Source organism: Cuculus canorus, chromosome 2 (assembly GCF_017976375.1).
Source record: "Cuculus canorus isolate bCucCan1 chromosome 2, bCucCan1.pri, whole genome shotgun sequence".
In the NCBI taxonomy this organism is placed as follows: domain Eukaryota; kingdom Metazoa; phylum Chordata; class Aves; order Cuculiformes; family Cuculidae; genus Cuculus; species Cuculus canorus.
In genome coordinates this window covers 42398226-42542404 of record NC_071402.1, presented here as the reverse complement: position 1 = coordinate 42542404, position 144179 = coordinate 42398226, and the positions used below count along the sequence as shown (strand labels likewise).

Here is a 144179-nt window from a genome sequence, read left to right as displayed (position 1 = left end):
CCCCATCCCACTCACCTGTTAGAGCTACTAGTGGAGGCAATGTTTTTCATCCTTTCACCAACTGATTAAAAGGAAGTGGGTAAGGGTATCCCTATAGCAAGGGAGAATACCTATTCTAGCTTACCTGACACTTAAAAGACAAATAGTGATATATGATGCTACTAGTCACCCAATATGTGACTTTATTTAATCTGCACCTACATGCTACCTTAATTTAACTCTACATCTGCTAAAACTAAGCAACACTACCGTTAAAGTCATTCTGACACGTGGCTGTGGAGGAGTCCAGGTTATGGTGCTGTTTCTTGGGTTCACTGGGGATGTTAGCACAGGAACTTCTTTTCCTTGCAGTCCTCGTCTTTGGCCCATCAGCCCTAACCCATCAGCCTGTCTTCATTAGGCTCTGCAGAACTAGTTTCTTCTGCCTTGTCAGGGTATATCAGACAAAGAGACTTCACTGTGCGTTCGCTCAAGTGTCCTCTTGTTTTCTGAACTGCCTCAATCCCATTTATGCTACCACTAAAATGGGATCAAAGAAAGAAACATGTTCTTTACTGTAGCGTCAGCTGTTCTTCTGTTCCTCCTTTGCCTACTTTTAGGAGACTCAAACACTACCTGCACAACAATGCCTCCCACTGATTCTGCAATGGGAATTAGTCATTTATGATATGCTGCAAAAGCTTTTAGGAATTATCTTCTACCTACTAAGAAGCACGTGTCAGGGGCCATGCAGAAAAGCAAAGCGAGGAAGCAGAAATGATAATTCTTCAAGGATAGAAAAGATAATGTGGCATAAATGGAGAACTGTTTTTTTCACCGTTAAAGTGCCTTTGTATTTGGAAAACTATCTTACAACAAACTTTTAAGGGGGAATGTGACCAGAAGTCTGCTGAAGTTAACAGGAATGGGGAGAGAATGATTCTCGGATGTTCTCATGCTGAGGATGCTACACACAGTTTAATGGACACAGCACAATTCTTGGACAAGGGTCATGAGCCTTCTTAACACACAATGAAAAAATTACCAGAACCTGTACTTACAAATACATGTGGCTGAAAATGCATGCTGTGTTACCTTTAGCAACTGCAAGAACAATTAAGGATTGGTAAAAACAACCTGCCTAATGAAATGAGACGTGCTTCTATGAAACTTACTACAAACATAAATATGCGCTACCAACTCTCACCTTCCTTGTCCTTAAAAAATCACTACTAAATTAAGTAATTTATAACAGCAGATGAGGAAATTATGGACTTAACCATATTATTTCTTTTTTTTTTTATGAAATTGCAGAGAAAAAAAGAAACATATGAACAAAAGACTGTGGCTAAACACTAAACATTATAACACTAATTTGTATGTGGATTCAGCCACATTAAATAATGTACTAAACTAATGAAAATCATCTAAAAATTACATAAAATTTCCAACCACTTTCCCAGCAACTTTCTTGTAATGCATGTGTTTGACAACTGTGCTTTCAACACTGTTCATGTTACAGTTAAATTGTCCCAAAGTCAGATTGCAGTGTGCACTCCCCTTTTATTCATTTTCTAACACAAAATTTAACCAGAAAATATTTTATCAATACATTGCGGTTACCATTGTTTATAAAAAAAATATCCAATTGTCAAGTTTTGTATATGTATTACACATTGCATATGCAAAACTGTAGCTATAATATGCCAAGTAGAAAACTACAGATAGGAACTTTTATATCTTTAGAATGCTGCTTACAAAATTTAGAATTGCCAATGCCTGAGAATTTTATGCACTGTGCAATTACAAATGGTAGAAGTACTGTTCTAGATTTTTTTAAGCTTTTAAGCTTTTCTGGTTTTTCCCTCTTATTTTAAATATTGCTTCATCCAAGACGGTTTATTCCTTTGTTTCATAACATGTTAGTAAGTTTTCTAAAGTGAGGATTTTTTTAGAGCTCTGCTATTTGTTTTACTAGGGAATAAACTTACAGGAACTGTTTACGTGAACTTTTTATAACCAGCAATAAGTATATGGAGTGATCTAAAACAAAAAAAAATCCTCCATGATTCAGAAAATCACTTGGGTCATCAATAAAGATCTACACAGCTCATAAAAGCTTTCAGCTGAGGAAAAAAAGGAGACAAGAACTCACTAAACTTCTTACATAATAGTAATATTTTAACTGAAGTAAGTTTGTGAAGACTTCCTATAGCTCCTTTGTCCTATAAAGTACATCAGCCCTGTTCAGTAAATTTCATCCCTTAAAATTAAATGTCAAGTGTACAAAAAAAAACAGCTTTAAAATCAGAACTGCAAACCTTGGCAACATTTATCCAGAAGCAGCTACTTCACCATGGCCAGACTAAGGTTGATTGCTCTTTCCAGCACTAAGCCTAAGATCAGGAGAAAAATATCAGGTCTTCAGAGGAATGAAGAGCAATAGTCCAGATTTTGCTGAGGAAGGGTGATGAGCATAGGCAAAAGGCACAGACAAAAGCCAAAATAGGGGGTACGTGGGTTTATCCTTTAAGGTTTACTTTGTACTTTTAAAGTGAATAAATGCTTTGTTTTAGAACTCCATATGCAAGGAAACAGATGTGCAATTGGATCCTCTTTCCAGTCTCATTCAGTTGTCTCTATCAAGTCTGACTAATGCAAACTTCGTACCAGTTTAAAATAGAGACGGTCTGCAGTCAGAATATACTTCCAAAAAGCCTGTCTAAGTGTCCTCTCCACCTAGGACCGTGTTTATCTACCACAGAACTAACGATTACCTGGGGTACAATTGGATCTTTCCCAGTCTCACCACAGCTTAATGTGAAACCAAGGAGTCCTTTGCTCTTACTTCAGCTGGCGTGTCTGAGTGAAGAAACTGATTAATAAATCTGAGCTTACTAGGAAGTCATTTTGACTAAGTATTTCTAATTGCCTCTGCTGAAGACTTTTTAAAAGCAATTTTATTTTTCCTTACTATTGGTCTACGTGAGAACAGAGATAAAAGAGTCACATAGCGTGAGGCACTTTATGGATTTGATTGTCTGCCAACACAATGTCACTAACAGAAACATGACAGGCAACAATGGGTCTGAGCAACAAGGCTGAAGCACTAAAGAAAACACAAAGAAGCATAGTAAAAAGAGATTAATTTCTCTGTGGGAAAGGATGTGCAAGAGTGATCACTGTGAGTATTTGCTCCACTTTGTAGGTGTCTCATGAACATAGGAGCAGAAACCAGGTCTTTTCAGAAGTCAGGTTATAATCAAAGGCAACATGTGCTTTGGAAAAGACTTAACCTCAGTAAACTCCCTACAGCATTGTCACTTGTCTGCTTATGCTGGGTATCACACAAATATTTTGTGATCATTGCAAGTTCATGACTTTATCATACAATACAACAGTATGCTTTACTCTATTCACAGCAACAGTAAATATCTATAAGAACATAGCAAGGCAGCTGTGTCCAAAATAAACTGTGTCCAAAAAAAACATATATGAGTTGCCATAAAAGTGGAGCAAGTATTGGTATTGCATACTTACGTGCATTATTGTTTTCTTCTCCAAAGCAACATCAGCTCAAAAGCTCTTTCAGGCTATATTACTGTGGTATCAATCAGAACACCTTAGTATCTGAACTCTATAAAAAGAAAACACATTGTCATCTGAAAGTTAATCTGGCATACCTTTCTGTTTCCCAGGGAATTCCTAGTCAAATAACACTTTGATTTTTTCCTCCTGCAGAGATCAGGCACTTTTAAAATATGCTAAATAACACAAACAAGGAATACTTCTGAGAACACGATCTAACAGGTGATTTTTATAACCCCCATTCTGAGAGATACCTACTAAAAAATCAATGCGGTAGGAATGGAAATACACATATAAAAAATCTAACGTAGCATGTGTTGTAAAATTATAGCTACTGTGAAGTATATTTCAAAGGAATACTGTTTTCAAATTTCAAAGAATTGGCAAAATGAGCATAAATCAATAAATAGGACTGCTAACTTACTTTGATCGAGATATATTTGAATCTTGAGCTTGCTTTTGCCATCTTACATCAACTACCTCATCAGGAGGGAATTCTGCCTGATTGAAACAAGTGATCTGGTGGGATTCTGGCAACCTGCTTTAGATGAGCTGAAGTTGAAACAGTCTTTGACTATACTTTCCTGAAGTCAAAGCCAAGGAGTCATCCGGTGTTCAAAAACCCTAAGCAGGAAAAATAGTCTCGAACTGTCGGAAAGGCATTTCAGGTCACGTTATGGCTGTTACAAATAGATTACTCACCATTTGTGTCAGGATGTTCACCTCCAATAGGAACTATTTTCTCATTGAAGTTTCCAAGAGACAGCATTTTTTCCAAGCAGCTGGGTGCTAGAAACAATTTTTCTGTAGGGAAAAACTAATGATGCCTTGCTCAAACTAAATACCATTGACGTTTTAATAGTTCCTAGTGTTTTGTAGGATGGAGGATATATTTAGTTTCATCCAAGTATATCATCCCACATCTATGCAGGCCTATAAATTAGGCTAGCAGTTCAATCAATAGTCCTGGAATAACGCACTATCTCAATGAAATAGAAGAGATTATCCAAAGACACAAAATAGACCTGCAAAATAATGCCTTTATTTGAAATGGAAATGGCATTGACTGGTGGGAGTTTTGCCAGTAGTTCAAAAATTAAGTTTTTATATCTATTACATAATTCTATGTCTATTACTTTTTGGCAACTGAATTTCACATACAATAATCTATGATGTCTCTGGACTGATATCTTCTATTGCGTGTTCTCTGTTGTTCCACACTTCAGATTTATTCTGATGTCTCTTTTCCTTCCACAGACCAGATCATCCTTCAAAGTCCTGCTTATTGTCACCACTGTTAGCTAGAGGGCTACTTTTGCATATAAAATAGACATATTTATTTTTGATGATGCTTTTTCATGCATGATCAAGTCCTGCATGAAAATAAAATGATCAGTTTTTTTAAGGAGTCATTCATCCAAGAGGGGATACTTATTTCTGTTGTTGGATTAAGTTCTAATACAGAGCTGTAGTAATGCAGAAATAACAGCATCAGCACAGGAAATCTTTGTGTGTACACATATAGGGTGCTGCTTCATCTCTCTAATAATCAGCCCTAATGGGAACTGAAATTGTGTGAAGTGCAATCTCAGATAGTCTCACCTCATTAATTACAGAAGAATTACCAAGACAAAAAATGAAGTAGCCAACAGCGCAGCATTGTAATGAAAGTCTCTAACCTACAGAGAACCCCATTCTTTATCAGTGTACCAGAAATAACATTACTGAGCAGCTATTGCACTGCCAAAGCAATGACAAGCAGCTCTGAAAGATGGAGCCCAGCTACACGGACGGTAGGAGAGAGCTGATTAAACACAGCGGTGGAGCCCTGCAGGCAGCCTGAGGCTGCTGGCAGTGCTGTCCCATGGCCAGAAGAAAGCAGGATCCCTCATGCAGGAGCAGAGAATGCTCTGCTCGGGCACAGGGGTGGTACAGCAGAAGTGCAGCAAGGATCAGGGCTTGCTAGAGCCTACAGAAGTGGTATGATGCCTACAGACTGCTGGAGTCTTGGTGCCCAGAAGGAATATATGTGAATGTTATTTGGGGGGTTTCACTCACACTGACGCTACTCTTCCTCCCACTTCCACACACAAATGTTCTCAGGTATTTAGATCCCAGGTCTATGATTTGCTGTGTTTTCATAAAGGGAACACTTCATTTTGAAAGAGTTTCTAAATGCAGAAATCAAAAAGAGTATGCTTGAAAACAAATTAGCAACGTATTCTCTGCCAGGTAATGAATGTCAGCAAATAAAACCAAAGGCATCAAAGGGAGCTTTTAGTCTAATGGCAATAATTGTCAGGGGTGGTGTCTGGAAACACAGCTCTATTTCTGGAATTTGGTAGGAGAGTGTGGTTTGCACTTCAGTGCAAACCCAAACACACTGAGAAATTTCACCCAAGTCCCAGAAGAAAGGTGCTGCTGCTCTTTCCAGTCACACTTGGGTATGTACCCTCTGAGACTCAAGCTCTGCCAGCTTGAGCACTTCCATCAGTTTCCTAAAAGATTTTTTTGAGCCATATGGGTTACTCTCATCAATGGCCTCGTTTTTTCAATGGTTTCTCCATATCTGAACATATGAAGATCTTCATATCAATACAGAGGTGAGGAAAATGTAGAAAAAAAAAAGTCTTATGTTGTCACTTGTTATGCAGAATTTGTGGAGAGTCACTAGGGTAAAAATTTTAAAAACAAGTCATTATCTCTGCAAGTTACCATGAGTTTCATCACTGTCTTCAATGGGCAGAATTTTACCTCTTCCACTAATTTCTAATCACAAGAACTTTTCCCCAAAAAACAGGCACAGACTTCCCCAAAATAGTTGATGAAATTTGGCGTACCTCAAAAAGGAATCAAACCCAGAAGTGATAGTCTAAGTGTTCGTGTAGTTCTGCTTAGAATTTTGTCTGAAACTTTCTTTCCTCATGCAATAACACAGAATCACCTTTGGCCAAGAACAGCAGGCAGCAGCTGGGTGAGATCACAGCGGCAAGAGAATTATGAGGGAGAGGAGGGAATTCATTCTTCCTTTATAACCTTGCCTATCAAAAAATGCCAATAGCATCCATCCCAAACTGGATGACTGAAATCATAACCATTTCAGCAAACTGACAACAAACAGAAACCTCATCAGGTCCAGATCGATTCAACTGCTTTGTTTTAATAACACTGTAATGTTTAAATTAATGTCAGTTTGTGTAAGCTAGATTGTCAGGTACTTCACTGTAATTAAGAAGCCATCACATTGTCAGGTGCAGCTGAAAGGCAGAAAGCTGTCTTAAGCTTTTAGTCACTAAGCAAAGATGAAGACTTGGTCCTATATTAAATCAGCCACAGATGCAAGGGGTTGGAGGCTTGTCAAACTGATCTTAAGGTGAACCATACCTTCACAGTACAGATCCTCACCCTTCTGAGAGAAAAGGAGCTGAACCAATGCAGTAATGAGAATACCAGGTTTTCTTACAGCATCATTTGTGAGCACCTCTACTAGATGGCCCAAAGTTTAGAAAGTCTTAATATTTTGCTGCTGGTTATTAAAGGAACAGAAAGGGAATAGATATCAATATAATTAAGATATGGAAATAAGATTTTTAATGTGGCATGGATATTGACAATTCAAGAGAGGCTTTAGCTATCTTGATTGTATTAATGAAGAAACATCCTTTCTGAGAAAAGCTTTGTGTGCCTCATTTCAGTGAAGGTTTCATTTCCATTTCAATATAGAACAAAACAGATCAACAAAGCAATGCTTCTTCACGTGTGAGGCTAAAAGAACAAATTACATTTCTGAAAAATTTCTGACATAGATAGTCCTCTGGGATTTATGGAGATGTGTTGTCCCAAGTTAGATTTGTCCTAGACTACCAGCACTGCTGTGGTTTATATGAAGACTTCTAACCCACAGAGCTGTGAATTTTCTGCTGCGAATCAAAACTACATTGCTTAGAGTTCACAAGACCAAAACCTGAAAAGAAAAAGAAAGATTATTTGCAAGAAGAAATGCAACTGATATTTGGCTTGACCTGAAATAGTCATGAACTGATTTCAACAACCAAATTCAAAAGCTGTCTCACCATGGATGAAAATGAGTAATTGCAAGATCAAGAAGTGGGAAGAGTGTTAGTTGAAATACGTTCAACCGTACTTCTCAGCAACTATTTGTAACAGTGTAGATTTCAAATAAATTGCTATTTTTTTTTTAAATCCTGATAAAACAGATCTCTGTATTTGCAATTTCTCAAATAGCAAAACTGTAAAATAACCTCCATGCAGGTTTCAGTTCAGCTTTTATCAGTTACCAGTTTCAGCTTTTGAGAACTAATTTGTTAAACAGACAATTTCAATACTGAAGAGTTAATGAGGAATGCCATTTTCTCAGTTCCTTGACAGTGCAAGTTCATGGCAGATTAAAGAGGACAGCAGCATTTTTAAATGACTTTGATGTATCAAATTCAAACCATACTCTTATGGTTTAGCCATTATTACACATATCCTACAATTCAATTTATTGCCCTGCAGAGACCACAGCTGATATCAAGCTTCTCCTTGTATTGCAGCCAGCACCAATTATGAGTTTTGGGACTGAGATACAATTATTAGTCTCTAAGTGCAGCTTCTTACCTCACTAAGGGTACAGGCTGCACTACATTATGTAGTGAACTCTTCATGGATAATAATGCCATCGTACATAGGCCAGGAACAACACTGCTCATTGTTTGAGACAAATTGTTTTCCCTCCCAAAATTTATTAAACTTGTTATTGTGAAAGTCATGGACTCAATTTCATTTCAATTTCCATTCAATCCTTTATAAAATAACTAGACTTAAGGATTTGTCTCAAGGTTTTTTGACCACCTTGACATATCAGTCTTGTAAACAAGACAAATGAACAAAGTCGTAGTCACTCTCTCAACTTAGAAGAGTATTTTCAAATATTTCATTGTGTTGTGTGGATCCTTTTCTGCAAGATAAAAACTTAACATTCCAAAGCTCTTAATTCCTTATTTTTTTTTTAAAGTACTACATCACTTGTTACCTAATGATGATCAACAACTGCTTCTAAATGAGAAAAAGAAACTTGGCATTTCTCAAGGCTACCTCCTGGGAGGATTTTCTCTTTTGTTTTTTCTAGTTTGGTTTTCCCAGTTAGAAAATCTAATATTTTTGAAAGCTTCAGTAATGCTTTGGTAGTTTCCACTTAAAATCTAGAAACAAAGCCCAATCAGTCTAAATCCAGAATGGACAGCATTAAAACCCAGATAGTCTAAGCAGGAAAGGAAAAAAAAAGCCCTCATAACCAAAACTTATACAGAGACAAAAGGTTTGTGTATCAGAAATGCCAAGCAGTCACTGTTCGGAATTGGTTCTTTTTCCTAAAGAAGAGTGGAGGCTACAGTGGAAGAGTAAGTTATCTAGTTACTCCTAAGAGAGTTGTCCCCTCTTCTTTAAGGAACCTTTTTTTTTAATTCCTGCCTTTAAAATGTATGTTTTCTTTCAGTGACTCACCAGTACAGACAAAGTTGGACAACAGAATTAAATTCATATTATTCTCTGGCAAACATTTTTTGCTGTCTCAGTTGTGTACACTTGTAGGACTTCTCAAACCTGGCCCTCTGTGTTTATACTCCAGAGCACCTTGCACCTCTCCCTTGCTGTTCATCCACTCCCTGTTTTACCTGACTTTTTTGACAAAGGTGACAACTACCATTAAGCACAGCTGCACTTCCAAATATTGATGCATTGGTGTCAATAGTTGCTTAAATCATTCAGATGTCCTGTTGGCTGGAGGAAGAGGAGGGGAAGGAGCATCAGGACATGACAGGACCTGGTGCTGGTGGAGCGGCAGCTCTTGAACCTGAGCAACAATGACGAGGGATGAGAAGTGTTCATGCACTGCGGACTGAAGAGAAAAGCCGAAGTAGAGTAAGCAGGATTTCATGCACAGTGTTTCGGGTGGCAGAGATTACTCTGACAGTAAGAAAATAAAAAGGAAACATGCATATAATTTTTTAGGAAGACATACTGAGACTCCAGCTAGCATTGCAGCCACCTTCATGCTAATGAGCCCCAACACCTTTCTGCCTTCTCCCTCCTGCAGGCTGTGTGCCTCCTTCCAAATTCTAGGCAAGTTGCTATGGAAACAATCAGCATGGCTACAGAAATTGAGGGAATTCTAGATTTCATCCACATATACATATTTCACTTCCACAAAAAAAAAAAAAAAAAGAAATTACATAAAATGGCAGGCCCTATTACTGAGACACTTTCACCCTGGGGGAGAAAGAATCCCCTGCAGAAAGGACGTCAGCTGATGATCAGTCCTTCAATCCAAGGTCACCCTGAAGAAAAGTCCATCAACAAATTCAGTTCCTGAGAATGGTTAGCACAATATGATAATCAATGACTTTAATTTGTTTCTGGTTTGTTGAATTTGTGTAATCTGCCAACAGAGGGGTCACATCATTCTTTTACTCTAGTTTTGTATCTTGTTCTCATACACTGACATAGCATTTGGAATTTGTTCTTGTTTGTAAGCAAAGATGTTTGGGGATCATTTCAACCCTAGTAGCTCTCTGAACTGTGTATAGATGCTTCTGCATCAAAAGTTAGCTATCTAAAAGAAAATGCAGATGCAGAAAAAGGAAACTCTACTAATTGTTTTATTTTACTTGTTTAAAATATAAATATACTTAATACATGCTGAACAACCACTTTTTCAGAAGTCTTGCAACTTAAAGTTTTCTAATGGTTGTATATGGAAAGATGGAGTAAACAGGAAGATTCAAACCATGTCATTCTATAACTCTTCAAATTGCATTAATTTAATCCTTCATAGGGAAGTTGGGAGAACCTGACCAGAACTTTTTTCTTTTTTTTTCCAAAGTGGGAAAAATGGGAAAAACATTTTCAAATTGGAAAGAACAACAATAAGTAATTTAGCTTCATCTGAATTCTCTGTACCACATTGTTTTCTTACCACTCTCTCTGCCCTACTCCATTGAAAAAAAGAAAAGAAAGGAATTACAAGGTAAATTACATTTCATGACACAACTTTTAGAACTGTAAAAACTAGGCAAGCGTTGCAAATTTAGATTTGGGGGAAGAAAGAATCCTTCCCTTTCTAGGTCCCAATCCCCTAAACACTTATCCAGTCATGAGCACATGAGTAATTTCAGTGAGATCTTCGATTCAAGCCAATAGATGAATGTTAAATATGTGCCTGGCCCAGCCAATGTGCACAATCTGTTGCTAAATGTGACATTTACGTATACATATATATATATCTATGTCTTATGCATTTTGAGAGATTGAAAAAGCAGTTTATAAACCACAATATAAGGCTAAAATCATTATTAAAATTGTCCTGAAACTCTCTCTAGTGATATTGTGAAGCATTGTATAATTTTGTTTGCCAAAGTCTTGGAGAAAACAGAGATTGAGGCAATTTACATTTAAATTATTCTCAACTAAATGTGGCATGTAGACAAGATATGAAGAGTAAAATAAACAGTTTCTATGCACAATTTAAAATTTCATAGAATGTTTTTGATATTGCCTATTTCAATAACATTGAAAGAGAGCCGTGAGTTAAAATTATCGCTTAATTAACATTAATGCATTTTCCCAAAAATTGAGGTGCAAGGAGGGGAAGGATATTTGACTCTCTAAGGAAAATAATTGTTTCAGTTTGACAGGAAAATTGAACTAACATCATTGAAGGATGAGTGAGTTTAATGTTTCCAACTCAAGTTTTTGCCGGCACATCTGTCAGATAATAAAATAATGTTCATCTTTCTTTGGCTTAGACAACATACTTATATTTTCATATGCATGGGTTATGAAAGCCGTGCAAAGCCAGAGGTAAGTCAATATAAATGCCTCAACACTACTACAATATTTAAAGAGGAGGAATCAACCCTATGTCCTTCCCTTGCACTAATAACCTGATAGAGTGATAAATTCTTCTTAATGGGACTATTCACTTAATCTACCACACTTGCAAATTTGAAGAGGTACTGCTAAAGCTTCTGTTCAAATCCTATTGATGTCAACATTCTTTGCATTCAACTTGAACAGGTCTTAAGTTAGATCTTTAAGGGACCTCATATGCTCAACATTGCTACAGTTGGCCTTTGCATACAGGAAATCCACTTACACACTGGTGTTCCTGACACATTCATAGTCAGATCAAACAATACAGAGCAGATGAGAGGGAAACACTAGCGTAAGCCTTTAAGTAGAAGGGAACGCTTGCTCTGGTCTACTGGCAGGGAGCTCCCACACTGCAATTCATAATCTCCACTAACGTTAGCTATTCAACTCTTATTTTTCAAAATCTGCCAAGGGTTAGAGTATTCCCCTCTTCCCATCAGTAGGAGACGCAGCTTCCAATTCCCCATGTTTGTTGTAAAATTTCAAATACTCCTTTCCTCCTATCCAGTATTTATCATAGCTTGGAATCCTGATAATTCTTCCTTGTGCCGAAAGGAATAGCCATTGACTTAAGTAATTTTAGTTTCTTACAGCTTCTCCATATGGACCCTATCCTCACTGGAAACAGAAAGATGCTAATGGTGCCACTGGAAGAGAAACAAGGACATTCATTTTCCCTTGTAGGTGAAACTTCTGATAAACATCTTGTGAAATCCTGTCCCTTCTCTTGCTGGGGCTTTAAGTATTCTAGGAAAACAAGATTACCTCACTGGCAGGGACTGACACCAACCAAATCTCCCAGAATAGTGTACAGCCCACTGGTTATAGCACTTACCCTGATGTTGTACATTTGCATCTCCTGAGACAGAGAGATATTAAACTCAGGTCCCACATATTGTATGAAGGTTTTACACAGTAAAGCAGCATTTTACTGGAGAAAGGTATCAAAATTCTTACTCTTTTGAAATAAGATCATTACTCTTTAGAGAACCAAATTAATTATTTAGACATGCCTCTGGGATCCAGACCTTAAGGAAAAACGTATGTTGAAGCATTTTGTTATTACGTCCCTTCAATTTATGGGGACAACAAAGACTGAAGATTCAAACCTTTAGGTGATCCTGGGACTACTGAGAAGGTGAAACTGAAAACTGGCAGTCCAAAGAACACAAAAATCTGTGGGAAATAGGAACTTCTATGTCAGGCAACGTCTCAAATTAGTTTTTTTTAAAAAAAATCATGGCAGCTTCGTACTGTGATTACTGTGTAAATGGGAAATTCAAGAGGACCTGGATACTTACACAATTCCTACGATATTAATCTTTGTATAACAGTTCTTAGTAGAATGAGACTTTCATTAATTCAGTTAATATTTCCATCAATATGGACATGCAAGCTCTTATTTTTGTAGTATCAAGGCTGCTGTATCTCATGACGTTCAGAACAAAATAGCCAGCTGAAGTGACAAGGCCCAAAACAATATGATTTATATTACATTGCTATGTATATTGTTTATTCTGTAACTTCTCACATTGCTATTATCAGTGGAATTGTGCTGTGCTATTCTTGGTGCAGGGAGTGTGAGAAAGTGTATCATAGCCATACTGTCAGTAGAATAGGGCTGTGCCAGGAGGCAGAGCGATGAGCAGCTGAAAACAGAGACCTTGTGTTTTTAGAATGTTGAAAGTTTTTTATTCAACGATATGAAAGTTCGACCCCACGCAGCAACCTTTGCAGACCCCACCTACAAGCGAATGCACTGCATAGAACCCCCAGTTTTCCAGGACAGGTTCTCCAAATCTTTGCTGCAAAAAAAGGGACTCCCATGGTGACTGTGGATCTGGATGATGACAATAGGACAATTGGTGATGTATTTTTCTTAACTACTATACTTATTCTCTTGTAGTAATGATTAGACACATTGCCTTGAAAGCTGTTACTGTTAATGTGTTGTTAATCACTACTAATGATTTGTTACCTTTCTCGTTGTAAAAAATTAAGTAAAATTTTATTTCAGAGCATTTAAGTTTTTGGGCTTTTATGCTGATTGCATTTTCTGCACTCTATGGTAAAACACCAAGTCGTTTTGCAAGCTCAGAAAAAAGTCTTCTTTCCATACCATAAATATTTTTCTTGACTTTGGTTCCTGATAGAAGAAGGTACAATATATGAAGTAGAAAATCCAAGAAATGAATTAACTTAAGCTCCCCTCTACCCCACACAGAAATTCTTGAAGCCCATTAAGCTAAGAATATTCAAGCCAATTTTAAATCAAAATTTCTAACTTTGTAACAGCATCCGAGAGCAATGTTTTGTCCTTTATGAGTTGCTGAGAGCTACTCAATATCACTGTTTTCTAATGGATCAAAATCTTAAAGAAGCACACACAATGCATTAGCATCTGCAAACAGTGGTGATAAGAACATCAGAAATCTTAAGACGTATATTGGATAGATAGAGAATAATAATGGTTTATATCTAAGTTTGTATCCCATGATTTCTGGCCCTTGGGAAAAAAAGAAAATGAGATTGAACTGCTCAGTAGTCTTCTAAAACAAAGAAAAACATGCATACTTCAAGTGAGGAACTGCAGAGAAGTTGTGCTGATGTAATTCATGCCATGGCTTGTTTATATTTCCCACCTGTTAGCCAGAGGTAAAGTAGCCTTCCTAATGAATGTTCAATGTATGACTTTGTGCCTCTTCCTCCACGCCCGATACTAATACTCTGCTTAGGGATTGCCAGGAACACCTACAGTTGAGCACTATTCTGAAAGCAAATCCACGTAAGGAACAAACCAATATCAGAAGATTTGAAAGACAGTGAATGAGAGAGGTAAGTGGAGAGGGTCAAGAAGTTGAAAACTTCCTCTCCTGGTCCTGTCAGTGGATGGTGGGAAGTTGGCAAATAAGTACTGTGACTTGGCCATGCCTCAGATGTGGAAGATATAAATAGCAGACAAGGGAGAAAGGCCTTCAACAAGAGGTCTGTAAGGCAGGAGTAAATGAAATGCAGCCAGAAATGTTCAAATCCTCCTTTCATCACAAAAGTATTGCAAGTCTGAGGACTCCATGAAACACACTAAAAATTCACTTGTGCCTAACGCTCCACGAAGGATTTTCCAATTTATGTCCCAAGCATTATCCAAAGGTACAAGCTGGGCGGCTATGTTTCTTCATCTTCCTGTGACATTAATATATCCTGTCAAGACATTAAAAAATGGTAATGGAGCTAGCAGACCATGAGTATGAGCTGGAGCCACGATTTAAGGATTGTCCAAAAGATTAACGCACAGCCTACAAAAATAATGTGCACCCTACAACAATGTGGTGGCACATGCCTCATCAGCAAGCGCCTGCTTACTCTGCAGTAGCACAGAGAGCTTGGAAGAACCAGATAAGCAGAGATCCAAACCAGTCATCTCCACAGTGTCCATGAGATATATGATGTACTTTGCCAAACCATTTCCTTAATGAAAGGACAAGAAGACAAGCAGCAGACAACCCTTACATGACAGGTAGAGGAGGTCACAGGTCAGATAACATGTTGTTAGAGGTGCTCCAGCCCAGAAATTTGCAGCTCTGATCTGAGAGGATTTTGCTACCAGCAAATAAACACTCCTCATGGTTGCAGTCTTTCCTGCAGTCTCATGATCTGTTTTGAAGACCAATACTGAGTGCCAGTTCCCCAAGTTGGGAAAATCTCTTTCCTTTGGTAAGAAAATGCCCTCCTGCATAAGAGAGGGACAACTAGTTTAAACAACAGCAGTCTAGGGCCCACACATCTCAAGAGTCTCAGAAGTCCCCATATTCCAAGTGGGAATTCCGTTGTCCTAGTTCTTCTATTGCAAATCCATGCCTTAGGACCTATCAAGCCACATGATGAATGGAATATAAAAAGCTGGGGTGCACATCCTCTCCAGATCTCCAAAAGAACTGCTGTCTTTTCCTAGAGACAGGGGTTGTATTTCTTGTCACCTCTGTTCTTCTCCAAGGTATTGACATGCATGCTAACATCCATAGATGCATATCCCAAAGAATACAGACACACAGCTGGACAAAGACACCCTGAACCTGATAGAATTCCAGCATCTAGAACTCATGCTACTTCTAACATTTTATGCATGAGTTGTCAGGGAAGATCACAGAAGTACCTCTGAGAGATACCCTATCTCACTACTGGATGGCTCCTGTACAAATTCATGCCGAAAGAGTCTGCTGTTCATGTTCTCCACATCGCACCACCTATGTTCTAAGGTAAAGGCATACTTCAGCTCCACAGAGGGGAAACAGGACTCTCAGTGGATCACAAATAAGCTCAGACCCTCGACATCCATCCCACAGAAAAGCCAGTAGGTCAGCCTCACTCAGAGAATAGGCGACCACTTGTCAGCGTATCCCCCTTCTGTGCCTTGCAACAACATATAAAAATTCATTTTTATACGTGAACATATGTGTCATTCAAAGAAATGTTTCTTCCCAAACACCCATTTGCACAACTTTTTTTCAGAAGGAGCAAGGAAAAGATACACATATTGTCAAATTGAAACTCTTTCTGGCAAAAGAGGTCTTTTCCAACCTGGTGATTCTATGATTCTATGATAATGTTTGTCCCTACTATTCTTCACACATTTCCAAAGGTAATAAGCCCTTCAGACTCCAGGAAGACTGCATTTATTCTTTGTTTCTTTAAGGAACTCCACACACATTTAAACTGCACTGCTGTGGAGGTAGATAGCATCGCACCAGGTCCTAAAAAAGACCCCAGTGTTTGTTCAGCATAAGTTCTTGCTCAACGCAAGCTACCCATGGAGTCTTTACGCAACTTTTAGATCATTTGTGGCCTTCACTGAGTTCCCTACTGCCCTAGATATGCTATATGGAGGTTAACAAATTTCATCATTGCTCATACAAGCTCCAAGTTTTCCAAATGTGAGAAAAATGAGCAAAGGAGTAAACATTTACCAGTGATGCCCAACTATAGTCCACCTTTAGTGATGCAGATGGCCACTTGTGCTGGTTTTTGACTGCGTTAGAGTTAATTTTCTTCATAGTAGCAATATGGGGCTGTTTTATATTTGTGCTGGAAACATTGTTCATAACACAGAGATATTTCAGTTACTGCTCAGCAGTGCTTCCACAGAGTCAAGGCCTTTTCTGCTTCTCACACCGCCCCACCTGCAAGTAGGCTGAGTGTGCACAAAAAGCCGGGAGGAGACACAGCTGGGACAGATGACTCATGGATTATTACACACCATATGACGTTATGCTCAGCAATAAACTAGGTGGACAGTTGGCTGAGGGGCTGCTGCTCAGGGATGGCTGGCCACTGGTCGGTTGGTGGCAAGCAATTGTTTTCACTCACATCAGTTGCCTTTCTTGGGTTTTATTTCTCTATTTGTTACATTCCTTTCAATCATCATAATCATAATCATAATCATCATTATTATTACTAAATTTTATTTTGATTTTAAACTGTTCTCGTCTCAACCTGTGAGTTTTCTCACTTTCACACTTCCAATTCTTTTCCTCCTCATCCTGCCTGAAGGGAGACCAAGCAAGTGGCTCTGTGGTCCTTAGTTGCCAGCTGGGGTTAAACCACAACACCACACCTGAGCTTCATATCCACAACTGAAGTTCATGCAGGTAGCACAGTACAGCTGCAAGGGTGTATTAATCTTACCCCTTTCTCAAAGTGTCAGACTGACAGTGCCATGTCTTTGGAACGTATGTCCTGTCAGTTTCATTCTTCGTCTGCCCACCACCGAGGAAATCTGTGAGGTTTATCTCAGGCTGTCTGCTGTGGAAAGAATTAGAGATTTATGTATATAATGTATATTTATGTATATAATGCATATTTATGTATATAATGCACGCACTATGAACCTGATCTGAGAGTGACTAGGAAATGCATTTTACCACAGCATTTCATCAGTCCTGTAGCAAGAAGAGAGACCTTCAAGAGAGATTTAGGTGAGAGTCTTCCTGGTATTCTACATCTCCAATCAAGCATCCCAATGTTAGGTGTTGGAAAGATTCAATGTTTCAAATCCCTACATTTGAAATTTTTGTCTGCTAGCACTTCAACATAAATTTTGCTCTAATTCCAAAGGAAATCTCATTTATTGTGTTGAAACCACTAAATATTATCACAGAACCAGTTTGTCAGTGTTTAGAGACAGTTGGCTTTTCTACTCACCAGTGTGTTTTCATGTATGAACTATCAATAGGCACGGGGAGGAAATCGGGGGGGGGAGAGGAGAGAGGTTTGTGAAATAAATCCAGCAGTTTTAAACAGGGAAAAATGTGTCATTATGAAGCCTTCTCTACGCAGATAGCATCTGGCAGTAATATGAGACACTGGAAGTGATAGTTTATTACTTGGTGAACTTGCTACATTCCTGTGGAAAACCATGCCTGAAATAAAAAAATAAAATAAAAAAACAAAACAAAACAAAACAAAACACTTATATATACTTAAAGTTCAAAATAAATGTTCTTAAGTGCTGCTATAGGTCACCTGAAGGGAAAATTCAGACTCAAATGACTCACTGATGACTTACAAGTTTTACTCAGCTAGCCAGCTTTAAAGAAACTTTTCTAGAGCTTCAGCAGTTTTTGCAGGTTAGTGGCAATGAACAGCAGATTTTCTGTGACTAAAATAGCAAAGCTATCCATTACAATATATTCAGTTTATGACATATCATAAAATCTTGACAAGTTTCAGCATAGCCCACAGTATTCAACAAATAAGTCTTTTGCCTACAAAGTCTCAGCAAAACCTTCATCATTCCATGACATTTCCCATTTCAGCTGGGGGTTTGACCCAAAAAATGCAGAATTTGGCCTATGAAGGACCGTTTGGCTTCTGAAGGTCTTGTCTCTGCTTACAGATTTAATTAATCATAATGAACAATTTTGTTTTCTTCTTTTATTTTTGTTCCAAAACATGTATCATTTCTAACCTCTTAAAGAGAACAATAACAAGCTGAGTCTCCAGAATTTCATTGTACCTCACTATATTTAACACACTGAGGAGCTATGTGTTTACAGTGATTAAGAACAAGCATTTCTCTTTTTTAAAGAGATCTTTCCCTGCACAGAGAGTGGTCAAGCACATGAAAAGCCTTTGAGATATTTTCTCACATCATAAGGTGAAGCTCAGTGACTGCAATTGAACACCTGCATTCATGCAGATTACATGAGAACTTTGCTCCTGGAACAGTGAGCGACTGGAGCAAGCCTCTCAATCTGGAGATCAAAAGTTGCTCCTGACAAAGCTTTTGGGTTTGTTTTGGTTTAAAGCAATGAGACTCACCTGTACGGTTTAAGAACACTGAAAAATTGTTTAAATGTTTATCCCAATTACTACAAGTGTTCTTTTTCAAACAGGGTATCTGTCTGTCAGATCTTTGAAAAGGAAAAAAAAATTGTCCCATTCTCACAACAAAATATAAACAAGTTTACAAAGTACAAGCAGGATCTGGTCTCATGTTGGTTTTACTTGCATGTTTCTACTTTGCATGGTATTAATAAGAAAGTACACCCCAAATAAAGCACATGCCATGCAGAAGTCTATTTCACCATGAATGACTGGAAAGACAGTTTGGTAGTGAAGCTGACATCTACCAGCTGATGCAGTTTAAGAAAAAGTGTTTCATTGATTTATCTTTAATACCCCAAACAAAGTGAAAAATAAAAATATTCTAGCATAAATCATTACTTATTTGGCCAATAACTAACTTAATGCAATGGTTAGATAAAGGCAGTAAAATGAATTTGCTAATAAGAAAAAAAGACTTTTCAAGGTTGCAGTGCAGAAGAATCATAGAATCATAGTGTTGCCTGATTGGAAAAGGTCTTTGAGATCATAAAGTCCAACTGTACCTGTTCACTACTAAACCGTATCTCTGAGCATTTTATCTACCTGTCTTTTAAACACCTCCAGGGATGTGGCTCAACTTCCTCCCCGGGCAGCCTGTTCCAGTGCCTGATAACCCTTTCAGTGAAGAAATTTTTCCTGACCTCTAATCTGAACCTTCCCCAGTGCAACTTGAGGCCATTTCCTCTCCTCCTATCACCTGTCACTTGGGAGAAGAGACCAACAGCCACCTTGCTACAGTCTCCTTTCAGGTAGTTGTAGACAGTGATAAGGTGTCCCCTCAGACTTCTTTTCTCTAGGCTAAACAATCCCAGTTCCCTCAGCTGCTCTTCATAAGACCTATTCTCCAGCCCTTTTGATACAAGAAGTAGTTATTATTACAAAAAGTGGAATATTTTTTATTTAAGCTAAAGCAAAGTTTCATCCAAGTAGCTTTGCTCTTGGAAAGTTAGATAAAATGTCCCTCTGATAGCATGTTTTCTTTAAAATGTTGTTTTTCCCAGACATTGTTCATTCTTCAAAAACGATAATGTCTTGTGTGAAGTATGATCTGTACTGAACAGATGTCTCCTCTTCTGTAATCACCTCTGTTTGCTGTCTTTCATAACTCAAAGGAAAAGTCAAGTAGAGAGCTGGAGCCAGCTCCAAATAAGCAAGAGTTTTGACTGTTGCAAAGTTTCATAACATTAAACATTAGACCTTGGAAAGTAATAGAATATGCATAAGATTTCTGGGAAAAATTATACATATGCATGTAAGTGGGAAACATATTCTGCAACTACCTTTTGTCTCATTGCACCTGATTTATGGAGATCACTCTGTCGTGTTTCCCAGGCCTGATAAAGGATGCTTGCTTTCTAAAACTCCAAAACTAGACTTCGAAAGTTTTATTTGCCAGCATTTTCAGTATCACTTTCACCAGCTTCATTGCTCTTTCTATGGACATGCTCCAGCACCTCAGTGACCTTCTTGTAGTGAGGGGCCCAAAACTGACCACAGTATTTAAGGTGCAACCTCACCATTGCCGAGTACAGGGGAATGACCACTTCCCTGAAGAAGATGAGGAGAGGAACAAGGCATAAAGTTCATTTTGTCACTACCTACATATTTCTACCTGTTTAATCCATATGGCTTTGAAACACAAACTGAATCTAGGCCAAAAGAGAATGGTCTGTGAAAAGATGCCTTTCCTAACAAGAGAAGCAACAGCATCAGCCATCATGCAAACCCAGGCATTCCATTGGAAGCCTAGAGATCATGTCCCATAAGCGCACTTCTTGCAACAGCCCTTAAGTTCTTCCAAAAGCAACAGGAGGCAAAAATAAAGAATTTAGTGTACATATATTTAACATTCAATTTAAATAAGAGTTTCAGTTTTGAAGCTAATCTCTTAATTGTACTCACTTATCATTCTTAGTTTCAATATGCAATCTCAGCCCAGGCAAGCTGAATTCCCGAGATGAAGCTAAACTGGAAGGTGAGCTCAGATGCGCTCCTTGAAGTAGCAATAGGCATTCAGCCAAGTTTATCAGTCTACAGCTAGACAGTGTACAGCAGATACAGAACTGTTTCCTCAGTGTCATTTCAGTCTATGAGTGGCTCACTGGTTGCCAGTGCACAAATATTTTGTCACAGCTATTGCATTTAAATCTCACTTCAAGCGCTGACACTTAGAACTGCAGTCCTAAAAATCTCTGCAGGATTCAGCAGCAGGTAACTTGTCTCTGTCTATGCCCAGAAATGCCTCTGTGCTCAGGACATTGCCCTTGGCAGAACAAAAGTGCTCTTCATCAGCCAGAACAACAATTTAGCCCAAGTCACACCAAGCTGGACAAAGAAGATACTTCCAGTGGTCTCTTGGAAGTAATAAGTTGTTTACAATAAATTCATCACCTTCACTAAACAAGCAGACAAAGCTTTTATTTGACTTTTTTTTGTAAGCATCTGGATAGAACTGGAGCTAACTTTATGCCTACCAGCATGCTAGCAGGATATTTGATGAACTGTTAGGTAAATAATGCTAAAAAAAAGCCACGAACTATTATTAATCTCTAAGATTAGAGAAAAGACCAGGAGTAAAAGTCTCCCATTTGCTCTGTCTTAACTTAAAGTAGTCTCTTGAGAGGTGTAATCTAATCTTTGAATTTGAAAGAATGCAGTTGCATTGATGAAAGTACTGACTTTTACGCTTACATCCTATTAAGAATACTAAAATTCAGATTAATTTAATGTCAAATATTGTTTTAATTAAAATTGGACTTCCATTTTACCCATATTTCAATTCCATTTTTTTTTTGACAGCATCACGGTATAAAATAGCTCTACTAGCACAGAGGAAAATACACTTTTTACCTGCACTGCAGGTCAAATGCCATTGAAATCAGTCTATCTCCTTGCAGAATATAATTCTCATTGATCTATATAAGGATACCATAATCTCTCCATACAAAATTCAGCCATACTTTATCTGCTAGACAGATATTTGATGGTCATTAAAGCAAGCACTCATAATTTATAATGGATAAACCCGAGCACATGGTATTTACTGGGTCAGTGCTGATAGATTCATAAATTCCCATCTATATAACAATCCACCAGGCTTTGTCTAATTTTAATTATCTTCTCAGTTAATTTTTGAATCCCACTTCAGTGCAAAAAATGTCTCGGAAACTCATCTTTCTACACAATCTTTCACATATTCTGGACTGCTGCTAGAGCATCTCTTGAAAGTGTTGGCCAATAGTAACACATGCATGTCTTCCTTTCATATCTGCCATAACCTTATTCCAGCATTCTTTGTATTTTGGCAGAAAAGACACTACTCCCATTTCTTGGGCAAAAATATTGTTTCTTTTCCCTTACCTAGAAACTCCTGCTACCTGTGAAATTACTGTTTTGAGGAAATAGCTGCCTATGTCATGGGACAGGAGAGACTCAGGGAAGAGGCACTGCTGACTGAAGGAAGGTGTAATGATGGTGTTATCCTTCTGCAATCTCCTTCATCTGCTGTACACTGTTTTTCTTGAACTTTCTCAGTACTCCCACAAGCTTTCCTGTTGAGTTTTTCAAGGTGCCTTTCATCTTTTCCATGCTTTGGGAGCATAGCTTGCCCAAGATACATCATGTTCCATTGTATTTACATTAAGAGTCTGTAACGCACTGATAAAATTCACGTCTCAAGTTAATTCCATTGATTTCTTTGTTTGGCTCAATCTACCAGGCACATAAGCACAGAGCTGGGGGTTTTTTTTCCACCCTCCTTCCCCAGCTGAAAAGATCTCTTTCAAGCTAACTTTGCAGTGTTATTGAGGTTATTTAGCCCCTCAGAGTTTCACTTTTCTCCTAATATCTTTTAATGTGTCTAGCTAATATAAAAATATATCCAGGAAAAAATAAATTCACGAGAAATGTATGTTAAATGATTAAAAATTATAGCAAATTCATACTGCCTTAATCAAGCCATTTCAGCTGATGAAAAGAGAGGAAAAGGACCTAAAATTAAGTAGTATCAACAATAGAGAATCATAGAATCATTGAGGCTGGAAAAGACCTTTAAGGTCATTGAGTCCAATCATCAACTTAGTACTGCCAAAAGCCTACTTTTTTCTTTTAAGATAACCTAAATATTTATAAATATTTTTTAAAAGGTGGTAGTGTCTATCCAAACAGAAAATCATAGAATTACTAGGTTGGAAAAGACCTTTGAAATCATCAAGTGCAACTGTACCTGTCCACTACTAAACTATATCCCTGAGCACCTCAACTACCCATCTAGGGATGGTGGCTCAACCACCTCCCTGGGCAGCCTCTTCCAATGCCCGTTAACCCTTTCAGTGAAGAAATTTTTCCTGATGTCTAATCTGAACCTCCCCTAGTGCAACTTGAGGTCATCTCCTTTCCTCATATCGCCTGTCACTTGGGGGAAGAGACCAACAGCCACCTTGCTACAATTTCCTTTCAGGTAGTTGTAGACAGTGATAAGGTGTCCCCTCAGGCTCCTTTTCTCTAGGCTAAACAATCCCAGTTCCCTCAGCTGCTCTTCAAAATATTTGCTCTCCAGCTCCTTCATCAGTCTCACTGCTCTCCAACATACACTTTCCAGGACCTCAATGTCTTTCTTGTAGTGAGAAGCCCGAAGCCGAACACAGTATTTGAGGGGAAGCCTTGCCAGTGCCGAGTACAGGGGCAGAATCACTCCCCTGTTCCTGTTGGCCACTCCATTTCTGATACAAGCCAAGATGCTATCGACCTTCTTGGCCACCTGGGCACACTGCTGGGTCATGTTCAGCCAACTATCAACAAACACTCTTAGGTCCTTCTCTGCCAGGCAGCTTTACAACCACTCTTCCCCAAGTCTGTAGTGCTTCATGGGGCTGTTGTGTCTCAAGTGCAGGACTCTGCACTTGGCCTTGTTAAACTTCACTCTTTGGCCTCAGCCCATCGATCCAGCCTGTTCAGACCCCTTTGTAGAGCCTCCCTACCCTCAAGCAGAGGGAAATAGAAAAGTAAAAATCACTGGGATGATTAGGTAAGTCAGCTTGTTAAGAATTAAAATCCCCCTTTTCTGTCAATTTTCTTGAGTAGAAAATACAATTTAGCTGTAATTATTACAATTAGAATTCATAGTTTGTTGCAGACTGAATTCAGTTTTTGACAATACTGCTAGTTTTTCCTGGTTTAATGGCATAGTTGTCTTTGTGATGGTGCATTTTCCATTTCATTTTTACTTTGTAGAAACTGATGGGTTTAGAAGACAGAAGTTTAATAATTATTTTAACCTACTTAATAATTATTTTAACCTACTAAGCTGAGAGTAGCTCTCTCCTTTTACAAAATCCCATCTCCCTTCTCAGAGAGAGACGCTGCTTTTACCTGACTGCAAGAGAATGGGCAGTTTGGGATAGTGGCAAGGCAGAGCCGCTCCTGTTAACTGGCAGAGGAGGGTAAAAGCCCTTATTTTAGCTGTCCTCTTCTCTACAGGTAAATCCATCCTTACATTCTATTTGTCTTTTGAGGGTGGAAACTGCTGGAGTCTATTAGTAAAACTGCTGGAGTCATCTCTTGTTATTATTGAATAAGGCACCACTGCAAAATTGAGCCCTCGGGTCTTTTTTCCCTCTTTTAAACTGCACAACAGAGCCCAACAGAGCCAGGCAGCAGTGTTATGGGGTGGAGGTTTCTGTTCTCTGACTTCTGCTGTCATTATTAGTCCCCTGCATAAATACAGCCTGGATGTTTTGCTGCCCTGTCTTCTCACTGCAGTATTTCCATTTATCTGTTGCTTGCTCGCAGAGAGAGTAAAGGCTTGGGTCTTTTGGAAAGCTTTATGTATTCAGTCAAAAATAAGTTTCTAATTGGAAGCAACTGACTCAGCCATCCCTGCTGATGTTTCAAAGTCCCTCATTGTAAATAGATGCATATAACAGTAATATGAAGTACATTAAAATTACTTTCTTTCCACTTTGGCAACACAAGGTGCAAATATCCCTTATAGTGTCATTACGTGGGTAATTTTGCCAGGGGAAAAAACAAGACCAGTGCATCAGATACCTTGCTGGCAGACAGGATGGTAAAGCTTCTGACCCACAGCCAGCAGTCACTACTGCGAGTGGAGACCCCCCACAAGCACAGAAACTCAAGGCAGGTTCTTGTAGTAAGAGTTCATCGCAGCTACTTCATTAGCCAAATGTGCTCATCCAAGTACTACATAGAGATTGTATCATTATGTTAGCTACTTATTTTGGGGGTACTAGCTTGCAATTGGTTTAACAGATATGCTTGTCCAGCCTAGAGACTGGGCTTGTCTCAGTATTCCATCCTCAATCTGTGTGTCAGTATTCCTTTTTTGCCCTTAGAAAAGACTATTTCACATAAACTGTGAAAGTTTAATAACAAAATATCTCAATCTCACTTAAAGAACATCTACCTGATTCAATTTCATGTACTGTCCTTTCTGTAAGTTCTATTTCTCCCTAATTTTAAATTATTTCCTGAACAGAGCTTAAAGAAGAAAAGAGAGAGCAAACTTTAGAAATCCCAGTCATTTAGGATTGCTGTGTTTTACACAGTGATAGAAATCACTTAGAATAGTAGAATCATAGAATCACCAGGTTGGAAGGGACCCACTGGATCATCGAGTCCAACCATTCCTAACACTTCCTAAACCATGTCCCTCAGCACCTCATCCACCTGTCCCTTAAACACCTCCAGGAAAGGTGACTCAACCACTTCCCTGGGCAGCCTGTTCCAGTGAACTTGAAGTTTATAGAAGCAGTATTTCCATAGCTGGGATAATTTACCACATTCCCTAGAAGTCCCTATTGACAATCTCTTTTTAATTGCTATTTTAATTACAGGTGGTTCTTTTCCTGAGCACCAGATTGTTTTCACAAGAAGAAAAAAAGAAAAATCCACCACTTCGTTACCAAGAGTGAAAAAATGTTTCAAAAGAGAGAACATGAATGTTACACATCCATCTCCAACTGAGTTTCAATGCAAACTAGGTCCATAATACCTTCCATAGGTTCAGGCATAAATTACAGTACTTCTGTATTACTGATTCATAGAATCATAGAATCACCAGGTTGGAAAGGACCCACTGGATCATCGAGTCCAACCATTCTTAACACTCCCTTAAACCATGTCCCTAAGCACTTCATCCACCCGTTCCTTAAACACCTCCAGGGAAGTCAGCTGACCACCTCCCTAGCCAGCCTGTTCCAGTGCCCAATGACTCTTTCCATGAAAAATTTTTTTCTGATATCCAGCCTGAACCTCCCCTGGCGGAGCATCAGGCCATTCCCCCTTGTCCTGTCCTCGGTCACTTGGGAGAAGAGGCCAGCTCCCTCCTCTCTACAACCTCCTTTCAGGTAGTTGTAAAGAGTAATAAGATCTCCCCTCAGCCTCCTCTTCTGAAGGCTAAACAACCCCAGCTCTCTCAGCTGCTCCTCATAAGACTTGTTCTCCAGCCCCTTCACCAGCTTCATTGCTCTTCTCTGGACACGCTCCAGAGCCTCAACATCCTTCTTGTGGTGAGGGGCCCAGAACTGAACACAGGATTCAAGGTGCGGTCTCACCAGTGCCGAGTACAGAGGGAGAATCACCTCCCTGGACCTGCTGGTCATGCCGTTTCTGATACAAGCCAAGATGCCATTGGCCTTCTTGGCCACTTGGGCACATTGCTGGTTCATGTTCAGTCGGACCAATGCCACTTATATGGACTTCCAACAAACTGAAACTTTCCTTCTATGAAACTTTTAATACTGAGTATTCATTGCCACTTTGTGTTGACTGCATTTTTTTATTTTCCTTTCATCTTCTGACAAAAATAATGCCATAATTATTTTTGCATTTGCTAGTTGAACTTTTTTTTCCCCTATTTCTTTTTAATATTGTGTCTTTTTTTCACTTGAATAGGACAGACTAAGCTTATTTTTACATTATCATGCCCTGGTCATTCTTTTGTCTTAAAATAAATACCCTGAGCAGAAAAGCTTATTTGTTTTCTCTGTTCTTAGCTTGAGAGGGAGACTGTTACAGACAGTAAACATTATAAACAACCTAGACTCCTAACTTAATAATCTAATTTAAAAGACTACATAGAAACTAAGCAAAATATTTCTTTAAATGTATTTATTATAAATTTGTGTAAGACTAACCTTTTTTTCTCCAGTTATATTGAAATATTGAACTTTATAGCCAAATGTGTTTTGGGTATACTTCCACTGGTATAGCAAAATTACACTAAAGATGTATGTGGTCCAATAATGTGGTTTTAAATAATTATTTCTCAACTCCTGTTAAATGATAGTATCATAAAAAATTGTCACAAAAAATTACCTTATCTCTGATAAACAGTGGCTCTTCACTCTTCAGCAAATTAAGTGTTCAATGCACTTTGTTTAAAATGAATGGCAGTTTGGACTGTGCTACCTCTGCATGTGGAGTGCAAGGTTAATAAACTGTGATCCTGAAATTGCTGAATGGATTTTTATCAGCAATATTAAGTAAATCTGTCATTTATATTATGTGTGTTGGCTGCAGGCTATCTCATCTGCTCTTGCAATAAAAAAGTAGCAGAGAACATCTTAAGCTTTTAAAAACTGAAGTACTATTCCAAGTCAGAAAAGCATGCACCTAAAAATGACTACCCATGACAAATGGGCACAGAAAATCTCTTTACATTTGAACAAAATGTAAAAGGATTTGTTCATTCAACAGGCGTCCATTATGCTTATATTCATTCCCTCCCTATTCAGCAGGTTTTATTCACCAATGGAAAGTTCTCATTGCAGTAAACGCATTTCTGGGCTAAGGATCTGAGTTTACAACATGGAAAGGGATTATACAATGGCAATCTTTAACTACCCATAGCAAAAGCAACTCTTCTTCCTTTCCCAAAACACAGAGAGCAGTAATTAGAAGACAAAGAATTACCAAATACCCTTAAGACATGTTTGTTCTGAAGAGAAGAGAGAAAGACAATGTTAAAAAGGAGGTATTCCTCTTGGAAGAGTAGACCTTGCTATCAATGTCAAGTAAATCATCCACCTCATAAGAGAGAAATCAGTGGAAATCAAAAAAGTTTGAGAGAAAGGTTGGAGAAGGAGAGCAAGGAAAATTTGAATGGGAAACAAGTCAGCCAGGTTTAAATAACAGTAGGAGATAAGTTTTTTTCTAAAATAAGTGAGAAATGGGGAAGGGTGAGAATTAATGGAAGATAGTCTAAAGCATATGGTTCCTCTGCCTCTAGCAGTAATACTTGCAAGATCTCTTGGAAAACCTATTTTCTACAGTCGTAGAAGATGAACCTTTGACAGAACATGTTGGCCTCTGACCACTTCCAGGCACAGGAAACTGTTAGATTTTGAGATGGAAAGCCATTTCAGTTTCATGTCATTTAATGCTATCCCAGTTATTAGCAGATAAGATGTTCAATTGGAAAAAGCACTGTTCCTAAATAACTAAACATTAAAGGCGCTTCTACAGATAAGCTTTTTTTCATTCAAAGTTAATTTGATTCCACTCTTTACACTGGAATGCGAGAAAATTAATTCCTAGGTAATAACAGACTACAAAGCAGAAAAAAAAATAGAAAGATTTTCAACTGATATGAAACATGAACTTTTAGATTTTTTAATAATTTTCCATTGATAATTTTATGATCCATTGAGTAGCCTCTTCACTATCAGCAAAATTCCTTTAATAATTTCCCATGCAGAGAGTTAAGCATTCTCTTCCAAGCCTTTTCCTTCTGTGATTCACTTTGAAATATATTTTCATATTTCAAAAAAAAAGGTATCTCAATGTCGTCTTATGTTATTTCTGTTGTTTTGCTAGGTTGGAATTTTTTTACTTTAGCAGCATTTAATTTTATATTTTTACAATATGTCAAGACATTCCTATTTTACTCGCCAAAATTACTTCTTATCCCGACAATACTATTTAAGAGCTTTAGTTCTGGTTTGCTGTTTTTTTCCCTACAGCTTTTGGGGCAACCATTTCATCTCTTTGTGCTTCTGTTTTGATTCCCTTTCCTTCTCCATTGTGTCTCTTCGCCTTACGAGCACCTCATGTTTTAGAAATGTAGAGTTTGAAATTCACTCAATTCTTTTCTCTTTCTGATATCTTCAGGAACCTTTTTAAAAGCACTGCACTGTTTTGAAAAGCACATGAATAATAAGGGAAAGATAAAAATATTTTACTTTGCCAAAGGCCAAGGCAGATTCACTGTTTTGGTTTCAGTACATTTGTAATACCTCAGATTCTAAAAACATGAGGTCCTTCTTATTTTGTGGATTAGATGAGCACATGAATGGAGATCTAATTAAAGAAAATAATATCACTTTACCAGTATGGAAAAAAATATTAGATTGTTCCCACTTTGTTAACATCATCAACTTAAAGGACAGCAAGAAAAACGACAAGGCAGGCCATCGGCTTCTCCATTACACATGTAAGCAATTTGTTCCCATTGAGTCCAGGTTTACTCAGAGTGACTCTTGCCTTACTCACTTTTCAATCAGACTGTAACAACTTATTATGTGGTGTACGATCATCACAAAAAAAACCCTAAAGCTGACACAGTGTTTTCCCTCAAAGAGAATAAGAACTTTTATGGGTACAACACAATTGGCTTTGGCAAGATTGTCCCGTTCTCCTTTGAATCACAATAACTTTAACTTTTAAATGAGCTTTGATTTTCAAATTGATTGCATAAACTTCAGGACGATTATAATCCATGGGAAAAAAATACTTCTGAGAGCCTCTTTTAATCACCGGAAACAGAAGGTATTCAATGTTAAGATTTTTCACTGCAGAATTTCTTTGCCAAAAGAAAAATATAGAACATGTGTGGGAAAGATATTTTTTTCTCATTTAAAGCATTTATTTGAATGCTATATCAACTACACCTCTTTAAACTGCTAGGACAGCGTACTGGGCAAATTTTATCCTTCCAAGTGAATGCTATATAGTTTTTCATTAGAGAAATTGATGATACACAAGCATTTTTATTAAATGTCATTTCTAAAATTCACTCAGTTAATTTCTGATTTTTTTTTTAATTCATGTTATTGAATAAATGATACATGAAAGGAAGTAGCTTCTTATCCTCCACGTCCTCTGGCTGCAGATCAGTTTGCAGCAGGTAGGACTTTTTGTTGGGGATGTTTTTCTGCTACATGGCAAGATTCTTCCAGTTTCATTCTAGAAATAAGGTCCCAGAGCTTGACACTTCTGATTCAGTTTAAACAGCTCACTTCAGACAATAGAACACAGTAGATTTTGGGACTGGTCCTAATCCATTCATTTATCGCACAGCAATAGTCAATTGTTTGGTTCCTTCTGAGTTTAAGAACCTCCTTTAAATATCTCACTCCAAAAGCAGGGAATTTGTAGAAACCTCCTCTTTCTGGATTGTTTCTTTTGTTATATTCAATATGATTTATGGAATGAGGGAATATATATTTCTTTTCTCAACATTTCACCAAGATGGCATCAAGGACATTGATTTTTCTAACTAGGCCTGGTTTCTCAAAGTGACAAAATCCTGCAATTTCCAACCTTGTCATCTGCTCATCAGAGACCCAAACACATTTGGAAAACTTAGACAATAATGATTTTTATGAAACACATCAAAAGTCCATTTTTTCATTCCTGGTCTGTGAAACCCTACATGCCAAGATCCAATTTATCAGAGCTTGCAAGATTCACTGGTGTAAAATTAGCCCTCGTCTGAATTGCTCTGCAAGAGACATTTTATTTATTTACACCAGACTGCAGGCTTAACGTGTCTCCAGTAAATCAGTCACTTGAAAAAAGAACGCAAAATCTGTTTCTCACATAGTATGATTAATCCTGTCTATTTGTCATGCTTGGCACGTGTATTTAATTGTAGCCAACAGTGTGTGGGTTGGGCTGAACAGCTCCAACTGAATGGACAGAAGTGACAGTGGCAAAACCTGTGGAATCAACACTGAGCTGCAAAGATGCCTCTGGGCTTCCAGTGTCTTTCAGCCTCTTCTCTTCTTTTCAGTAATCTCCTGGAACTGTTATGACCCTGATCATCTGCTCCTCACAGCTACTCTGAGAGAGACAGAAAGTCAGTTGTGGTTGCTTGCAGACTATCAAGAATACCCTAATGTGAACACTGTCTTTCATTCATGATGGTATTAAAGTGTGAAACAGATAAAAATAAAAATATACTATTAAGGCAATTTTTGGGTTTTTGTGTGAAAATATATGAGGCATACTTTAGCATATAGAGCTTTAGCCAACTTATTAATGCCTTTACTGCCAAAAGAAGCTGGGATACGCTCATAGGGACCTGCTACATTCATTCCCATCACTGCATGTAGAACATATTTATGTTGGTGCCCACACAAACCCATGTTCTTAGAGCAGCTACAGGCTCTGCAGCTCTCCCATCAACTTATTTTGAGGAATTCAACCCCACAGTGCCATCTATGAAGGGCAGAAGTCAGATTTCACATTTTTCTTCCTTTCCTTTGTTTCCATCATCACATTCTGCAAAGCATCAACTTCTCAAATTTGTTTATTTAACCCAATCTGTTAACATGACTGAAACAATTGTGTCTGGTTTTAGAAGCTTAGCAAAAAAGCGTACTGAATTTTCCTTCTACGTGTTACTAAGTATTTAAAATATGAGATTTTTTATTTCTCTTACTATTCACAGTCCATCTTGCAAATACTGAAAATCCAATCAGGAATTCAAGAGGTTTGTTGTTTTAACTATAATTTTGTCTGTTCTTTAATGTACAAGCAACTATTTTCTTCTTGCCTGAAATCTTTCTCATTGCTATCACATCTATTCTTATATGAAGACATTTTCCAAGCAAATGATAGGAGGCCAAGTTCAGAATGCAGCTGAAATAATTTGGCTTTTCTGCCAGATCTGAAGATACTTTTCTGTGCCTGTGTTAGGAGAGGAAAATTGTTCTTTTCATTACTGTCATACATTGTTCATTTCAGTCCTTCGTTATTCTTAGACTGTAGACTCTTATCTTACTGTCTTACCCCCTTTATTAGCTGCCAGTCATCCTGTTTTACATGGAGCCCAGTTGGTCTTAAACATCATAATTAGCACATCTAGTTACTTAGTACCTGAGCCAGAAGCAAGACTTCGAGCGCATTCAGCAGAAATCTCCTTCTTTGTCTTTTTTTGTAAGAAAAACTCAGAATCTGAAGAAAACTGCATTTAATGGTCATGTGGTACTTCTGCCAAGTACCTTCCATATTTACAAATGCTTCTTATGCTAAGATTTGCACTTGCTGTTGAAAGACTTTTGGTAACTTTGCAAAACTCTATGGTGTGGGAATAAAGATAAATGCAGGAACAAAGATAAATGGGCGGAGAAATGGAACTGAATACTGCCCGCACCCCCCCACCCCCCATGCCCCTTAGGGTAAGTACAAGAAGGCATTTATTTTCTTTAAAAGCAAAGTCAGTGGAGATGGAACATGCATAGGGGCAGCACATGTTTTATCAGAAAAGAATGCAGCAATCACCTCCTGCCCTGCGAGGTGAGGGATTGGATGCGTGGGGACAGGCATAGCCAGCCCCTGATATCAGCAAGGATCAGCAAGAATCCTCATACAACAGTCCAATTATTTTCCAAGAAGACTAATTGCAGCTGCTGCTCTCACAATCCTGCTCTCCAGCTGACCTGTACTTGTTATATCATTATAACAGTAAAACACCCTCTCCCCATCTCTGAGGCAAACAGCTCCCAGAACAACTCCTTACTTCAACAATCATCATGGTTCAACATGACAACTTCGGTCATTCAAGCTCCACCTGAAACCCTGCCCTGAAGGTGCAAGTTATTATAAAAGTGTAAAAAAAGGGAAAAGTTGTGAGGGGAAAATGTCATTGAAACCTTTGGGATCAGCCCGTGGGTCGGACCCCATCTCCCCTGCCCCTACTAGAATGTCACCTGGAATAAGACCTTTGTGTGCCAAATATATATATATATTGACATGAAGCTAATTATGAGTATCTCTCTTTACTTTGACCTTAACTACACATTTTTTTACCTGCATATCACTCCTATCTGTGCTTGGGTAGTTGATCTTCAATATATTTTTGCAAAGAGCATCTTGTCCCCAGCCGCCATGAACCCTTATTTAATTACAAGATGTTACAATCAATTATTCTCAATAAAATTGACTTGTTTGCACATATACAAGTCTCAGGAATCTCACTAACTGTTAAGAGGGATTTAAAAGGAATCTCTGATTCAAACTCAGCAAGCTAGACAAGATTGATTGTCTTTGTGAGAGTGCTAGTAATAATTTAAGTGGAAAGGTATGTAGAGCCAGCTGGACAAGTATTAATTGCCCTTGCATGATTTCTCAGTGTACTGTACTCTGGTGAGCTGGCTGATATATTTTCATCCTTGCAATATTGAAGGTTAAAGGGTTAAGCAGATTGGTACACTCTCCTTTCTGAAATCTCGTGTTTTCAACAGGTTTACATAACACTGACAATACACTAGCCCATTAGGGAATGGGAGAAAAACCCGGAATGTCCCCAACCCTAGATAATAGTCAGCAGCAGCCTCCTCAGCACAGTATTCAATCTATCCTGGAGCTGATTCTGCAGGGCCATTGTTAGCTGGATTTTTACCACTGGACGTAACTCCTGAAAATATCTGAGTCCGAGTTGGCCCATTCAAAGCCTGCAGAAGCAAATAATGACTTTCATAGAGCTTTAAGCAGAAATGCATTTCACTTTTCAAAAAGGCCTCCCAGGAGAGGAAACACAGAATGTTTTTACATTTGGTCTTTCAAGATATGTTTCCCTTAGAAACAAGGTAGTGAAGAGATTCTTATTTCTTATTGCAGATCCACAGTTTTCAACAAATCATATATAGTCTATAGTCTGACAAGTTTAACAACTGAGCAAGAGGAAATCACACCATATTACGAACAACTAACAGTAATACATACACAGGATTACAGTAGCCGCAGTTCTTAATGAAATGTTACAGTCTCAATACTGAAGAAAATCAGAGTGAGGACAATAAAAACACATGAATCTATACATGGACTCATAGTAGTTTCCAATTACTTATACCAAGTTTTTTGCAATGTTCCTGCTTAATTAGCTTGCTCCTGTCTTTTGCAAGCCCTTTAATAATTTTCATACATTGCTTTTTTAAAACTCTGCTCCATTTTACATTTATGGCATGCCTACACTCATCCAGAAACCCTTCCGCAACACCTGCATTCTCTCCACTTGATGAAGTCACACTGCAAGAGTTTCTCCTGTAACGTAGAGGAAAAAGTTCCTTGTTCCAGTTCAGTAAGGTCTTGGGTGTCTTGTGGGCTGCTTATTTTTAAAGTCACTGGAACGTTTCTTGTTTTACCACCTTGTCCTTCCACCACACAACTCCACTTCTGTTTTACAGCCATTTTTAACTGGGGAAAGGATCAAGCCTACTTCTGTAATTGATGACAGAGCTTTTTAGATTATACTGGAAAAATGAGCATATATGTCTACAAATGCAGGCCCAAAGAGTTGCTACATTTACATTTTTGTACTAGAGATTTGTAGCACAGGGCCTGACAGGTTGTGGAAAAAGTACAGAAGGATTGTTTAAAGGGGATGTGCTGGAACTTGTCGGCCACAGGCCCTGGGAAGGAGTGAGATAAGAACCTGGACGCGTAGGCAGTCTCTAGTCTCTCATTAGTTTCTTGGTAAAATCTTTATAAGCAAGGCCACAGTGCCCTTGAGCATAGTTGTTATAGATCAGTAGGATTTAGATAAAGAAGTACAAAGAACCACAAAAATGTATCTTAAGGAGGAGTTGGCCTTTAACGATGTAACCAATAATGAGCTTGCTTTTTGCAATATGTATGAGCCTTAATTATCTGTAACTAGTAGTATAAATATATGTTAGCTGCACAATAAAGACGACACCTGCTTGCATCAAGCTGCGTCCCGTCTCTCAATCGCAGCAGAGATTTGCTTGGAAAATCAAGATGTACTTGGAAAGGGTGATCAACAAGGAATCTAAAAACCTATGTAAAGACTCTCATTGATTTTAGAGTGTTTTGAAATAAACTCTATTGTATGTTTTTCAGTCAGTTGCTAAAGCATTTCCTGAGGAAATTACTATTTTACTACTACAGAAACTTAAAATCCCACCATATAAAGTGAGCTACAATGCATAAATCAATTAAAAAAACTTCAGAAATTTTACTCAGTAAGAGGAAGGCTAGGAAAGATGAAAAGATAAAATCTATGCTTGCAAATACATGTTTCTTTGAAAGCTGATAATAAAAATTAAAAAGAAGCAAATAATTATGGCAAATTAAGGTAGAAACTGAATTAAATTGAATTAAATTTAATTAATGCAAGGATGTTGCTAAAAATCAGTAAAAGTCATTTTTTACAAAAAGGAGCCCACACTCCCAAATCCTGCCATAGTCATAACACAATATGGAGAGACATGAGAAATCAACAAATCAACTGAACATCATCAGGATCTTTGAGAATTTGATAGCCAAGAGACATGACAGATGGCTGAACTGCAAAAACAGAGACACCCTGGTTCTTATGTGGAGCAAAGCTTTTTCAAAATTCTTTCAAAACATGGTTGCTTACTTTGCTGAATTATTTTATGTCCTGCTTTTGAGACATTCATAACAAAGAAGGAAGGAAAGTTTGCCAATTTCAGAGCATTCAGATATTTTAAAACAACAAAACACAGAATATCAAAGAGTTTTTATTTCAGTTCTGAAGATGGAGACACTGAGGAACAGATGGATTGAGAGTGTTTCTTGTGCACTGAGAAACTCCATTTGAATTCAGTCAGCAGTGAACACAGATTCAGTGAAAACAAGATTGCACAGCAGAACTACCTATTAGAGTTAGAAAAGGATCTAACAGTTCCCTGAACCTCACACTTCGAACTCCAGATCAAACCAAATCTCTTTTGTCAAAATAAAAACCTGATAGCTTTTCAGAATCCATTCTCTGCTACTCATTGCATGAGGCTTTATATCCCAGAATGTTTATATCCACCAGTCTGTTGTTTCCGGTCACAGGTGATGTCCCCCAGGGCTCAGTGCTGGATCCAGCCCTGTTCAATGTCTTTGTCAATGACCTGGATGAGGGGATCGAATGCATCCTAAGTAAGTTTGTGGATGACACCAAGCTGTGGATCTCCTGGAGGGTAGGGACGCTCTTCAAAGGGACCTGAACAGGCTGCACCGCTGGGCTGAGACCAATGGGATGAGGTTTAACAAGGCCAAATGCCGGGTCCTGCACTTGGGCTACAACAACCCTATGCAGTGCTGCAGACTGGGGGAAGAGTGTTTAGAAAGCTGCCTAGAGGAGAAGGACCTGGGGGTGTTGGTTGACAGCTGACTGAACATGAGCCAGCAGTGTACCCAGGTGGCCAAGAAGGCCAACGGCATCTTGGCTTGTATCAGAAACAGTGTTGCCAGCAGGTCCAGGGAGGTTATTCTCCCTCTGTACTCGGCACTGGTGAGACCGCACCTTGAATCCTGTATTCAGTTCCAGGCCCCTCGTTACAAGAAGGATGTTGAGGCTCTGGAGCGTGTCCAGAGAAGAACAACAAAGCTGGTGAGGGGGCTGGAGAACAAGTCTTACGAGGAGCGAGGAGCAGCTGAAGGAACTGGGGTTGTTTAGCCTGGAGAAGAGAAGGCTGAGGGGAGACATCATTGCTCTCTACAACTACCTGAAAGAAGGTTGTAGAGAGGAGGGAGCTGGCCTCTTCTCCCAAGTGACAGGGGACAGGACAAGGGGGAATGGCCTGAAGCTCCGCCAAGGGAGGTTCAGGCTGGATATCAGACAAAATTTTTCACTGAAAGAGTCATTGGGCACTGGCAGAGGCTGCCCAGCGAGGTGGTCGAGTCACCATCCCTGGAGATATTTAAAAGGCAGGCGGATGAGATGCTCAGGGACATGGTTTAGTGGTTGATAGGAATGATTGGACTCGATGATCCTGGAGGTCTTTTCCAATCTAGTGATTCTGTGATTCTTAAAAATAATAATTTTCTGGCTTGCCTTTGCCATCAAAATGTGAGATCGATCTAACTTTTGAAAAACAAGTTCTAGTTCACTTTACTTTTGGTGAATTCACAGATTTATATGTAGAAAAAAAGAGGGGTTTTGATGTGTTCTAATGGTTCGCATCTTTAGAGGGATTTCCAAAGGCCTGGCACAACCCTTCTCTGCTGCTCAGACCTGTGGTATTTCCTGTGATTTAGGTCTTTTCCCAAACAGTGTCTAGAGTAAAACAATCTGTACTTCTAGATCCAATAGGTTTAACTGAAGCACTTAACTACAGTGCCTTAGGCTCCCCACATAGCCAACACCATGGGATGTGTCCAGAGCTAAACAGAGGCTATCTAGACCTCAGTAAGGAAAACTTTGCATATATGACTACACTGCAATTCAGTTCCTGCAAAGAGTGTGCTTTCTGAGATAGAATCACTGTTCTCACATCTCTGCCTCACCTCACAGGGTCATTGCAGAGCTCTCAGGCTTGTGAAGACACATCTGTCAGCCAATCTGCCAGATGGGTCCAGAAGATAATTTCCCCTATGTTCCAGCTGCTAACAGGCACAGAAGCCACAGGCAAGCATCCCAGGGCAAAACAAAGGGAAATGCCCCTGAAAGACGTATGTTGTAAGCATTGGGTTCCCAGTACCAGCCATTTCGTTCTATAAGTCCACTCATACTAAGCCACACTATTTGATAATGCAGCAGGCATAGCTAATTCTAGAACCAAATGTGAAAGAAATCCTCTGATCCTGAAAAATCTATCAAAATCATTAACATTTATTAAACCATCTATGCCATTTAAAGCCTTTAAATTATTTCCATTCAGTGTTTATTTCCCTTTGAGATTATCTAAATAAAATGTTTCATCTTGGGTTTGGTTGGGGATGTTTCTGTGGGAGGGTTTAGGGTTTTTCATTATATGTTAGAAATAGCAAGTAAGATTCAGCTCACTTATTTTTACTCATATAAAAAACAGATTGCTTTCAAAAACACATGCTTGAGATGATTATTTATCCCACTGGTTGTAGGAAAGGATAGATTACTCCCTTGAAGGTCTGCTCCACTGGTTGCTGGAGGAGCCTAAAAGCACAGTTTAGACTAGAAAAGTAGCTAGGAAAGGTAAACAAAGGCCTACTTTTCATAATAAAAAGAAATTTGATTCACAACTTCATTTCATTATTGAAAATCTGAAATCATATTTGATAATAATTTCATAGCTTAAAAAGGAATAAGTGTCAATGAGGAGAATCCTTTTCCATAAGTATATTTATCTAAACTAACTGGCATTTTGCAACAAACTCCCTGTGCTTTAGTACATACATATCTTAAACTTAATTCTAACTTAATCAAGCAATTTATAGCATGCTAGACCTAGCATTAAGAAAAATGTAAATTGCCTGAAAAATTAATAGGTTTACTACAGCAGACAACCTTTTTTAGCCTTTCGAGGCTCTAGCTTAACATTGTAGCTTAAAGTATATGGCATAATATTTTAGCATGTTCACAACAGATCATGGTTACCCCCACGAAAAACTTATTTTGCTGAGTTACCATAATTTTATTTTTTAAATATCCATACTAAATAAGCTGAAAAGTGAATGTCACAAATAACATTTTGCTAACTCAGTACGCTGTGCTGAGGAAGTATTACTGAGCCCCATATTCCCAGTCTACAGGATGGGGAATGTGACAGAGAGCAATTGTAAGATCCAATTCCTCTAGTCCCTTGCTTCACTTTGAAGTGCTGAGGGCAAAGCTGTAGGTGACATTTCTGCCCAGGTCAGCAGGGCAGCCACCCTGGATCTCTCAGGTAGACAGAGAGAGCTGAATGCCAAGTTGTAGAGAAATGCCAAAATGAACTGAAGATAGCGAAGACTTCTGGGGACTAAAATAAGACTTCTGGGGACTAAAATAAGACTTCTGGGGATCATGGAGGAAATAAAACTGATAATATTTAGGATAAGCTCACTTGCAAGCACTGAGATTTATCAGTTATTTAGAAGCATAAACAAAGATGAACTCATGATTGAATGACGATTTTGACACAGATGTACCAGGGAGAATGGGTTCTCTTTACATCAATATAGATATAAATAGAAATAACTCAGCCCGGAAGTTAATGGCACCACACTTGTCTTGATTAGGGACGTTTATTCAGAGGGTATTTTCGAGTTATGAGGTCTATGTAAAGACTTGGAGCTGACAAAATAGAGGGGGCAAAATAAAGGTGGAGTTCTGAGAGCATGTTGTTTTGCATGGTTCAAAGTAAAACAGTAAACAGTAGGAAAAAAGTGTCTACAGGAACTAAGAATGAAGGTAACAAAAAAAAAAGTACGCAGAACTCTGGAAGACTTAACAAACTCTAAAAACAAATGCATGGTGATTTTCCTACAAGTTGTTGCAACCACAAAGGAGGTCAAGGACTTTGGAGAATGCTTTTGTAGACTACATAACATAAAACAGTGGTAATTCACATCCCTGTTAAAACTAGTTTTATTCATACTAGGGAAAAGAATGAAAGATAATGAACTGCAGTTTGCAATTATCACAGCAGGTATTAGAGATAACAAAGTATATTCAAAGTCATCTAGAGCATATGTGAATATATAGATTTTACTTAGCGGTCTCCATAGAAGCTATTGCTGACTTTCCACAGACAGTTTTAAAAGAGAGCTGGACTGCATATTGCTACTCAGGAAATTTAATTTGAAACAGATAAATTAGCTACAAACTTGAACACATTAATTAAACAGAATCAAATCTCTGAGTGGACACTTTCATTCAAAATTAAAGTGACATCAATATGGTATGGCATAATTAATTTTCAAGGTTAATTAAGCAAAACAAAATTAAGGCTGTCTTAGTTCTAAGAAAAAACATCCCTGAAGATGTTCACTGCAATCTAAGCAGTCAACTTTAAATGACACTCGCTTAGTGTGATCTTCTAGTTTATTCTCTGGACTTGCCTGTATTAAACCCAGAAAAAATTTTAATAATGTATGAAAAATCTCAAGTCAGATCTAGAATTCTTGATGCAAGGCAAATTCCTTGAAAATTAATAAATCACAACAAAAATCATAAGGGATATTTGAGTTTTGATCTTCATTTTCCACAGGATAACAAAACTAGAAACAGAAGTTTTGGGTTCATAAAAACAGTAGTCCTGGCAAAGATGTACTTATGCATTAGTGGTTAAAATCAGATGGGACACAACAATTTCTCTGTTATGAGATGCTCTTTATGATTATGATTCTTTGACTTTATTATCAGCTACACATTTTTTCTTGCAATTCATTGGAAAAAAACAGATTCATTTCTTTCCCTAGAGAACTTGCTTTTATTTACTATTTTCTTTTGATAAGATTACTTTAATAGGCCCATTTAATACAGAAAGGTATCCAATTGACCTCTTCAAGGAAGACTGGTTTTTATTTCTCTTACATTAGTGTACAGCTAAAATGCTTATTTATGGCAATTTATGTGAGATCAGAATCAGACTGACTTGTAAATAAAGCAAAATACACTGTTGCTCTATGTCCAAACATCCAAATGAAAAGCAAGCATACTTACAAATGAGTCTCTTAAATGGGAGTGGAGAGGAAATTTCCAAAGTCAGCATGTTAATAAGTTTAACATCAGTGAAACTTACTTCGAGTGTCAAGAACATGTAGTGAACACAGCAGAGAGCATCACTGCCAAATATTTCAAATTCATCATTAATTCTAGTTTCACACTGCTTAATAATAAATAATCACAATAAATAATATTTTTTTTTTAATGGAATTCAGTAGATCATTTGCTCATGGACTTCAATACAATTCTAATGTACATACATTTTCAACAGCTAAGAACAATCCAAAATTTTCAGTAGATCTAATATGAAGCTAACTAGTTTACAAACAGTAATGTTTCATAATGTATTAAAAAGCAGCTTTATGTGTAGAAATCATTGATAAAAAGCTGCAAGGGATTTTAGTTGACCTTCTCTATGAGGCAGGAGCAAGTAGTTCACTCCTTACCAAAAGTCTGTTCCTAAAGTCCAATGGTGGAGACTCTATGTCCTCCCAAGACAACCCATGCAGCTTATAAATGTCCCTTACAATTAGAAAGTTCTCATACAATTCTTCATTTTCTCTTTGACACGACCTCTCCTAAGTCATGACTTCTGCGTTTCTCAGTGTTTTTTCTCTAATGTGAGAAAACCAAATTTATTCAAGGATTTTATTTGTAGGACTTCTGCCTACCACTAGTCCCTGGACTACTCATTCCCTGGACTACCCTGGCTTCCACCTTCTAGTCTAGATTTCATTAATCATGTGTACTTAGATGTAGGAAATATTCACATATGTAATGGTTTCATTTTGGTACATGAGCTTGAAAAAAAATCTGTTTAAACAAGTTTTTCTTCTTATGTAAAGTCTCTTCCTATTTGAATTATGTATGAATAAAATTACAAAAGTTAAAAAAAATTCACTGTTTTTCCTGCAGGCAAAGCATGAGCTTATTTATTCCTACACTGTCACATGAATTTTTTTTCTATTATAGCAGAAATGATACATATGCAGTTGTTAAATTGAAAAACCTACTGATATTTCCTCCCAGCAATATTTACAGCATTCAGATGTATTTGGTTTTGGTAGACAAATTTCTAATTTTTGTGAAAATCAAATTTCCCAGGTTGCATTATACTCTGCTATGTGTGAAGAAGTACTTCAGCAGTCCAGTCACAGTGACATCGATATCATCACTGCTAGTCTGAGAGGGATCAAAAAATTAACATTTCTATTACAGGCCTTTTAATCATGTCCCTCTTTTGACACAGATGCAGAAACACGTATTGGCCCTATAAGTTTAACTACAGTATTTGAACTACCTGGCAGCTGGAAGCTTTCAGAATTATCCGGTTCTTGGATCTACCTTATACTTAGAGAAGAACTCCTTGCCTTGCTATGCCCTCCTCTGAGAGATCTTCATTGCAAAACCCATAAAAACATATTGCTAAACCACTTGGCTGGGAAATGTACACACAGTTTTTTTCTCCTCATGTTCATTTTTCCAAAGCACTTTTACTGAGACCTTAACAAATGCATGTTTTGTCACCCATGGTTTCTCGCTGTTTAATAAAAGGAACCACATAATTTAAAGCTAAATGTCTTATTTCATCAAAGCGCCAGCAATTCTTACATGTATAATAATTGAAAATTGCCTAGGCAACCTGCATAACTACTCGAGACGTGAGAAGTCCTCCAGTGATACTGGCTCTAACAGCTTGGATTTAGTCCCTTTCTTCTTTAGGTGTGAGCTGCAATACATCGCTCACTCTAGAGACGGCAACTCTGCCCCTCACCTTCAGCCTGTGTACACAAGCCAGCCAAGGCTAACTCAAGCCTTATGAGGTCAGACTCTTTATTATTCTCTTGCAGGCAAAGGAGGAAGATACATTCCCCTCATGGATGAGTTAGAGCGGCTCTGCCTCTGTCGCCTTTCGAGGAAACCTGAGCCAGTGAGCCCAAGCAAACCAAAAGTAGCCTTTGTGAATACATTCTGTCTCCACTAACGCAAATTATGATGAACGTGTCATCCCTATCTCTTACTCCAATGACTTGTTAAATATGGGAGAATTATTTTAAAGCTTTCCTTGCCAGATTAAGCGTTTTCCGAAAGTCCATTCTCAGGCAAACGCTGGCAAAAAAGAAAAAAACAACGGAAAGGTTTATTTGTATAACCTTAAATTACAGACTTTTTTTTTTTTTAAACTGAGGGCATAGTCAGTTCTGTTCCACTCCATGCCACTGATGCAATATTTCCATATTGCTGTGTTCTGTTTACAAATATTGTTCCTCTGGTTTTTAGCCCTATTCATAACCAGAGTAAAACCAACTTGATTTCTTTTTTCTCATTTTTAATAAAAGATTAATTTCTACTGTAAAATTATATGCAATTATAATTGCATATGATCATTATGATCAATTAGATGATTATAGATGATCAATTAGATCAATTATGATCAATGATCATTAGAGAGACAAAAGCAAATATTTACTCAAGCTTTTAAGTTAAGGACCACAACTGTGTGATCAGGTTGGTGCAGATTTGAGTACTGTCTAATTTACCAGACTCTCATGTATATGTTTTAATCATGAAGCATCTTGGTCCCCAGTGTGACATTGACCTGCACAGTCTCTCTTACCTTTGTGTTTGCACAGGTATAACCATTTTCAGCAGGAATATAGTATATTTACGTGGCTAGGATATTCTTCCAGAAGAAAAAGAGTATCTAAATCATTTACTTTTAGAATTCTATAATGTTCAATTCAAAAGTAAAAGTTCACTTTTTAACAAAAGCAAGAAGATAAGCCTGGAATGGAAGGTAAGAAGAAAAAACAATCCCTCCCTCCCCCAAAAAAAAAGTACTGTGGCTGTAGTCTGCTCTCAAAATGAACCACAACTATAAGTGTTTATGTTTGCATTTTTAATTTACATTATCATACTAGTATTCATTACTCCCAGTCAAGATAAATCCCACATAAATTGAAATGGACATATTAGAGTACTGAATTACAGAAATCTACCATGAACTACTTTAGAGACAGTCAATTCACTTAGATTCCATATTTTATTGGAAAAAATCAGCAAGCTTCTCAGATCCTGAACAAAGACTTTAGAGCCTGAATTTGGTTGGCAGTGTTGTCACCAGTCTGAGGGCTGTTTTTTTCAGTCCAGAACTTTTAAATAACAGACGAATAATCCATGGAAATTGACGTGACATTTCAATCCTGCAAAAATACCCACAAACAATATCACAAACACCAACAGTGACAAGCTCTACTGCCCAAAAATAAAAAATCCCTGGAGATATCACAGCGACTTCATATTCTGTAATATTCTTTTATGTTAATTATATTGTTCTCTCATATTCCACTTCCTTTGCCTCATTTTGGCTTTGGTGAAGTTTTACATTTGTCCTTGGGAAGAACAGGAATTCTATAACTAAAAGCATGAAAAGATTAATGGAAACTTTTCCTTCCCTGTTCACTCTCTCATACTAGTAGTCTAAGAATACTGATGGTACAAAGCATGGAAGAAAGAGTGCCAAAGGTAGGAATAGTGAATAGATAGGGAAGGTTGTAGTCAACAGCACCAAACTTTAGCAAAAAGCTTCCTACACCAAAATATAAATAAACATTTGAGTAAGGAGTGTTTGTCAGGAGATAAAAATCGTAATAATAGAAAAAAAGGAAAAAAATTCTGGCACAGAAGCTGGATAAAAAAATGAGTCAATGTCATTACAGTCCTGGTATATATAATTCAGCATAAAATATCATTTGAAAGACAGAAAACTGGAAAAAAAAAACCAGAATAACTTCATTTCCTAGAGCTCTGGACAAGTTATCAATAAATGTAAAATCTGGGTGGTGAACTGACAAAATAAGCATTTATTTTATCATTAAATATCATCTTATAGAGGGCACTTTTGATATGCCTCTAAATTTAATAAACCTCTGAAACCCATAAAAAGCAGCACAATAATAGGCAAGTGGGTTTGAAGTGCTTTGGAATTGGTTTTATCAATATGTCTTATTTTACTTTAGCTTCAGCTTCATGATTGGAGACTTGTGAAAGGTATAGGTTGGTACAGAAAAATAATGAAAGATCCTAGTTCTGAATATGTCTGTTCTGCTACTAAACCATAGGTTTGTGTTCAAGGTGTTTCTTAGCAGCTATTGTTTTTGCTTCACTTAGTGGACAAGTTCTTCTGAGACTTTGACAATCTTTTGGTTCCCAAGTCAGGATATTATTTAAAAGCAAATAATCAATTAAAAAAAGAGTAGCTTCTGTATGAGATACTTGGAAACTGCTCATTATAAGTGTGAGAACTGTATTTTGCTTTAAAAGAGTGTATTCCCTGTTTTTAAAAAGCATTAATTCCTGTATTCTTATGACAAAGTTCAGTAGAGTCTACAGACTCTACATATTTTAATGAAAATTAGGTATTCTTCTGCAAATATAGGTGTCTCTACAACGCTCAATTCTCTACAATATGTCTAAACCACGTGATTTTCATCAGCTTACCCATATATTTATCTCCACACTTGCATTGGTGAGCTAAGGAGTAGAGACATGTTGTAAAGCCTTCAGACTCAAGGAAGAGGTCTCTAAAATATTAACAATTTTAAATGGCTACCTTCTGATTTTTATCTCAAAATCCTTATATATCAGGTGAAGGATAAACCAAGCATGAGAGATGATATAAAACTTAAGAGTGAAGATTCACAGCGTGTTTACAGAAGGCTTTGGGGTTATCTAAACCATATCTACAGCCACCTCAGTCCTCGGAAAGGTCAAAGGCTGCATATATGGCTCACCTGAACTATTACATGCACCTACAACATATGGCAAAACTCTTTCAAAGGAGCCAAAAAATTAGATAAAATTATGCAGTTTTGAAGCTCTTTAAAAAAAAAATAAAAAAAGTGTGGCAAACTAAATAACTCATCAACATTTGGGACAATAAACACCAGAAGGAGCCCATGAGAAAACGTGTGTCATACTGCATTTTAAACAAAGATCAGCATAGTTAGCTTGCATGCTAAATACCTTGCCATTTTATTTCAGTAAATTCTTAAAACGAATAAAATTATATTTGTTTATCTCAAACAATTACTAAATTGCATAAGTTGCTGCTGTTATTTTTAAGCACCATTTTAGTCCCAAGCACGAATTACAAAAGAGAAAGATATGTTTTCGAAGCAAAACTTTTCCTACACAGGAAATCCATTTTCCATAAGTTTTCTGGGCAGAATTAAAATTATGCAAATACATCATTCAACATTTTATATCCTGTCATATGCTAGCTTTATCCTCACACTCACGTCTTGTGCTATTTGGGTTACTTAAAAAGTCAGATTTTAAATTATAAAATCTATTTTCAAGGAACGCATTTATCCCCACCCCATCACTGCACTACCGAAGTCATGGAAGATTTTCATGTATAGAAACATGGTTTCCCCTGGTTCAGTCTCTATGTGTCTTTTATATTAGGTCTTGATTCATGCTTCAAACCAGTTTTGTCTGCAACCATGTACCGCAGGTTGAGGGCTCTTGGTCCAAACTACTCATCACACTCAAACCCATAGCAAGACAGTTTCTTCAGACAGCAAGAGGTGGTACCATTACAGCTGTGAAATTTCTTAAATCCTATAGACCACCTTTGTAAAGGTATCTGAAAATGCAGATATGCCCCCAGTATAATTCTTAAAATGTACTGGCACCCAACGCCTCGGGGAAAATAGGTGCCTTAGCATTTCCAGATTAACCTTGCTTGAAACTACCTTGCATATTTTGCTCACCTGATTTCTTTGATCTTCCAACATGTATCTGTGACAGTGTCTGGGAGCAGGCTTCAGTTTGCCAAGTGCTTGTTCAGGATATCTGCAGGATCATCTTTCCCTTTCCGCTCCTGGAGATGCTAATTGAAGAGCTGAATTATAAGATTTGCAAGGAACAAAACATTAACAGCTTTTTTTTTTTTTAAGTGCCACAAATATATGAATAGCTTCTGTTAAAAGGAAATTTGGAATGCACAGCCAGTATCCACCAATGCAGTTTTCCCATGGATATTATTTAGCTTCACTTGTTGAAAGCAAATTTACAATATAGTGTGGGACAGAGCTAGCATCTGCACATTCACTTATACCAGACACCCTGTGCTTTAGAATATGATACACCAAAACATTAATTCTTACATGATGAAATCTCAGAACAATTAAAGCATTGCCTACATGAACTCTTACTAACAAAGAAGAGAGTAAGGAAATAAAGAACTGTAGAAAGATGATGACTCTCTTTTCAACTGAAAGCAGCTGCTCAGGCTGTCTAAAAAAATGAGAATTCAATTTTGTAGCAACAAAACTGAGACCACTTGAAAATGTTCAAGGAGAGAGAGAAAAATCCTCAAACAGAGATCTGACAAGCCTCCTACGCTTGGCAAGACACTCATGCAGCTGTCTTGTGCTCCTCTTCAAGCAGAGCTGTATCCCAGTTCTTTGCAGTGCAGTGTCACAACCTCTCTCCTGCTCCATGTCAGACATGGCCTTGAGTAGCTGGGTCTAACACAGGGGGCCTGACATGGCCTAGACAGAGCCCACTTTCCGAGGAGCTCAGCTAAAAGTTTGAGTGCTCTGCCTTCACAGACAGTTGTGATAGCATAGCTTGTTTGAAGACCCCTATGCAAGTCACCCCTCCCATGGCATGAGCTATTCCCGGGCCCCACATGTCTCCGGAGGATAGATCTGCACAACTGGAAAGCGCCTGCCAAAATATTGCATCTTGTCCATGGATGAAGCCGCTACCGAGGACATGGGAGATCCTCATCACAGTCCCTGAAAAACCTCTAAACTGTCTTCTGCGTCCCCAGTGAGCATGCAGTACCTGAACTGCAGTCCTTCTGGAGGCTGTTGTGTATGTTTTGACTAAAAATTACACTTTTCCCTGAGAAATCTCCCCTGGAAAAGTTTTAGCAGAGCAAATACACCTACAAAGAATTTCAGGTTTGACAAAACAATGCTTCCTAGTGATAAGTACGGCTCTCATGGTTTCATCCTAGTGCATCAATCCATGCTAATTACTGGGAGCTTTGTTTGTTGTTTACAAAAATGAAAGCATAGTCAGGAACTCTTTCTGTCAGTTGTCATAATTAGCAAAAAGCTAGCGTTCACTGAAGAATATTTCTAGCAAGTTGTCAACCATAAAATTGAAAATCAGAAAGAGAACCTTTACCAGACCTGAAAAACAAGCGTAGCGTTTAAGCGTGCTTAATGTAAGGCTTGTTTTCACTGCATACAGCTGATCCATGTGGAGTGGAAACAAACAGAAACAGGTATCTGTTGAGAGATAAAGAAAAGAAGAGTCTAGCTGACAAGGGGGAAAATGTTACAGGAATTTTCAGGAAGGTCTAAAGCATCCATTTTATCTTGTATTTCTGTATATGACTCACAGTGGAAGCCCTTCGTTATCTACCCATTTTTGTACATCTACTGAGGAAATTCACCTTATACTTGCTACAAAAATGTTTCTGTCTCCAATGAGCACAATAAGGAATGCTGAACTGGAGAAGATTTAATGAAAAGCCCCAAAAGTTTGTAGGATTCATCATGTCAAATTGGACTCTTGCTCTAGCAAGGTCAGTGTACTTCTACCACAGAGGCAGTGACAAATGACTTGACAGAGGGAAAAAAGCAGCACATCTGAACCTAGATTTAATTTACATTCCTACATATCACACTTGAATTTCACCTCCAGATTTCTCATTGAGTTTTTACATCACTGATATATACTTAAAAGCATGATTTTGGACATTATTTTTCTAACATAGGTAATTATAGCATGAGTATGTTGCTGAGGAAAAGAGCTATAAAGAGTCTTTACACTGAGAGTACGGGACATGTTAGGAATATGTGCAAGGCTTACAAATAACAATCCAGATGAAGGCAATCTAAGACCTCTTCAGAGCTGTATAACTCTCTTTTTATTACTAGCAGGGCTGGAACAAGGAACAGGACAAGACATGCCTGCTCTGAGATGAGAGAGAAGGGATGCCAGATAATTACAGAAGGGTAGAATAAAAAAATGGAGAGATTCTCACATTTCAGACACATACCAGGTGAGGAATTGGAGATTATGTATTGCAAGTCAGCAAGATCGTTTTAGAAAAACATTATTCCATAATGCACATCTCACAAAGACCTCTTTCCCCAAGAAATTACTTTAAAAATATGACTCTCTAGTACTGCCTGAGTTTATTCCAGACCTTTAAGGGTAATAAAAGTAGCTGGTGGAGCTAAAATAGAACACATTTTGTGATTTTTTCTGAAAATATGTGTTTAGCAAATAGTGTTTAGTGGATAGGCAATAACAGATGAGGTGTGTGAATGCTGTGGCCTGCCCTAATGATTCCCATAGCATCTTCTAGCATAGCATATGCTGCCAGCCATGCAGTGCCATAGCTGGCAAACAGCCAAATGTTTTGTGGTGGATTGATTCACCAAAGCTAGTGTATGACTCCTTTCTTCCACCAGACAGGGGAGAAAAAATAATGAAAGGCTCATGAGTTGAGGTAAGGACAGGGAGAGATCACTCATCAATTACCATCATGAGCAAAACATACTCAACTCAAGGAAATTAGTTTAATTTCTTACCAATCAATCAAAGAAGGGTAATGAGATAATGAGGTAAAAAATAAACCTTAAAACACCTTTCCTCCACCCCTTCCTTCTTACTAGGCTTAACTTTACTTCCAATTTTCACTACCTCCTCCCTCAGTGTGGTACAGGGGGACAGGGAATGAAGATTGCAGTCAGTTCATCACATTTTGTTTCTGCCTCTGTTCCTTCTCAGGAGGAAGACTCCTCACTCTCTTCAGGTGCTCCAGTGTGGGGTCATACCCACAGGAGAGAGTCCTCCACAAACTTCTCCAACATGAGTCCTTCCTGTGGGCTGCACTTCCTCACAAGCTGCTCCAGCATGGGTCCTCCACAGGGTCATAAGTCTTGCCAGCAAATCTGTTCCAGCACGGACTCCTCTCCCCATGGGTCCACAGGTCCTGTTCCTCCACTGTGGACCTCCATGGGCTGCAGGGGTTCAGCCTTGCCTCACCATGATCTTCACCACAGGCTGCAGAAGACTCTCTGCTCCAGCACCTGGAGCACCTCCTCCTCTTCCTCCACTGATTTTGGTGTCTGCACAGTTGTTTCTCCCAAACATTCTCACTCCTCTCTCTGGTTGCAGTTGCTGTTGTGCAGGGGTTTTTTTTTCCTCTTTCTTGAGTATGTTATCTCTTAGGTGTTACCACTATTGCTGACCGGCTCAGCCTTCACCAGCAGCACATCTGTTTCAGAGTGAGCTGACCTTTGCTCTATTGGACATACAGGAAGTTTCTAGCAGTTTCTCACAGAAGCCAACCCTGTGGACCCCCTACCCCTGCTATCAAAACCTTGCCATGGAAACACAGTGCATATTCCCATCAATATCAATTTCCCATCCCATACTCCAGAAAGAGCTAAAAATCACTTTTTAATCTGTCACTGCAAAATGAGAGCAATTAGAGGATAAATTTGTGAAAATAATATTTTCTTTCAATACATATTTTCATAAGTATTGCAATTTTTCACTGTTTTGGGAGGAAACTAGAAAAGAGATGAAAAGAGTAAGGCAATTTCCAAGAAGTGTCTTTTAAGTGTTTGCTAAAAGAGCAGAACTTTTTGAAATAGTATGTTACAATGAATTTTTGCTTATGAGGAACACTTTTCAGTTTAGCTGACTGAATTGCTCAGAGTGCATGTTAAGACAGCATAGTCTTTTCTGTGCGTGTTTACGTGTCCTTTGTATTGTACCATAAGGCACCAGAAAGTTTGCTAGACTGCAATAAAATAGAATGAAATAAAACAAATAAAATTAAGTATAAGTTCCTGGGGTGTGTAACATTCAGCTACTTATGACTAGAGTCAATAGTGACAAACAGGATCAGATGGAAAAGAAATCTCTATTACTTCACTACAATTCTCTAGCAAACAAAAAAAAAAATCTTATTTCTATTAATTAAATAAGCTTAATAGCATCTTATAGCATCTATGAACATTATGGTGATGAAGGACAAGGTAATGTATCACAAGTAAAGCAAAAGCCTGCACTAGAAATTTGATGATTGCTAGAATGTAAATGATATTACTCCATCATCTTACTTGAGACTGGCAGTATCCACGTACCCAATGTACTCCTACCTATATCAGCTTCTCAACCAGCAATACCTGACATTGAAATTCATCCTTAGTGGAGCAGAGCATAGAAATCAAAGCTTTTTGAGAAGGAAGAACCAATGCTTTCAGCTGCATTTCCAGTGATGGAAGATGCCATTTCAGTAATACCTCTTTAAGTACACCAGCCTTTAAACAGCCTTAACAAGATGCAGTTTTTCTGTATTAAAGTAGTTCATCAAAGTACCATCTGAGGGACTAAATATCTTTTGGAAACAGCTTTTGCGAGTGTAAGTCCTACTTCAGAACTGCAAGAGCTGCCAGCAATTCCTGTGAGCCTTTATTATGCCCTTTTATCTAACCAGTGCACCTTCCAGTCTTGTGTCCTGCCTGGTTCCCAGGTGGTCAAATCAATCCCTTTCTCTTGTCATGAGCCACTCTTCGCCTTTTGGGAATGCTTCTGGACTGGCTGGAAACCCTATCTTATTGTATGCTGCAAAACTATAGCATTTCCTTCAAAGGGGCTGACCAGTTACAAGCCTGTCCATTTACCTACGCTGAAACAGCTGCAACAGAACACTGTGTGTGTGCACCTACATATGGGGCAGAACTGTAACACTTGCTATAGTTCACATAAGGCCAAAGCACTAGATTTTTGATGTGATTCATATAGCTGGAGATAATCACTGAGCTTTGGGGATATATAGGAGTTGTTAGGATGAAAAGAAAAAAAGGAAAACAAAACAGAAGATATGGATATACAAATAACAGCTTTATACCTACCTATAAAATTTCTAGGTGCATTTTTTTCAGCCAAGAAGAAGACAGGAGAGCATGATACACTCATTAAACCTAATGCCTGTGCCGGAGTTGTGCTACCTGTGGCAACACCAGCAGCATTTCCTTCCTTAACTGATGCCGTGACTTATTGCTGACCATCAAATGTCCCATGCTTTTCTCCATCCTGCCCTGTACACTTCTTGCACTGTGACACAAACTAGGCATAAAAAACATCACAAAACTGAGGAAGAAGGTGCTCTGAGAGCACAAAATACCAGCTTGTCCACTACAGAGGGCACTATGCAGGGTTTGAGCTGAGTAAAGACATTTTTTAATAAGACCATTTTTGGAAGAAGAAAGGGAGGACAGAGGGGAAGCTTTTATCCCTAAAATGCGTCCTGCTATTTCCCTGGCTAATTAATAGCAGTTTCGCCAAGTACGTTGCAACTTCACAGATCAAAAAATTGTCCAACAGATGTAGAATTGCAACCCTGTGCTTCAAATTTATAGAAATAGTAAATAAATGCAGTCAACAGGTTTCTTGCTCATATTAGGCAATAACTAAAGAGTGGAATTTAGCCGCAGGTCTATCACCAGACTGCCTTCAAGATTACTTCCTAGTGTTGCTTTTTGAAAACCTTCTCGTTCAGCAAAATATTTTAAGGATCATCATAGCTCTTTTAGATACAGACAGCTAGCCATCAGCTTTTGACAGGAAATGGTCTGGAATAAAACACATCAGCCACAATAAGTAGTCTCCTTCCAAGACATGTCTTCTTCCAAGACATGATGTCTTCCATTAAGAAATTCTTCAGTATCACAGAGGTTTCCAAACTCCCTTTTTACCTTGCACTTCAGAACCCATCTCTCCTACTTTTTCTCCATACACCAAGGCCCTCTAAATTGTGTTTTCAAACATTTTAGAGCATATTTCAGGTGATTTGAAGAGAGATAGATTGCTTTTCTGTTGAAAAGATAGGAGGAAATTCAAACTTCCATCTTTCAGTAAATACATAGAATTTTTTCAGTTTTGTTCAGAAAAGCAAATATTTTCCAAATAAATTTTTCTTAAATTGTGAGTTTGTTTGAAATAGAAATATTGTTATTTTTCTCTGGCTGTGATATAAGACAAAATGTAAATTAGACAATTCTCATTCAGATCAAAATATAAAATCCTTCTTCTGTTAAAATATTTAAACTGAGATATAAATAGCGTTAGTCTTCAAGACCACACTGAAAATATTCCTTTGCTAACAGTCTTTCTCCACTTTTTTATATCCCTCTTTTCCTTTTTGCAGATTAGAAATTACCTCAGAATGGCAAACGTGTTATGGTACTGAAATGTTAGCTCAGTCATGGACAAAATATTTCATCCAGTGCTAATGTGTGCTGATGACCATTAAGACCTTCTCCACAATACATACATATCATCTTAAAATTTAATATTCCAGGACAAGTCTTCTGCAAAAGAGTATTTTGTCACACAACCATTTTAAGACAAAATTATCCTATTTCATAAAAGTTTGCCTTAGAATTGATGCTGAGACCAAGCACAAACTCTTCTAACTTCTGGTTTGTGGAGAGAATTTGCACATAGAAGTCACCCAGGAGCTCCATCTCTGTGCATACTGCCAACCTGTAAAAGTCAAAAGGATGCCACTTCACTTGGTATTTTTATATTTCCTTGGGGCTTCAGATCCACTGTGATGATGCTAGTAATAACTTTATTTTTACTTACTTATGCTTTATAGTAACTTTCTAAAACTGTGAAATCAGGGTTTTGTGCCTTCCCACTATTAAATCAGAGTCTTCCTTCAACAGACAGAAGATAAGGTAATTGCATTGCAATGAATGAAGAAACATCTAAAATCAAATATTTATAACAAGCATTAGGAAGAAAAGTATATTTGATGTTACAGAGAGGAATCCACAAAACCAAGACTTTTTAATCCTAATACTTTGTGAAATCTGAATTTTCCTGCAGTCTTCATTTCTAAACCAGAACAACATCAAATCCATGTTTAGTTCTGGAGTCTTATGCAGCATGTCCATTCTGAGGAGAAACAGATGATAGTGAGCTGTTTCTTTGACATAATCCATGTAAAATAAAAAAAATAAGAAGAAATCTTGTACATCCGCACATAGGTACACGTACTCATATACCAAATTTCTCTTATATACCTATATACTCTTTCCCTAAGCATCTCCTGTCACTGTCAGTACAATTTTCTCATATGGTGTAACCACTACCCCACTACCAAGTTTTCACACCACTAAATAATTAATAGACATCAACAGCTCCCGGAGGGATTTGGTGCAACTTTGCAGTGGAGTACAAGGCAGCAGATATTTCCAATATTCCTTTTAGCACAGAAGCAGCATCACTCTACCCCAGGACTTGGTTAATTATAAAGGAGATGTGTCTTTCCCTTCTGAAACTCCCTAAACCCGTATGGGTGTTGCTGTTAGTATAAACAACTCCGGGAGCTGGATGAGCTTGCATTTGCTGTCAAGTTAAAATTATCATTGGTGGGAAAGCACACTGAACAGGCTGGTTCCTTCCATTATTACCTTCTATAAGTGGTGTACCCTAAAGCTGAGGAGTCCTCGCACACAGATTGTGACAGGTAAGTAGGCACAGGCCAGGACTTATCCAATGCAGCAACTGAAGTAGCTGCTGAAGCTGGTGGCCTCCCAGCACAGAAGTGCTGCCCATGACAGCCGAAAGCCCCTGGGATTGACCATTTCGCTCCTGCAAGCAGCTCTCAGCTCTTGCACATCACCTTTCCTGTGTTAGCCAAATAACGTGGCAAAATGTTTTTCAGTTAAGTGATTAAAATTCAGTCAGAGATCACCAACAACTTGCACATCAGTGCTTTTTGCAACAGCCACTCCTGAGCCACACACAGTCCATCAGCTACTCAAGTATCTGAAGAAGCAGGTAAAGCTTGTTGTTTTCTGAACAGTTACAAAAGAATATCGCCACCACAGCTAATTATTTATGAAGAAAGACACGGTTATGCCCCTGAATTACCAAAACTGCAGTATGTTTTCTCAGAATTTCACACTTCCCTTCACAAGAGAATATTTGCTTCCTGTCTAACAAAACAAGGAAATTCAGTGATCAAATGTTAACATGAGCACAAGAGACTGAAACTGGTGCTAAATATTAGAATTCAGTTGGCTCACAGTTCTGATCTACACCAAGGACATGCTCAAAAACATTGAACCACCATTTAGGAGACAGAGTGAGTAAGGTCCTCAGAATTTCAAATTAGAGCTGAAAACATGATAAATTATACAGACAAAAAAATCTCGATCTTTTACCTCCTTGATGTAGTCATATCTAATTACACACTCTCTGAGAAAGATTCAGACTTAGCATTGTACTTGCAATCACAATATAGAGCTTCACCTCTTGAGATAATTCCATCAAATATGGTATCAAGTAATGTTTGGCAACACACCTTGCCGTTTGCATGTGATAAGAATGCAGAAGGAGTGAGAAAGTTTATTTTTACAGTTACATTATAATCATTCACATGAGTAATTTATGACAATTTGTATCGATTTTGAAGATGTGGACAAAAAGTACCTTGAAAACAGGATTATTTTGTCAATTATGCCCATGTCATGTACACAAAGAAATGTTTATAGTGAAGGGGAAACCATGTTTTTCATCTCTTTTATTTTTCACAATTAGATTATTTCACACAGAATAGAGTATTGGCATTACGGTAACAAGGTTTTTAGAAATTGAATATAGATCAAAATTTAGCACCCAATATAGACATAAAAGGAAAATCTTATTAGCTGTTAAAATTAGCTGGTTGGTCAAACATTGCTGTGTTGTTATTCCTCAGAATCTACTTTATGAAAATATCTGTTTTTTCCTTTTTCAGCTTCCTAAAATAGCCCTTCACTATCCAGCAGATACAGAATGCCTTGGAACATTCAGCAAAGTACATCATCAGCTACTCCTTTCATAAGCAGTAACTCTCATTTTAGATTCCATTTTAAAACTGTAGTTTCTCAGGAAAAGTTGCTTCTTATAATTAGTTTCCATTCCTATCAGACACTGTATGTCAGCCTAAAATTCCTGAGTATCCTTCCCAGAGCAAGATCTACTAAAATGCCCTGCTGTGCCGAACAAAGCTGGGTGTTAACTTCCCCTGTGTTAATATCTGTTATGTGTCCTAAATATCTGGGATTTCTGTTATACGCCTGATAAGGTTAGTTTTGGTTTAATGCCTGAAATGGTAATTAAACACTTGAAAGGTTTTCATCCTCCTAACTCTGATTCAATTACATAAATCTTTTGGATGATGACTGAGCCACGGCCTTTAATTTCATTTGCTGGTGATACACTCTATATGTATAAAAGTACTTTTACTTATGATTTTTCAACTTGTTTTCAATTTCAAAGCACGTATTCAGTTTTCTACTGTGGTGACAGGTCATCTTTATCCCTTCTCAATGTCCATTTTCATCCATTTTCAGACATCCATTTTCAGTGTGACCCACATAGCTCCCTTCACTAGTGACCTGAATTCAGCTAAAGGAAACTCAAACTGAAACATTCACATAGTGCAAAGTCTCAACATTTACTTGGTTGACAAAGTTGTGACACTGCTGCAGTAAGCTCTGGTTTTTGGGCAGCATCATATGGCCACCATTGCCTTGTATTTATGCCAGACAGTTGCCAGTCTACTCAGGGAGGTCTTCTCCTCACCAGATTCCCCCTGTGTTCTTCTGCTGGTGGCTGCTGTCACACACATGGCAGCTGAGTCTTTTTCCTGACCAACAGATGTAATTAAAAGATTATGCTGCACAATAGTGAGAAATTTCAGTGAGAAATTCTGAAACTTTCTTCTTGATTCTGAATCAAGAGAAGATGTCAAACTTCCAGGATTTTTCAAGAAACAAAACAAGCCAAAATACTTTGATTCAGCCAGTTGAAATATCTCTCTTTTCAATCAATCACTCTGGCAATAGATGTTCTCACTATATTGTACTATATATAATACATGTACATCTGCAAGATATAGTAAAAAATAAAGTACATGGATATTAGCCAGGCAAAATGAATTTATTTGACAGATTAGGTAAGTGATCACAAACCTGTTTTGCTGAATCCATATTTTTCTGAAGAGAATACTGCAGTGGGAAAAAATGACCAGATTTAAAAGGATTATGTTTGATTAATAATTGATTGGTTGATTGATAGGCAATTTAGAAAATTGCCATCACAATCATTCTGACTGTCTTTAAGAGGACTAAATTCATGTAACAGCACCAAAAGAAATGCTGGCATATCAGTCACAGTTTTCCCTTTGTCTTTCACCGGACAAAATTTTCCCTCTAATTTTTCCTCCAAATTTATGGGCATGTTGAGATATTGCTCATTGACTTAGCTTGGAGTTTCTCAGAATCTCTATCTTCGTCACCTACTTGTCTCGCCATTTCATACATTCAAACAGCTTGCTACTTTTGCTGTGCCATCTCATTATCACACAACCTTCAGCCTTCACTTTAGAGCTTCCTCTTTTATAGAGCATCACAAGTATTTCCATCCAGAACAAAATTCTGGGTATTCAAGGAAAAAAAAAAAAGAAAAAAAGGAGAACAAGGGTATTCTCATTGGTCATCATTTCTGTGTCCATTGAGCCATTTCTTAGTGTGCATAATAAGTAACCAGAACTTACAAGGGAGCAACACTCATCAGCTTTCAAAACAGCACTTTGAAATCAATAATCCAGATTAATTTGTCCTTTCTTGACAATGTGCCATAGGTATCGTGAGGTGGAGGGGGAGAAAAGAGAAAAAATACTTCTCTGCAATCTTTCACAAAAAGAGTATAGAAAGGAAAGATTAACTGTATCTTACTTTTTCTTTTCTCTTTTTTTTTTCAGATCATAATATTTCCTCTTAGCTGGAAACAATATAAAATCTGACTGTTCTCACAGTGTGCGAAACTTTGTCTTTTGGCCCTGTCTGATATCAGCACAGAAAAAACACAGAATGCTACTCTAAAGATTCAGTGTCCATTTGTTCCATGTAAAACAGTTAAAGTGACAGCTTGTTAGCTACTTTGTCAGATGTTAAACAAAAAATATTTAAGCCTAATCCAAAACAAGCTAGCATTTCTCAGCATTAATAACCTCAAACTAGATGAAGCTATCTGAAAATTTATTTCTCCCTATTCACAATCAGTAACAGAACATATCTTATTTTTTGCATGTGAGTGATGATGTATAATCTTCTTTTAATATTTTATTTATCCATGTAGCTAGAAAACATAATACTGAATATTGGTTTCCTCTTCAGTTTAATACATTCTGAATGTACTAGCACTGAAGCACTGGACAGTTTTCCGTATTTCTCACATTCTCAGCACCATAGGCGAGATGTTCTTCTTTTCCATTATACTAATTGCATTTTCTCTCTGTCACAAAATTAATGCCTTTGTCATAAAAATAATTATGTAAATTATCTCTCTTTCAGAGTTTATTTGTCTTCACAAGGTTAGGAGGAAACAATTACTTTCTTTAAACGAAAAAGAAAAACTGGTATAATGTTGTCTTGGACAGGAAGAAGCAAAGCACTACAGAACTGTAGCTGAAGGGAACAGGAGCAGCTTGTGGCCAACTTGGTTCTTAGAGGGCAATGTCAAACCTAGGCAATAGATTTCTTATTTGAACAAATCCACTTTCAATGTGTAGAAGACATTTAGCATTAAGGAAAGTGAAGGACATCTGACATACATGGGTTTCACTGGAATTTTTCTCCAGCTTCAAAGACAAAGGAAAATGAAAGCCCTATTATTCCTTGTGGTGCAATTCTAATACACAGACATGTAGACAGTGGTAAATTACCAGGAACAGAGAGATTTGAATAGGTTTCTAATTAAATTTTGCATCTAATTTCTCTTTGGCAATTAAAAAGTACTCAAAATTAACTATAGGGGTTGTCTAATGGCAGCTGTAGAGTATTTAAATGTTAAAGACACTTAAACTTACAGTGGAAAGAGAGGTGAGACTAAAACAGCTCTTGATACTCTTGTTAATCTGGTACCCCAACACTGCAGAACGTCTGAGATTTCTTATATATTTTCATTAACAAAGATAATTGCATTAGAGCAGCCATTTCTAAAGTGCCACTGCCTGAATTCCACAGCTCTACTCCAAACAGCAGCAATACTGAAAGGCTATGAATGCCTCTGACTGTCCAGAATTGGTTTGGTATTGCAAGATAAATGTTAGAACACTGCATTCATCAACCTAGTATTGAAATTATTTGACATACTTGACTATATTAACAATAAAGGATGTTGAAGTTTTGCAGAGGTGTGAATCTTTGCAGTGTTTCCACAGGAACTGTACTGACAGCTCTAAGAGCAAATCTCATTATTTATACTGGAATGCCTAAAGGATTTTTTGGTCCAGTAGGACCAAAAGAGAGTGTATTTCTGAAAAAAAATTGCTGTGCAACAAAGGCACCGATGTTATTAATTTGTATAAAGTTACCAGGAAGATGTCTGCTAACCAGATCTGTTCCCAGTGAAGAGAAGAGCATTCCTCCAAACCAGCAACAGCAGAGGTGGGGTAGAAATATATAACCATTAGGAAGACAAAAGATGACAGACTGAAAGTTTAGTTCAGTTTTACCATAAACTTACCTGCAGCAAGCCAGTGACATGTGTAGCTGTTGTGCCTTGGCATGCCCATCTTCACAGGAAAACAGAGAAATGTACTGAATTCATAGGGCATTATCAAAGAAAAGCATAGAATCATAGAACCATAGAATTGATTGGTTGGAAAAGTCCTTTGAGATAATCAAGTCCAACCATACATATCCACTACTAAACCATATCCTGGACCACTTCATCTACCCATCTTCTAAATACCTCCATGGATGGTGACTTAACAACCTCCCTGGTCAGGATATTCCAGTGCCAAATAAACCTTTAGGCAAAGAAATTTTTCCTGATACCTAATCTGAACCTCACCTGGTGCAATTTGAGGCCATTCCCTCTCATTCTATCGTCTGTCACTTAGGAGAAGAGATCACCCACCTCACTACAACCTCCTTTCAGGTAGTTGTAGATAGGTAAAGTCTCCCCTCAGCCTCCTTTTCTCTAGGCTAAACAACCTTAATTCTCTCAGCCACCTCTTGTAAGGCTTATTCTCTAGCCCCTTCACCAGCTGCATTGCCCTTCTCTGGACACATTCCAGCAGCTCAACATCCTTTTAGTGAAAATATATCATTGTCAATAAAATGGGAATTTTTCCAGTCAAGTGCCACTAAAATAACCAGCCTATTTAATCTTCATTTCCTTTGTATCAATCCAGTTAATTCATGTGCTAATTCACTAGTTTCTAATTTGCCAAATATTTATTTTAGTCTGCTTACAAATTGTCCAGAAAGACAAGTATAGCAATATTTTTAAGTATGTCCATTTGTCCCTTTTAGTGAAATGGAATGTGATTATTCCCCTCCATGTAATGAATATGACACGTTTTCATGAGTTTTGTCACAAGTAAAGTATTTGAAGTTTTCTAGCCTTTTCTTCAAAATACACTCTGAAAATGCCTATTCTATCATTCACAATCAATAAATATACAATCATCCTGGAAATTCACACATAGAAAATTTTACACATAGATGATTAAACACATGCTAAAAATATACTAATGATTCTCCTTAAATTCCAGTGTTTTTAAATGCTAAAATGCTTTACCATGCACAGACACAATAAAATCACTTTGGCATGTAGGCGAACCATGCTTAAATTGTATTTCCACAGCACAGACAAATATTACAGATATATTAGTTGAGTATGGTATTGATTATAGCTCTGGTATTGTTCTGCAGAAACCCAAACAACACCCTTCACTGTAAAAGAGTATGACGAGTCAAGTTGTCAAACTACATGGTTCAGAAGCAATCACTGTTGGGGCAATAGTTTCTGGCATAACTCAGTGTTATAACCAAGTGTTGCCTAATATAACTTTACATACGATAAAGAGAAAAGCCAGAACTTTCCTTATCCAGAATCAGCTGGTAGAACACTATCTGCTGTCTCACTCAAAGTGTGTATCAGCACCTGCTCACGTACAGCAAACACAGTGCCAAAATCTGATTTCAGCCAGATCCTTTTCATTTGAGCTTATTTTTGCAAGGTATTCGTTTGTCAGTAATAAACTTTCTTTAGTTCAAACTGCTAGGATTTCTGAAATATTCCAGAAATGTCTGTCTGGGTGAGTCTAGTTCAAACTGCAGTGGTAATTTGCGTCAGTCCTAGGTCGTTGGACTCTTCCCTCTCTTGAGGACAGTAAGATGACATTTCCACGACTAGTCATACAGGTTTGTTTGTCCCATCTGCTTCCCTCATATAAGCCGGGTCTTGTACAGTGTTTCTGACTCTGCTGGTGCTCTGCCTGTCCATCCTCGTCTTAAAGGGAAAGCAGAAGTCCTTGAAACATCTCTTGAAGTTTTCATCCAAAAAAGCGTAAAGGATTGGATTGAGGCTGCTGTTGGTATAACCCAAAGCAATACAAAAGTAATAGCTGGATATAGCAGCAGTACTGTGGGACACATCTCCTAATGCTTCGACCAGCACAAAAATGTGAATAGGAGTCCAACAGATAATGAAAACTGCCACAACCACAAGAACCAACCTGGTGATTCGGCGCAGATTTCGATCCTTTTCTCGAGACCCCGAGAGAAGCCGTACACTTTTAAGGCGCAGGATCATTAGAGTATAGCAAACAACTATAATGAGAACTGGAATAACAAATGCAAAGACAAAGACACAGATTTTCATGAAGATGTCCCACCACACATAATCTTTGTCTGGAAATTGCAAGGAGCATTCAGTGCTAGCAGTATCTAGGAATGAAAGAAGCAAGAAAAAGAAAATTGCTTTATTATTAGATATTCTAAACAATGTAATTATCATAGCATAAGCTAGAAAAAGTCATTATCATATAATGTGATACTAATAAAAGGAGTTATCATTAATCACTCCAAGTAAAGCTTTCAATTACCATTGGTTTTATGCAGCTGTCTCTAGAAATTACTCAGAGAGATAGGGGATTTTTAAAATACATAACATTGTATAAAATGTGTTTCTCATGGGAGGATCTAGAAATGCAGAGCACAAAAATGAGAATTTGCAAGGAAGTTTCCATTTGAATCTCACTGAGATTTAAAGCCAGAATGAGTACCATGTTTGATGGAGTAGAAATCTTGCAATTTTTATCAAACCACATATGTTTTTGTCTGTGGGCAGAGGCAGATTTTTGGTATAATGAATGGTGGGAGCCAAATGAGGTTTTGATCGTAGGAAGATTTTGCCAATACATCATAATTTCATAATTGTGTAATAATCTTTTCCCATGTGTCTTCTTCAGTGCAAATGGAATACACATAAGTGCTTGCGTTCAGAAAAAACTTATTTCCCGGCAATAGCTTTTTTTCAGTTAAGTAGGGGCAAATAAAGTATGTGTGTGTATGTGTGTGTGTGTGTATTCAAATGGAATTTTTTTTTGGCAGATCATGTCATTGAAAATTCAGCCTGCACAGAAACTGCAGTATCTGGGCCACTGACATCAGCCCACTTCCTTTCTGATTACCCATGCCTGGATTCAGAGTCACAGGCTGTCACTTGATTTTATGTCCTAGAAATATTCCATCTAACCAGAGTCTGCTAAGGAATGAAATATTTGAGGTGTCATTTGCTGACCTCATTGGTACCTTCCAACACATAAACCATATGGAAAACCAAGAAACAAGACAAATGACAAAGCAAGAGAAGGGGTAAATTTACAACTTCTGTCAGTAGTTAAACTCTACTAAAAGGAAGTCAAGGTAACACAGGATTTTTTCAGTCTGAATTGTAGCTTAGATTTTATCTCTCGAACACTGCGTCATTCTTGGATTTTTTCATCTTCCCTGCTGAATTTGTCAGTCCTCTACAAATTATTATGCATTGACTTTTATTGAATCAGATCTCAGGGTGGAACGATTCAATATACTCTTGCACGTCACTTTTTCATATCTGTCTCCTGCAGAACTAGTCAGAAATATTCCATCAAACCATATTGAAATGCTTCACAAATCAAGATGACATCGCAAAGAATTTGTTTTGAAAAACAACTAGAGGAGGGAGTTATCGTCATTGTATCATACAGATATTTCTGTGGTTAGATATCAGAAATCTGTTACTGGGTGATATTGAATACTAAAATATTCAAATAAAAAAGTTGAAGTCAAAGATAAATATTTTGAGGTTTTATTTAAATAATATAACAACTAACAGATAAATCTGAAAGTTGAAAAGCGAAAAGGCATATCTTTTAAGCCTTATGGAGGATGCTAAGCTGTCAGCACAAGAACGACTTAAGAGAGTCTTAACCCTCAGCACACTTTTCTAAATCCTTTGTGACCCAGGTTTTCATAAGTGTAGTTGCTTTTACTTAATTTTATTTGATCAGAATAACATAAAGTTCCTGTCCTGAGCTTCTGCTGTCATGGAAATGGAGAAGTGTTGCTTTTCCTTTTCAACGTTTATCGGTGCAATTCATGAACGCACCAGGCAAGATAAATGGCAGCAAATGCTCAAAAGAAAGGCCTTAGATCAGACAAGCAAGACTGAACAGTAGGGGTTGACAATCATTTGTCAATAATTTCCAACCTCGTTTGGCCCAGCTGAGCTCTGTATTTCTATTCTCTGTCTCAGAAGTAAAAAATTGTTTCCTGATATATAGCGTGGAAAAGGCATTTATTTATTTCTGGCCTCATAGCAGCCCATCGATCTAAATATGAATCTTATAGTGAATGATAGGAATATTCTGCTAGCTAAGCACGTACCAACAAAACACCTGACCAAGCCCATGGCCTTCAAAATTTCATATGTAGTGAGCTCTTATCAAATGAAGATGCCTGGAAGTTAATATTTCCTGAGCTAGTCAGTGTTTTATAAAGCCTGTCAAAGCTTCGCTGGAGATAAGAGTTACAGCACTGCAGACCTAGACACTTGATCCCCCAAGCAGCAGAAGAATTTCCAGAGGGCTCCCCCATCACCTGCCCACCAGACCAACAGCAAGAATAAAATCTATGCATCTTCAGCCAAATCAATCAGTCCTTAAGCACCTGTTACTGAAATGTTTTGTTCTCACTCCTTTATGTCAAACACTTTAACATACACCATTTATTGTCTGTGCAGGATAAAACAGTGTCCTTATGCAAAGTTTATAATTTCTCCTGGAGCGAGTAATATCTTTCAAATAGAAAAGGTTTTTAATTTAGGAACTTTTTAATCATTTTTCTAAATATTATTTACATCTCAAACAAAACTACTACCAAATAAATATGCATCTTTTGTATTTTATCCAGCCACCCATTAACACGATGGCCCCAAACCAAGGACATCATTAGTAACCTCAAGTCTTTTGAAGACACTGAGGTGCCCCTGCACCACATTCAAGACTGAGGGTATTAAGTGTACGTGCATGAGAATGTTTCTTCCCTTACCTTCTGAAGGAGGATTTCAAAATAAGTTTAACCTAGTAGCAGGACAGTTTTGGTAGAATCACCAGTTATAGCGGCTAAATCTGCAGTCCTTCAGGGATTATAAATTTGAAACAAAGCCTACAGGTGGTCTGCGTACAGGTCTCATTTACTTAATGTTCTTGTAGTTGCTTCTCTGCCATCGTCTCTATTCCAGATTCCTCTGTTGATCCTTATTCTCAGCTTTTCCAAGTTTCTGTATATATCCTCATCCTTTTTTAAACCTTTTTAATCCTTGATTATTTTCCCCTGCTCTCTGCTGGTCGTTTTTGATGGTCTTATTCTAGCACAGACAATGCTTCCAAGTGCATTTTGTTATTTGGCATGGGCATCTGAGTTTAAGTGATTTATATGTCATACTGCAATGTTTCACAGTATGTTTCTAAATGTCAGAAATTTAGAGATTCTTTTTGAAAAAGGAATCAATCCAGTTTAATCAATATTCAAAACTATATTTTATGTCATTTGAGAAACAAGAAGACTAAAATCTGAATGCTTGCACTTACCTTCCCTGTCTTTGGTACCTCCAAGAACTATTGCAGATATACCAACAGATGAGGACAATAGCCAGATACAGATGTTGATTATCTTTGCCTTGAGAGGTGTACGGAAGTCCAGAGCCTTCACAGGGTGACACACAGCAATGTATCGATCAACACTCATCATAGTCAGTGTGAATATGCTGGTAAACATGTTATAATAGTCAATTGAAATAACTATTTTACACAGCACATCACCAAAGGGCCAAGAGTTCAGCAGATATTCAGTGCTTTGGAAGGGCATAGTGGTGGTAACTAGCGCATCTGCCATAGCCAGATTGAAAATGTAGATGTTGGTTGCTGTCTTCATCTTTGTGTACCTGAAGAATAAAAAAAGTAAAGCTTTATTATTTCAAAATAAGATTATGTACATTCAGATATGTAACAGTTTATCAGTCAAGCTTTACCATAGTTAGGTTTATTTCTGATATTTGGCAGAAGTGCACACAAACGTAAGACTCTGGGGATAATGGTAAATACATTTGCCTCAGTCTCTCAGTATCAGCATTTAGCATTAGCAGTTGGAACAATCCACCAGAGGCATAACCAGGTATATGAATGTGTTTAATCTTATCAGCCAAATGCTGGTTTCAATTCTGTATTCTCAAATCTTTCTACAAGAAAATACCATTGTTACATTTGCAGATGATCAAAATGCTTTGTGTGTCCTTGTCATATAGATGTCAGTGACTGTGAGCTTTAGGGGATTGTTTTGTGGAAGGAAAAGTTATCCCATTCTCCAGTAAGAATCCATTTTACTGTTAATATTTGTCAGAACAAGTTGCCTCTTATGTGATAGTTTCTCTTCCTTGAATTCACTACAACAATGCCAACTTATATGAGTTCTAGTCATTTCCCTTATTTGCTCCTTTATTTCCAGTTTCTCCTGCTTTCTTGTCATCAGTTTTTCCTAGTTCTCCCTTTTGTGCCTTCTAATGTAAAAGATAACCATTGTTTCAGCAGGATACTACAGTGGAGAAAAAAAATATCATAGCAATACTTTTTCTGTATCCTTTAATTTCATCAAAATAAACCACTTGTTTTATCCAGCTGGTAAAACAGATAAGAACCTCAGTCTACACAAAAAATAGGATCTATTTTTTTAAGATGGCACCTTGCTTTGCTCTGCCCCGATAAGAGGTTGGGATGACAGCCTGTCCCTCGAAGTGTGAAGGGCTGCTTCCAGCTCTGCTATTGACACAAAAGACGAAGTACAGTCTGTTAACACAGGGATATACCCAACCCTTCTTTCTTAAATGCTTCCCTCAACTAGTTACTTTGCTTGTTGCTGTTAATTTATTATCATGGTCAATGACAGATCTTCTTTCTCAAAATTGTTTCAGCCTCAGATCTTAAATGTATGCTAGAACTAATATATGCACATACAGCATACATAGAAATACATCTAACAAGATTTTGCTATATGCCATTAGTATTTCCCCATGGAAGTAGAAGATTTGATAAGTTCAAGTAATGAATATGCAGGGAAATGTGTCCATTTGCCTATAAAACTTCGTTGTGTAAAATAAAAATTTCAAATTAATAAAATAAATTAATTTTAAAATAATTTTTAGAGGTGTTGACAAAATGTACCCAATATCTAAATTATCTATTAATTAAAATATGGGCAGAAATGTCATTTTATGACCAACACAAATTGTTAACAATAGCATATATTTTTCTAAGGTATTCACATCACAAATTAGTGAGAAACTGAAACCAAATGCTGTTTTGAAGCATAGAAGGAGAACTGCAGGTGAAGAGAAAGTAAACTCTTCTCACGCAGATACCACGCCCAGGCTCACATTTTGAACAAAGCCATAGCCAGTGAGGTACTGGAAATCTTGAAACAAAGACAGCCAAAAGGAAGCAGCAGCAAAACCTTTACACTGATGGTGTGCTCCTCATAGTCCAGACTCCCTCTGCCTGGTTTGAGCTTCTCCAAGATCAAAAGCAGAGTAAGGAGGCACATGCCAATCAGAGCTCAGCTCCTGCCCCCTCTCAGACCAATCTCCTCAACAGATTCTCCAGCACAGGAGGCAGTCTGTCCTGTACGTCACATTATAACCTGTAATGCATTGTTCACACATAAGTATGAGAGTATATAGACGGGAGAAACTAATATCAGACACATTAACAGACTAGGAAAGCAGCTCCAAGTACATCTCAGCTGTAAGACTGAAAATAGCTGTGCAAATCTGTGCTAAATTGGGCTAATTTCCATCAAATGTCTGAAAAGGAGTGGTAGAAATGTGATTTTATGGATATCACTGATGATATTTGGAATTATTGTCTTGTCCATACTGCAAAAAAAAAAAAGACTGAAAATTTGGAAAGGATGCATTAAAAGCACCACAAAAATAAGTGAAAGGACGGGAAAGAATTCTTACTGTGAATAAATTAAAGACCTCACCACATTTAGTTTATCAAAAAGACTACTGAGAGATTACTTGATTATAGTCTCTGAAGACCTCCACGGGGAGAAAATAGCAGGTACTGAAGAGCTCTTTGAGACTGCAAAGAAAAGCATAACAAGGACAAATATGCAGAAGTCAAAGCCAGACAAACTCAGCTTAGATACAATGATGGATTTCTCCTAACAGCTAAGGTGACTACTATTGGGAAAAAATTACACAAGAAAGGAATAATTTTTCCATCTTTTGATGTCTACAAATCAATGTCTGCTGCTTTGCAAAGGATATGCTTCAGTCAAATACAAGCTACTAGGCTCAATACAGGAATATTTATATTAAATGCACCTCTGTGATAAGCAGAGGTGAAGTAATTGATAGTTCTGAATCATCACTTCTGTTGATCTTTAAAAACTTCCCCAAAGTTTTGGCTAGGGAAAGTTTACTTTCACATATAGAATTAGTTTGACCTTTTTCCCTTAAAGAAAACCAGAAGAGTAGTGAAGAATAACAAAGAGGATTTTGTTAGCCTTGAAAAATCAAATATCTGAAATACCTTTATTTCTGGAATTTCCCTTTCCCTGCAACCTTAATTCAATTCTTTTTCATGTGTAACACCATGAACATACATACCATATTTTTCCTGTACTTGTTTCCCTTCTCATACTAGCTTTCCAATGACAGAATAGGAAAGACCCTCTGTAAAATTGAACTGGTATGTTAGGCAACTTCAAAATTCAAGTTTTTGAAGCTGCAGTATAAAGTGTGTTCTCTGTATACATATTGCTTATTCCATACATGTAAAGTGATCAATTTTGATTTTTTTGACTATGAAACACATGCATGTATAAGAAAATTAATTTTCCTCACTACTACTGATCCAACAGGAAGAATGCCTTGCCATTCACAGGTAGTAGGAAATAAAAAGTCAATCCCAGCATCAGCATTTAGCCAACTTCCAGTATAAACAAATCAAAGTTGTGTAAGGGAATGCAAATATAATATGGAAAAGAAAAACCCACAGTGTTCCATTCCTTCCATAAAGCTCGGTGAAAGTTTTGGCTCATTTCAGGGGCACATATGCACGTTACTATTCCAGCTTTGATAATCTTACTTGAAGTGCATCAAAAAAATATTAATTGCCTACCTGCCTCTAAAGATATAGGCTTGCACATTTAATAAAAGTGCAGCTAACTAACAAAGTGTCAGACACTTTGAAGTGGACCCTGACAGAGTCTTGATTCAAACATGAGATAAGGGATTTAACTGCTCTTCTAAAACTCATTCTATTGCACCAAAATATATGAGGCAATATTTCATGTGGTTTTTGCTTTTGCCACTGTATCCTCTATTCACCCAAATCTGCACTTGAAGAAGGTCAAAACAGTCATTGAGTAAGGGAATCTTAGTCTTCCTTTGCAAAATTAAAATTATTGTTCAAATGCGTGAAATTCATTTAAGGAAAAAATACAGCTTTCTGCTTTAATTAGTCTAGCAGAACAGATAAGGGAAACCCAGACATAACTGCAGCATAGATGGCACAGTGGTAATTAATGACACACATTTTCTTAGTGTCTTTGAGATATAACTTTCAAAGTCCATTAAAATATTTATAAATGATTGTTGTATAAACTTCCCATGGGAAGTTCCGTGTCTAGAAAATGGTTTGTCAAACACTGGCATTTCATAGAAATGTGGCAACTTTTCTAATACTACATAAGAATGTACTTCCATAGAAATGGAATACCTCTCTTAAACCAGGTGCTAGAATCTAATTTCAAGAGGCAGAAAAACCTCTGATGACTTCAACTTTGATAAATCTCAAGACTGCTTGTCAAGCTATAAACAGGCCCCAATCATCTGTAGACTTTCAGTAACTGGAAGATATATGGAAATTCTAAGTTGGGTTTGAGCTGTTGGAGCAGCAGGCAGTGGTGTAGCTGACTACGCAGAGAGGTGGGGACTCAAAATTACAGGTCTTTAAACTAGATGTGACGGGAGAGGGAGATATCAGTCTTGCCTATGACAAGCTGTGAGAAGACACATAATGGTTAGAGGGATGGGGTGCTGGTATGGGTCCTCCAGATTTTGGATGCATATATGATGAGAATATTTAAAGACCAAGTTTTAAATTATATCTATTTAGATATCAAAATTAAAATTCACAAAACTATCCAATTTCTGCTCAGTTCACTTTCCAAAAGTGGAAAGTTCTTTGAGACTGACTTCAGACTGACTATTAGAAAGTTTCTCCCATTTCTCAGTATCCTCATCATTACTGCACTTTTCCTTCTGGAGCAGACTTTAATTTGTACATTTTTTTAAGACAGTAAATAGGAAGAAATCACTCTTTCTGCCTGAGTTTATCCATGCAATTATGGTAGCAGAAGAAGGAAGTATGCCATTAAGGATTTTGTGTGCTTTCAGAGAAAAAATGAAAATGCATTATTAAATCTGCCAGTAGAGCCCCTTAAAGTTATTATCGCAAGCAGAGAGGAGTGTGATTCTAAAGTACACTGTAACCTTAGTAAACCTAATGAAAGCTGAGAAGGAGGCTCTGGTCAATTTTTTTTTTCATGCAACTGTTAATATGCTGAACTGTTCTCTGTGGTATGAAATGAGAGATGGGAAGGGGAGAAAGACTAACAAATATACAACAACATTCTTCCGTACCAGAGTGAAAGTACAAAAGCATGAAATACAATGAGGTGTAACAATCACATATTTTTGGCAGATATCTGAGTCAGTGAATCAAAATGAAAGCTAAAGCACATCTAAAAGCAAATTGCAAAAACACCTATCAGCAGAATGCAGACTCTGTTCCACTGGGTTCCTTTGAAAAAAGTATATGGAGATCAAGTAGCTGAAAAGTTTAGTCAGGAAAGCTCTAAATCTCAAGGCTATAATCAGGGCACATTCAATACTATACTGAGCAGGTAGGTAACAGGGTAGGGAATAAAAATAAAAACAGAAACAAAACCCAACACAGTGGGATCTATTCCAAAGACATAACAAATCAAAACGATGGTTCAGCTATCTTTTGAATCTTCGTAATTCAATATAAAAGGCTTATGCAATACGAAACAAAAGACCATAGAAATCAATGAACTGCAGTTTCTATGTTCATATTATATATTATCACATATTTGAATGTCACTCAAAATGTAGCAATAGACAGGACCACAGAAAACCTTTTAAACAAAGGCAAACATTGTTGCTGCACACATTTGAAGCCCGCAGTCTGTAACATCAAAATTATTAGGAGCCTACAAGAAATTCTACACGTTGCCTACAAAATAGTATCCTAAAGTGGAATACTCTTTATTAATAAGCATCTGTAGGCACCTATTAAGAAGAAAAGCATGATCTTGTCTTTTATTCTCCCCTCAGGGAGCATAATCTGCCTTGAATGTCAGAAGGTATCATTAAAATCCTTACAATTTACCACTACATTTACTGCTCTGAACTAGCCGTAAACAAGATATTGCAGATTTAGATTAGATGTGGACGCTTTCCTTCTTGAGCTAAAGAAGCAGCTTCTGAATTGGAGAAGTTCTAATCTACTCATATCCTGATCAAGTTGAAGAAAAATACAAACTACTTAACAAAAAAGAATTATTCTTCCTCCTTCTATGATAAAGACTTCTAATTTTTTTATGTGAGCATAAGAGTCTCTTTTTGAAGAAATATGCTTAACCTTAGAAAAAAACATACTGAAAAACTTTTACTTCCATGATTTTTGTAGGATTGCTCAGAGAAACGTTAAGGTGCTGTGATATATTGTGACTTAAACTGAAATAGTGAGAATACATTACAAAACTGGTACTTTATCCAAAACTGTATGTCTACTATTATTGTTATTAGAGAGCCTAGACAATTACCTTAGGCAACGTACTTGATATTTGACTTCTGTTGGTAAGTAAGATGAATCTAGATCCTGTCAAGCAGCTGACTCTGTGTTTTAAGAAACTTTATTCAGCTGCAGGTATTTTCCAGTCATGCTACAGGGTGATCCTAAGGCATTACACAGCCCATGCTAATCCTTTACTTTGCCACAGGTACATAGCGCTGCCAAGTGCCAAGTCCCTGGTAGCATCCACCTTTCCCATTGTTCTTATCTCTTGGAAGGACTTTTTTTTTGCATGAAGAACATGAGCTCCCTTATCAAAGCACTTGCTATGTGATTGTGGGAGAGGGAAATGAGTAGGACAGAGGTTGCCTGGAAAAGAGAACGAATCTCATTGCTCCAGCAGAGGATTTTTCAGCGTCTTACTTTCCTTCTTATTCTTTGGAAAGCCTCTGATGTCCATAGGTAGCTATGTATGCAGAAGCTGGTTGGAAACACCCAAATATTGTTGAACATTTCCTTCTCCTATATATTTCTGCAGGAGAGAAATAAGCAAAAAAAAAAAAAAATCAGAAATCTCTCATGTGGGGATTTTGGGGTATGAGTACCACTCACGTTCTCAAAACAAGGCACTTGGTCTTCATTTTGCCACTGCCACTGCTGTGAGTGTTTTATAAGACAACTACACACTTGGATGTATGGAGACCCAAATCTCTGGTCAGCACCTCCTGTGATACATTTGAATGAGAGGAAAGGGATCTCACACTATAATAAGTATGTTATGTGGTAAGGCAATAAATGCATATATCAGTAGTGATCCAGCTCATGTAAAAATCTTCTGTCCCTCTTATGAGTCAGCTGGATGGGCTTTCTCTAGACTCTGTCCACTTTCCTCACGTGCCTCAGAGAAGCACACAGCACAGACCTACTGAACACACTCAGTCTCAAAGGAGATAATTCAAGTGAAATGCAGGAAACTTTATACGCAGTCAACTGAACAGCACAGCTGTTTGTTTCCATGGTGAAAATATTCTTCTTCTGCACACTTTAACAAACCAATCATTCCGAAAGGCACGCCACACAATAAGTCCCAATATTATCCCTCAACCAGTAGCACAGTAAAAATATTTTCTGAGTGTGAACACTAAATGAACATTGTAAAGCTTGTCTGAAATAGTCCCATCATACAAGTTCCCATCTGTCACTACCAAAGGAGATCTTTCCCAGTTGCCCTATGGAATCCACAGTGCCAAGGCTGCCAACCGTGCAGTGGGAAGTGGATTTAGCTACGTAGTCAGTCAGCAAATATAAAATCCAGGTGCAGTGTAGCTAAGTTTGGGAACCCTAGATATCAACTCATAACACGCTGCTGAATGACACTGAATCGCTTTTGGAGAAGAGGCAAGCAGCCAGGCAGAGCAATATGTGTTGCATATGTGGATTGTTATTAGTAAAGGAGAAAACAGAAAGGTTCTGCACACTTCTTGGAAACTTGTGCACTGGAGAAAATTTTGTTAGTCTCTCCTACAGAGAAGACAGAGGTTTCATTGTAAATAATGTCTCAGAATTTAAAATAGTAAACTCTCTAGAATTAATTTTCACTTCCCTAGGGATTAGAAGGTGAATCTAATGAGAGCTGAACCCTCTGGCTTCAGAAGAAATAAATATTTCAAAGATAATACACAAGCTAGCACACAAACGTCTCAATAGGACCATGGAAATGCTGTGCATCTTTATTTCTTCTTTATTTATATATGTACTTTTTACATTTTGCAGAATGCCAGCATGGTCAGACACTCCTCTTCCAATATACTAGTTCCATCTATGCACATCCCTTACCCACAGCTAATTCAGTTTGTGCACTTATACCCGTCTATAGAAAAAATGACATTCATACTGCCTTTTCCTTATGACGCTCAGACTCCACAAAAAGAGAATAACAATAAATAAAGCACAAATTCTTCTTTGAGGAGAAAAGCACAGAGTCCACTTGTGCAAGAATTATCTGATTTTTACAGATGGGAAGACCAAAACAGAAACATGAAGTAAACTTCCTAGAAGTAGAGTTTATCAAAGGTTTTCTGGATGCTTTTGCTATATATATATATATATATATACACAACTGAAACCAAAACTCTCCTTGGGAACTCATCTGTTTCAGAGAATTTAACTTTAAGGACAAAGTAATCACAGTTTTAATTGGCAGTGAGAGTAAGTGAGTCAGGAGGACTTTCCTCCATTGCTCTTGGTGCAATCCAGGCCATCCAAATCACCAAGGTAAGAATTTCCTGCCACAACAGCCTTTCAGCAAATTCAAAATCCTCTCTCAGGAAAAATGAAATTAAGGGTCCCTGCTCTTCCCTTGCTCTGTCCCCTTCACCATAAGAGTTTAGCCAGCCTGTCGTCCCCAACACCATCTCCCCACTGCACTCCCTCCCCATTTTCTGCTCCGGAGCATGAGCCTTCAGATCACAGTCCTGGCCGAAGACAGACAAGCTATCTCAAGATTTCTGCCTTGCCAGCAGCCAAACTGGAAAGTTCTTTTAAGTTTTCCCTTTCTGCCAGTGCAAAAGGGCTCCCTGTAATTTGTCTTGCTTCCAGACTCTGACTCCAGTTATGCCTTTCTCTGAAACAAATGACTTCCTGGCTGCTAGCCCAGCGGAAGTATCTGGATGAATACCAAATTACTTTTCAGAAGCCAAACAAATTACTCATTATAAGCTGCAGCCTCTCTCTAATACTGTCTGTAGTAAATATTCCTTCCAAGCCTTTCCTCTGCTCTCTCTGCTTTTTCAGTATCAGCTCTTCCTCGGTGTCATAGCATCTCATTTGGAACTCATGTTGAGTTTCTCATCAGCTTATAAACACTGTGTCTCACTTAGTTATAGTTTAACAGGGTATTAAAAATATTAGGAACATGCAAATTTCGTTGCAATGTGCTTTGCTTGTCAAACTACCAATGCTGTTTTATAAGCTTGTCCTTTTCTATGTTTCCTGTTACTGTGGGGTTTGTGCCAGCTGTAAAAGCTGTTGGTAATGATCAGTCTTCAAAGTTGTGATGAAACTTATGCCAAGGTTGGACAAATCCTGCAGAATCTACCAAAATTACCTGCATTCAGTGAGGGAAGGTCAGATGCTTTTTGACGTCCTGATGACATCAAATTGATGAATTACTATCAATCCACTTGATACCCTTGTGTCGATAATAGTAAGGTGTCAAATGCTTGATCACATAAATAAGGGTAAAAAGCCATAAACTTCACAAAATATAGTACTGTTCAGCCTCTACTTTTAGCAGCCAAATCCTTGATTTCATAAAAGAACGAAATCATAGCAACTGCAAGTAATAGGGAACAGGCAATTCAGTTAAGTTGACTCTTCTGGAGCTTCATTTTTCATTTCAGAATCATATTATTTCCAGAGATAATTTAATGAAATTAGAACAATAATTTAAAGCAAATTAACAAGTAATATTTTGATGTTATCAGAAGCTATTATTGATTTAAACAAATATATTTAATCAATTTTATTTTTGTATACTTTTTAAAAATATTTTCGTTCTTGTTGGAATGAATGATGGAGACATTTTAAAAGACTCTGAAAAAGAGTTTATTTTATATAGCATTCCTAAATAAGGAATTCCTACTACATAAGATGCCACTAGGTTCAATGAATATAAGAATAAAAACGTATTACTAGTTATCATTTTTCTCCTACATTAGACTAAGCAGAGGAAGACAAGCCTTCTCTTTTCCCTTAGGAATCAATCTACATATCTGTGACACAGACTCTTGTTAAAACTGTTTTTGAATGTAGAAAATTATTCAGTTCACTGGAAGCTTGAAAGATAATTTTAAAAAGAAATACTGGATTGGCTCCTTAGGATCCTGATGACAGCAGCTGCCTTCAGCAAATGACTTCCGGAATAATGAGGGTAAAGCACACAGAAAAAGTGAATCTAGACAGCATATCCTAGAGTTTTTACCAGAGAATGTTTATGTGCTTGATAAGGGCAAATCTATAGTTAAAGTTGTAACTTTAGTCAGGAGACTTTTCTTCTCTTCCCCTTCTGTAGAAAGAAAGCACCATTTTCTTTAAAGCCAGCACTAAATTTTAGAGAAATAAAGTCAGGAGAGAGGAGGAAGAGAGGAAAAAGATTTTTTGCTTTCAAGCATAAGTAATTTTATTTATCAACTTCAGCCAAATATGTCACCTCCAGAAATATCTTCTAAAACTTCAGAGGTAAAGCTAACCTCATAAGAAATGTGGATTGAGATTGATTCTAATCATGCCAAGGCACATACAGCTGTGTAACTTTACTCAGGTGAGGGCAGATAAGTTCAACTCATTTCTACAAACCCATTTCCTGCCTCATGCCCTCCTCCATAGGGGGAGGACTGTGCTTCCCACAGAGTTATCTGCATTTCCCACCAGTGCAAGAGGTAATGTAGTGCTCTTTCTCTCTTACTTCCTCCCCAGGAAAAGCAGCAGCCAGAGGAAAGCATTCCATCCCGTGTGCCATAGCTCAGCATGAACGAGGCACTGTTGGCTCACCCAGCCAGCTGCTGGCCTGCAGCAGACCCTCTGGGGCTGAGACACGCGTCTCACAGCTGATTCGAACATGGGGAGAGTTCCTGCGAACCACCCACACTGTGAGAGCCACCTGTATCAGGCATGCAAAGAGTGCAGGTTGCACTTCATACTCAACACAGAGCTCTTTCTGCACATTACTAATAACTATTCTTGGTGTGCCTGAAGATTCTGGGGTGCTTACAAGAGCCCTGGTCCTGCTCTGCTATGATTTCTAGTGGTCAGGCTTTACCTTTTAACAGTAACTGTTGCTATGTGTTTAAAAACAGTGGATACCAGCATCTCCATTTTACTTGTGAGGAAACCAAGTCACAGGACCATGAAGTTGCCTTGTTGAGACAGGACAAAATGTTGAAGCTTGCTAGTAAAACCAAGAGAAAACCCCAGGTCTCCTGAGACACGGTTTAACAGTACATGCCACCACCACCATACAAAAGTACCATTCCCACTCAGCCTTCAAGACAGATCTCAGCTACTTTTCTTTCAGGTGCTTCTGCATGTGATTGAAGTGCCTTTTTCCTGTTATTTTTCCTTCTAAGGGAACTCTGAGTGGGTTTTTCCTCTCAGCAGAAGGACATCCCACCACACCTGCAGGACACGTTGGACACCCATCACTCTATGCACAGGTTGATGAGATGCTGACTCACTGGTCTCCAGAAGCTTCTTCAGCAGCCCTTGTGCATAAGTAGAAAATCCACATTTGATGTGCTATTAAAACAAGGAACTGGCCAAGGCCTGCCCACAACACAGTTTATGGCTGCATTAAGTTTGCTTCTGAGGCATGTCAAGACTATTTGGAGTCTCCTGCACTTACACCAAAAGTCTCAGAACATAAGGGATCTTGTTTGTGTTACCCAAAAGGTGACTCAGCGTCAGCCCTGAAGTCATAAGGTAGTTGGACTACCTGATCACTGTAAGTTTCTTCCAATTGAACTATTCCAAAAATATTAGATGTTCTTTAAAAGAGCAAAAGGAGGAGGAGCTGTGACTGCCTTGCCTGTCAGTCCAGAGAGGCTTAGCAGGAGGAGAGCAGATCTGGAATTCAGAGAGATGAGAAACAGCAAGGATGGGACTCACATGAACCCTATGCTCAGCTGCAGGGTAAAGAGGAGCCACAGGCTGTCACCATCCTCCTTTGGATGTGTGGTAGCTGGAGAAGAGGCGATGTGGGATGGCTGGGGGACACACGATCACTCTCTCCCTTGCCACCTTCTTTCACAAGCTTCCCACAGACCTTGGTTTTCCACACAAAAGGTCATCGCTGCAGGCTATGTTTTTCAATGGATCAGGAAAATCCATCTTGAGATGCAATCATACAGAGAGTGGATGTGAGGGAGAGAGGGAGATGAGAGGCTGACAAAAATGAAGAAAATACACCTCTTGCACAAACATTTGGAGTATTTCAAAATCACAAGAAATATTTGAAACTTTAGGTTTGTGTATATATGAACTCCAGCATTTGTGACAGAGAAAACCTAGGAGAGGGGGATACTGAAACAAAAAGGAGAAGAAAAAAACAAGAGTTTTGTCATACTTATTTATTTATTGATCATGTAATCAGGAGATGGACCAAGATAAAATTGAAGCAAAAGGCTTATATAGGAATTAGTAGGAGAGCAAACCGCAACTAGCCACACCTTCACAAAAATAATCTTAGGAGGGTAACAGGAGATGAGAAAAAAAAACCAAAAAAATGAAGTACATGTGCACCAGTATAACCCATGCATGCTAACTTTTAGGGCTCTAGATAAGCTTGAATTTATTTACACTGCCCCAGCCAGTTAATCAGCTATCATCATTAGTGACTGATGGTTTAGCAAACACCTGCTTTTGCAGCTGGATATGTGTCAAGCATGGACTCTCTCTTCTTGCAAGAGAAATACAAAAAGAAGTTAAATCTCTACGGGCAAAAGGGCATGCAAGTGTATAAAAATTACAGCATCATAAAGCTGTAGAAAACTGGTGTCTCCAAACTGACCACTTTATTTATCACACTGACTATTAAAGGGGATTTTTTTTTCCATTATTCAAGAGTATTCACCTGATTATAACTCATCTTTCATAAATTACCTCATCAGCAACTGCACTGCTTCTAGTTAACTTCCCCCTATATCAAGTCTGACAGTTATTTCACCATCCTGCAATTGCTTGACCCTTATCATGCATGCCTTGCTAACAAAATCCCTTCCAATACCTCCATTTTTCTTCCTCTGTACAAGCTGATTTCATTTAACTAATGAATAATCCACACATACTTTTTTTTCATAATTCTTTGCAGGAAAGTTGCATAATTTCTTTCCCCTTTGTTGCTCATTATTGCTCTGTTTTTCTGCACTGTCAAAACATTTTTATAAATTGCAAATGAAATTAACAAAAAGAGAGAAAGCATGGTGCAAGCTAAAATATACACCCATACACAAGTGCATTGGTGCATTTCACTAAATGGTTTAATATGAACAAAATATCACATACATAGCTTTCTCTTGTTTTCTGAAAAACAATAAGAAAGGTATTTCTGGATCAGCTTTGCTTTCTTCAGTCCAACACCGGCAACAGGGGTTATGCACCACTAGACAGAGAAACAACATCTCTTGTTTTCCGTTAAGCATTTCCACATATTTATTGTTTCCTTTTTCCCCTACCTTGTTAAATGAGCCACCGGGGGAAGAGGCAGCAACATATCAGCACCCACATGACTAGACACATAAACGATCCTTCGGAGACCCCTCAAAAGGGAAAAAAACTGCCTTGCAGAAGTTTCTTTCTTCCACTTGAGCCTTCCCCGGATGCGAGCAGCCATTCATCCCTAGAGGGCACTCAATGAACACAGCTCCGGGACTCAAAGCCGTTTCCCTGCACACTGCTGGACTTAGCACTTCTAAACAGCTTATCCTTTCTGTCTCTAACTACACGTCCAGGCAAACCACTGGGACTGAAAAGGTTTGGATCATTCCAGTTACTTCCTTCCTGCTCCTCATATAAGCATACACAAGAGCTTCCATAAACTACCCATACACACACAACGCCAAATTTAGGGATGGTCATTTGAACCTCTTCCAACAGGTACTCCAAAGCCTCTTACCTTATGATGACAAACATGACCAGAGAGTTTCCCACCAAGCCGACAACGAAGACCACTGAGTAGACTGCAGTGATGATGATGGGGATTGCTGGGGAGATGCTGGTATGGTTGTGCTGAGTGTCCTCGAAGGCCCCAGTGGCATTGCCATCATAGTCTGCCCAGCCCAGGAGCCAGTTGCTGCTGGTGCCGGGAGGACGACAAGGCCCTGGGGAACAGGTGGAGTCCGGCTTCTCCCGGAAAATCTGTACAGGGGCATCCATAGGGGCACAGCCCCCAAGGGCAGGAAGAAGACTGAGAGTAGAGACAGCAGGAGGCGAGTACACTGGAAAGAGGGAAGAGAGGGAAGGAAATGCAAGTGCTGTTACAGCTAGACATTAAGACCTCTGAAATTTTGACATGTTAAAGGGAGCGCTGCTGTGATGAGAACTGTAATTTGCCAAGCAGAGAGCCAAGCAAACTACATTCATGTCAAATAATTACAAGTTTTACGTCTTGCTGTCTAATGGGTAAGTGCTGCTCCTCCAGATGCACAAGGAAAGTTTTCCTCCACTTTCAGAGATTACACAGAGATACAAATCAGATGGGAAACAGCTCAGATCCACCCTCACACTTTAACTCTGTCTCTCCCATCCTCCATATTCTAAGTCAAATATTATCCTAATGACAATGGCTCCTTGCTGCCTAAGCTCTGCTATAAAGTGGGGGGGGGGGGGGGCGGAGAGAGAGAGAGAAACCCACCACCTCTCTACACAGCTTTGACGTCCTGCACTGGGTTATTTTTTTCCCAATCCCATAACTGCTTTCAAAGAACAAACACATAAATGACATAAAATACCTCTTTCAGTCCAGGGAAAGGAGCAGAGTCTTCAAACAGATGTTCTTCGCGGTAAAAGAAAAAAAATAGAGCAGTTCCACTTGACTCCTGGAAGTACCACTGACGTTCTAGGACTTTTGAACATGAGGCACCTGCACCTTCAGAGAGGAGTGCTGGCAGTGCAGCCGATTCCGGAGCTTGAGATGCGACGTGGTAGCAGCAGTTGCTGCTGTTCCAGCTCCCACCACTTCGCCTTTTCCCTCTCAGGCTCCCTCTGCCTCCCTCTTACTCTGCCAGGTCTCCAGCAGCACTCTGCACTGGTGCACACGTTCTCCTCTGTCTCTGTCCCTGCAGCTCAGAAGCTCACATGACTTCTGTCTAAACACCAAGAGGCAGATAAATTAAAAGAAAAGCAAAAAATAAGTTCTGCAATGAATGAATGCTTATTTTTAATACACGTTCCTGAGTTGCCTTTCCCCACTCCCCTTGCTCTCCCAGGCCTCAAACAATGATCCTCTCTGTCTTATTAAATCCCACGTGCTTTTACAGAATAGTAGATGCTAAATAAAACAGGAATTTTCAGTTTAAACGCCTTGCCTGGCCCATCAGCTATTTCATGGCTCAGATTCATAATCATGCATCCAAAACACTTCTCACTGGGTGGCTGTGCCCCTGTTCCTTTGCATCTGCAACTTGGAGAAAAGTCAGAAGCTGGCTACCAAACAGACAGAGGCACTCTGATTGCTGTCCTAAGATTATTCAGGCTGTTCCACAACATGTTAAAAGCCAGTTCCCTGTGGCAGTGTCAGAGCTCTGCTTTCCCCAGGCTCCAGCTGCATCCAGGGATGGAGAGATGTTGTGTTCAGAAATCACATCCCTCAGAGCTTATCCCTAATCTACTCCATCAAGTAGGGGTTGGGAATGCAGCAATCTGTGTCCAGAATATCCTTTAATTTGCACAGTCCTTGAAATCTCCACTAGAACTCCCTCTAAATGGCAAATTAGAGAGGTCAAGTGAGTCCCTGAGTTGTTCCCACTCCTTTGGAAGAGGTGGGCGATTCTGAGAGATTCTCAGGGTTAGGTGGAAGAGAGGGAGAAATAAGCAACAGTTTGTCACTCTGCAATTGCTACAGCTGGATCAGAAACTTCGATATGAGGAAAAAAAGTATATTATTGCTCTGCATAAATCTAAAGCACGTATGATGTAAAAAACTGAGTAACATCAACAGCAGACTCAGAGCTTTTCTACTATAAGTGGCTGGATGGTAAGCTACTCTTTCTCTAAATTCTGTGCTGAAACACTCCAGTGATCTTAGAGCTAGCACCAAAAAAAAGATGTGCTCATAGTTACAGTCACTGATCCTTAGTGGAGAAGGGAAGGGAAGGGAAGGGAAGGGAAGGGAAGGGAAGGGAAGGGAAGGGAAGGGAAGGGAAGGGAAGGGAAGGGAAGGGAAGGGAAGGGAAGGGAAGGGAAGGGAAGGGAAGGGAAGGGAAGGGAAGGGAAGGGAAGGGAAGGGAAGGGAAGGGAAGGGAAGGGAAGGGAAGGGAAGGGAAGGGAAGGGAAGGGAAGGGAAGGGAAGGGAAGGGAAGGGAAGGGAAGGGAAGGGAAGGGAAGGGAAGATGCAAGTGTTTTCTCTTGTAATCCTAGTGAAATTCCTTGAATGAATAAGGAACATGGGGGAAGTGAAATATGTAAAAACAGCAGGTGGGAAGGGCTTCAGTGTTGTCATTTTTTGTTAACAAGAGCTAAAGCAAAGAGCTGCCCCCATAAGCACATAGCTTCAAAAACTTAACAGTGTGCCGGGACATTAATTCAGCCCTGACTCAGATGTAAGAATGAACCACATATGAACCACATTGAATCACTGGCACGACTCTGTGCAGCACCTGCTCACCCTGCCACAGCAGAGACACAGCTCCATCTCTCCACTGCATGCAGATTTTGAGTGGAAGTTGCTTAGTTGCTGACATTGTTTCCCAGAAGACCATGACACTTTCTAGGTTTTAGATATGCAGGATAGGCTTGAAGTTCAATCATTAATTTTTATACTTAATATTTTGATATGGGATCATTTGCAGAGGTCACTTCTTATTGTGGAGGTTGGGAAGGAAACCAGATGAGTTAAGTCGAGCAGGCCATTGAGACGGTCTTTTTTCAGTCCACAACTGGTTTTTACTACTTTATTGACCAAAGGCTACAATAATAGTGAACCTGAGTAAGGGTAGGAGATCATGGAAATGCTTTCTGCTGGCTCTAGTTGCCAGGGAAACAAGGTTCTCCTGTCCATGTGCATCCAGAATTATTAGCTCTCTATATGAACGCGGGTCTCAGGCAATGGTGTATGTTATCCTCTTGGGAGACCAACAAGGGAGAGGAAGGAGAAAAAGAGATGTAAAAAAGTATATGTAATACTGCTTCCTAAACAGTTTTCATACAGATATTCTGGTCATAGCAGTCGAAATTTTCAGCATAGGACTTGTGCTTTTTTCTTGATCTTGTAGATGGCAGTAATTTATGTTACCTTTCAAAACACATTGCTAGTACAGATGTTCACTTGTAGCCTTCAGAAACCACTCCAACGAAAACCTAAGCATGAGGACAGTCTCTGTGGCCTGTCTTGAGACATACCCATCTTCCACAGGAATGTCCTTGGGATGGTAGGGCAAGACCAGACACCCTCAAACTGCCAACAGCAGCGAGGCACTAGGTGGATATTGAAAGGTTTCTGACCCCAGGAATTAAAAAAGGAGGGGTGTCAAACAAACAAGCTAAATGTTGGCAAGCAGGTAGGTGACTGGGAAGAAGTTCAGCAGGTCACAACAAGAGACCATTTGCTCTGCTCTGCTGTCACCCTGCCACTCCCCAGCCATGTGGCACACAAACCAATGCCTTGGAGCAGGGTCAGGGTTGTCAAAGCATGTCACAACTTTACCATGCATTTGATTTCAAGGTCCCCAACTAGTAGTTTTTTATCTCCCCACATTTCTGGAGTAGGCTGCAGCTGTAACTCCAGTGGAGATGCAGGGATGCTGATAGCAGCTGAATACAGGCTTAAGAACAACTTTGAGTGCCTGTCTTTACAAGATAGCATTGTACTATTCCTTAGACATCTGTAGACCAGATATAGATATAGATATAGATATAGATATAGATATAGATATAGATATAGATATAGATATAGATATAGATATCTGGTCTACAGACCAGATCATCTGATACAGATGGGTTTTTTAAAACTAAAGAAACAAAACAGCCTCTGTAATTATTATTTACAATTACTTTTTTTGTAGGGCATGCTATACCTAACCATTTTTTGCAGTGAATTGGCTTCCCGGCATGTGGAAGCACAGTTCTGCTGATAGCTGGTAGTCTGCTCCAGGGAGGGAATGGGGATCAGCAAACACAAACCTAACATTCACCCAGCTTTGGCTCTGAGGCACAAGATGCTCTTAATGCCATTGATAAGTTTTATGGGGATAAATAAAAGTCACTTTAAAATTAGCCTGGTCTTTTCTTTTTTGGGATAATCCCAGTGGATTATGTGGGATAAGTAATGGCTTCTCCCCAAAGAGCTCAAGCTCCTGCAGATCCTTCTCTTTACGTTTTTGACAAGAAAAGAAAGATGATTCATTTTCAGGAGGTAAGAACTGTGTTGATTATATGCCAATGATACCTAAATCCTAATTTTCTTTGCTTCAGACTTGGAATTGTTTTTTTGCTTTTTCTGATGCCTGGCAGAAGTAAGAATCAGACTGAAAACCAGTGGTGTACCTGGAGCTAGACAAAAGCAAATTTTACGTACACGAGACCTAAATCTGCCCCCTCTGCCCTCCTGTGCTTCCTGATTTTGGCACCTTCATTCATACATAATTAGCTGCTTAAGCACAACAGTGTTGTGATGAAAGAGGGGTGAATTTAATTCTCAGAAAAGGGGCTGTGCCTGCATCAGCTGACTAAGCCAGTGTCTGATGACTCCAGGATAGACTGGGGAAGCTAAAGCTCCCTTACCCATTTCTATTTTCCTTTTCCAGGGCTAATAGAATCTATTAGTTGTTCAGTCAACACCTCAGAGAACACACTTGAGCTGTTGGAGCAAACTGTATATTAATAGGGATGCTGAGAGTGAAGAGTATCAAGAAAAATCATGTATGGAGGGCAAAGTTTTTCTTGGGGCAGGAACAGGAGTGATGGGAAAGGGGGATTATTTAGATATTTATGTGAACCTGTTAACCTGCAAAACAAACCTGGATTATTTGAGGTTATTTGGGTTTATCTGAGGGCCACAGAATAAAGGGTTAAGAACTTCAAAGCAGTTACTCAAACACAAGGGTCTGGAGGAAGCTCAGAACGTGTCAGACTGCACAGAGACCCCATTAGCAGAGCACACCCAGAAAAACTGGAGTCCTGTACGAGTCAGAGACAGACACCCACGGGAGAAGGCAGTCGGTACCCTCTCCCATCACTGTTTTCCGAAGAAACAGCAGAGAGGGTCGATGCCCCCACACAGTGCCACCAGGCACAGAAGCCACTCCTCATGTCCTGTCCCAGCACTGTCATGTCCCTGTACTCCTTTCTTATTCCAGGGAGTGCAGTGATAGGACGAGGGGTAAGCTGAGAGAGGGTAGATTTAGATTAGATGTTAGGAAGACCCTTTTTACTGTGTGGACAGCGAGGCACTGGAATGGGTTGCCCAGAGAAGTCGTGGATGCCCCATCCCTGGAGGTGTTCAAGACCAGGGTGGATGGGGCTTTCAACAGCCTGACCTGGTGAAAACTGTACCTGCCCATAGCAGGGCAGGTGGAACTAGGTGATCTTCAAGGTCCCTTCTAACCCAAACCATTCTATGATACTTAGCAGCATCGAGCAACAGAAATGCATTAAGCATTTTGCAGCCATTTGCTTCTGTGTGTGAAATGGCATTTATTAGAAGATAAAGACAAAAAGGCATTTCAGCTGATGTATAAAATGTCACAAAGAGGACGACTGAGCATTTTACACTGCATTTCTTTGTTTTTACTGAACTATATAGTACCAAGAGTGAAAATTAATCTGAAGACTCATGCTAATGTTTTGTAGCATATGGAAGCGCACCTTTTGGGACATTTGCTTAAACATGTGATGCAAGAAGAAAGTGAATCTGAAATCAGGTTTTTCAATTGCTTACCGCCAAGTTGGGAACCAAATTGGAAAACTCATGCTTCACATAGAAGAGTACTAAGTGGGTCATATAAAATACGAAAGCCTAGTTTTATTGCCATTGCTCACTGTGTGTAGTGCCACTAAATTCAGTGATACTGCTCATGGAGTGAAAATGCCAGGCTAAAAATTTTATTTCTGAAAGAGAAGGAGAAGGAGAAGGAGAAGGAGAAGGAGAAGGAGAAGGAGAAGGAGAAGGAGAAGGAGAAGGAGAAGGAGAAGGAGAAGGAGAAGGAGAAGGAGAAGGAGAAGGAGAAGGAGAAGGAGAAGGAGAAGAAAATTATCCCTAGAGCTACAACACGGAAAACTGCAAGAGCAAACCAAGCTGAATAAAACCTACATAGGGAGGAAATGTTGGGTAGGTGTCACTAGTGAGAGCAAGTGGCACCAAAAAGAAATATCCAGTGTAAATAAAGACTTTGGCAAGGGAACAAAGAAAATCATCAAAGGCTTAGACGTTACATTGAAGTATATTCCACGTGACTGAGTTGTCTTCACCTTTTCTCTGATTTCACGACTTCTACTGTTAATATGACTGCCTATTATTCCAAATTATCAGCATATTCATAACGTGAATGGCAGCAAGGCAGTTCCTTTTATTTGAATAAATTAGAATCCCATACCAGCTAATTTTCCAAAGTATTTTTCAGTTCTGGTAAAAGAAGATTACTAATTGCTTTAGGTCGCTAATTGCTCTAAGCACTGAAGACTTTTTTCTTTTAGTATTGCATACATCCTTTGAAGTCTGAAGAATAGAAAGTATTTTATTGCCCAATGGTTTTATTTCCATTATTTCAATATCATACTTTAAGTGATAACACCATTGTGCCTTTACTGCCTGTGACTTCTTACTTGCTCTGTTATGCAAAGTAGCAGAAACTCCTGCTTTCTAGCAGCAGGGAGAGTTGGCCATTTTACACAGATGGCTGTAAAGGTGGAACAAGCCTATTTTTATCCACACAGGCTATTAAAGGCATTAAACATGCATAGAAGTGCTTTTTTCGTATGACACAAACAAATCACTAATTAGCTTTAGAAAACACAAGACATGCATCCAGCCTGTAATGTTTCAGACAATACATAACCCTTTGGTTCTTCTGTATCCTACAGACTGAAACTCTCTAAAAAAAATTTCCATTAGAGGGACTGAAACCAACAATCAACTTCTTATGCAGATATGCAATTTCTAACAAAATTTGCTTTGTGACTAAAAGAAACGTTATTTCTAAAATTAACTTACTGATAACCAGAATGTGAACACTTATTACAGGTGTGCCATCCAATGGCTCTAGGAACATTTGCACAACAGACAAATCCCAGTGCCTTGTATAGTAGGTTTTCCTCAAGTCAGAAAAGCTCAAGTTCTGCAAATGACCAATTTTTGAGCATTATTTGTGTAGAAGCTGTCTATTTTAATTGCACTTTATTGCTGCCAAAGACGGAAGATGGATGCATACGTACACATACAGGGAGAGTGAGAGGGAGATCCAGCAGCTGAGGCTGGCAAGTAGGTTCATGGTTAGAGTTACAGAAACAACACATCTTTAGCCTTTTGTTTTGCAGCCAGTGCATTGTAGATAAGAAATATTCACAGAAAGGTTGCTCTCTAGTCTAGTAGCAAAAACTCTGCTAGACATGTAGAAAGCCAAGGCTCACCTCCTTGTTCCAAAACATTAACAATAACTATATTAAACTTTTACCTGCTGGCCAAGCAAGCTGTCTTTACTGTCTTCCACAAGTAGTATATTTGATTTCATCCAGAACATTCACATTTAAATTGCTAATAGCAATTAGCTAATAGCAATTTAACCTGTAAATTCTGGTAATAGAATCATGTTTCAACATAAATAATAAAATAATCTCCCTACATTTTTAGATGTGAATCTGAGTGCCTTATTTCAAGTCGTTTAAATCTGAAGTTTCAACTGTAGATTTTGAGTGAAATTTACCTGGAATTTTACCAAGTGTATATGGATTGTTCTGTAGTTTATAGCCACAGGATGCTTGTAGAATGCTTCATCCAGCTCTTAAATTAATGAAGAGTTAGGAAAGTCTCAAAAACTATTCAGAATAAATTTATTGTGTTAGCATTAAGCCATAAATTCAGACACAATTATGGGTCCTCTAGCAAGATAGGTTTCTTATTTATGATGTTAAAATCAACATGGAAGACGCTAAAAGTTACAAAAAAAATTGTTCAAAATAAATGATGTCCTACTGTTCTGGAATAGTCAGATGAGTGTAGCAGAGTTAAAATATTTATTGCAGCTTTGCTAAATCTGCACCCTTCTAATGCTGCATGGCAGTGACCCACACAATATTGTTTCAGAAATCTCAATTGTATATGTGTCATCTCATAGGAGAGTTTCAGAAATCATCTTAGATGATAACAGAGATGAATCCTGGTTCAAAGGAAATGAGGTTTTATAGACAGACTTACTGAGTGCAAAAGATCATAATGGGGTGTTATCTATGCTTTTCAGAACAGTGCAGAACACCTCTCGTCATTGACTTTACCTCCATTATTAGAAATACTGAAAATAAAAGTTCTGCTTTTAGGAACCAAACATGATGAAAGAGGAGAGAAGAGCTGTCCTACAGGAGGGATGACACTCTACATTTTGTATATAGTCTGGATAATACAAGAATGAATCATTTGAAAGTAGACAGAATTCAACAGAGTCCTCTGCTGTTGTACCTTTGTGGTCTTGGGGAAAAAAAAATATAATGAGCTCAAGGCTACCGGAAAAAGATGCATTCCTGAGTTTCCACAAGTGTCTTAGGGGAGAAGAAGCAGATAAACTGGTTTTATAATTAGATTTTCTCTTCTGTTTGTGTCTATGGCAACAAAGTAACCAGGGATGGTCAGAGTCTATGGTCATCCCTGCTGCTTAGCCCAGCCCCGCAGGCAAGATCAGTCCCACGGCCCCTGGAAGTGCTTCATGCAGGCGTGCCAGGTTTAGGTGGTTCTCTTTCTCGGAGGTTGCCATGGAAGCTCCTTAGTAACTCAGCACTGATATGCCTTTACTGTGCAATTACCCGCTGGCAGTTTGGCTCAAAAAGCCTGCAGTCCCTCAGAATTATGACTAATCCTAAGGCCCGTGCCGTGCTTCATCTGACACTAGTGTCGTGTGCCTGTGGTTTGCCTTTACTTGTTAGCCCTCCATTCACACTGCTGGTTTTCCTGGTCAACTCATTCTTCCTGTAATTCCTGCTCCGCATTTGATAGTTTACCCCTGCGGCTTAGTACATTACACCAAGCAATTGTGTATATATTAAGGAAAAAATCATGAAGCAATACAAGAAATATTTAATGCAAACTCTTGTAATACAACCATTTCTTCATACCTAAGGTAACAGGTTAGTTATAATCAGGTGAAATAGTAACCTTATCTATATAATGTGAGTTTTCTACAGACACCATTTCTGCAGAAACTTATTTTGCAGACTGTGTTCGTGGATATTGTTCTTTTGCAGATTTTGTCACTTGAAAGGATAAATTAGGCTTTACCATTTCCAGATTAATAACGCCTCCTGAAGAAAGGGTGTTTCTGGGAAAGGATCCAGGTCTATATTTTTGACCTCTGTACTGTATATATGCAGAGGTACCTCTTTCCCTATGTGATTGCCCCACATTTCCTTATAGCAATGCACTAAATGGATTTTGAGAGTACAGTCCACTAAAAGAAATTTTCTTTATAATTATGTGTCCAGGAAGGTAGAGGATTTTTAAATCCCTCAACTCTTCTTTTATTTCCCTGTAGGTCTTGTTTTGTGCATAACTGGGCATGATTAAATAAATTATGCCAGCGAAATTGTCTGAACCAGCCCTGCATCAGGGAAGAAGGAAAATGCCATTGCTAACAGGAACTTTCTGCATATGGTACATTCTGATTAGCTTTAACACAGTGTTTTACAAACTGCTTAAGTATTGCTATACTGCCGTGAGGCAAATACTCTAAATAAGCTCACTCCCTCTAAGACAGAGAAAACACATAAAGCACTGTACTTCCAGACATAAAGAAGGAATCAATAAGAGGTCTGGAAGCAGTCTCAAAAGTCCCTTCCTTTTTTCTCCCTACTTATTCTCTCCTTTAGAAGAGTGTGTGTCTGGCCTTTCTGCAAGCTTTCTCATCATTCCTCTTCCTAAAGCTTTTTCTTTGTGTTAATATCACTGGGCAATTATGCATCTACCAAAAGCTATCCACCAGAGGCCGAAAGACTCGGTTCAATTAGCCCTGCTAGTAAGGCCCTACAAGACAGACCTTTTAAAATACTGGGTTATTTTTCTATTGCCCCAGATCAATAAGAAGGACAGAAAACAAAAACATGCCTAACATCGTACCCTGTGGAAACATCTATCCTTAGTATTTACCACCATCTGCATTTTCAGGAAATTGGCCACTTTTGTAGTCCAAATACAGTTCTTTACTATGCAGGAGAAGGGGAGAGGTTATGTGAGCCTTTATGAGAGCAAAACTACAAAGTGAAAGCAAAACTACAAAGTGGGAAAGTGGTTTAGCCTCATGACCTTTTCATTGCAACTAAGAAGCTAAAACCCAAGAAAATAAGAAAGGATGGCACATTAAATTCTGACACTGATATATCTCTAAGGTGCAACCGCTATAGATATGAAATACAGCTGCCAAATTATAATTTATCCTCAAATTTAGGGCCTTCAAAATTCTATAAAATAATTAAAAATAATTGGAAAATGCCCCCAAGGCAAATTATTCACTGTTAAATAGCTGACTCCATAGTTCTCCTTCTACAACAGATGATGCACATACTTTTGCTTTTAAAATACTATACGTGGACATATCTTTCTTCCTATGATCATCTCCCCAGACTTTATTGGTATTAAACCATTCCCATTCTTATTTTTAAGAAAGTTTTTTCTTTTGTCTTTCTTCATTTTATGCTCAGCAGAAAATAAATATTTCCTTTTCAATCAGTGCTTCTGCAACTAAATTCTGATCACATGACTACTAATCTCTTCACCACGAAATCCAGACTTCGTGTCCACTAGATACCTATTTGCCTTTTGTGGCGCCGACATAAACATGTAAATATGAAACACAATATGAAATAAGGTAGGGTAGTAGCTTCCCTGGTTCAAATTTGGATTTTTTTTACCTTCTAGGGTACCAATTTTGTGCTAACCTTACAAGCTTAGTGACTCTTTATCAATAAAAAAATTATGTTCCACACCTGTCAAATATTTAATTTATGAAGCATAAATACAGTTGCATATGAAAAAAAATCATTAAACATCTTTTGAAAGTTTTATACATTTTCACCAACACAATCATTCCCCTTTACATGTAAAGGCAAATTGTTCATAGTTAAAAATAACAGACTTTCAAAAGACAAGTAATGCCTGGCTAACAAGCATGATTCCAGAATGAATAATATTTTAAAAGCATATTTAACCTACTCTGACCTAAATGTATTTTTCACTGAAAGTTGGAACAAAAGAATAAACGTTGATAAACATGCTTCCATTGAAAAATGTTTCCAACAACTTTGATGGCTACAATTGTTTGGCACGACTACGCCACTTTGCTGAATCACCAAGTTCAGCAAAATAGGATTAAGTTTGGGGCCCACCCGCCTTGCCCCAGAGCAGCCAACAGAAAGGCATCAGTAGGAATCCTTGGAGAAAAATGAGAGAGCTCCCTCTACAGCAAGCAAAGGAAGACCCCTTCTGCCTTTTCCCATAGCTCCCAGTGGAAGGTTGTTCCCAGAGGGTTTGAAATCAGCCTTTAAGAAGTTACAGCTGTGCAGGTAGCAACACTCAACCCGTGCCATCTCCAAGACTCTATTGTTTTGGGTTTCAGAGCAACTTTTAATACTGGATCTGGTGGGTGGTTTTGGTTTAATCTGTGCTAACTTTCAGCCTTTAGCTTATTGATTTCGAGAGAAATTGGCAAAGAAAAGCATTCAGCCACTTCAGAGAACAAGGTTAGGCAGTTTGGTTTTACCTTGGTTTTTTTGCTGAGTCTTTCTTGTACTGACACATCTTAGCAGAAAGACCTTGTATTTTTCAGAACAGAATCACCTTGAGCTACAAGAACATTGCTCGTATGGAAATTTCCCCAAATGGTATTGTGTTAAAAGCTTTTGAAAAATCTCGCTTAGTAAGTGCCTCAAGGAGACTTGTCAGACCATAGGATGATGACATCTTCATAGACTCTTCTCACCCCGAGCAGGTTGACTCCAACTGAACACAGCAATCTCAGCTCATCAGGTCCTGCCCCAGTGCTGAGGCAGCAAAGAAGAAAAAAAAAAAGAGTATACAGAGGGAAAGGAAAAAAAGGAATAAGGCTGGGAAGACCGGACAAAGAAAGGCAGAGAGAGAGAAAAGCAGATGGCTGTTTGCCTGCTGGCTTTACTTATAAGACATAATAACTGTAGAAACTACATGGCAAAAATATTTTTAATTCTAATTGCTGTAGAGAGAGTGCAGTCTAAGAAAACAGGCTGTGATATTTTTTTAGCTTGTGAACAGAGACTGTAAATATGATTGATTTGGTCACTTGAATATTTTTTTACCTGTTCCACGTTAGCATTTCTTTTTTAACATATCTGGTCAGCACACAAACAATTGAATAAAATAAGTCCAGAAGAAAATGCAAAGATTTGAATGATATCTCCCCTAGATTTTCCAAAATCCAGCTATAGGGCAGTAACTTTCAAAAGCTTTGATTTGTCTAGTCTGAGGCAAACCCAAATCTGAAGGCTTTCCAAGTCAGACTACAGGGAATTACTAGTTCAGGGATTTCTTCTACAAACAATGTCCAGCAGGACAACTCCCGAACAAAAACATTCTGTAATTATATTCATTCTTTCCTCTATATTGCCTTTTTAGGTCAGGAGTTTGTAGGAAATACCATCAGATTATTTATTACTTTCCACCTCATTGCAAGGTGGATAAGAAAATTCACCTCTTCTACAAACACATTTAATAAGTTTATTAAAAAAAAAAAAGATGTTTGAAGTAAATCACCCAAATAGATTGAGGTTAGGCTTGAAAAAATGGATCCTCTAAAGTCCTATGCTTCTCAGTGATTTCACTACCCTGATGTCTGCAGGTACTCAGCAGTGCAACTAGTATTGTCCTTGTTATCTGATGGGGTCCTTTTGTTACCCCATTTGTGACCCTTATTTGGTACCTGATTTTCGTTAGTGTGATATGATGAACCTTCTACAGCCATGCAAGTACACCGTCCCAGGCAGGACCGTCAGTCTGATAAGCATTTGTTGCTCATGAATGCCTTCAGCTCCACCAGTGTGAAATTAACTTCTTTTCTGGCATTACCAAAACAAAGATCTACTAAAACCAGCAGAAGATCTAGTGTGGGTTGAGGGCTTATTTCCCCTTCCTCTGTCTTTCCCGTCCAGTTTTCTCCCCTCAAAACTCTATAGTCTTTGGTCTGAGAATATATTTGGAGAAAAAGACAGACATTACTTCACAAACCGCTTAAGCACTTACAGTAGCCTGTAGAACTAATAAAACTAAGATTATAAAAGCTAGAGTAAAAACAGAGGGAAAATCCTGACCATTTTCCAACGAACAGAAAAACACACATTGAGTGTTTCACCATCATTATGATACCTTTAATTTCCATTATTTATGGGGTTTAAAAAAGGCAGAAAAAAGAAATTTTTAGTACATGAAAGATGGACATTTCTACACTGAATTCTTCCTAACTGCATATCCTATCTTTTTAAAAAATCTTTAGACAGATCTTCACCTATCTCTCACATGGAAAACCTTGCATGGAAGTTTTCACAAGAATTTGATGAATTTCTGCTTTGTTGTTAACAAAAATATCTGAATTTGGAAGGACAGTTATGCTGGCATTTGAGTGCTTCTAATTAAATTTACATAAATTTACCTCGAAGCTAAAGTGTCTACAGAAAATAATATTCATTTAGTATAAAAGCATTTTTTATTATTTTCAAGTCTGTTTTGATTATGAATGTGATTTGATAAAGCATTTAATATTTGTAAGGAGGACCAAGGATGGATATCAAGTGGTATTTTTTAGTACTAGAAAAAACATACAGATAACAAAAATTTAATTTGCAATTAGGCTAACAAAATCATGGCTAATCTAGAATGCAAGGCTATAAACCAACATAATAGTCTAGATATGTTCCGCAGAGATTACATGCTTCCAGTCTAAAGAAAGATGCAGAACAACATGTTCTTACTGACATTAATTCACATGTTATTCCCAGAGAACTACTCAATCACACACTTAGAGGTAGTAATGGAATGGGGTAAAAATGCACTGTCCAAGTAGATAAACAGTACTCAAACTGACATTTGGAAAACACAAATTTATTAAATACTTCATCATACAGTACATTTTTTAGTGTGTTTGCTTGGAAGGAATTTGGTCCTCATCACTTCTATCTGTTTCAACTTTCCTCATATAAACAATAAAACAGGGCACTGTGCTCCAGACAACTAATCTGTGTCAAACCTGGTCAGTGATCATCATGGAGACCTTTAAGAACCCATAAATGCTTTAAAAATAAAATAAGCTGTTCTAGCAGTACTGGAACAATTCCTGTCCTGTTTAAAACCTCTGTCTTCATCCTCTCCCTCATATGGGTCTCCTAATGTGTGCTCTTTTCACCATCCAGCCATTCAATTTCACTAAACCCATCTCATATGCATCAAAAACTTTTGATTATTCTTTTGACAAGCTGGTTAAAATTGGCCAATGGCTTTAAAAGCCATTAGGAGAGACAGAGAGAGACATGTGATATTTAGTTTTCCTACTGGATTGTAGCAACAACAGAAGGAAAGAAATATCTTCCAGCAATGACTGTCCAATCTATTTTCGTTATAGGTACAAGTAGTGACAGAGACTGCAACATGAGTTCTGATCCACTGCTTCCATCTGCCAGAAGAAGAAGATGGCGTAAGCTGCCACAAAATGTGAAAATGTCTGAAGACGGAAAAGGACAGTTGCTGAGGAAAAAAAAAAAGAAACAAAACACAGAATGAATAAAAGCTTTTAAGATTAACTCAGTTATGAGAAAAAATGCAACCAAAAAAAAAACCTATATGCAACAAGAAATACATAATGAAAGGCATAGACCTGTTGGAGCAGGAAGGACTGGCAGAACTGAGATAGCTCAGCCTGGAGAAGGCTTCAGGGACACTTTATTGTGGCCTTTCCATACTTAAATGGGGCTTATAAGAAAGATGGGGACAGACTTTTCACCAGGGCCTGTAGTGACAGGACAAGTGGCAACAGTTTTAAATTGAAAGAAGGCAGGTTTAAACCGGACAATAAGGAAGAAATATTTTATGGTGAGAGTGGTGAGGCAACACTGGTGGTTTTTTTCTTTACTACTTAGTTTTGCATCCTTTGTATTTGGCAGGTTTGGTAGCTCTTGGACTGAGTTTACAATCTACTTTTTATTTTAGTTACATTTGTCATACATTATTTTTACTAATCTCTGAGACATTTGCAAAAGTAACTGTACAAAAAAATAGCAAATACTTTGTCTGGAAAATTGTCACAAGACCAGTAGGAAACAGCAAACAAGGATTTGCAGCAGAGAAATAATTTTTGCATAAGTAGGCTACTGTTTCTCCTTTCTCCAGCACCGATAAAGCTGTAATCACAAGCAGGATAGATTAGTCTGAGAATTTTTCTAGTTATGGTAATTATTATACACTGAAGGTTTTATTTCAAAAGCAGGCAGAAATCATAGGGACATTCTTAAATCATAGGGGAAAGGGAATAATCCTCAAGAATGATGGCAGACTTGCACTGATTTTTTCTTTGTTAAGGGTAATATATGCAAAAGAAAACAGAAAAATATATCCTATAAAATATTCTGGAAAGTAAATTATAATGAGAGATCATGGTCCTTAACATAAAATGTGAGGCAAAGCAAATTCCTTAAAAAAATAAACTGCTAAAACTAACTCATGACACTTCTGATCCTTGAACTAGGCATATATAATCCTGAGACAATCAGATTGCTTCTTGAGTAGCTGGACTGAAGAGCCTGGAAAGTTCTCACAGCTCTGTTAGATGTGGTCACTATGGGCTCCCAGAGAACTGGAGAACCCAGAGACAGCCCTTTCCTGTGACCACAGAGTCCTGCCAGCTTGCTTATGCATGGGGTCAGAGCACAGCTCAGAGGGTGCTGAAGGGGCACTCCTATGGGATGCCCATGAGACTGGAAGGGGGAGTTTATAGCCAGGCAGTTATAGCCTGCAGATATTTCTGACATGGGGAATAACACTGCCCTAAATGGGGTAGGACAAACTTTATAGTGACCTTATGTTTAGATGCTTTCTTGTTTGGCATCTGCTACATCCTGGCCTAATTAATGGATCTAAAACTAACAGGGGAAAATGAAGAATACTTGTCTCTATGCACAAACTACTTTTGCTGCTATTAACAGTAAGAGTTAGAGCTAACTCAATACTAACACAGTTACCCACTGTATTATTTCCATCTAGCATGAATTTATCACATTTCTTTCCCCCCCCTCCTTTTTTGATAATCAAAATCTCTCTAATATTGTTAGATCTCTCCTCCTTCAAATATTTTGGATCTCTCCTCTGACATTTATATGCCAGGAACTTCCAAAATTATTTCATGTTAATCTGTCTCCTATATTGTAAATTTTCAGTTAAAAGAGAAATGCAATAAGAAGCATTTACTATCCATAATAATCCACACTGCTGCCATTACAGAGACAGCAAGGAGACTTTTTATCTCCTATCAGCATATGCTACTTCTGTACTGCACAAAGTCACGGTCGCTAAGTCACTCTCTGCCCAATTTAGACAAATTACATAGTTCCCAAATCTCATTTCCAAATGAGATATAAATGTCTACTATAAGACAAGAGTGTCACAGAAGAGACTCAGGACAGGTAGTGACGCATGGTCAAACTTGGCTTCAGCACCCACACCCAAGACAATCGCTGAACTGAACAAGTGCTTGGCTGGTCGTGTTCACAGGAGCATTTTGAACATCACCAGATTCCTACTCAATATCCATCATAGCATTGGTGCTTTTTAGCAGCTTGCTTAGCACATCTCCGAATTAAAAGCCTTTACAACATGCTTCCTCTGCATAGAGTGGTAAGGCTATGTGTGCTGCAAACTTCTTACACACCAAAAAGATCGGGAAGTCCATCTGTGGGCTGGGGCTCCCCTTCAGCATAATGAGTATTTGCTGTCTGATCAAAGTTGGTCCTCCAAATTTCCTCTGTGCTTGGTGAGAGAGTGATGACTACTGGTACTGAAGCAGGCACTTAATTTGCTAATGTACTTGTTGTAGTGCATGCAAATACCCTTTTTAGCCTCCTGAGCAGAGGGCTATTTCCATTGTTTTATTCACAGTCTGAAAATCTACTGAAGATTTGCTTTTAATCTTCTGACACTGGTTGCAAAATCCAGCAAAATCATGGGGTGTAAAATTCACCTATTCTGATGAATATGAAGCAAATTTTTACATCAATATCCTTACAATCACTGGGGAGAAACGGGCTAATTTAGGACAAGAAAATATGTTATCTGACAAGTAGTGCTTTCTACCTTGGGATCTCATGAACTGCACCTTGTACTTGGCACATTTTTCTCCACTGACCAGCAGGAGAATGTAAATGACTAATTCAGTTGTAAACATCTGTTTTGGTCAGATTAATCTCTTCACAGGTTTCTAAAGATAGTTAAGATAAATCCAAGACTATAAATCTCTGCAGACTTTTAAAACTCTTTTTTTTCTAGTTCCCTGAGCAGTATGTTGAGGTGCTGAGGGGCATGGTTTAGGGAGTGTTAGGAATGGTTGGACTCGATGACCCAGTGGGACCCTTCCAGCCTAGTGATTCTATGATTCTATGTTAAAAGAAATGATGGCCTAGTTTAGACGTTAAAAGTGGGAATGATTGTCTCCCAGTTGAGGATGGGTCTTTACAAGGTGTTAATCATCTAGTTTGCCCTTTCTCTTTCCTTAGTACTACTTAGGAAGGGTCATTGGGGGATTAAGGAGGGGATTGGCCTGGTGTTTTTTCTGCTTTGTTTCTTTATGGATGCTATTAGAAAATTCTGCTGAAGTTGGAATTTGGTTTACGTGGTCCTTTGCCTTATAGTCTGTGGTGCATTTAAAGTGAAGTGCCCCTGTGCTGGATTCTCTGAGGATTATATCAAAGCACTACTGCTTGCTGTAGGAGTGGAGAGGTACTTCACGCTCCACAAGGCAGTAAAGAGATACCCAATCTTTTGCCAGTCAGATATCTAGTATTGCTTACACAGTCTTGTGTAGCACAATAGGGAGAACTATTTCTTGGACATCATTTACTCAGGCTTCCCAATGGTGTAGGCATTGCATTCAGTTCTGGAGTTGGCCATAAATACTAAAGGCTAATTAGCAAACTTCTAGTAAAATAAAAAGTCAACACTGAAAAGCCAAATTCTGTTGTCTTTGTCCTGTCAACAACATTACAGAACTTCTACAGGTTTAGTGATCCAGGTCACACTACCAGAAGTTGTACCTAGACCAGTACAAGGCAAGTTGTGGAGTACCCACATCCAAAGAGAAACTTGTCTGTCAGGGAAAAATATCAAATTATTCATTTCTCACATTAATAAACAGCAGACCATTAACATTTCAAGTCTACTGTCCTCAAACCTGATCTCTTTCTTTGTGTTTTTTCCCTGAAGAAACTATCTGTAGAAGAGATATTATCTCAGCTTTGTAGGGAGCTGCAGGTATTTTCTTCAATAGCATCTTCCCAACCATTTTTCAAGATCATTTTTCAAGTGCACAGATACAGCCCAGTCACGTATCAGACTAGTGAGTGGATTGTGGTTCCAGCAGAAAGGAATCATCAGCACCACTGAGGCTCAACTGACCTGGTGCTGAGGATGGCCATGAGATTATGAGGTTGCAGACTATTTCTCTTAAATCTAAAATAATAAAGTATGAGTATATGAAATAACGTAATTCACTTTGGAAGTGTGTTTTGGAGGGAAATTCAGTCCAAGTATTAAATCAATTTGAAGAAAAGCCTGAATCACACTCATGGCTACAAACAGAATAACTGATATTAACTCTTCTAAAAGAAAGTATTGATGCTAAACCCAAAAGTACAGTAAAGTGTTCTCCAGAGAATGCTTGATTTAACCACACTTCTGTATCTAGGAGGTCAATAAAATGCTTCATAAGTTTTGGGTTGCTATTAGGTCTTAATGAATATATTAACCCATAGATACTGTAAACAGGCTTTATTTTTTACTTCCTTTAAAATGTTAATAGTCAACTTTAACAGTATAGTTCAAACGGTTTGTGCCATTTGATCAGACAAGTACTTTATGCCTATAAACTCTCCTGCTATTATTTTCCAGCATCGTATTAAAGTCATTCTTAAATATATACAGAAAATTCTCGAAAACAGATATGTCCTCCCTTCCCCCAAAAAATCTATATTGATTCATAGAATCATAGAATCATAGAATCACTAGGTTGGAAGGAACCCACTGGATCATCGAGTCCAACCATTCCTAACACTCCCTAAACCATGCCACTCAGCACCTCGTCCACCCGTCCCTTAAACACCTCCAGGGAAGGTGACTCAACCACCTCCCTGGACAGCCTCTGCCAGTGCCCAATGACCATTTCCGTGAAAAATTTTTTCCTGATGTCCAGCCTGAACCTCCCCTGGGGGAGCTTGAGGCCATTGCCCCTTGTCCTGTCCCCTGTCACTTGGGAGAAGAGGCCGCTCCCTCCTCTCCACAACCTCCTTTCAGGTAGCTGTAGAGAGCAATAAGGTCTCCCCTCAGCCTCCGCTTCTCCAGGCTAAACAACCCCAGCTCTCTCAGCCGCTCCTCATAAGACTTGTTCTCCAGCCCCCTCACCAGCTTCGTTGCTCTTCTCTGGACACGCTCCAGAGCCTCAGTATCCTTCTTGTGGTGAGGGGGCCAGAACTGAACACAGTACTTGAGGTGCGGTCTCACCAGTGCCGAGTACAGAGGGAGAATAACCTCCCTGGACCTGCTGGTCACACCATTTCTGATACAAGCCCAGGTGCCATTGGTCTTCTTGGCCACCGGGGCACACTGCTGGCTCATGTTCAGTCGGCTGTCAACCAGCACCCCCAGGTCTTTCTCCTCTAGGCAGCTTTCTAGCCAGACTTCTCCTAGTCTGTAGCACTGCATAGGGTTGTTGTGCCCGAAGTGCAGGACCCAGCATTTGGCCTTGTTAAACCTCATCCCATTGGTCTCAGCCCAGCAGTCCAGCCTGTTCAGATCCCTTTGCAGAGCCTCCCTACCCTCCAGGAGATCCACACTTCCTCCCAGCTTAGTGTCATCTGCAAACTTGCTGAGGGTGCACTCAATGCCTTCATTCAGGTCATTGATAAAGACATTGAACAGGGTTGGACCCAGTACCGAGCCCTGAGGAACACCACTTGTGACTGGCCTCCAGCTGGAGTTAACTCCATTTACCACCACTCTCTGGGCCCGGCCATCCAACCAGTTTTCAACCCAGGAGAGTGTGCGCCTGTCCAGGCCAGAGGCTGACAGTTTCTGCAGCAGAATGCTGTGAGAAACTGTGTCAAAGTCTTTACCGAAGTCCAAGAAGACAACATCCACAGCCTTTCCCTCATCCAGTAGTTGAGTCACTTTGTCATAGAAGGCGATCAGGTTAGTTTGGCAAGACCTGCCTTTCGTGAACCCATGTGACTGGGCCTGATCACCCGGTTCACTACATATTAGATTCACTACACATTAGATTCACCCAATTCACTACATATTAGAATCTAAAATTATATATAAAAAGTTCAGAAGATCGTCACAGCCCTAAGGAGATTATAGCCCTACAGGGATATGAAAGAAATTATTGGAATTTCACAGACTGTTATTTTTTTCCCTTCATTAGCTGGTTTATATTCTGTCTGGAGAGAATGAAGGAAGGTGTACTGACCTTCTAAACCTGACTGTAATTACTGTGTTGAATTCCACTCTTATTATAGTTACTTAACTGCATAGACCTTTTATTTTTTTCTGTTTATTTTCCCTGAAAATTCATCTTTAGATACAAAATTTACTTTGAAATTGCTTAACATTTTATTTCTTCGTTGTGTTAGTACATATCTACACTTGAATGTAATTAAAATTGTGTTTGTCCCTAAGAGATAAAAAATGTATCTCCACAGTTACTTCTTTTCATTGTATTTGGAGTACTCCTCCAGTTCTCAGTGTGCTGCAAGAGTAACATCATTGATTTCCATGGTTTCTGTGTCTCAATACAGTATATTTCAATTCAGAAATAAAAAGGCCCCTTTCTAACCATCTGCGCCTCAGAGGCTAGACACAAACTAGAAGACTAGGAGGATTTTTTGTTCTTTTTTTCTTCGATTATGACCAGGAATGAACTTTCTGTAGACCAGACCTTGCCCTTGCTTATATTTCAGTAGTTCCAGTGTCTTTACCACCTGATTTTGGAGGCAGCTGTAATGCTATCTCACCTTTTACAGTGCGATTCATGGGCTCATCATCTCCTTCAACAGAGGGCATATATCATACTGGCTGATATTTTTGGGGTGTGACACTCACTGTGGCTTTGTTTGAATAAGAGCAGTCATAATTTCAAACAAGATCAAAACGTCATTTCAACTGATCAAGGCTTACGCTAGTACTCCCTGGGTTTCCCAAGACGGTGAATTTCTGAGGGAGATAAGACAGGTAACTGTAAACAGCTATTTGTTAGCATACAGCTGCCATCACCTAGGGCAAAGGAAAGACAGTTTTTAATATGCTTTAAAAACAATGTTGTAATTAACAGATATTTTCTTTCTTGTTAGATGGTCTGAGGTCGAAATCCTGGCCTCACTAAATCCAGTCTGATTTTATACAGAATTGTCAGCCTATCACTTCTGCCACTGTCTCGGGCTATTTGGAATGAAAGGGTGTGAGGAAATTGAACGGTATTATTTTAAGCGACTACAAGACCTTAAGGGGTCTAACACCTTCTTTGGTGTTAGTATATAAATGTTTTCAGTTTGATATAGCCCAGCTATGCTTTTAACTTTGCAAACAAGATGTCTGTAGCACCAAGAAACCTCATGTTGTTCTTTAGCATCCAGCTGGTTTTCCACTAGGACTTGGAATGAAAATGTTTTCCACCTACAGTGAAAAAAATTGATGGATGGTTTAGACACAGAAGGGCTGTGAAATCTTGACCACTATCCTGTGTCTGTAATGCGAGCAGGAGCAGATTCTCCTGCTGTTACAGTGCTGAAGACTTCACGGTTTGGAGCATGTTTGCCCTCAGTGTAGCCAGTGAGATGCCTGCCAGCAGAGCCCAGGACTGTGCACTGCCTTGTCCAATGCTACTCCAGGGGACAGAAGCATTACATTTTCTTCACTACGCCACAAGACCAAGTTGCACAAACCACCAATGTTGTAAAGCTGGTCAAGCATCAAAAAAAAAAAAAAATCCATAGAGATAGTACAAGTGTTTTAAGAGGGTATTTTTTTAATTATTTTAAACTTTACCACCGATAATGCCAGCTATCAGCTGCTGGTTTACATTAAAAACCAGAATTCCTATCAACCACAGCTTCTTGGCATAATATAGATAAGATAGTAGTCCAGTAGAACCACATGTATTAATATCAGTGCTATTATCATTATACAAATGCTTCTAACAATAGCCAACCCATTTTCTGCCATTTGCTTTATTCTTAATATATCATTGGGGCTCAAAAATCATGTCCAGACTGAAGACTAACTTGTCTTTAAAATGGATAAAAATCCTAGTTTGCACCTTATACAAAACGATTTCAGTTTGAAAAAAGGCCGGAATAAACCTTTGTCACAGAACAATGGTTATTCAATCCAAACACCAAAAAAAAACCCAAAGTAGTAGAACATAAGTTTGTCTTGTAATGCCTGTATGTATTTGTAATAAAAAAAAAATGTTTCATCTCAAAGATCCTTTATTCTGATCTAAACTTTAAAGAAGCTTAAGTGGTTTTTTAAACATTTAAATGTTCTTTTAAATGTTATTTGTAAACAGAACATATTTCTTAATGGACACATTTTTATAAAGTATTTTCAATCTCAGACTATCACATGACTTCCAAAAATAAACAATATTAATTATTACACAATTATTATGTGTAAACATAGGTATAAACATAAATACACAGATTTACAACTATAAAAGTTCATTTAATTTTTTTAATCTATTTTGTGCTGTGTTCATGTCTAATTGTACTTTTCAGCTTACTGAGGAAATAATATTTATCTTGAATACCCATGATTGAAATGTACTTACTTAAATACAACATTTTCCATGTGGGAACCTCTCCAGGCTGGTTGTGGGATAGGCAGAAAAGGCAGAAGAAAAGATATTTGGGTTTTACTTGGTTTCGACTGTGCAACTCTCTCTCTCGTGCATATGCATCATGGAAGTTCTAAAGGACATTAATTGTTTTATTATGTTTAGGATTTCTGCTTCATGCAGGAAGCACATTTAGCAGAGAGAATAGTGAAAAGATCTGTACAGCTTTATCCATTATCATTACTGAGAGACATCACCAAGAGCACCCCAGTCCCATTATTACAGCTGCAGAATTCTGTAGGTGTTCAGTTTCCAGTTTAACTTCATTCTCAAATTTCTTTGTCATCTTGAACAAGTCCTAACAGGGTTATCACCTTTATTAAGGGGAAGGGAGCAATATTCCTTAACCTCACAATAAGTTAAGGTTGACTTAAATACTATTTTGCTACAAGCAAGCATTTGTTTAAAAGTAAAAGAATATAAAGTCTTAATTCAATATTGTGTGAAAATAAGTTGTATGGGCTGTGTGGCAACTCCTCTCTTTCCACTCTTTGGTTGAGGTACATATAAATACCTAAAGCCTGTGCCTCTTGTTGCAAACTTTTTAATTTAACAACTATCACAACTACCTATCTCCATATTTGGGAAGAAAAATGAATGAATCATATATACATTCATTACTCATTCAATGTCCACTCACTTCTGATCTTGCTCAGATCAGAAATCTGTCAGCTCAGAACAAGGCTGAAATTGGATTTATTTTCTAATTTTTTTCTGTTCTTCTCCCCTACCACCAACTGGTTCTTAGATGATGTCTCTATGCCTCGTGTCTCTAGTGGGTTGACCGTGGCTGACCACCAGATACCAACCCAACTGTTCTTTGATCCCCTGTCCTCAGCAGCACAGGGGGAGGAAATAAGATGGCAAAGCTTGTGGATTGAGATAAGGACAGGGAGATCACTTACCAAGGGCTGCAGTTCCTGACAATAGCCTGTTCTGCCATTGGGTCTCTCTCCATGGGCTGCAGAGTCACATGCATCTGCTGCAGTGCAGGATCCTCCACAGGCTGCAGGGTGGACATCTGCTCTGTTGTGGTCCTCCATGGGCTACAGAGGGAAAACCTGCTTCACCATGGTCTACACCACGGGCTGCAGGGAAATCTCTGCTCCACTGCCTGAAGCATCTCCTCCCTTCCTTTTTCACTGAACTTATTGTCTGCCGAGCCATTTGTCTTGCATTTTCTCACTCTTCTCTTAGAGCTGCTGTGTGGCATTTCTTACCCTTTCCTGAATATCTTTTGCAGAGGCACCCCTCCAGCTGATGGGCACAGCTTTGGGCAACAGTGGGTTCATATTGAAGCTACCTGAAACTTGCTCTGTCTGATATGGGTACAGCTCCTGATCTCTTCTCACACAGGCCATCCCTGCAGCCTCCCTCCAGGACAAAACTTTGTAACACAAACCTAACAGAATCTCATAGGCTTCCTTTCATCTTTTAAAATTTATTTGAATACAGAGTTCACACTAGGGCATAGACATGAAGATATCAAAACTTTGGGACACCTTAGACTCCAGCGTGTACATGAATAACTATGAGAAAAGAAACTGAGGATTCATAAAAACATGTTGAGTACTTAAAAAAAGGTGAAGAATTCTCTTTATACTTTACGAGGCGGAGAGAAATACTCCATAAATCTTGCAAAGTATTTGCTCCAATATCTCCAACGTTTGCTAAAGGCAATATTTACCATTTTGCTCCATAACACCACATCATTCACTCTTAGTACCACTTGAATGACGTGACACTTTTCAAAACCTACTGTGAAGGCAATAAATCAGTGCTTAGAACAGATAAAATTCATTATTCAAGCACCAGTGTTATTGACAGTATATCAAAAAGGTCAAATGAGAAGATTAAAAACTTGCAGTATGAATTAAACATATCAGTTGATCTTTATGACAGTGAATATATTTCACACAGGCAAAAGATATTTGTACATTTTCTCTTAACAGATTTGAGCATATCTTTTGCACTTTCTGCTTGGGGAAGTGCAAAATATGTTTAGAGAGAGGCAGATGACAAGCCATGAGATAACAAGAATGTGAAATTTTGCACGTTGCCATTTTAAAGGGAAATGTTGGCTAAGAGAGTTGTAACAGAAAGAAAGCTGTAATTTTTAGTCCTCCTAAATGGACAAGACCTTTCTCAGTAAAGAGATGGGTCAAAATTTTGTGTACATGAGTACCATATATACAAATTCATACCTTTCCTTTTTTGATCTTTAAAACATTCTATAAAGGGCTTAAAGCAGTCCGGTTCACTTTGTACACTGTATGTAATCATTGCTAATCTAGGCAGCATAATTTTAAACAGACCATTTAAATCAGAGTTTATAGGACTAGAAAACCCAGACATGGTAATGCAGATTTTTAATCATTATGCTAAGCAGCTCGGCTTGAGCTGTATTATATATACTCAAATATGTTGGAGACACCAGTGTTTATAGAGAACCTTCCTTCAGGGAGAGCTAGTTTGACAGGGTTTTGTAAAGAAAAGGCTATGCATAATGTTTACGGGTACAGTCACAGTTACCACAATTTTTGACGTTCTTCACACTTCACATTCAGTCTGAATTTTCAAAAGACTAAAACCACTGGATGCCAAAACTACTGTTTCCCACCACATTAAGAGTGCCTTATAGAGTTTTTATGTGTCTCTCATACTCTCCTGTGGTCATCTTTGGTCTCAATTTAGATTGCAAGTTACTTCGTGACAGACATCAGCTCTCCAGAGGACCACAGGAATATTCAGGTTAGGAGGATCTTCACGGATTCAATCACCTGCTCGAATTAGACTGAGCCATGAGATCAGCCCAGATTGCTCAGAGCTTTACACACTTGAAAACCCCCAACAATGGGAATTGTACAGTTGTGCTTGTGTCAGTGTTTGACTGTCCATATGGAGAAAAGTTTTTCCTTGTATGCAGTCTGAATCTCTCTCGTTTCAGTTCATGGCTGTTGTATCTTCTCATCCTAGATGCACTGCTGTGAAGAGCTTGGCTCCCCCTTCTCGATGACCCCACCATATACACTACGTATCTGCTGTTAGGTTGCCCAAGATTGTCTCCTCCCCAGGCCAAACGAGACCCCATTCCTCATCCTCTTCTCATAGGCCAAGTGTTCCAGTCCCTGACCATCTCAACAGTCTTGTGCTGAATATGCTCCAGTTGATTGATGGCCCAGGATGCTAATGGCTTTTGTTCTGACAGGTCACACTGGGCTCATGTGCCACTCACTGTCTGCCATGGCTCCCCCACCAGTACATCCACATCCTGCATTGCTGCTAGCCTAGGGACAGGACTTTGCAGTTATCCTTATCGAATTTCATAAGCTTAATGTCAGCTTGTTCCTGTCGCCTGTCTGGATGGCAGCCCTGCCTTTGAGCACTTGACTGGTTCCCTCAGTTTGGTGTCGTTTGCTCATCTGATGAGTATGCAACGTCACTTCCTCTGGGTTACTGATAAAGATGTAAAGCAGGACAGGGACAAGGATAGACTCCTGTGGTGCTCTGCTTCTCACAAACCTCCAGTTAAAGTATGACTCATTAACCACCACCCTCTAAGCCCAATCATCCAGCCAATCTGTGGATCTTGGCAGTGCCAGAAAAATACCTTTCTGACAAACAACAAATCAGCACACCTCTATTGACTGTGCTGGGCCTTTGGTTCTCCCAATCTGATGGAAAAAATTTTCCTAACTGGGGTCTATTGCCTGATTATCTGTGCTTTGCAGAAGTGACAGCAAGAGAAAAGTCAAACTAAACAGTCTTTTTTCACATGAGACTATTTACATTGTGCCAGGCCATATTAGTGTCCCTGGCTTTAAAACATTCAGACAAAATAAGAGAGAATAGTGATCAATAATAGCTAGGAGACCAGAAAAGGGAATCAACAACCATAAAACACCACTGAGAAACAGAATAGAAAGAGATATTAGTCTGAACCCTGTGGAATACTTGGACTATTTCTGCTGCTGGTCTTTTAGGCTTTAAATGACCAGAATGCTACAGCAAATTAAAGGAAAGAGGAAAAGAAAATTGCTATAGTTGCATCTGCAGCTGTCTATGAAAACCAAATCAACAACAGCTCTACAAGAATAACAGCTATGCTTGGCCAAACAGAAGTCACCACAGGGAACACCAGATCGCTAGTTAAAGAGGTCGATGACTGATTCAGTCAATTATTATTGAAACACATGGATGCCTCCTGATTTCACAGCAGAGCAATAGCTAGCTTTCTGCTCAAAAAACATTTTGGAAGTGCTATATAGAGAGGGTATGCACACTCCTGTGATAGTGCATATACATCGTTTTATGAGTTCTATAAATTTTCATGAATTTTATAAACATAACTTGAATAATCAAAGTTTCTGTACGTCAGCTGTTATTAAGTATCACCAAATATTCTAGTCCTTTAAAATAAAACCTACCACAGCTAGAGAGCATACAGCAGCCAATGTCCAGGCCTCTCCTTTAAAAGAAACATGTACTTCCACGATTTTATCAGTCCCCAAACTGCAAAAGAGACTGCACCCCTCTTTAAATGTCTCTGTCAGCCTTATCTGCAGAGAAGGATCCTGCCCAAATCCATACCTGCATAGTGGACTGAAGCAGAGATACAAACATGCACATCCACACATAGAGTCGGTTCCTGATGAATAAGAATTCCCAGTTTGGAGCTTTATACGTAAGTGATTCTGACTGTAGTTGGCAAAGCTTCATGTAAACTGGAGGTCCCATTACAAATTCCCAAACCAAAGGCATTTTTTCAGCCCTGCTGTGTGACATCAAAATTCACTTTTACAGATCTCAGCTGCAAGGGTAGTATCACACTGTCAGAAGCTTGACAACTTCCTTGGAAGAGAACAACAAAACGCGTTGCTCAGTGTAACCCTTGCTGATAACTTGTACATCCAAATCCCTTAAATGACCACTGTGTTCCTATCATAATAAGAAAATTCTGATTTCTATTGCTTTATTTCAGTACTCTACCACTCAGGTTTTTTTTCTTTTTATTGTATTAAATTTGAACAAATGCCCCTTTGTTTGCAAAAGTAATCAGGCAGTAATCCACCCACAGAACACAGTTCTGGGTACAGGATAGTTCTCTGATATATTTCCCTGCTCTGACTTTACAAACTTGAACAATGCAATTTCTACCATATGCAGCTCTTTTGAGATCCAGGATCCATTTTTTCACTTGGTGGGAAACAGCCTACCACTCTTATTTACACCTACATATAATAGTGAAACCAATGGATTTGGGTCTTGTAGATACTCCATAGCTTTCCTTGGTACTCAAGATATGTTTCCTGCCACAGAACCTACTCTCCACCTCAAGACATCCCAAGGGTCAAATTAATGAGCACAGTATCTCTATCCGCTTTCTTGGTCCTTGGAAATGATGCATTGCTGGAATGAAGATATTAGTTAATCCTCTTTGCCCAGGCACCCCAGGAGAAAACCCAGGAGAAAACCTCTGTAAAGTTTAGAAGGTGATCTCTCTGAAGTGGGCATTTTTTTTATCACTGATTTTACATCTGTGCTGCCATGACAAGCATCTGAGACTCACCGAAAGCTAAAAACATGCTGCTGCCTAAATTAAAACAGCAGTCATCAGACTATTACAGATAAAGCAGTGCATAAGGAGTCAAACCACAGATGGCATTTGCATTTTTACCTCCAGAAAAACCCATCCAATTTTACTTCAAATAAAGCTGCCACAGAGTTTAAGAACACATTTAGTTAAACATATAATACTGAAGATCATTTGGACTTGCTAATTGGTCCTTTCTTCATTCCTGTTTTCTAAAAATATTGGTTTGGGCAGTCAAACACACCGTATTGCCAGATCTGGTAAGCAGTGGAAATAACTGTATCGCTTGATAGTATTTCCCTCTACCTGCAGATCATCTGAAACCTGTCTGATTTTCCTCAGTTCTATGTTGTGCCACAAGCAATTGTCACAAAGGGTTAAGAATATCATCATTTATAGTTAACCTGCTGCCCACTGTCACCCTGAGGGTTTTTTACATGCTATTTTTCAAGGTTTGTGCCTTCTCCAGAACTTTCCATCTTCCCTTCTACCCCCATTTGCATTTTTTCAATTTGAATGTGATTTTAGAGTGTTTTGACTGCAACTCTAATCTGTTCAGGTAGCACTGAGGTATTCTTTTGATCTGAATGGTTTTTGCATACTGTTACCCTTGTGGATGTGTTGTGAACATACTCTTATTTTGTTAGTAGGATATTTCTGAAAGATACATGTGTTCCAGCCCTGAGCTAAGTTTTTGGATGTATATATGCATATTTAAACAAAAAAAAAGAAAAGAGGAAGAAAAAAGGGAAGCTTGACGACCTTTTTTATACACCTTCTTTAGAGTTAGCAGAGTCCTAGGTATAAGACTATCATTCCAGCATCTTCCGAAAGTCTTGAATGTAAAGTTCTCCCATAAAACATATAATGCATCACTTCAGACAGAAAAGGGATTTTCAAGCAACCAAAAGTGTTTGGACCCTATTGTACTGGTTTATAAACAAAGTATCCCTTTAGCTGTGTCACCTCAGCTTGCAGTCATGTAAGCTGGTGCTTAGATCTTGACTCACTGTGGATTTCTTTTGTATGTATTTCTGTTACATTTTTCTGCCTTTTGCTCCGTGACTAGATAAAGCCAATGCTGCATTTCCCATTTGCAACTGGATTGAGGCGGTTAGTTAACCACAGAAGACAAGTTTTCCTCATGTCCTGCGTGAGGCTTGTCCCATGTGCTGCATAGCAGCTAGAAGGAGGACAGACACACTGTAGGCAACCACATTGCAAGCCAGGCTCCCAAAACTGTAGCAAACTCCCCTGCTCTGGGCTGAACAGAGTTTCTCACAGGATCAGACCATATATGCACATTTAGGAGCTCCAGCTCTCAACCAACCTCCCCCTGAACAGCCTAATCACAGAGTATCAGGGTAGTTTTTTGGGTTGTGACTGTTTAAATCAGCTTCAAGAAGATGAGGAAGGGCAAAGTTAATTCCCTGTTAGACATCATCTCCGTTACTGCTAGCTATTATCTTTGCCAATGTAGATTAAACATTCTTGTTCTCTTAGGCACAGTGTGTTACTTAGCATCCATTAGGAATATTTTATAAGGTGTTGTTTATTTGTGGCAAGTTGGTTTTTTATTCCTTACCCAAACATACAGCTACAAGGAGTTACATTACCAAGATATACATACATAGATATATCTATATATGTGCGTGTGTATTTCTGTGTGGGAGTATGTGCCTAGCATTTCAATCCAGGTTTCTCAGGCCACAGGGAGAGTCAAAGTTGAGTCCTTTAAGTAACAAGGAGGTCATCTAGAAGTGGTTCTCACCAATGAAATGTTTCAAAATGATTTACCTCGCACTGTGCAAAACCAGCATTTCTGGGGAAGCTGAGAGATGGCTGTTCTTAATAGGTGATGGGCCTCCCAACCAAAAGTGCAGGAGAAAGGTTAAACAGGAAAGGTTTTTTTCTGATCAGCTAAAAACTGTGTGCTGACTTAAATAGCACTTGACAGGTCCTGATATCCCAAAACTGGAATAGACCTCAGAGAGAAATCTCGTGTCTGTTTCCCTATCACATAGCAGTTTAGTTTGGAGTACTTTTCTTTTTTAACCCAGTACTTTGGTGGATAAAGCTGAAGTGATAGTGTTAGCTGAACTACCTTTCAAACATTGAATATATTGGTCTGTAAATTCCCGAGAGAAAGAAAAATATAAGAAAATGTGTTTCCTCTCTTTCTCAGGGTTTCTCCTCAGAGTTCCAGAAAGAAGTAATTCACTAGTCACTCCATTGCTTTCACCTACTACTGAATACAGCATTCAGTTTTACCCCATGTCTCTTGCTTCTGCAGAGCTTTAATTTTGAAATAATAATTATTATGTTTACATAACATATTCTAATTAACAATCAATGTATGTTATCTATATTTAAGGGGGGTTATATATGTCTATAGATAATGTCTAAAAACTTTTTTGTAGAAAACTGCATGGGATCAGCATTCAGGGCTGCTGTGTATTTCAAAGTGTTTCACAGTGTCCTGTGGCTGAAATTCCTGTTGTAGCAGTTCAACTTTTTCCTTCACTTTCAGTGCTATGAATAAGGAAAATCATATCAATCTCCCATCTAAAGCTTTCTTTATAGGTCTCCAGTTTAGAAACACTGTACAAGAGCTGAATATTTGGTATTACGAATGTACAAATGCTCTCTGGGTTTTGTAACCTGGAATTGGTGAAGATTTCCCAGCTAGGGAAAGACTGAGTTTCTTAGAAAAACATTCCTGAGCCTTGGGTCAGTCTTTTGTAATAAATAGGTAAATAATTTGGCAATTTCGATCAACTTTAGTGTTGGAAGAGATACTTAACAACATATTTCTACATACAGTCCTATAAAAAGTGAGAAAAAACATTTACTGAAGGAAGAGCAACACCACTGTATCACAGACTCCTCACCACAAGCAGTTAATTCACTGAGCTTCACTCATCTAGCATTTTTCTTGGAAAATGTTATTATCTGTTCTCCTTATCTACCTGCTTTTCTGCTGATCCTCCTCATTCATAGTAGCAAACAAGGTTTTAGAGAAGAATTTTTAAATTTGAGCCTCCAGATAAATATGTACTCAAAAATTCATTCTCAGTATGTCACTCACACGCAGTTTTAATTTTATGAAATACATATATTTGAAAAAATAGCAGTGGGCTTTTTCAATTGATTTAGCTAATTTTATTAACTGTGGTAAGCAGCAGAGCAGCCGCCACTGGCAAAAAAAAAGGAGCAGATGTTACACGGAGGAAGGGAGATTATTTTCCTTTTTATATTCAGCATCTGCTTTAATCTTCTTTGACCTGTTGAATGATTAAGCTTCAGTGAGACTGTTTGCACTCAAATCTTCCTGAAGCCTCCTCTCACTGGGAAGGATTCTGTGTCCATCAGGAAGGATTTGATGATCTACCTATTCAATATTAACATCCTGCAGATACTTCTGCTGCTTCTTTGTTTCAAAAATAGCATGTTACATTTTTGTCACCAGGTCACTGCTGTGTGTGAACAAGCTGCCCACTGCACTGAGCATTGGGACATTTTCTCTTTGTACAACCTTTGTGTGTAAATCTAGGTCAATAAGAAAAGCAATCATAAATATACAGCATAAAGTATAAAGACCAGAATATATACCTGTTACCGTTACGCAGTAAAAGTTTTTCTTGTTGAAAATGCTACCATTGGAATACTAATAGCAGGCAAGTGGCTTCCTGTGACCCTTTTCAGTTGAATACATCAGTTTTATCAAAACTGTGTTTCAAATGCAAATGCAGGGGATTTAATTATTGGTGGATGCAGATTTTCACTTACTGAAATAAAGATGGACAGGAGATCTAGCTAAAGCTTTGTCACAGAAAGCACATTAATGACATAATAAGTATAATTAAGCAAATAATTTGTTCAATGTGTTTATATCTATTTCCTGCATATGCAATATTTATTTCTAAGAAATGTATATAAAACAGAATATAAAGCAACTGTTCCTCACTGCTACTTACCCGATGCGACATACAGAGGAGCTTTATCTAGTCTTATTTCAACAGTTCCATGGAAGCATCCTCCCTGTCACACATTTGATCAGCTGAAAAGCACAGACTCATTGGTGTCATTTAAATGACCATAGTTTATTGGTCTAAGAGGAAGAGCTGAAGGGAAACTGTCCCCTCTGATGTTAAGTATCATCCATTTCCAAGGATGGAACCTTTACCGTGAGGATGCAGACACACAGAAGTGACAGTGAGTATCAGTGTAAGCATGAACGTTCATGGAAGACTACTACAAAAATCTACATTAGAAATGAGAGTTTACATTTTAATTTGAAGAAACAGAAAGCTTATTCTTCTTTCTGTCCTGTAAAAGAATTATCTAAACATAGGGTAGGAGGGCACACCTGAAAAAAAGACTTCTTAATAAAGAACTTTGAACCTCGGTTGGAAAGCATAGTTTTATGATTAAAAAAAAATTATACTGTCATGTTCTCACAGACCTCATCAGTTATTTTTGTGATAAGTAACTCCTGAACTAATAGGGACTTCTCAGGTTGGGAGAGCCTGGGCAGGCAGCAAGGTTGAACAAAGATGGACAGGTAGGAGGAGGAGTCAAAAATGCCACCCTGGCCAGCCAGATATACCAGCCCTGACACATACATTGCACACCTGTTCCCTGTTTGTGAAGGACAAGAGATTAACTATGTATAGGGACATCACTCTTGGAATTGTGTCTTCACTGCTGCCTTGAAATGGCTGTAGGTTGAAGAGACCTTTACCTGCCTAGGTGTTTCGGTTTGAGCTAAAGAAGAACCAGTTCTATAAATTTTCAGCTAAACTTCTTCTAAATAACTTCGTCTTCTGAAAGTTAACAACAGTTTTTCCAGATAATGTCTGTCTCTAGAAGTGATAACACAATATTTATTTTAATCAATATTATTTATCACCAAAGTAATGGGGCACTGGTATGCAGAAATACCTTTGCTTATACTTATTCCTGTAGAAACCACCCTAGAGCTGGTGGAACACTATAAGTCAGAAGGGCAAAAAATGGTCACACCTGCAGAGAGGAGTAGACAGTACACATGACTCAAAGCTGACCAATGGAGAATTCAATTCCATATACATCATATTCAGTATAAAACAAGGTTTAAGCCTTCTACAATGCTCGGCATTCAGAGAGGACCTCATCCATTCCTCTGCCCCGATCCCAATCCACGCATTCTTGAATCCAGTTAATGAATCCACTTCCCACCTGCTGCTGAGTCCTGCCCGAGACCTTTCCCCACACCTGCCCTGCATCATCTGTGGTGATGTATAGTCATCAGCAGGGGTTTCAATTTTGTGTATTTGTATATATTTTATTAATAATATTTTTCCCCTTATTGTTGTTATTATTGTTTCATTAAAGCTGTTTTAGTTCTAGTTTCCAAACCACAAGTCTCTCTTTCATTTCCCTTTGTCCTTTCTCCTTGTATGGAGATTTGGACCATATCTGTGCACGTTTTAGCTGCCAACTGGGCCAGGGGAAGGGTCTAAACCGTGACACTGGGAAAGGCAGAAGCTGCGTGGCTGCCCCATTTAAACTACAGGCAGCAAGAGTTTTTGGTTTTAGGATAAGTCTTGGTCTTAACCCACACGCTTAAGTGGGGTCTGTCAAGACACTTTCCTCTACCTGCAGATGGGTGGGCAGAAAGCAAGGGCCGATGTCCCCACGAGCAACCAGGATGATTTGCCCTAGGTTTATAGAGGCAATGAAACAGTTAATTTCCTGCTCAGAGGAAAAGCAACTGCCATACATCACTGCTTTCAGTCCCAAACATTTATTGCACTATGTAGTGTTTTGAATTGAACTGAAGAGACAGTTTAAGCCTCAGGTGTTTTTCAGATCTCTTTTGCCAATTCTCTCAAATTTCCTGATAAACAACATAATTTATATTTTAAAATATCTTTCTGTAATTCCACCTCTGCAAGGTTCATGAGGTACTAGGCAATGGAGACAATAGGGTGCGTTACCATGCTATCTAAACGTTGGATCGCAGCTGATACTCACAGCTATTCAGAACTACCTTGAATAGCTTTGTACCTCAGAACAAGGCTCAAGGCAATCACACTTATCCAATGAAGTTATTTTTCATATGAATCCTCATCTTATTTGCCAGTTTATTGGCCTTGCACAATTTACTTCCCCTGCACTTTGCTTCAGTTTTCCAGAGCTGTGACAGAGCTTCACAGCTGAACACTGAACTATTGAAAACTGTTGGTTGAAACAGAAGCCCTCACACAATTACTGTGTGATGGTGATGGTAATGATAATAATGACAACAATAATAGCATTAATAATAATAGTAATTTCATCTGGTCATTCCAAGGACTGACTTTTCTCTTATGGCTTGAACACAACAAAAATCTCAAAAATAGAAGCTTTCCCAACAGATTGTGCTGTATGCAGAACAGTGTATCCATAGCATATATAACCATAAGGTTTAAATACAGGAAAGCCATAATTAGCAGCAAAAAGGTATTGTTGTTGGTATCTGAAATTAAATTAGATTTCGCATTCAAATTCAGACATACACGTATGTTACGGTTTCTTTTCATATTTTCTTTTTTCCAGGGCAACTATAACCTTTCCCTTAAAATATCACATTATTTCCTTAAGCTTTAATGATTTTATAATTATGCCCCCCTGAAATAACAGATAGAAGTATCTTAAGTATCTCACGTCAAAATATTACCTAAATTTTAAGGATTCAATAATTATGTCTCCCTAAACTAAAGAGTAGTAGAATCTTGTCGTTAGCTGTCAAGAGAGGCTGAAGATCCAATTTTCATTAGACAATTGATTTTCCAATGACACGAAAGTGTGTTAAAACAGGTTAGCTGGACTGTGAACCTGAACCCCAAGAGCATCTCCTTTGCAAATAGGGAAAACTGCCTCATAGCTACAGCTAACTTCCTCCAGTAAACAAGAGATGTGAGAAAACATACCTGGTTGCAGAGTTGCTCTCTCTAATCAGCCCTTGTCTCTCTACATTGTTGAAGGGCTGCAGAGAGACCCAGTGAAAAAAAAAGAGGAAGAGGATTATGTTGACACAGTTTTATCTTGAAATTTAAGGTCTCACAAAAAGGATATGAGCAAACTAAAGAACCTGAAAATGAAGACTTGAGCAACTAGTCAAAACTATTTATTTCTACCAGCTGAACCAGGGGAATAGGAACTGTCTTCACAAATGGGTTTAGTGTCCGGTGTGCCTCTTGCCAACACAGTTGCATTCTCCTGAGGAAAATATGTTTTTGTAAGTAGGGAAGGGAAACCTTGATAAAGATTTTTGTATCCCCAGATTAATAATTTATAATGTGCTGCCTCACTTGTAAATTTAACAAATGCATAGATTACCATAAAATACCTCAGTTAATCATGGAGTTCAAATAATTTCTAAGTATTTGATATTCCTACAGTGACACAGACTTTGTGAAGATTGTACTAGTATGTCATACAGAAAACAGGAAAGAAAGATTGCTGCTAATCTCAGCAACAGGCATCACAACTACAAATATAACCCTCGTGAAATACTACTCAATAAAAATTGTCTGAAGAAGTTTAAATTTTAATAGTTTCTGAAAACAGTTCTAGAGCTTCTGCCTAACAGTTTGTTCCCACCGTGTGTGCTGCAGCCCTTACAAATAACTTCCTTGGGATTTCAGATCACAATGAGAGCTCCCAATATGTCAGTTATCTCTGCACATATGAGAGAAAACTAATTTGAACAATGTCAGTGACAAAATCCCCAGGCCATAACCACTGTCCATAAAGACAGCAGTCAGAGAAGCACAGCCAAAGCCTGTACAACCCACGGTGGCCGGGAAAACAACCATCCACAACAAGGATGCAGAAACTGGTGTTTATTCATAGTCTTTAAAAGTCATGTGCATAGAGAAGACACGTAACTCCTATCAATATTTGTAGGATGAAAGCGTCAACCCTGTTTAGTGCTTTCTAGTATTATGGCTGCCACTGACCTGGACAAGCATATTCTTTGCAGGGTAAGAAACTTGCTGGATGGATGGCTTCAAAGAGTCATACTAAATGGGGTTAAATACAACTGGAGGCTGGTCACAAATAGTGTTCCCCAGGGCTCAGTGCTGGGTCCACTTCTGTTCAGTATCTTTATCAGTGATCTGGATGAAAGGGATTGAATGAACCCTTAGTAAGTTTGTGGATGACAGTAAGCTGGGAGGAAGTGTTGGGGGTAGGGAGGCTCTACAAAGGGATCTGCACAGGCTGGATTGATGGGCTGAGAGCAATGGGATAAGGTTCAACAAGGCCAAGTGCAGAGTCCTGCCCCTGGGACACAACAACCCCATGCAGTGCTACAGACTTGGGGAAGAGTGGCTGGAAAGCTGCCTGGCAGAAAAGGACCTGGGGGTGTTGGTTTACATCCAGCTGAACATGAGCCAGCAGTGTGCCCAGGTGGCCAAGAAGACAAATAGCATCTTGGTCTTCATCAGAAACAGTGAGGTCAGCAGAACCAGGGAAGAGATTGTGTCTCTGTACTCAGCATTGGTGAGGCCTTGCCTCAAATACTGTGTTCAGTTTTTCGGCCCCTCACTACAAGAAAGAAGTTGAGGTCCTAGAGCATGTCCAGAGAAGGGTACTGGAGCTGGAGAAGGGGCTGGAGAATAAGTCTTATGAGGAGCAGCTGAGGGAACTGGGGTTGTTTAGCCTAGGGAAAAGGAGCCTCAGCGGAGACCTCATCACTGTCTACTACTACTTAAAGAGAGGTTGTAGAGAGGTGGGTGTTGGTCTTTTCACCCAAGTGACAGGCAATAGGATGAAAGGAAATGAATCACAGAATCACAGAATCACAAGGTTGGAAAGGACCCATTGGATCATTGAGTCCAACCATTCCTAACACTCCCTAAACCATGTCCCTAAGCACTTCATCCACCCGTTCCTTAAACACCTCCAGGGAAGGCGACTCGACCACCTCCCTGGGCAGCCTGTTCCAGTGCCTAATGACTCTTACTGTGAAGAATTTCTTTCTGATATCCAACGTGAACCTCCCCTGACGGAGCTTCAGGCCATTCCCTCTTGTCCTGTCCCCTGTCACTTGGGAGAAGAGGCCAGCTCCCTCCTCTCCACAACCTCCTTTCAGGTAGTTGTAGAGAGTAATAAGGTCTCCCCTCAGCCTCCTCTTCTCCAGGCTAAACAACCCCAGCTCTCTCAGCCGCTCCTCGTAAGACTTGTTCTGCAGCCCCTTCACCAGCTTCGTTGCTCTTCTCTGGACACGCTCCAGAGCCTCAACATCCTTCTTGTGGTGAGGGGCCCAGAACTGAACACAGTATTCAAGGTGCAGTCTCACCAGTGCTGAGTACAGAGGGAGAATAACCTCCCTGGACCTGCTGGTGACCCCATTTCTGATACAAGCCAAGATGCCGTTGGCCTTCTTGGCCACCTGGGCACACTGCTGGCTCATGTTCAGTCGGCTGTCAACCAGCACCCCCAGGTCCTTCTCTTCCATGCAGCTCTCCAGCCATTCTTCCCCCAGTCTGTAGCGCTGCATAGGGTTGTTGTGCCCCAAGTGTAGGACCCAGCATTTGGCCTTGTTAAACCTCATCCCATTGGTCTCGGCCCAGCAGTCCAGCCTGTTCAGATCCCTTTGCAGAGCCTCCCTACCCTCCAGGAGATCCACACTTCCTCCCAGCTTAGTGTCATCTGCAAACTTGCTAAGGGTGCACTCAATGCCTTCATCCAGGTCATTGATAAAGACATTGAACAGAGCTGGACCCAGTACTGAGCCCTGAGGAACACCACTTGTGACTGGCCTCCAGCTGGAGTTAACTCCATTGACCACCACTCCCTGGGCCCGGCCATCCAACCAGTTTTCAACCCAGGAGAGTGTGCGCCTGTCCAGGCCAGAGGCTGACAGTTTCTGCAGCAGAATGCTGTGAGAAACTGTGTCAAAGGCTTTACTGAAGTCCAAGAAGACTACATCCACAGCCTTTCCCCCATCCAGTAGTCGAGTGATTTTGTCACAGAAGGTGATCAGGTTAGTCTGGCAAGATCTGCCTTTTGTAAACCCATGTTGGCTGGGCCTGATCACCCGGTTCTCTTGCGTGTGCTTCATGATAGCACTCAAGATCACCTGTTCCATGACTTTCCCTGGCACTGAGTTGAGACTGACAGGCCTGTAGTTCCCCGGATCCTCTCTGCAACCCTTCTTGTATATGGGCACAACATCAGCCAGCCTCCAGTCTAGTGGAACTTCCCCTGTCAGCCAGGACCTCTGGAAGATGATGGATAGGGGTTTGGAAAGGACATCCGCCAGCTCCTTCAATACTCTTGGATGGCCTCAAGTTGCACCAGGGGAGATTCAGATTAGACATCAGGAAAAATTTCTTCACGGAAAGGGTTAGCAGGCACTGGCACAGGCTGCCTAGGGAGGCAGTTGAGTCACCATCCCTGGAGCTATATAAAAGACATGTAGATGAAGTGCTCAGGGATATGATTTAGTAGTGGACAGGTTTGGTTGGACATGATGATCTCAAAGGTCTTTTCCAACCAAGTGTTTCTATATATTTGCATAATTAAGAGTCACTCAGGCAATCTGGAAACCGACAACTAAATACAATCCTGCAACTCAAAGACAGCTCTCTCAGGCCTTGCTTTGCTCAAGGAGGGGCAGGTTTGGAATAGAGATGCTTCCAGACATGCACCATCAGTTTGGGGATGTAACTCCTTATTTGTCTTCTCACCAGTCCTGTATAACTGTAGCACAGGTGTACAACTGTAAGGCATTTCCTTAACCATCAAATTCAAGTCTAATCAGCTGAAGCTGGTGTTAATAAGCCAGATGTGAAACATGGCAAGTACCTGACAGACCACCCCTCTCCCACTCCTATTTGTGAATCTGGTAGGCAGAATTTCTTCCTGCCCAGCAGACAAACTGTGACAGCAACCTGCCTGTCAGGATCACAGTTTGAAATAAATATGCAAAATAGGTAATAATTTTAAAAGTCTTAGTGAGATAAGACTCAGTTGGCCAGTCTGTTCAGTGAAAATTAAAACAAGTTGTTGATGGCTTTACCACAATGCCATAGTGCAGAGAAATACAGGTCTAGTGTGAAAGCAGGGATCCTGAGAAGCAGGGATGCAAGAGGCAGAGTAAAGGAGTACTTGCCTGGGATGGTAAGAGTGCTGCAGATCTCATGGTGCACAGTTCCCAAATGAACAGATCTTATTCTTAACATCCTAAACCATGGCTAAATTTAGCATCCAAAAAACCAAGTCTAGATAAAATACTATCACATAACTTCAGGATTTTTAAAGGGAGTTATTAGTACTTAAATCCCTTTGGAACTCAGATACCTTAAGCAGAATGAAGAATCTGTTTACTTTAATTTAAGGCTAGTACTGTGAATTACGTTGATACTATAGGTCTCAAAGGAACTATTAAACCTTTTAACATTTAAAAATCAATCAATCAATCAGCTGTTGGCACTTTGCATAGATTACTGAAGAAGAGAATAACTGTACCATAAAACTTGTCCTAGAGGCCATCTCCTTTTAGCACAGGGACCCATTGGCACAGCAACGCTCTGCACAGCATTGCAGTTTGGAGTCAACTAGAAGCAGGACTGCAGATTTCAAGGGCCAGGCAGGGCACATTTCGCACATGACAAGAAATACATAAGGAGTATGTGCTTGTCATGGGATGCGCTTGCAGTTTGGAGAAGTAGTAAAACCAGTGAGATAAATAAAATTAATGACTGACTTGCATAAATTCAGAGAATATTCACAAAAACATTTTTCAAAAAGCCCACCATCAATTTTGAAACATTGTGTATTTGAATAAACCGGTTTCCAGACTGGGCAGAGGAATGTGAACCTCAGACACCTGGTGAGGATCCAAGAAACGTGGCTGGTTTATTTTACAGTTCATTCTAAGCAGACGTTTTTATATTTCATCATTCTTGAAGAATGCAGTACGCTATTATTCATATTGGTACCCATAAAAATGTGTTGTTCAGGTAGAGATTGAAAGAGGAAATTTTCCGCACAAACTTGCCAGTTCAAAGGGAAGGTGGGCATAGCAGTCTTACAGACAGTTCATCTCTGTTTACAGAGTATGGAGATTTTCCAGCCCTGAGATTTTTATAGCAGAACCTATCTGTCTTTTTAAATTCAGAGTTGCCACAAGAACAGCAGTTCTGCAGCTGGAAGGACCGTGGATTTTGATCAAAAAAAGAGACTTTTTTGTGCCATGCCTGCCCCAGACCACTAGATATCAACTGCCATAATTCATGGAGAATCAGACATACAAGTTGGGGTAGGCAGAGCAAAGAGAGGAGATGAAATTCAGAAGTCTATTGCTGTGGTTCTTCTTTGCCTGTTACCTGGACCAGCTGGATTTGTCAGAGCCGATCCCAAAATACACACATGCCATATTAGTTTCTCTCATTAAAATGAGCTATCATTCTGGAAAACTAAGTCCCAGGAAAATTCCCTGAATGGTGTAAAGCTAATATTGTACACCACTTCTGTAAAAAGCCAGCAAGGTAGGGCTGAGACATCATCAGATTTCTCTTATGCCTGTCTATTGCATAGACACCGCATTGTTATCCTGCAGTTGTAGGACTCTGACCCAAATTAAAATTAGTGCTGAGGGAGAATTCTGGTGCACAGCAGAATTAATCTGGATGAGAAAACAACAGGGAATCAATAATCCATCTTTAATTTCCAGTTTCTTGCTCTAAAAGTCAAGCTAAGTTGTGCTGATAAATCATATTCACAGAATGCAAGATGCTCTAATGCAGCCTCAGTGGTTTTATATGTTTTGCTCATACAGGACCCCATCTGGCAGGGAATACGGCCACGCATCGCATTGTAGCAGTATAAGACAGAAGGCATATGCAGGAAACAGCAGGTAAATCCTTTGCTGTTTGTTTAAATTCACGTCAATTTTCTTGCAATATGCTCTGTATCACACAAAGACCAGAGACTGCATCCATTACAAAACCACGTGCCAATGAAGTTTATCTTACCCTTGTATTGTATTGATCTGTTACTTCCCTGCTCAGGTCTTTCCTGGTGGAAACAGCTCAGCTCTCAAGTGAGCTTTAGCCTGGAGACCTTAGAGCCACTCAAGCCAACAACATCAACTCACCACAGGTGTCAAGCATACAGTCTGGAGGCCTTCGCAGCCTGCAGGAGCTCTTTCTTTTGGACCCAAAAAGCACCCAGCTATGGCTGGATATATGTCTGCAATAGCAGACAAGTCATTTAAAGTAGCTGTTTAGTTTAAGATAACAAAATGCATCAACTTGGCAGTGTGCTACCAACAGATTTCTTTTTCTTCACTGCTTAAAATACAGATCCCAAATCAAAAAAAATCAGTAAAACAATTAGTAAATTAATTGCCATACAGGAGCACTTAGAAGTAATATGAGCACTAGATGTGCAGACTGGTCTTTCATGTTACTAATAATCCACATAGCTGTTATTTAGAAGAGGAGAAAGACTCTCCTTTCTTCCCTACTTCCAATATGTTCCTGGAAGAAGGTCAAAGATTGTTCCGCCTCCCAAAATAGAGTTTTACCAAGTAGATTACATTTGTTACACAAACAAATCAAGGCTGATGACTTCTCTCATTTTTTTTCAACATTTTGAATTAAAACAGTTAGCCTGGAAGAACCCTAAACTCTGCCTTTTGCCCAGAATAACTGACCTACCTTGTCTTTTTCTACCAGGAATATAAAGGCAAATTCAGTGCAGAAGCATAACTTAAGCCACTTTGATTTTCTTATTTCAACACATTTCAAAATTAAACTAATATTTATTTTTGCTTTGGGTTGGTTTGCTTTTGATTAAACTATGCAAAGCTTCCCAGGAATTTTGAAAGAAACTTTTCCCCACAAAATGAATGCTGGAAAAAAATGAATTTTTCTCTGAAATAACTTCCATTGTCACCTAAGGAACAGTAGGAGCAAAAGAACAGCTTTCCTGGAAAACCTTACAGTCATCAATTTCAAGCAACTTTAACTATGAAGATAATCTCCCAGTGTGCCAAGCACTGGCACAACTATAGGTACGACATACCTCAAACAAGAGTCATTTGGTGTCTATCTAATCCTCATCCTGATGGAAAAGAGGAGTGGAAATCAAATTCTGTACCTGCACCCAGTGTCCTCAACTGAGGATATCGTGTGGGGAAGAAACTTTGTCGGCCTAGTCCTCCTAAAAAACCCTGAAAAATGTAAAGTACAAGTAGTTTGTTTGTCATCCCCACCACATTTGACTCTTACCGTGTATCAGAGCTATTTGGTGGAATAGAGGGAGAAACCAGCCTTGGAGAGTTTTTTTCCTGAATGACAAATTAAAGTCAATAGAAACAATAGTAATAATAATTCCATATAATGTAATTGAGACACAACTATTTTATTTTCCAGATCAAATCATTCAACATAAAAAATGTCAAAACTGGGATGATCTACATAGTCTCCAGTCAAGCCTCCTGGGTACTATATTCATAAGTTTAAGTGATGTAATTGAATTCTCCTCAAGATGCCTGCTTTATTTAGTGAACAGGATGAAGAATTTTTTTCAGTTCAGTAAGTGTGCTACAGAATTTTGACTGGCTGAAACTAGATATTCGTATAGAAGTTATTTCTACTGTAAGGTCTGCTGTGCAAGGTCTGTGTGGGAAATTTGTCTTTAAAATAAGCAAAGTCAGACACAGGTGCCTTATAGACAGTCTAATTTAATTTTCAGATGACAGCTGAATTTCTTCTGAAACAACATATTCAAGACCGAATAAACGTAACACCCAAATTTGCAATTGTTTGTAAGTTCCTACAAATATTTTCTGAAGAAGGAATTGTAGAAAACAAACTTGCAGACAGACCAATGTCATTTTTCTTGCCAGAAGTTTAGCTTACTTGTTTTAAGCTAAAAATAAATTATTCGGCCCTGTCAATATTTCTGTATTCCTGCATACAACAATACAAATCACTGATCAGAACTATATTTAGGTCAGTATTGTTGTTATAAATGACGGGAAAACTTCTATTAAAATCTGAAGAAGAATAAAATCTAATTTAAAAAGTTCAAGAAATACTTCTACAGAAACGTGTACTTTACAATCTGTAGCATTAATATTTTTGTTTCTAAAAGTGGGACATTCAGATGTAGTAGTGTACTTTGGATATGGACAGCCAATACTTTATCTGCAGAAAATAGGAAAGCACATTAGTAAAATCAATATTTCAACCAACTAAAAGCACTATTTGCATAAAACACCCGTTTCACATTCTACAGGCAATGAATAAAAATTAGATATCGTTTCTGAGGCTGTCCGCTACTGCACAGAAACTTACACGGAATTTATTACTTAGCTGCTGAAGCAATTTAACCCCAGATCATTTTGACTATAAAAGGACACGTCATATAATGAATACATGAAAAGGAAAGGGAAAAACAGGGTGAACAGAAAAAACAGACACACAAAAATGAATCTAGGGACATCCAATCATATTGTCTTCTCAGGAATTAATTATTTACAGTATGCCATTATTTCATTTCTTGTATTTCAATCTTTTCTATTTTTTAATAAACAAAATATTTCCCCAGTTATTAATTCAAACTTGTGATTTTTTTTTATTTTGTATTCACTTTAATTATAACATGAAAATCAGATTTCTTTTGCACTTTTCTCTGAGCATTCAGTAATGAAGTACTACCCTCTGTAATCAAAATAGAATTATCCTGTGCTCTGAGACACACTGCAAATTTTCATTATTGTCTTGAGCGTTTTAAAAACGTGCTTATGTAAAAAGCAAAGTTATCCGAAGATATTATTTCGGTGATATTTGGTCAGTGAGGCTTTGTCTGTGTGTCATAAGAAAGGAGGTAGTGAGTCAATGGTAAATCTACACAGGCTTGCAGCATTTCAGTATTACAATTCTGTGTGTTTAAAGCTTCCGAAAGTGTAAGAGCATTCAATTTTTGGCTTTACGAATGTCTCATTCTTTACATGGGTTTCCAGTCAGCTTTTTACAAAGAAAAAAAAATAATATGAAAAGAAATGCATATGGAAATCTTAACCAACAGATCTTCACACCCAAAACATTCAAGACAAACTGAAAAGAAAAAGAAATTATAGAAGAATGTAGAAGTAAGAGACATCTTTTTCTCCAGTCCAGGAAGATGTATCAACACTTTGAGCTATATGTTAACATACTTTGCTGCTCTCAGTTCAGCACAGAAAACAGCATGATAGCATAGACAGTGCCTCCTCAGAATCAGGTTGCCTTTAGTGCCTCATTTCTGAGGATGCAGGAGAAGCAGGATGACACTCCGCTGCACTCCCCTCTAGTCCGTCTTCCATGAGAACACTCCTGCAGGAAGCATCCAACTCCATGGTAAGAGATTCTTCTCTGTGATCACCCATTTGTACATGACAGTAACCAGCATCACCGCAGCATTAGCCTGTTAGTTTCATGCCGATGGAGAAAAAATAAAGTAATCAGGCAGTGAAACATCTAAGGAGATACTTGAATGTGAAGCTGTTTACTGAGGGTGTGAAAGAAATCACCAGAGAAAATTTTGCCAAAATGGAGATGGTTTCATTCACACTGAGGAGCTGCACACTGAAAGACTGAGAGTGTCAGTGTAGACCCTGGGGGATGTATTTGCAGGCTTGCAACTGGCACACAAACAGCAGGAATGCATCTATGGGAAGCTGTGACCTCAGTGATGAGCACAGGCTGCTGGCATTTCTCACTGCAGTGCCGCACCTGTCTTCTTAGGCTGATGCGTTACCAGGATCAGTTCCTCTGAGACTGTAAATACTTGGTGTTGTCATGGAGCCAACATTATCACTCTAAATTTAATATATCTTAAGCCTAGAGAAACACGTGACTCTACACTGTAGGGAGAGATGAAAGCTCAGTATGCCTTAAGAAACTATTGTCAAAAGGAGATTTTGTTTAGAAAGTGACTAAAAGAACAGGTGAGCAGGGGGACCACCACACTGCTGTACAGCAAGCCCACAGCTGACAGTCAGTTAGGAAACTAAAAGCGATGAAGAGTCACTCATCTGTATTCTAAAGAGCTAAAAACATTACCCCACATCAATGTAGGATGGGTTCACGCACTCCCTTCCAGACCAGACAGACATCGCCAGTGCAAGAGGACAGTCTAATCTAAGACAGAATCTGAAAACCATTACCTCCATCAGCATAGCAAGTTGAAAATAAAATATCCATGTCGAAAACAAAATACCAGCCCTCTCTTCTGACCCAAAACCCCAAGTTATTCACCACAGGTACGAGCACAGCAAGCCACTGGCCTATTTGTTATTCTGGGATAAGTAAATCTGCCAAACCTGACCATGATTTCCAGGTTGAACTTTAGAAGCCTTTAGGGGCAGGTTTAACCAAAATCATTCTATTCTACAAAGACATAGACACAAACACTTTGGAAGACATTTTCTTATTAAACTGAGACAAAAAAAATTCAAAAGATTTTAACCAGTTCACCTTCCTCTAAAAATGAAAACCTTAATAACATTTTGTCAATTTTTAAATAGCCTGTCCTGTCAGGATCAGCAGTATACTAATTAAATTTTAGGATTGACTCCGTCAATGTGTTTGAACATTTATTTGGATGGGGGGACAAAGGAATTATTATTTTTCTTTTTTTTCCAGACTTTGATATAGAAGTCTGGAGAGCTGCATTTGCGGCCTGTTAAGTCAGACACAACAGGGACCTTAATGCAAGATTTTAAAGCCCCTTCACAGCACTGAGATAAAAGATCATTTCCACCTTTTGTTCCAGATTCATTTTACAGGAGTGAGTGGGGTTTTTTCCTGTGAGGACAGAGGTTTTCAGAGGGACAAACCATAACTTTATTCTCAGATACCTCATTGTCCTGCATGTCTCAAAGAATTTTAAAACAAGCTATCTTGTGCTTTCTGTCCCTTATAAAAGGAGTTTGTGCCTTTTTAGAGAATATGGCATATGTTCCTTTGTTAAGATGATCACAGAGTGAATCATTTTTGCTACAAGACTAAAATGACTCTTCCTTTTTAAGTCACAAAATTGAAGACAGACACTCATCAGGAGATCTGAATGCAACTGGCTTTTAAGCCACTGCTCTGCATCTTCATTTTTCAGCAGCAATAAAATAGTTGCAACAGAAAGGCACTATAATGATGCTGATGATGACAAAGACAGAAGAGCTTTGGGCAATACACAACACCACAATGTCCATTATGATATGATACAGCAGTGACAATGTAAGGCAGAAGTACTTCTGACAATGAACAGACAAATGTACAAAGTCTCACCTACTTGAAGATAAAAACAAGCATTCTTCACCTCAAAAAGAAAAAAAAACAAAATCCAATAAGATGAAAGGATGGAAGAGTGGTGGAAGAGTGGAAGAGCAGCTCCCAAAGCAGGCTGAGGACAGAGGGTTTGTTGGCCATTTTCTATATTATGCCAGAGTCTTGGGGAAGGGGTAAAGTTTCATTTCCAGGCACAGATTGAAGTACCCAGGACAAAAAAGGCTTTTCAGAGACAGCTATTTAACACTTACAGTGAACCATCTCCTTTCTGTTTCCATTCCCAATTCTCATCAGTGAGGTGAGACCAGACCTCCTACAGATGGTCAGCACAGTTATCTCTGAGGTAGTGAATGAGAGATTGCCTACCTCAAAAAGCCATTGTTAAGGGAAAAAAAAAATCAACCTTAGTTGTCAAATGAAAGTGCATTAAGCAATCACTGCCAAGCCCCCCTGCCCATGCTGCCACTGTGGTTTGACATGCTAATGGCCCTTTCTGAAGAAAGTCAACTTGGGAAAAGGTTATTGAAGAATTGCTATTGCAGACCAGTCCCATGTGGTCACATCTTTCCATAGCAAGCAATGTCATACAGGAGGGAATCCCCAGCACACATGGCAGAGTTTCAGATTTCCAGTCGTCCTGAAGAATGACATGTAAAAGAGTGCCCAGGAACTTGAAAGAATCATAGAATCATAGAATCACCAGGTTGGAAAAGACGTCTTGGAGCATCAAGTCCAACCATTCCTATCAACCACTAAACCAAGTCCCTGAGCACCTCATCTACCCATCTTTTAAATACCTCCAGGGACTGTGACTCAATCACCTCCCTGGGCAGCCTGTTCCAGTGCCCAATGACCCTTTCTATGAAAAATATTTTTCTGATATCCAGTCTGAACCACCTCTGGCAGAGCTTGAGGCCATTCCCCCTTGTCCAGTCCCCTGTCACTTGGGAGAAGAGGCCAGCTCCCTCCTCTCCACAACCTCCTTTCAGGTAGTGTAGAGAGCAATAAGGTCTCCTCTCAGCCTCCTCTTCTCAAGGCTAAACAACCCCAGCTCTCTCAGCCGCTCCTCATAAGATTAACTACCTGTCTGCTCTAAAAGATAATCCATCTGCCATATTGGAAGCTACAATGAATTTTGAATGTTCATTGAGATGAACCTTATGTTATTATGCTATGAATCTATATTTTCTTCCTGTTTACCCTTCTCATGTATACCTACATGGGAATATAAGGTTGTTTTGGCTTTTTAGGATGGGGTGTTTTTTTAAAACAGTTTTATAGCCTTTTCTGGGGACTTCTTGAAGTCTTCTAGATGAGAAATAACCCTCAGGCTATATCACTGCTCTAAAATTTACAAAGGCTAAAAAGCCCTGAGCAGAAAGCCATGTTCAAGCTACCAACTACTGATGCAACCCAGACTGAAATAGATTGCAAGTATTTTGGCAGAAGGTTGTAGACCCTTGATCTTAAGCCTGCAGAGTTTAGCAAAATACATGCTACAGAAAACCACCCTGAAGCTTTACAAAAAGGAGAATTCTCCTAGCATGCTTTTAATGCTCACTAGTAGGTCTATAGAGCTGTTCAAGAGTGTTTCTCAGATAAAAGAATGATTTTAGCAGCAAACAGCATGGCAAAAGTAGATGACAAATGGAACTGAACAAACCAAGGATGCAGGGAACAGTTACCCCCTGAAATGAAGAAACCAGTTTTCTTTGCCTGCCAAAAAATCATTATAATTTGTTATTCCCTTGGAAAGCTACCAGTGCTTTAGCTTTGCAAAGGGTAATCTTGCTCCATGTTCATTTGTTTTCCACTTTAAAATTTAAGGGCGATTCAGATGTTTCTTTTCAATATTGTAGTGCTTGATCTAATTATGTAGGCAAATGAATGTTTGAACAACTTTTGGAAGAAACAATAAACTGAGAAATGCGAGAGGATGAAAATTCATGCTGCTCTAAGAAAATATTTCTGGTTTCATAGTAATGAAAACTTACAGGTTTGAAACAACAGAGCTGTCACTGATAGAAGTGGATTTAAGTCATTTTGATACCAGTAGTATATTCATTTTTCAGAAGCAAGACTACCCCGAGAGCTTCTCAGTTAAACACCCATACCTGGTGTTTGGATTCCACCACCTGGATCCTGTACACTTTTGACCTTTCCTTGGACACAACACACTTGTTGGGTACAACTCCTTGAGGAAAGAGGTTAGCAGTGCAGAAAAATAGATCAGGCACAATGTTAGTGTTTCACTAAGTTCTGGACATCTCAGAGCATTATCGTATACTGTGAGAAAAACATTTTGACTTCACACATAGTTCTTGCTGGAGAGTTCAGTACCACAGAAGTGAACCTGAGAAAATCAGCACATAGAGCAGGGCCTGCAAAATGAAGTACTCCATATGAAGTCAAGCAAAATGTGTTATTCCACCTAAAATTGAAAAACACCGTGAAAAAGGATGGGGGAGGAAGAGAGAGAGAGAGAGAGAGAGAGATTGAGTTTTCCATGCTGCCCTCTTCAGTGCCATCAAAGTCTAATTGTCAGACTGGCTACTTCACAGGCTGGAAAAGGTAAAGAGGTTTTAAAAAAAAAACTAATGGCAGCATGGTACAGAGTGGAAACCATAAGGGAGTTGCTCTGGGACAGCATATTAGCCGTAAATTGGCTTGGAAGTATGAGTAAGGCAAGTGCCTGCCAGCCATTAGGATTGTAGTTTAATGTGCATGTTCTTTTTGAAGAAGTCTTGAAAAAACGTCTCTGCAATTTTTTCTCCACACAGGATTAAACCACCTTGCCCTCAACATTAGGTTAGTCCCTAAAAGTTGCAATAGCATTACGAGGATGGGCTGAGAGACTTTGACTTGTTCAGCCCGGAGAAGAGAAAGCTCCGAGGAGACCTTATAGAGACCTTCCAGTACCTGAAAGGGGCTACAAGGAAGATGGGGAGGGACTGTTTACAAAGGCTTGTGGGGATAGGACCAGGGGGAATGGGTATAAACTGGGGAGGGGCACATTTAGACTAGACATAAGGAAGAATTTCTTCATGGTGAGGGTGGTGAGGCACTGGCACATGTTGCCCAGGGAAGCTGTGGATACCCCATCCCTGGAGGTGTTCAAGGCCAGGTTGCATGGAGCCTTGGACAGCTTGATTTAGTGAGACGTGTCTAAATGATCTTTAACTAAATGATCTTTAAGCTCTTTTCCAACCCAAACTATTCTATGATTCTATGATTAACTTTGTGCCTTTGCCTTAAGCATTATATTAGAGCAGAAAGAAGAATAATACATGAATGTTAGATGATACATTAGAGGGAAGACTTAAAACAATAAAGGTGCACCACTTAGTCTGAGGATTTTGCAGAAGGTTTCAGAGTTTATTGCAAACTCAGTAGAAACATAAGCTGAAAAGTAGCACGTGGATCTTCTGTTTGAGGTGGCTGCTTAGTAGGAAGCACTGGCCAAAGAAAATCACAGCCAAAGGCATTAAGCCTTTATAAAACAATCCCATTTAAGACAGCAACATTTATTGCATATTTAAAAGCACTATAAATCCATGAACCGTGTACTACAGTATTTTAACAGAAATGCTTTTGTATTAAATTCATCATCTTTAAGTATTCAGGTGTGACAAAAACATATTGTGAATAAGTATTATGAATCTATAAAATACCCAAGAAATTTAAAATTTTATTTCTGTATAGCATTACTGGTCTGGAAGAGCAACCATTTAAAAAGTTGGAGCTTTTTACAACATGATACTTTGTAACAGATTCTTGCATTCTTCCAGTGGTGCCTGCATGATTCAGAGACAACGAGCTGACAGCATATTTAGAAAACTATTTAGGACATAGAAGTCATGATCAAAAGAAAAAAAAAGGTGGAAAGAAGTATTGCAAACAGTCTTTGGACCCCTGGCCACTCTATTCTGACTTAATCCTTCCACAAGTGGATAAAAAAGGGTTCATCAGCTACAGGTGGAAATCACTGATCACAGCAAGATGCAAGTTCGATGTGCCATTTCTCTTAAGCCTGCTAGCATTTTCTCCCTCATGACACTGAATTCAGAAGCCATTTACTCACAGATAATAAACTGAGGAAGGAGGGTCCTTTCCAGCTTTTCTGAATGATTGTAGAACCTGTAAATTCAGCCAAAATATAAAACTACAAGAGCAATAGATTTACCAAAATATTTTACAGAACTTCTTCCAGGCATAAAATACTGTCAACAGGTCTAGGATTTGCATGAAAAGAATTCAGCAAAAGTATCCAAGAAGCTGCCCACTCCTCATACAAGATAAACACAAGGCATGCACAATAAGCATCACTAATACATCAACACAAAGAATTCCCTATAACAGCTTCCAGTGTTACGTAGTTCAGGGAAGGAAATGAAGACACCAAGGAGAAGTCATAAACCCACTTTTCAGGTGAATTTCAGACAAAATTAGTTTTTCAGGCAAAAAGGAGATTCAGTGTAGTGAAAACTTTATATGCCATAACCTTCTTTATGGTATCTCCTGACATAGTAACAAGTCCAAAATAAATACAGACAGCTACCAAGCAGTCTGCATTCTCTCTCTTGCATTGAAAGTCACATTTTATCTGTCCTTTTGAATGCTATGGTTTTATCTTTTTAGACATGTAAGATATCATTCCCATCGAAATCCAGCACTGTCCCAGCTCCTGTTCAGTCAAAGTAGGAGTTTGGTTGCCTCAGACTAGATCCTTTGATCATATCAGACTATTTTCTTTATTTCCTTCATTCTCAGCCTTTCCTAGGAACTCAATTCTTCACTCTACTCTTCTGTTTCTTTCAAAAAAAAATAAGGGTTTCCTCCTTTTCTCTTGTTTTCATTTCCAAATCATCTCCACTTGAAAAGACTATCCTTCTCAAGCTTGTAAGTGTGGTGTTGTCTCACTGAGCCTTTCCTTAGTAAGATCAAGTAAGATGATCTTCTCCAGCAAAACTAAAGATCAAAATCAATCAGCAGACAGAGCTATGTCAGGATATTTTTAAACAAATACCATTATTAATATTGCAATAAACTTACCAAAAGCTCATAACACACTTATTGGAAGCAGGGAGGCAGTGGAGCCCCTGTTTTACTGTTTCACGCATAGAAAACTTTCTCCACTTCTTACTTGTGATACAGTTAAGTAGGATAACAAAGGTCTAGACCTGCGACTCTCTCAAAGTCTTTATGAAACTGATTCATCCTTAAAATATTCAAGCAGCTTCTTCCAATCTTGAAAGTGAAACCTTGTTCTGTAAAAGAAGTACTGTGTGTGGAAGGTTTCCCTTGCAGAAAGACACCACTTGTCCTTTTGCATGCCTGGGTGCTCTCTGCCACATTTTAGAGATCTCAGCACCTTGGATGTGAATGAATTTACTATAAGACAAACCAATTGTTGAGCAGAACTGCAGGCACATTAGGACAGGAAAGGGAAAAGTCTCATGAGCCCAAATGAGTAACAAGATTCATTTCAGTGTAAAAATTAGACATACACAAGTATGCCAACTCAGACTCCAGCACTAGGGCTAAAGCTCTGATGCCGGTGGGGAGGAAAGGGTTAAGCACAGTCAGATACCAGCTGAACTGCAAAACTGCAATTTTCAGCTGGAAGGGTAGGTCCCAGGGGTCAGATGCCCCATCTCCAGCTGTTAGTTACCTCACACAAGAACAAAGTTTTGTGTCCAGTCACACTGCCAAGAGAAGGAGGCCAAAGCCCATCCAGAAGATCTAGCTTTCATGTGACAACACCCAAACAAAGGGGATCAAGACCTCAGCAAGGGGGTTTAACAGAGACAGGGTGAGAAGCACACTCACAATGTCACCCATAGCAAAGTCTTACAGCTGCAAGACAAAGGAAATTTTGTCAAACCTACAGATTTTTCTTAACACTTTTGTCTTATGTGTGGGTAAGTTTGCAGTAGCCAGGGTGAAATTCCATAACTACCTCACATGTCTCATCCCACTAATGAACCTACCGACAGGAGTACAAAACAGATTTGTGATGAAAGCTTATGAGCTTTCTAGATTCTGTGGAGACACAGGCAATCTACATAAGGGAGTTTTCCAAGCTTGGGAGGCATCAGAAATTCAGTACACATCTTCTGGACTAAAACACCAACAGGTGACACCAAGTAAGATTTTCTTGAAATAAAAAATTGGTTAACTCAGTCCAGCTTGAAGAAAAATCCAGAACAGTTTCACCCTGTAGTAGAAGATAAAACGGGAACTCACCTAGGGAAAAGGGACTGCCAGTGTAGGAAATCCAGCATCCAGTCTTGATCGGGAAAAAAAAAAGTTTATATATAGATAGATGTGATCTACCTGGACTTCTGTAAATCCTTTGACAAAGTCCACCACAACACCCTTCTCTCTAAATTGGAGAGGTGTGGATTTGATAGGTGGATGATTCAGTGGATAAGAAATCAGTTGGAAGGTCATATTCAGAGAGTAGTGGTCAATGGCTCAATGTCCAGATGGAGATCCACGACAAGTGGTGTCCCTCAGGGGTCCATACTGGGACCAGTGCTGTTCAATATCTTCATCAATGACTATAGACAGCAAGATTGAGTGCACCCTCAGCAGCTTTGCAGATGACACCAAGCTGAGCAGTGCGGTTGCCACACTGGAAGGACAGGTTGTCATCCAGAGGGACCTGGACAAGCTGGAGAAATGGGACAGTGTGACTTTCATGAGGTTCAACAAGACCAAGTGCAAGGTCCTACACCTGCGTTGGGGCAATCTGCGGTTTCAATACAGGATGGGGAATGATGTGATTGAAAGCAGTCCTCCAGAGAACAACTTGGGGATACTGATTGATGAGAACCTCGACATGAGCCGGCAGTGCGTACTCACAGCCAAGAAGGCCAGCTGTATCCTGGGCTGCATCAAAAGAAGCGTGGCCAGCAGGTCAAGGGAGGTGATTCTGCCCCTCTATTCCTCTCTTGTGAGACCTCAACTGGAATACTGTGTCCAGTTCTGGAATCCTCAACATAAGAAGGATATGGAACTGTTGGGATGGGTACAGAGGAGGGCTACAAGGATGATCAGAGGGCTGGAGCACCTCCCATACGAGGACAAGCTGAAAGAGTTGGGGTTGTTCATCCTGGAGAAGAGAAGGCTCCGAGGATACCTTATAGCAACCTTCCAGCACCTGAAAGGGGCTACAAGGAAGCTGTGGAGGGACTTTTTACAAAGGCTTGTAGTGATAGGACTAGGGGAAATGTTGATAAATTGGAGAGGGGAAGATTTAGACTACACATAAGCAGGAATTTCTTCACCATGAGAGTGCTGAGACACTGGCACTGGTTGCCCAGGGAAGTTGTGGATGCCCCATCCCTGGAGGTGTTCAAGGCCAGGTTGGATGGGGCATTGGGCAGCCTGATCTAGTGGGACGTGGTTGGAACTAGATGATCTTTAAGACCCTTTCCAATCCAAACCATTCTATGATTCTATGATTCTATGATTATATACGTGTATGTGTATAAACACCATGGCCTCTGTTCTACTCCAGTGGTAACTTGCAGAAGGACAGGGTTTTTACCAGAAAAATTCTGCAAGACCACCAAAGCAATCCTATAGAGTTATTTTGGCGCAATATCTCACTCCTTTAGAAAATAGTCCTTTTTGCTGTGATTTCTTGCTGACAGAGTATTCCCATCATCTTTGACGGAGCAGAACTTCACTTGCTGTTTCATGTGTACGCTTGAAGTCAAACTCAAAATCCCTTTTTATAACTGCACAGGGGGAAACAATGACACGGGATTTGCCAGAGAGCTATTCTGGATCTCTTTGCAGAACGGCTGAGTGATACCTCCCCTCAAACCTCACATGATCACATGTTCAGAGCTTTTTAGTTCCAGTACACTCCATGACTCACCCCTGTTTGCTCTCTGTAATGCAGACAAGCAGTGAGTTCCCAGGGGAAAGGCAGCTGCCCTGCAGCAGGACCTGCACAGGACCACTAGAGCATCAGGCAGAACTGGCAAGGGAACCCCAGGAAACTAACTCAGGAGACAGCAGATCTGTAACTCATTCCTGTGGCAGAACAATTCCACTTCTACTTCTTTTGGACCCAAGTTTTTGCCTTTAGAGAAGCAGGAAAAAAAAATTGGGAGTACTATAATGAAGCAGCATAATGGAACAGCATCTATGATTTATAAAATGCATCTCTCATCTGTGTAAGGTAGTTATTAAACACACTGCTGACAATAACTTACATAAACTACCCACTTTATTTCATTTCATCTTTATTTACCTCATAAATTGCAAGATAGCAGCTAGTTTGTAATTGATGCGTTTACATTTGCATTTGAAAGGAAAGCTTCCTACATATTGCGATAAAGGGGGCTTCAAACTTTCTTATTCTGAAGATATATCTGTGTTTCAATCTGCAATTGGGGTGTTTCTCACTCCAAACACACATAAAGTTTCTTTGGGAAATAGTTTCAGGAATTACGTCAAAAAAAATTAAAAAATATTGGACGAAAGCAAAACACCATCCACATACAAGAATCACATCTGATTAGGAGTCGATACAGCTATTCAGTGTAACTGATAATAAGTACCAAAATTTAACTTACCCAACCTATATCCAGTCAAAAGTCTATTAAAAAGCATTTGTTAAGATAACATTACATGGAGACACAAAAAGATACATTTAAGAACTTAACTTCGCCGAAGACTTTCCCAGTAGGGCACACCATTGTCAGGCACAGTCCTGACTCCTGTGGATCAGAACAAGGCACAGACTCTTGATTGTACATGAGTTAGCCTTATGTACAACCCCAAAGATGATTAATTTCATTATGCAGCCTCACTTCCCAATCTTGCAGCAACCATTCATGATCAAACTTCTGCCCATTTTTATGCAGGGTGCAATTTAGCAGGTGGTTCAACACTAGCTGAAAAGTTAAGTCGTTGCAGGCAAGTAAAGAATTTCTGCTAGAAAAACATTATCTTGGTCTTCCCATAAGGACTGAGGCACAACAAGGTGGAAGTTGTGCATTGACTAGGGATATAAACTGAGCTGTCAGCTACCACCCAGACTGAATCATTTGCCAGGATGAAGAGGTTCAAGATCTTGCAGCTGTGCATTGGGTTTCATTCCACAGAAGCTCAGGCGAGAAAGGGCAATGTACGCAGAACATTTGACTTTTTGCAGGTTTGGCTAGAGGACTTGGCTGCAGCCCTGCAACTGTTAGACTTGAGAACCTGCTTGGAAGGCTGTAACATAGAAACCTCCTTGAAGTCAAACCAGCAGGAGAATTAGAGCTGTCTTTTATCAATTCATTGCTCTGCACCTGTCTTTGAATGAAGGAACAGATTTCTTAAGCTTCACACTCCATTCTTACCTTAAAGTTTGTCTGGAGTTGAGACCAGTTTGGAGTTGGCAAATAACACTCAATAATCTCACCTTCAGACAAGTTCCCAGAGTGCAAAATGTAAGGGCAGGAGTTGCCAAGGTATCACCCAGAGTCCTTCACCATGTCACACCAACATACCTACAATGGAGGAGATAAAGTTGCAGGGGAGAGGATCTGTTAATTATGCAATTCCCCTTGGAAATATGACAAAGACATTTTACACATACATTTTGGAAACAGCATTTAAATTTTTTTTCTCTATTTTTAGCAAAGGTTATGCAATTTATATAATGGAGGGTACGGTGATGATGAAAATGTCTTCTGTGAAATACATCATACTGTTTGACTAACAGCCTGGAACAGAGTGAACAGAGACCAAGAAGGGAAGGAATTTATCTTGTGCTCATCAATCAGTAGGAAAAGATTATTATAATTCATTATTATAACTCAGCTCTGCAACAAGGTACACTGTCATTTATTCATGTTCCAGACCACAGCTGAAAATTTCCCATCAGAAATCTTTTTGAGTGAAGAAACTGAAAGGCACAACAGGAACTACTGGACTGAATGTCAGAGATTTACTAGGATGGGAACGTATGTTTCAGTTAACCACATTTATTTTAAGAATCCACATTCATTGCTCATTCACCTCAGGATAAACATTACCAGAAGGAATCCAATTCATGCCAAAGGTTGTCCTGCCAATAATAGGTGAAACACAGTTTCATTTAGGAACATAGGGCTTAGCTGTCTGCACTAGGACATTTGTACTACAGAGGGTGTTCCAGAGCATCAGTTCTACCATGGTACACAGAGAAGTGGAGATGACAGTTGTAGGATGCAAGTTTGCATTCCATATATCTTTAAGGACAACAGGAGATGAGACCAGATCTGGGAAACGTTCCACTTCTATGAAGCTCCTGTGAATGTCAGCTACATCAGCCAGCTTTCAACAATTCAATGGAATGCAAGTCCAAGACTAATGGTAAAATTTAGTTAGAACTACACTTTAAAACTGACACATCTTCAGGAAAAACTGTACATTCCAGTGGAAAATAATAATAATTAAAAAACACCTGAACAGGCTTAATGCTAATATATCAAACAGCGGTTTATGGAACCCACCACTCATATGGCTGCTTTCACGCCTGCCCAACAGTACAGTATACACACACAGAAGAATCGCCCTGCTATACCCTCACAGTGATCTCCACTCATCTTTGGAACCACAGCAAATGTAGCAGATCTCTGGAAAAATCCGCTTGATTTACCCATCATTTGCAAAATGTAAGAGTTTTAAACTACTGCATATATCCAATATATAGTTGCTTTGTTCTTTAGTGTGTTAATGATGTTTCTTTTTTTCACCAGCAGCTGCAAACTCTCACAACAACTTATTCCGTATGTATAGCTAAATTGTTTCAGTCTCCTGACTTTCCAGACTTAAAATGGATCCTACTGATCTACATTACCATTTATAACATACATAGCTGCACATTTTGCCTTTTAAAAGTGCTCAGTTTAGGTCCATCTTTTCACCGTCTGGTCCATTCTTCATCGAAATAGGTCAGAATAGGTGTCATGAATCTCTTTGGTAAAAAAAAATGACGTGAAGAAATCATCTCATATAACTGATGGCACCTACTCCATGGTGGTACCATTTTCCAGTCACTACAAAACACATATCTGGTTATTTTTGTTCATCTCTGGCCCCACAATCTTCAGCTGTTTCCCTTTGTTCTCCTTTTTGAATCCCAAAAGGCACTATTAACATGCCTTGCTTTCAGCTGGTTGGTCTCACCATCTTTGGCAAGATACTTCCTGAGATCACGTAATCTCTTCCTACTTGAGGAGGTTATGTAATCATAGTTTGAAATATATTTGTTTCTCCTTTCTTTTCCTTATTTTTTTCAGGGACTGAAGCATACAATACTGTAATCTTAAACTCAGGCTTACATTTTCCTCAAAGGCTCTTCTCTAATAAGATTGTTCAGAATCTGTATTTTTTTTTTATTTCATTCCCTTCCCATAAAGTTGAGTTATCTGCATTTTGAAAATTATCATCTAATTGTTAGTTACACTGGAGTTTATAATCTGCAGTAAGTGCTTCTGTAATGAAGCTTCTATATCTGTAACTAGCAGAGTTCCTAGTTCTTAACTTCTACAGTAATAAAGGCATGCACACAATCTTTTCTCTCCCATCTATCCTCCTTTATATCATAAAGAGCATAAAAATTACTCATTAATACACAAAATTATCTCAGCTGTTGAACAGTAAAGCAGGACTTGATCACTCTGGTGTTCACAATAGCCAATCACCTTTTAAGCCACCACTCACCAACTCCTCAATCACACTTGAACATCTATCCAGCCGTTCAAAACTATTTTAAACTCTATGCTAAATAAGCAGCTAAAATGACAGCCAGATGCCAAGCAAAACTGTGTGTCAAAAAGGGGAGAAACAAGACCTAACAACAACGCTGGTTTGCTTCAGAAAGCTGCATACCTTTCTGATCATTTAATTCTGATTTACTAACCCTGCAGCAGAACAGCAAAATTAATTCTATTTGTATTCTCTCTCGGAATGACAACGAAACAGGATAAAAGCCTGTAATATTAATTAATGTCAAATTTCCTCACAAGATATTTATGCATACATAAGAGACGATCGTAAGTGTAACTACCCTTGGTTACAGGACTTGTTTCAAAATAAAGATCTGGAAAGCCATTGAGTTTGACTTCCTCTAACTTAGCACCCTGCAGTGTTGTTTAGAATTTCATTTTAAACTATATTTTGTCATCTATAAAAATATTATCTCTGCAAATACCATGAAAATTGCTAATAATCCTGAACATACAAAGCAATTACTGGAATATTCCAATGTGATATATTTGTTATTTATTATTCTTATTTTAATTTTAAAGTGATTGAAGATAGACATATTTTGTATGAAATAGCACCTTGTCTTTTCTAAATTACCGCATCTCTTTCCACGCTGCTATTAATCTTTTCCAGGATGAGAATTATCTTCTCAAAAGCCTTTCCACTGAAGCACTCTCCTCAGAATTGACAGATTTATGTTCACATATTTGCTATAGCAAGTAGAACAGTTGCAAAAGGAGAGACTGAGTGGCTTATTGCAGAGCATTCAGGAGTTTTGCAGCTGGAACGTTTCCCTAAGATGCAGATCTGAAATCAGTTCCTTGCTCAAAATCAGGCAGACTGGCAAAAAAAGTTTCCCTTTAGCCCAAGAAACATCTTATTCACTGGTTTGGTGAATCTAACGGACAAACGTATACAGTTTTGCAGTCCCGGAAAATATGTTCAAGGGAGCAGTTTTTATAAGTGGAAAAGAATATTCACTTTTACATCAGACTGAGCTCCACAAGCAAGGACTGTCAAACCTGGTAAACAAACCACAGCTCAGTGGCAGCCAGTATGACAGTTTAACAGCCATACGAGCTGCCACTGAGCCACGGACTGCTCAACAAGCGTAACACAAGTGAAACAGCAGTGTCTAAAGATTGCCCACTGGCTTCTGCTATTATAGGTATGGCTATAAGACCTCTCTCGGATTTTAACAGTATTTGTTAATGAGTTGAAGATATGGGGGGATAAAAAGTGATGTAAAAAACTCAGTTCTGTGCAGAGACGTTCCATGTGGCTCCTCAGGTAACATCCATGGATAACAAAATGACATGATAAGTAGGGTCCAAGCCTGGCAAACCAGTATTCTGAGCTGGTCTGCTACATAAATTGTTCTCCTGTCGCCTTTTGACCATTCCTCCATTCCATGGAAAAGATCTTCCAAGGAGAGGAGTGCCCCCTGCACATTGTGTTTGAACACATTAGAAATGAATTAGAGTGTGCAGGCAATGCTATGGCAACAGCAACTGCTACAAACATTGGCTGGAGGTTCTTCACTGCACTGCTTGAAAATTCTAAAGCGTTTCCTAGAAATCAAGCAAAGATTTTGTAGTTCCCAACTGCAAAACAAGGGCCTCCCCAGCTCCCCAGTTCTATACAAGAATGAACAAGGTCCTGGAGAGGTCTTTGTGATGAGAGCACTAACCAAGGCTGTGAGAAAGACGTTTACACACCTGATCTAAATGAAGACCTTTAACAGGAATATCCTCATCCCAAGTGACGTCTGGCTTATGGCTTCGCCTTTCTCCTAGAAAGTGGAAGGACTCAATCCTGTGAAGAATAAGAACTTATTTCATTTCAAAAAAGAAAAGATGCCTTTCACATAACATTAAAAGCAGTTAATGAAGTGAAATGATCTGCATGGCGGGGGAACAATTCTGGCAGAACATATCAAATATTTTTTATTAAGGACACTGGAAACATAAGCTCAAACGGGTATTAAAAATGCACACTTATGCGAGTATATTAAGATACTCATGAGTGTAACTATAAATTTAAATATCTAGCTTATTAGACTTAGGGACACTTCAGAATAATCTTAAAATTAGCCTGAAATCCTGTTTAATTCAGAATTATTTTTTTATCCATAAATCACTTATATTTCAAATAATTGAACATAATTTAAAAACCATACAAGTAGCTTCAGACCTGAAGTATCACTGATTTCCAAAGAAACTTAAGCTGTTACAGAAAGAAATCTAGACCTATAAATCGCTAAGGCTCTTTCGAAAATGTGACATATTTATTATAACTAACACATGTGTCATTAAATGATTATGCTCTTTCCTTATCCAAGAGTTGTTGCAATACGCAGGGAAAATATAGTCATGTTTCTATACAATACATACGCATTACTTCTTGTTCTGTTAACACAATAATAGTGTTTATTTTGACAGAAGTTGTTGGCAAACTTGTGAACACCTAATCTTATTGCCTACCCATTCCTCTGCTAAAGACTTTGATAAGTCCAACAACACACAGAGCTCCAAGAACACTGAGATGTTTTTAAAAATCAGCAAAATCCTTTCCCCTCTGTTTATATCTCTATATATCTCTTTATCCTCCTTTCTGAGAGGAGGTCTGAGGGGTGTGCTCCACACAGCCGTGGGGTTTATGTGATTTCAGGCAACACACCCTTGACTTGGGGAGGGATTGTTGCAGAGGTGGATAGCATGCTATCTCATAAACAGCTGACCCCTACTTCTCTCTACCGCTGCGCACGGTCTCTAGGCAGGAGGCAGTGACCAGGCTGAGACCCCCAGCCCATGTTGACATCTTGACAACCTGCTGGAACACATGGAGCAGCATACATGTGTGGGCACATCACACCCAGACCCTGCTGTGCTGATGGGCACAGCACATGCCTTGCTCAAATAAAGATGTGTCATGAGGGACTCAGGTACATCTCCAACTCCCTACCAGTATCTCAAGCCACCCAGGTGAAATCCTCCATTCCTCTTGAAGTCATGGTACCAAGGAGACAAAGCATCATCAAGGCTAATCAATGTTGTGGCACCTCTGTACATATCTCCTGGGAAGGAAGGAGGACCACAGCCTTCCTACATAAAGGTCTCTAAACGTTCTGTTAATGATTCTGCAACTGCATTATTCCCTGTTTCCCTTCCTCTCCAAGCTAGGTCTTAATCATGAATAAGACACTGCAAGAAGACCACAGTTTTCTAAAACTTACTATTATTTTTGCCTAAATGAGCTGCTTTAGCTTCAGCCACAGTAGCCAGGTTTGCACCATTCAGCGTTTCTGGAAGGTCTGGCTCAGCAAAACCCACTCTGAAAGAAAGGGCAAGAGATGTCTTCCTTGTTTGACAAATATGCGTACATGGTAAAAGGAGAGCTTCCCCTCTGCCTGGGAGAAAAGTCACATAACACACACAAATCTTAACTCAGGGCTAAATGGATTTGAAATATTTTGCCTTCTGCGTTACACCTCACCCCATATGTTTTTACAGTGAATGGGTTTAAAACATCTATTCATTACCCTGCGATTATTCTATACGGCCACTGAGCATATGAAGAGTCAGGGCACGGTTGCTGCACAGCAGCAGTGGTTTCAATTCTTTTATGATACCCAGAGTAAAAGCTGCTTACCCAGAGTCACTCACCACAGCGTCTGGTTTTCTAATGACCTCCCACTTTTACTGCCAGCAGACAGCAACAGTGCAACTTGTGCAGAACCCAGGGGAGTGTGTATTTCACACAACTCATTTTGCTGCCCCATCAAACACAAGATACATCAGTGACAAGAGGCTCGGGAGCTCTACTTATAAATTTCGTCACCGAACTGCAGCAGTTTGGCACTCTTTGTGACTTTGTGTAAATTTAAATTATCGCATAATCACATTTTGGGGGAGTTGAGCTACAGTGGACATTCAGAAGAGTTGAAAGGTTTTATCAGCAGAAGAAATATATAAAAATGCAGAGAAATAGGCAAAACACAGATGCTCAGTTGTTCCTGGGTGCTTACATCACAGAAGTGCTAATTACAATAATTTGATGTTGCCCAGATTGTAGCACTCCACGTTAATGATTTTTTGCATGATGACAAATTATTTTTGTTTCTAAGTAGGCTGTACAGTATTCTTCTTTCAGTGAAATGATTCTAAATCATTAAAATTTCAATTAAATTTTAGGAAAAAATATTCCAAATATTTCAGCTGCCTGTTGAAAAACATAAGGCGATTATTTCTGTTAGCTAGTCCTGCTGTTCACAATCACACCTTAAACATGCAAATCACAAAATTATGACTACATCTATACATTAGAATGTGCAAAACCCTCTTTTAAGAGTCAAGGAGGTACTCGGTTTTGAATGCATCATTTCTGTGTTTTCAGAGAACGAAAACATTCTGATGAATAAGCATCCCCACAGCTGCAGAAACAAATGGTGGTTTTCCTCCTGACTGCCTTTATCAGCATCCTTACAGATGACTTACACACTGTTTTTTCTGAATTATTGAAACACACTGCGTGTAGAGCCATATGCATATTAATGTTCTGCTGTTATCAGATGCTTACATCGCAGAACTTCTAATTACAGAATTGGATACTGCCTAGATGATAGTCTGTCAAATTAATAAATTATAACTTAGTCATTTATGGCACCACAAAGCCCTGTTGTGGTTTCGCTTTGGGTTTGTTTTTTTAATGATTTTGATTCAGAGCATAAGCATGTTAATTACTTCCTCATAGACACAAAAAGTAATATTACTTAAGAAAAAGACTTAGTGGAATACACTTAGAATGCATTCAGGGGCTAACACAAAGATTGTAGTTTCTTTTAGGCACAGGTCCAGCATTTGCTGTTTCGTATTCTGTCTGCTTCAAGTAGAAATAACCAAAATAAAAGAAGAGAGGGCAAATAATTAAATGACGTGGGGAACACAGACCCTAGTCCTTAATTACAAGCAGTTTGATCAAGGCCCAGAAGGTGCTGAGTGCTTCTTGCAGTGGGAATGAAGGAGAGCTGGAAAAGATCCAGCACCATGCAAGGTTAAACTCCGCTGGATAGTTTCTTCTAAACTCACAGTAGCAACTGCAGTAATCTCTGCTGACAGTGGATGATCGTATAGCACAGCAGGCTGAGTTCATCCTTATGAGAAATAAAATTAATGCTTTTCAAATCTCCGCCTACATGAAATTCTGCAATTTTTGTCTTTTTTTTTTTGCAATGTAAACTTATGCAAATTATAAGAAATCTGTTCCTACTGAGTGCATGGAAGATTAAATTTTTAATTTCATCAGCTACAGTGGAAAAAAAATAATAAGTGCTTTTTATTTAATTAAGATTCAAATTAATTACTTTGAAGGAAATAATTGCACTATCGTCTCTTTTATATTAGCAAATAAGGCAAAAGAAGAAGAAAAAACATCTATGTGATATAAGACACACAGGGCTGATGGATGGATTAGTCTTAAAATTAATGAGCCAAGAGCTAACAGTCATTAAACAGAAGAATAAATAATCGCCTCCTGTTTTTTATGTGGTGATGATGGATCTATGAACCAAAAGTCCATGGATACTTGAAACCTTCTAGCAGACAGAAGCAATGCCAGCCCTGTAGCCATCAGTGCCCCCATGCTGAAAGACTAAATGTCTGTCCACATGTCTAAGACCTTACCCTGAGCAAAAGCTTTTAAATTCTCTGACCCTTTCTCAGGCTTTGCAGTCGTCACTTGCAGTAGAAATACATGGGGCAATTACATCTTGATGTTTTTACTGAATGAGTTTTCCCATTTGAGTGTGCAATTCGTTGTCTTGAACGCACAGTAAGAGCACAGTATATCCAAAAGCACTTGTGTCAAAGTCAATGAAATTCTACTGGTTTACTGTTTTATAAATAGATGGGCACTTAGGAGTATTTCAAATATTGTAAACATTTATATCTACATATATTTGACAGCCAAAAGAGACAAATTATGATGGGATTTAATACATTACCTGTAGCCAGATTACCAGATATAACTAAAATTAGAATCACTCCAACACAAGTTAATAATATATGTTTGCAGAGCATGCCTGTTTATCTAACGTAGTCTGCAGAATATGCTTTACTGCTGTAGCAGCCAGAGCATTTCTTTAGAGCATCTTAGAGCTGCTATCCTACAGCTATGGAAGTTGCTACATCATTCAGACCCAGTTGCAGAACTGCATTCCCAGACCAGCTTTCATTTAAGCCACTGATTCATTTGCTCCAGACACACCCCTGGAGTCTCAAAGTGGGGAAGAAAGTATTGGAAAGGTGAATTACTAACAGCCCTGAGCTTTCTCTAAAAGAAAAAAATCTTAACGTTTTTCTTGTACTTATCTTCTTAACCACCTATGAAAGGTAAATCGAAGAAGCAAACATACCATGCTTTTACATTTCTTGTAAGACAAAATTAGATTTCACTCTACGCATTTTAGTTGCAGCATTGTCTATATACTGCAGGATTCCGTGTTAAAAAATATAGGGCAGAAAAAGTGAAAAAAAGGTGTATGCATTGTGTGTTTTACTTCAGTGACTATGACCTTTAAAAATATTCAAGC

General features: G+C 38.9%; 1 protein-coding gene across 1 annotated transcript; it reads right to left on the bottom strand.

Moving 5' to 3' along the window:
* Positions 1-56515: 56515 nt before the first annotated feature.
* Positions 56516-139404, bottom strand: OPRK1 (opioid receptor kappa 1). Its single transcript, XM_054060673.1, has 6 exons — positions 139309-139404; positions 135196-135345; positions 79349-79705; positions 78514-78835; positions 64551-64903; positions 56516-61362 (listed from the first exon to the last, which is right to left on the bottom strand). Exons 4-6 carry the CDS (start codon positions 78771-78773, stop codon positions 60830-60832), a joined length of 1146 nt encoding a protein of 381 aa, XP_053916648.1. The 5' UTR covers positions 78774-78835; positions 79349-79705; positions 135196-135345; positions 139309-139404; the 3' UTR covers positions 56516-60829.
* Between the last annotated feature and the right edge of the window lie 4775 nt (positions 139405-144179).

Coding starts and splice junctions, on each gene's coding strand:
- OPRK1 (XM_054060673.1), bottom strand. CDS start 78,773: ATGGATGCCCCTGTACAGATTTTCCGGGAGAAGCCGGACTCCACCTGT. Junction 64,904..78,513: donor GTCATGTTTGTCATCATAAG/GTAAGAGGCTTT, acceptor TTTATTCTTCAG/GTACACAAAGATGAAGACAG. Junction 61,363..64,550: donor AGGTACCAAAGACAGGGAAG/GTAAGTGCAAGC, acceptor TTTCATTCCTAG/ATACTGCTAGCACTGAATGC.